This window comes from Pelodiscus sinensis, chromosome 5, assembly GCF_049634645.1.
Source record: "Pelodiscus sinensis isolate JC-2024 chromosome 5, ASM4963464v1, whole genome shotgun sequence".
Taxonomy (NCBI): Eukaryota; Metazoa; Chordata; order Testudines; family Trionychidae; genus Pelodiscus; species Pelodiscus sinensis.
Window position 1 is genome coordinate 130,897,292 of NC_134715.1, and position 107,582 is coordinate 131,004,873.

The 107,582-nt window shown below is 56.3% G+C and overlaps 2 protein-coding genes across 3 annotated transcripts; both read left to right on the top strand.

Moving 5' to 3' along the window:
* The first annotated feature begins 2,207 nt into the window (after window positions 1–2,207).
* Window positions 2,208–4,495, top strand: EGR4 (early growth response 4). Its single transcript, XM_075929174.1, has 2 exons — window positions 2,208–2,428; window positions 2,669–4,495. Exons 1-2 carry the CDS (start codon window positions 2,278–2,280, stop codon window positions 3,967–3,969), a joined length of 1,452 nt encoding a protein of 483 aa, XP_075785289.1. The 5' UTR covers window positions 2,208–2,277; the 3' UTR covers window positions 3,970–4,495.
* A 24,513-nt stretch (window positions 4,496–29,008) lies between these two features.
* FBXO41 (F-box protein 41) lies at window positions 29,009–82,611 on the top strand. 2 transcript variants are annotated; one of them, XM_075931034.1, is made up of 13 exons: window positions 29,009–29,268; window positions 47,325–48,300; window positions 52,826–53,036; window positions 53,919–53,998; window positions 56,426–56,781; window positions 59,578–59,819; window positions 61,053–61,168; window positions 63,531–63,683; window positions 68,839–68,934; window positions 70,558–70,676; window positions 71,883–72,041; window positions 74,859–74,974; window positions 77,796–82,611. In XM_075931034.1, exons 2-13 carry the CDS (start codon window positions 47,564–47,566, stop codon window positions 77,856–77,858), a joined length of 2,448 nt encoding a protein of 815 aa, XP_075787149.1. In that variant the 5' UTR covers window positions 29,009–29,268; window positions 47,325–47,563; the 3' UTR covers window positions 77,859–82,611. The 2 variants fall into 2 exon arrangements, with proteins under 2 accessions (XP_075787149.1, XP_075787148.1); XM_075931033.1 differs by lacking the exon at window positions 77,796–82,611 and having other exon boundaries at window positions 74,859–75,264.
* Window positions 82,612–107,582: the final 24,971 nt, after the last annotated feature.

The following is a 107,582-nucleotide window of genomic DNA, read 5'->3' on the forward strand; positions in this document are numbered from 1 at the left end:
ATGTGTGTGGTACATCTGCCTGGGCAGTGGCAGCAGAAAACACCACCGTTTGGCAGGAGACACTCAGAGCCCCGTGGTACCGCAACAGCTGTGCTGGGAGTCAGCTGGGAAGGAATCCTGCACACACCATCTCCGAGAGTCTAGATGTGATCCTGTGCTGGGTGATGCAAGGCATCCCAGCAAGTTGGGGGCCTCTCTGTTACCAGCTGCCCTGCGCCAAACACAAGCCTTTCTCCCGTTGACCCTGCGAGTGAAGGCGAGGGCAGGCAGGGAGCCTGTCATATGTGTACCAGCAATGCCAGGATTTATACCTAATACTTCACCCGCTTGGCACCCAGATGCCCCATCATCTTGGCTTCCAGTGGAGTGCAAACACCTCGCACAGCCTGCTTCATGCACAAGGATTTGCAGGAGCAAGAGAAAAATAGGAGCTAAGCGTTTGGATGCTTGGGCTCCACCACTAGGGCAGTAAAATGCCCATAAAAACATAAGAACGGCCGTACTGGGTTAGACCAATGGTCCATCCAGCCCAGTATCCCGTCTGCCAACAGTGGCCAGCACCAGGTGCCCCAGAGGGAAGGATCACAACAGGGAATCCTCACCTGATCCCTCTCCTGTCACCCATTTCCAGACACACAGATGCTAGGGGCACCATTCCTACCCATCCTGGCTAACAGACATTGATGGACCTAACCTCCATGAATCTATCTAGCTCTTTTTTGAACCCTGTTTCAGTCCTGCCCTTCACAGCATCCCCTGGCAAGGAGTTCCACAGGTTGACTGTGCGTGGCAAGAAGAAATACTTTTGTTTGTCCTTTCTTCTCCTGTTCCTTCTATCTCATCAGGGTGTATAGGGCAGGCAGCCCAGTGGCTAGGGGGCTCTTAGCCCTCAGGCCAGGCCCCTGCTTTGCTGGAGACTGGCTCTGTGACTGCAGGGCAGTTCCTCCACTTCCCCATCTGTAAAATGGAGCTAAAGCAGGGCCCTGTGTGCTGCGGGACTGCAGGAAGAGTGGCCCCGCCTACAGGTGCCCACAGTGCAACATGTGGGGCAGCCCGGGTGACTATCCCTGGTATCTTCTGGTAAAGCCTCTGGATCAGCCCCCTCCTGAAGCCAGACCTACTTCCGAGGGGGGGGCAAGATGGGTTATGTGTGGCTGGGCTGGGGGGTGAAAGCAAGTTGAGGATCCCATTGAGGTGCAGGGGGATCTCTGCTTGTGAGCTGCTCCTCAAATGAGGGGGCCAAGCCCCCTCCCTCCTGCACTACTGCAGGACGCCAGGCAAAGCCCCCCCCCCTCCCAGGGGGTGGGGAAATCAGACCCCCAAACCGTTCCTGCACCCCAGATCTCTTCCAGCCCTGTGTCTATGATTCCGCAGGGCACATGGGGGGCAGGGAGAGCTGGGGGGGGGGGGGACACATCTGGTCTCACAGCTCCCTGCGTGGGAGGCCAGGCAACGCCAAAGCCTGCCAGGCATTGCATAAGGCTGCAGCGGGAAGGGCCCCGATCCGGAGCGGCGTGTTTGGCGAGTCCCGCGGGTGCGTGTGAACGGCGCGGTGGGAGGCGTGACTCCGGAGCGGTGTGTGTAAACACGCCACGGCCGCCCTGGGATTCTCCCGGCCCACTGATCCCCCAGCCTCCGACCCCTAGCGGAGCCAGGAGGCCCAGCCACCGTGCCCCGCCCGTGGGGATCACGCTGGGACCCACGGCCTCACCCAGGGAATCCCGGCTCCAGCTGCCCCAGCTGCGGGAGAATCGCCCTGGGCCGGGGGGGGAGGGGGGGCTGGCGCGCTGGGCTCTCGGCTCGCCCCTCTCCCTTGCCCGGGGTGGGGGCTGGGGGGCTGCATCCAGCCGCAGCGCCCGGGCCTGGCTGCTCTTATTGCCAGGCCGGGAAAGCAAAAGGGGGGGGGGAGAGAGATGGTCCGACGTCACCAGGAGAGATTTCCTTATTGGGGCTCCCTAGCCTACATCCTGAGTCCATATAAGGGCATTTACGTCACCGCCCGCCTCCCGGGGGACTCCAGAAAAGGAAGCGGCGCTGCGCGGCGGAAGGCCACGGGCAGCCCTCCCGCGGGTATAAAAGCCGCCGCAGCGCTGGGAGCCGCTGGAACCGCACAGGCTCGGCGCGGCAGCCGGGCACGGGCCGGGAAGCGAGCCACCCCCGGGCGCAGGGGCTGGAGCTGCGAGCCGGAGCCAGGCAGCGGGGCTGGCGAGCTGGGGACACCCCCCCCCCCCCGCCCCTTTGCGCCTCCTCCCTGCCCCGCCACCCCTGCGCCCGGCGATGTTGAACCTGATGGATTTCTCCTGCCAGGACTCGCTCTACGCCAAGTACCAGGAGGGCTGCGAGCTCAAGGCTGGCGAGCCCCCGGGCTCGGGCCCGCAGGAGCAGCAACTTGTGGAGGGGCCGCAGCCGGAGGCCGATTTCCTCGGAGGTAAGAGACCCCCGCTGAGCAGCGCTGGGGGGGCCGGTTTCCACGCGAGAGAGGCCCCGGGCCGTGAATCGAGCTGGCTGCAGGGCAGCGGGGCAGAGCTCCCGGAGGGTGGGATGGGGCTGGGGCAGAGCCTGGGGCTGTTATATAACCCCCGGGGGCGGGGGAGGGGAGGCGGTCTGCAGGCCTGGGCCCCTCTCGCTCCGTTCTTGACCGGTCCGCTGTGCCTCTCTCCATCCCCAGGTGAGCTCCTGAGGGCCGCCCTGGGCGCTGACACCGCCGATCGCTTCTTCCTGGGCAGCCCGCCCGCCCCGGCTCTCAGCTACACCGGCAGCTTCTTCATCCAGACGGCGCCGGAGCATCCCCTGGACCAGGAGTCGCTCTTCAGCCTGATGTCGGGCATCCTGGGCCTCTCGCCTTTCCCGGCCCCCGACGGGCCCCCGCGCCCCCCGGACTCGCTCTACTCGGCCCCCGAGGCGCTCCCGAGCCCCCTGGACCTGTACTCCGCCTGCCCGCCGGAGCTGAACGTCTCGGGGCAGCCGCCCCTGGCGGAGCAGGGCTACTCCGACTTCGCCCCGCTGGAGCCCGGCCCAGCCTCGCCCCTCGGCAGCGCCTCGCAGTGCCTCTACGAGGCCAAGCCGGAGCTCAAGCTCCCGCCCCTCTCCCCGGCGCTGGACAAGTTCAAAGCGCCCTGCTCCCAGTGGGAGTCCCTCGCCGCCCCGCCGGGCTACTTGCCCGCGGGCTACCAGCCCCACGAGCCCTTCCCGCCCCCGGAGAGTAGCCAGGCGCTGTTCCACCCGCTGGGCTCCAAGCTGGAGCACGCCTTGTCGGTCAGCTGCCAGGCCGAGCTCCGCAGCCTGGCCGAGGCCTCGGGCCCCTTCAGCGCCAGCCTGGGCTTCGCCTGCGAGCCCGAAAGTTTCCCGACTCTTGGCGGCGACTTCGGGGAGGCCAAGACCCAGCCCCTGCCGGCCGCCTTGATCCAGGAGTTCGAGCCCTCCGGGGCTGAGGTCCTGATGGGCCCCGGCGAGCTTTTGCCGCCGCCCCAAGCGGACTTCCTGGCCCGGCCCTCCCCGGCCCTCTCCGCCCTCCTGCCCGAGCCGAAGCGCCGGCCCCGGCGCAGCAAGTGCTCCTCCAAGTGCTTCTGCCCCAAGCCGCACGAGAAAGCCTTCACCTGCCCGGTGGAGAGCTGCATCCGGCGCTTCGCCCGCTCCGACGAGCTCAACCGGCACCTGCGCATCCACACCGGTCACAAGCCCTTCCAGTGCCGCATCTGCCTGCGCAACTTCAGCCGCAGCGACCACCTCACCACCCACGTGCGCACGCACACGGGCGAGAAGCCCTTCTCCTGCGACGTGTGCGGCCGCCGCTTCGCCCGCAGCGACGAGAAGAAGCGGCACGGGAAGGTGCACCTGAAGCAGAAGGCGCGGACGGAGGAGAAGCTCAAGGGCCTGGGGTTCTACGCGCTGGGGCTCTCCTTCTGGGACCCGCTGGAGCCCGGCGCCGAGCCCGGCCTCAGGGCGCTCTCGGGGGGCGCGCCTTGCTGAGGGTCTCCGCCTGGGGACCCCGCGGCTCGTGGGTGGCAGCGGCCAAGGGCTGGGCTGGCTTCCTCCGGCGATCGATCGCTGCCGCCAGGAGCTCCGGAGTGGACTGAGGCGAGCGATACGACGCGACACCGTTTCAGCACCGCGGGCGGTGGACAGCGCTCGCCAGCCGGGCAGCCGAGCGCTTGGGCCAGCTCCCGGCCTCACGCCGGCCTCCAGCAACCACGCCCGCGTGTGAACGCGCCGCTCTCCGCAAGCCGCTGGCCGAGCGCTTTCTGCGTGGCCTAGGGACTCGCGTGGAAAGCGGGAGCGGGCGGTGGCTTGAACGCACACGCGGGCTGTGAGCCACGTGGGGCACCTGCTGGTAATTGGAGACCCGGGTGGTGTGAGCAGCTCTGGTCTGTAACGTTTTGTACATAGCTGTGGCTTGGGCTGGGGGTAGGGCTGTTCCCCTGCCCCCCCCCCCCTGTAAATATGTTTCTCTTTGTAAAAATATTACAAAGCTGTGTTTATTTTTTCAATTAAAAAAAGTTTGTTCTACTCTAGAAATCCTTTCTGCAGCCTTTTTCTTTTGATCCCCAGTAATGTTAATACATAAGAACGGCTGTACCGGGTCAGACCAAAGGTCCATCTAGCCCAGGATCCTGTCTGCCGACAGTGGCCAGCACCAGGTGCCCCAGAGAGGGTGGACCGAAGACAATGATCAAGCGATTTGTCTCCTGCCATCCCTCTCCAGCCTCTGACAAACAGAGGCCAAGGACACCATTTTATCCCCTGGCTAATAGCCTTTTATGGACCTAACCTCCATGAAATTATCTAGCTTCTTTTTAAACTCTATTATAGTCCTAGCCTTCACAGCCTCCTCTGGCAAGGAGTTCCACAGGTTGACTACACGCTGTGTGAAGAACTTTCTTTTATTAGTTTTAAACCTGCTACCCTTTAACTTCATTTGGTGTCCTCTAGTTCTTTTGAGCCTTGGACCACCCCTGCCCTTACAAAGATCTTAGGACTGGAAGGGACCTCAAGAGGTCATCGAGTCCAGTCCCCTGCCCTCATGGCAGGGCCAAACATCATCTCTAGACCAGCCTGACAGGTGTCTAACCTGCTCTTAAATATCTCCAGGGATGGCTCAGTATTCTACAGGGTTGGGTACTGAATCCCCAAAGAGATGGGTTTTGCTAACTGTACACTCCTTGAAAATCCCTTACTATCTGCCTCCACTCCTGCCCCCACCCCCATGGTCTTGCCTTGATGGCTAAACAAGGTGTGGTTTTTACCTCTAAGTGACAAATGGGCCTGAGCCATCTGGCAGTAACACAGCTGAGAAAAGGCATTTGAGTTTTACTGTAGTAGCTAGACACGGTCAGTGCTGACTCCAGCTGGCTTGGCCGCAGGGCGCTTACCTTGCACATCCTGCTGGCTCTGGGTTTTCACCTCGCACCAACCACGTTGCTCATGTGGGTTAGTTCCTGAACGTTGTCCGTTTTGAGTGCTCCTTGGGGCAGGGACTGCCCACTCACTGTGCTGGGTTTGTACAGCACCTGGCGCGGTGGGTCGTCCAGGGGTTCTGGGCACTAGTGGAATACAGACCAGGATTTCTGTGTTATGGCTCATCCAAAGGCAGCACCCCTTGGCATTCAGCTGATGGTACGGAATCTCCACAGCATCATGGTGAAGCTACCCCTGGAATCACCAACACCACTGGCTTTCCTTGATGCTCATATAAGCTAGGCTGGCCTTATCTTAGGAGACCCAAGAAGCTCCCACTCAGGTATTATGGGTACCAGAGTGCTCAAGGTTTGGAGGCTGTGATTACATCTCTGATTGAAAGCCTGAGCCAGTTGCTCCTTCAGAAAGGTGGGGGGGGGGGGGCGAGAATACAGTGTCTCTTTATTTCCCTTCCAGTTTCTTTTCAGCAGATGCAGGGTGAATAGAAATGAGGTTTTTTTTCTCTCTCTTGCTCCTCAAATTTCACCTATCGCGCATCAAGCCCCCTAAACACATTCACACGCAGAGAATAGGAAAGGATGGAAAGACTAGGAAAGATTTTCCGGGCACACTTGGCTTTCCTTTGGAAGCTCCCAAGATGTTAGAAGGCTCCAGCAGGATCCAAGCAATGGGCCGTGCTTACATGCCCCGGAGACACTTGACAACAGAGACTAAGGAGGTTTCACATGCAGGCTTCCCCAGTGTGAGTGGGGTTCGCACCTGGCTCGCTCCTGCCTTCAGAGAACCCCTCTTGCACTTTGCTAGCATGGGGATGGGCTGTTGGCTTTGGACAGTCATTGCCTCATCAAAGAAACAGCATGGCCAATACAGGCCAGCAGGGGGACTCACGCCTTCCCAGAGGCCCAACAGAAGGGAGCCAAAAAGCGGCTGTATGTGGAGTCCACGAATAGATGTATTGCCACCCTCCCGGGAAAGGCACTCGGATGCCCTGCAGTCCAGTGGCAGCACCAATGCGTGGCTAGAGAAGGCCATTTACCAGGCCAGAGTTCCTGTCAGTTCTTCCCCATTCGTGGCTGTGTGGCTCTGAGGCATGTTAGCAACTGGCTGGCACAGACAAAAGCAGATCCAACATCAGGCTCAGTGCGTGGGGCAGAGCCCTGCTGGAGGGGTGGAATCTGAAAGGGTTAAAGCGATGGTCACCAACGGGTCCATCACGATCGACTGGTTGATTGCGGCACCCCTAGGGGTCAATCGTGGCTAGCTGGCTGGGTGGCTGCCCGTTTGCTCCAGCCCAGCTGGCCAGGACATTCAGCCCGCTGAGGCTGTGCCACGCTCCAGCTGTGCTGGATCAAAGAGGGGTAGCTGCTCGGCCTTCTGGCCATGTGGCTACTGGCTGGGTGGCTGCCGTTCTTTGATCCAGCCCAGCTGGACCATGGTGCAGCCTGAAAGCTGCAGCCCACGAAACTGCACCACTCTCTAGCTGCCCAGGTGGCTGCCCCTCTGTTTACTTGCCAGCTGGGGGAGAGGGGTGGGAAGAGGCACGCGGGCAGACACATGCATGTGTCCCTGCTCTTGTCTCCTGCTCGGGGAGAGGGCTGGGCGGTTGGCACATGTGGCGCACTGGGGACAGGGCTACGCCGCACTGTTCCCCTCCCACCCAGATCCTACATCCCTGTCCCTCCCCCTGGTAGCCCTCTCCTGCACACTGAGCCCCTCGTTTTTGTCCCCACCCCAGAGCCTAAGGGGGTCCACAACAGCCACTAACTCTGAGACCCCCCAAAAGTAAATCTGGCCTATGAGAAGCCCTGAACTTCTGTACCCCCTGTCCCTTCCCCTACCCTCTGGGGGCTGGCGTGCCAGAGGAGTGGGGTGTGTCAGTTGGGGCCACATCAGTAGGGTTGGAGGTTTGGGGAGGAGTTTTTTTGCTTCTCAGGTGTGTGGTCCCCAACTGATTTTTCTGTGGGTCAGTGGCCCCCGACCAAAACAAGGTTCCCCCCTCCATCAATAAAGAAAACGTGGAAGCCTTTTGTGTTGCACATGATATTTTACTTCATTTCGCATGAAGTTTGCTCAACTAACGTGAGAAAGTTAAAACGCTTCATCTGTTGAATAATTGAAATTAAGCCCTTCTCCCCAGCTGCAGCTCTAGCAAAATGGCTCGGGCGTAATTATGTAATTAAGGGTGAGTTTCCATTAGCAACGGGGAGTGCGCGGAAAGGTTTGGAGTGGGCAGGGCCTCAGGGAAGGGGCGGGGCCTCAGGGAAGGGATAGGGTAGATCCTGGCTTGCCCAGACATTTAAAAAGTGATCTTGGGTGTAAAAGGGTGGGAGACCCCTGGATTAAAGGAAATCCCAGAGGCACAGAGATGGGCAAGCTCCCCCAGCTGGTTGTTTGCCAGACTGCTGCGACTGGCCCTTAGCTTGCAGGGGCTGGGCACCATCGCGCTAGGCTCACGCTGGTGGGTGGCAACACTCTTGGTGGTGGGAATTGGGGGTGCCCAGGCCCTGAAACTGGTACAGTCTCCCCAAGCCACCAGCAGCTCTTGCACCTTCTCCAGTATCCTGCTGACAGGTAGGGCGGCCAACTTTCTAATTACACAAAACTGAACACTTTTGCTCCGCCCCCTGCCTGAAGCCCCGCCCCTTCTATGAAGCCCCACCCCCATCCACTCCCGTGGTCAATTGCCCTTCCCCACCCACTTTCACTAGGTTGGGGAAAGTGTGTGTGGGGGGGTGAGGGCTCCAGTTGGGGGTGCAGGCTCTGGGGTGGGGCTGGGGTGGAGGGTTCTGGGGTACCAAAGGGGTTTGGGATGCAGGAGCCAGCTCCAGGCTGGGGTACCAAACTGGGGCAGGAGATTTGGGGGCAGGGTGGCGCTTGGCTCCGGTCGGCGGTTGCCCTGGCTCCGTGCAGCTCCCAGAAGCGGCTGGCATGTCTGGTCCCTAGGCAGGCGCCCATAATTCGGGGAGGAGGTTGATAAATTGGAGAGGGTGCAGGGAAGAGCCACGAGACTAGTGAAAGGGTTAGACAACCTGGCTGTGAGGGTGAGGCGATTTAGCATCTCAAAGAGACGGTTCTGGGGAGATTTGATTAGAGGCTGCAAGCAGCTGCCTGGTTAACAAATATTTACCACTGGGCTCTTCCGCCCAGCGAGGAGGGTAGAACACGCTCCAGTGGCTAGAAGTCAAAGCTAGAGACACTGGAATTGGAAACAACTGCTACATTTCACAGTGAGGCACGAGCCGCTGGAACAATGGGTCCAGGGCACAGTATGTTCCCCATCCCTGTCAATGTTTCGGTGAAGACGGGATGGTTTCCCTAAATGCTCAGCCCTCAGAAGTGTTTTGGTGACGTTCTCCGGCCTGCGTTAGGCACATTGGCCCCTTGGAAAGTGCGACTCTGGGAGCTACTGCAAGTCCTTTTCAAACCCCATGGGTCCCCTTACGCGCACGTCACCCTGTTTGGGAATTTTCAGAGATTCCCAGGTCTGGAAGAATCATTTGGGATCCTCTGGTCTGATTGTCTAACACTGGCCAGAGACCTGCCCCCAAACTATTCCTAGAGCAATTAGAACATAAGAACGGCCATGCAGGGTCAGACCACAGGTCCACGTACAGCCCAGTGTCCTGTCCTCTGACAGTAGCCCATGCCAGGTGCCCCAGAGGGCGTGAACAGAACAGGGCATCATCAAGCGATCCCTCCCCATCGCCCATTCCCAGCTCTTGACAGAGGCTAGGGACACCACTCTGACCCACCCTGGCTAACAGCCTTTGATGGACCTGTCCTCCATGAATTTAGCTAGTTCTTTTTTGAACCCTGTTAAAGTCCCGGTCTTCACAACATCCTCTGGCAAGGAGTTCCACAGGTTGCCTGTGCGCTGCGTGAAGAAAAAAAATCCTTTTGTTCGCTTTAAATCTTCTGCCTATTCATTTCCTTTGGTGACCCCTCGTTCTTATGTTATGGGACCACGTAAATACCTTTTCCTTATTCACTTTCTCCACACCACTCATGTTTTTATAGCCCTCTATCCGATCTCTCCTTAGTCTCCTCTTTTCTAAGAGGAAAAGTCCCAGTCTTTTTAATCTCTCTTCACAGGGTAGCCGTTCCAAACCTCTCAGCATCTTGGTTACACTTTTCTGAACCTTTTCCGATGCCCAGACAGCTTTTTGGAGATGAGGTGACCTCATCTGCCTGCAGTGCTCAAGGTGTACCAGGGATTTATAGAGAGGCAATAACACATTTTCTGTCTGATTCTCTATCCCTTTTTCCTCCTACTCTTTCCACGTCCCCTTCTCTCTAGGGAAGACTAAAGACAGTAGCTTCTCCCAGCTCCAGTCCACTTCCTTAGCACAGCCGGTGTTCGGTCCAGAGCACAGTGGGTGAGGTTTATGGTTCTCGGCTGCCCAAGCGTGCACCAGCCACTGGTGGGTGCTGTATCCTGCAGAGAGGCTTTCCCTGAGAGAAGAGTTTTTCCAACTTTGTACGCTCAGGGTTCATCATACGCTGTCCAGAGCATCACACCAGATACCAGGCAGGCGGCCTTTGGAAATTACTGAGCCAGGGAGCCCCCCCAAGGAGCTGCCAGGTTCTACAAGACTCCGGAGTGCCCCTGAGGTCGCACTGCCCATGCCCAGGAATCGTGTCGCTGCTCCCTACCCAAATCTTCCAGCCTTGCCCCCACCTCCTGGACTCTCCTGTCCTGCATTCATCTGAAAAATCCTCTGGCTTTTCAAAGGGCAGGCAGCAGCTGCCTCCGTACCTGGGGCAAGGCAGTGGAGTTTGCACGGATGACCAGAGGGGTCAGGGTGGGCACTATGGGACACCTCTTGGAGGCCAGAGGGTTGAGTCATGGAAGGACAGATCAGTGCCGGGCACCTGGGCTCTGGGCACTGGGGTTTGGGGCTTCTGCCCCACTGCATGCCATGGCTCAGGACACTGGGTGTTAGCCCAGAGTAACAGGGACACATGGCTTCTGCCCCCTAGCACAGCGGGGGGCTCGGGTCTTCGCCGCAGACTCTCGGGGCTTTCTGCTTCAGGCCCCTGCTCCATGGGCCCCCCAAAATGGCTCGGGTTCCCCCTGGGTTTGGGGAGGAGGGGTTCAGCAGGCAGGCTGCCCGAGGGAGAGAGGACAACCCCAGCCCTCTGTCACCGCAGCAGCTGGGGCCAGGTGAGACGTGCCTGTCCATGGCAGCTGCAGCAGGCACATCCAGGGGAGGGGTTCATGGCCTGGAGGACAGACAGACGCACAGACAAACAGCCGCACCAAAAGACAAACTCTCCGAAATATATAGTAGAGAGCTGTTCCTTTCTCCAACCCTGTCCCCCCGCTGGTCCAGTGGGGTCATAGCTGTTCCAGTCCCCGTTTCTGGCCTCTTGCTGCCCCCCTGTGGCCATTCCACAGTATAACCGTCCCTCCTACCTGACCCCTCCCTTTCCATTTGATGAGAAAATCGAATTCCAGGCACAGTCGAATTCCTGACACTACCAATCCCTGGCCTTTCCTCAAATTAGGAGAGGAGGAAGCTGCCTAGCAAACTTGGAGGTCCTAGCTCTTACCGTTTAGTAGTTGACCAAACTGTGGTGTAGACAAGACCTTTGGCTCCAGAAGAGCTAGAGCAGGGTGGATGCTGGGAAGGGAGCTTGCGAGCCAGGAGTTCCCCCTGAATCCAAGCTTGGCCTTCCTTCCTCAACAGACCCAGAAGGGCGGACAGCAGTTCCCAGCCTGCCTCTGCTCCCGGTCCATGGTCACTAAGCCAGAGCGGTTGTGCGTCACCCAGAGAGAGATGCTGGAGGGACCTGGGGCGACAAACAGGAGAAAGCAGCGAGCCACAGGTGGAAAACAGGTAGGAGTGAGGTGTCTCCATGGCCAGAGGCCTCTGCAAAGGCCAGGAATGGGTGAGGGGAGAGAAGACCCCTGGGGGTCCATTAGGCCGGACATGCCCCACGCTGCGGAGAAAGGCAAAAACCAGCAAGTGCCCAGCCAATCCGAGCAGGGGGAAGATTCCTTCCCAGCCTGGACTCTGGCCATCAATTTGACCCTGAGCATCGGAGCTGGGTTCTCCACCCCGGCATCTAGAAAGGATGCTCTGTAACCCCACAGACCCAGCTCTCTGGTGCCCCTTCTCCAGCCGGGGCCAGTCCCTGATGCTTTAGGGAGGCAACAAAACCCTCCAAAAGCCACGTGACCGCTTGTGCGCCGGGGAAGACCTTCCTTCCTGAGGTCACAGGCGATCAGCTGATGCCTGACGCACGGTTGAGACAAGGGGCCGTGAGTCAGAGGAGTCGGCTTCGATACCTGGTCCCGCCCTTGGCTTGCCGGGTGGGTCAGGCCCAGTGTTGGATTGTCCCTCTGGGGCGACACTGACTTGGCCCGGGAAAGGGCTTTGTGATCCCCCGCAGGATGTGCTGAGGGTGAGGGTTGTTGTAGGATTCCAGCTGCTCGCCGGCCCCTCGTGCACCCTGCTCATTTGCCTTTTACATTTTTAGAGCCGTAGTTCCCATAACAACCGAACGCGGCTCATTGTGTGCCACACACACGCTCGCATACCCGGCACAAAAATAACTCCAGGAGGCGATGGAAAGCAGGGACGGTCTGCCCACGTGGTCCTGGCTTAAATCCTCAGCGTCAAACCTGCTCAGAGAGCCTGCCGCGCGAGAATCCCCAAGCGGGAGCTGGGAGCAAACCCATTGCACAAACCATGGTGGCAAAGTTAAGGGACTTGCCCAAGGTCTCAGCGGCAGTGGCAGAGCTAGAGAGAGAACCCAGCTATGCGGACTCAGTGTCTGATCACCATGGGCAGTGGGTGAAGCTAGGGCAAGAGGAGGCAAGCTCCCCAGCTCCACCCCTTTTGCCCAAGCCCCGCCTCCAAGGGAGCCAAGCTGCCCTCCCCCCCAGCACCATGGGAAGGTAAGAGGGTTCATGATCCCAGCCTCCCCCCTCCCGAAGCAAAGGGAGGGCCAGCACTCGGGGCAGCAACTCTCCACCCCCGGTAGCCTACAGTAGACATTCTAGCGGACGGAGAATGGGCGGGGCCAGGCTGGTGGTCTGGGAAGGCGGTGCCTCCCCCTGCCTAGCACACGCTGCCCTGCTAACCACCACATCACACCGTCTGCCCCGACTGTCCACCGTTGCTCTAAGATGGGGCGTTCCCTGCGTGTCCGCTACCACGTTTCTCGGGAGTCCCCCAGAAGGATCCGGTTCCAGCCACGGTCTAGACAGGGCCTGAGTCTGAGCCAGCCTGGGCTGTCTTGTAACCCTAGAAAGAGCCAACACTGAAGAGCTGACCCATCAGCCCAGTTGTGCCCACAGGCAGGGAGAGTCCATGGAGCGAGCCAGCAGCCTCTAGCCCTGCCATGCCCACCAAAGCTCCCTGAACGGGAATGTGCCTCGCCGGGCTCTTTTGATTCTTCCACTGGCAGGCCCCAAGATGCCCAGCCTGCTCTCGCTCCACGGTGGGCAACAGGGAGTAAGCTACAGAGAGGCAGCTGGTCACATTGAAAGCGACATGGGGCACTTCAATGGAACATCCTCCCTTGCACTCAGCCAGACCTGGGACCATCCGGCCCAGAGGACAACAGGTCCATCCTAGACCCTAGGACCCTAGGAAATGTTATTGGCCCCTTCCCAGAGCCCACCAAGTAGGGGGTCAGCCAATGAATTTGTCAGCAGACTGTAAACCAACCAAAGGAAGTGTTTCTTCACAAGATGCACAGTCAACCTGTGGAACTCCTTGCCAGAGGATGCTCCTACAATCCTAGAATCCTAGAGCTGGAAGAGACCTTAGGAGGTCATCGAGTCCAACCCCCTGCCCAAAGCAGGACCAACCCCAACAGCCAAAAGTGTAATGGAGCTAAAAATATGAATTAGAAAAGTTCCTGGAGGATGGGTCCATCAGTGGCTATTCACCAAGAGGGTGAGGGATGTAACCCCATGCACCAGGTGTCCCTACACCTCTGACTGCTAGGCAAGCCAGCCCCAGCAGCATTCTTCATACTTCCCCAGGATACCTGCCCCCCACTCCTTGCCTTCCCCATTCATCCAACATGCCAGCAGAGCCGTTCTTCCCCTGTGCAGCCACGCCTGCCCAGCACGTCAGCTTGTCTGCGCTGCAGGCGGGCGGCCGAGGCTGATGGTGAAGGGAGCGTGTCGAATCCATCTCTAAGCTGCTGCGGCTCCATCACGTCCGATTCCAGGCCCCCATCCTGGGGCTCTCTCAGTGGCAATAGAGCTGACAGCTCCGGCTCCTACAGGGAGCGAGACCAGAGCAGCCAGGAGGGGAGCTCATGGGTAGGAAGGGCGTTGGGCTTTAGGGGAAAGGTAGCTTGGTGCTATAAATGTCACTGCGCCATGATGCCAGGCCACCAGGGCATGTCACGGTGCAAAGTGTCCAGTTCTGGACAGCACATTTCAGGAAAGATGTGGTGAAATTGGAGAGGGTCCAGAGAAGAGCAACAAGAATGATGAAAGGTCTAGAGAACATGAGCTGTGAGGGAAGGCAGAAGGAATTGGGCTTGTTTGCTTTAGAAAAGAGAAGACTGAGGGGGGACACGAGAGCAGTTTTCAGGTATCGAAAAGGCTGTCACAGGGAGGAGGGAGAAAAATTGTTCTCCTTGGCCTCTGAGGATAGAACAAGAAGCAATGGGCTTAAACTGCAGCAAGGGAGGTTTAGGTTGGACATCAGGAAAAAGTTCCTACCTGTCAGGGTGGTTAAACACTGGAATAAATTGCCTAGGGAGGTTGTGGAATCCCCATCTCTGGAGATATTTAAGAGCAGGTCAGACAGACACCTGTCACAGATGGTCTAGATGATGCTTGGTCCTGCCGTGAGGGCAGGGGACTGGACTCGATGACCCTCGAGGTCCCTGGCAGCTCTAGTGTGCTAGGGTTCTATGTCGCTGCCTTTAGAACACGCTTCACCCCTCTCCAACCCAACTCAACTGGGCAAGAGAGGAATTAAGATCACATACACGTCACCGCTACCTGGCGCGTCGGAGGCTGCTGTGACCTTGCTGGTGGCTATGCTGGGCAGTGGGTTGTGTGTGACCTCCAGTGGCTGCTGTCTGCAGCACGGCCCAGTAGGGCAGGGGATGAGTCACTATGCAAGGGGGCTTCGAACCTGTCTGACCAGTTATCTCCCAGGGAGCGGGACAATGGGAAGAAGGGGAGTGGAGCCCTGGATGGGGGCAGGGCTGGAAGTGAGGGAGTTAGTTTCTGTCTGGGAGCATGGAGGCGACAGCCTAGGGAAAGGGGCTGGGATTTAGGGGCCCTGTCTCCCCCATCTCAAGGGGGGCTGAGGCATCCTAGGCCTGCCCTGTAATCAGATTACATCTGTGCTGGGCTGTATCCTGGAGAAGCAATAAACTCCCTCTATTCTACTGGCTGGTGGAGTCTGTCCGTGCCACTACGGGGGAGCAGGAGACGGGAAAACCCCAACACGCCGCCACAGCTGCATCAAGAAACAAAGCACCCCACAGCCAGGCACTGCCGCCTCATGGCACAGGCCACGTCAGCCTGGCAACCTGCCCCTCTGCCACATCCGAGGCTGGTCCCGCCGAGTGGACGGCAGGGGCTAACCCTAGCCTGGGACAGGGGCAGACCCTCCACAGCCAGCCCTCCGCCACGGGTAACCCGCCAGCTGTAAGCCCCACACGTAGGCAAAGGAGAAGAGTCAGCAGTTGGGAAAGATCCGTGCTGATCCCCAAACCCCAGGAGACCTGCTCCCTCTCCTGGGCACAAATCATTTCCCTTCTTATTCCCCCCGCACACACCTTGGCACGTCGTTCCCACAGGCACCCCCCGGGCTGGCTGGTAGAGTTCTCCTCCAGCGAGCCACCGTTCACAGGCCATGGGGCTCCGAACTTGCCGCCGGCTGAGAGCTCCTTCTGCCGGCCACTCAGACACTTTGCAGCAGGACCAGCAAGGGAAGCACATGGCGGTTGTTCTGAAATCCCTTTGTACCTCCAGCCATTTCCTCTCCCATCCCCACACGTTCCCTTTGTACTGAACTAAGCCCCTACGTAAGAACGGCCACACGGGGTCAGACCAAAGGTGCATCCAGCCCAGCGTCCGGTCTGCCCACAGCGCCAACGGCAGGTGCCCCAGAGGGAGGGATCAGAACCGGGAGTCATCAAGCGATCCCTCCCTTGTCACCCATTCCCAGCCTCTGACACAGAGGCTAGAGACCCCATTCCTACCCAGACTGACTAATAGCCATTGATAGACCAAACCTCCATGAATCTATCTAGTTCTTCTTTGAATCCTATTATAGTCCTGGTCTTCACCACATCCTCTGGCAAGGAGTTCCACAGGTTGGCTGTGCGCTGCATGAAGAAGTACTGCAGGCCAGTCTGTTCAGAAGTCACCTTAGTGTTGACCTGTTAAAAGTATTCTGTGCCGGTGTCCTCTGTCTGCCATTCCAGCTGCTAGGAAGCTGCAACACCCAATGAAAATCCAACCTCTGTGCACGTTTAAGAAGAGCAGTCCATTCATGACACGACACCAGCCTTAAAACTGAGCCAGCAATAGGCCACACGGCAGGTGGAAGACGGGTAGTGCCATGGTATGAACCCCGTCAACATCATCCCATTATTTTGCCATATGTACACGAAGTATGTACAGATTGCTGGTAAAATTGCTACCGTAATGATAACAGCTTAATTCCATAACATTCGAATGAGTCTTACCTCCCTCCCACCAGGTAAACGGGATGAATAATGGTTTGGAATATGACTTAGCAACTTTAAATATACATGAACGGTTTTAAAACTTGCCTTTAAATGCCAGCAGACGTGTGTGTGTGTGTGTGTGTGTGTGTGTGTATCTTTAATTGTTGGCTAACTTGGGAGTCTATATTTAAATGCTGGGTTTGAATCTTTACATATCAGTTCCCATGACAGGGATCCATTTAATAACCAGGGTTATTTTTGTTTCTCTTTTTTTAAACTCTGCAGCTTTGCATTATACCCTAAGATCAAGTGGGTGGGGAAAGCCACACATGAGCCAGCTGGGGCATTTGAAAAGGAAGGGAGTGCTTAACCAACCCCCTTCCCCCCCCCTACACACACACAGATCATAGATTCCTAGAGCTGGAGGAGACCTCAGGAGTCGTGGGTCCAGCCCCCTGCCCAGAGCAGGACCAGCCCTAACCCTAACGAAATGCTCAAGACTAACGAGGCACTGGGGCCTGCATTTTGCAAGAGGTCACTTTGGATGAACCACTGTGGAAGCCAAATGTCCTGGAGTCATAAAATGTGCTGGAAAAAAAAAAAACCCTTCCCCAGCTCCTCACCCGCTCAGCTCTTGCGGTCTCTTGTCGCTGGCAGGATTTCTTGCAAGGAAAGTAGGTGAGGAAGGAAGCAAGGGAATAGCCACGGGGGAGGCACTGGCCCTTCGGGAGCCAACCTACTTCCTAAGGCCAAGTCACCCAACGGGGACCAGTTCCCGGATGACTTCGTTCGAGGTCATCGCTCTCACACCCATCCCCTCGTCAAAGCCCTAGTTGTCCAGCTTCTGCGTGATCCCAGTCCCCTCCCCAGCCAGAGACGGGTGCTGCGGAGGGCATGACGGGTGCGTCTCAGCCTGGAAGGGGTGCAGAGAACACAGAGGGTTGGCACATAGAGCGGAGATGCCCGGCCGGGGCTGCGAGGCGCATGGGAGCAGCTTGACAGCTGGTCCGGGACACGCTGGTCCCTCAGGCGACCGGCATGGGTGGGGGATTTCCCCGTGACACGGGAACTGGAAAACCATCTGTGGATGGCTTCCAGTGCAGGTACCGGTGAGCATCCCCCACCTTCAGCGAGCATCTAACCCAGTGGTTCCCAAACATTTCAGCATCACGCCCCCTTTTTGATTTTTGTTAAGCCAAAAAAGGAACTGAGCGGGGCAGCAAGACTTGATGATGCCGGGGGCTGGGTTGCCTCACGCCCCCCCCCCGGAATTTCTTCATGCCCCCCTCAGTTTGGGAACCCATCCTTCCCAGCTATTCCAGTGCCGGGCTCCATTGAATCCTCATGCCTGTAGACGGACCCTACCTGTGAGCTCCCCGTGAGACTGGAGAAGCGTCCCGACAGCCCGGAATTAGCAACGGAGATGGGAAAAGCTGCCAGAGGGAAACAGAGGAACAGGCTGACGTTGTCCAGCCAAAGAGACCTCCCGACGGAACGGAAGGGCTGGGTTAAGATCACACCTTGTAAACACGAGAAACGTGGGACTGGAAATCAATGGCCAAGCCTGGCATCAGAAGCTAGGCCTTACTCATAGACTCATAGACTTTAAGGTCAGAAGGGACCATTATGATCATCTAGTCTGACCCCCTGCACAGTGCAGGCCACAGAATCTCACCCACCCCTCCTAGAATAATCCTCTCACCTATATCAAAGATATTGAAGCCTTCAAATACTTTGAAGGCCACAAGATGTAGAGAATCCTCCAGCTGTGATCTGCGCCCCATGCTACAGAGGAAGGCGAAAAACCTCCAGGGTCTCACCAATCTACCCTGGAGGAAAATTCCTTCCCGACCCCAAATACGGCGATCAGCTAAACCCTGGGCATGTGGGCAAGACTCACCAGCCAGACACCCAGAAATTCTCTATAGTACTCAGTGGAGAACATAACAAGGGATGGGCTGTTCTGCCCGTCCTCTCCTTTTGGAGTCCTCAAAAGAGACACAAGCCAGAAATGGTCACACACCAGCCCGCAGGGGAACAGTTTAACCCGCTGTGACGTAGTGTCGGTATCTGGCTGGTTGCTGTGCTTGGGCTGAGGGCGACCCCTACTGGCCTGTCTGTGAGCACTGCCCCGCGGGGGGCACCTCGAGGGCCCCCATGGCACTGACCGAACCGTTCTACCAGGTAAAGGAAGGGATGGAACAAGAGAAGGGAGTGTTGGGGGAAGGGGCCGTCTGGGGCTGGAGCCATGAAGGAAACAGGGCTGGAATCTAGGGGCCCACAGACCCCATCTCAAGGGGGCTGAGGCATCCTGGCCCAGGCTCCTGTAGACGCATCACGTCTGTGCTGTGTCCTGGAGAAGCTGCTCGGCTGGTGGCCCTTTGGCCGGCGTGTGTCTGGCTCTGGCTCCTGGCAAACGGGATCAGGCCACAGCCGGGGCAACTCCAGCCTCTCGCCACCAACTTCCCGCGTCTGCCGAGCGCACACCGGCTCCCACCCTGCATCCCAGCCCAGAGACTGTCCGGGGGGGTCGGACCCTGTCAAAGGCTCCCTCCGGCGGGGGGGAGGGGAGAGCACTCAGGGCGCTGGTAAGACCCAATCTGGAACGGGTCAGCCTTCCCTGGCCTTATTCATAAAAGGCTTCAAAGGGGGTTTATGGTGTTTGCCACAGGGCTTGGCAGGCCAGGCTCTCTAGCTCAGCCAGCACCCCTCAGCCCTCGCCTGCACCCCCATCCCTGTGCTGCCCCCCACATCTCGGCCAGCACCCCTCAGTCCTCGCCTGCACCCCCATCCCTGTGCTGCCCCCCACATCTCGGCCAGCACCCCTCAGCCCTCGCCTGCACCCCCATCCCTGTGCTGCCCCCCCACATCTCGGCCAGCACCCCTCAGCCCTCGCCTGCACCCCCATCCCTGTGCTGCCCCCCACATCTCGGCCAGCACCCCTCAGCCCTCGCCTGCACCCCATCCCTGTGCTGCCCCCCCACATCTCGGCCAGCACCCCTCAGCCCTTGCCTGCACCCCCATCCCTGTGCTGCCCCCCCACATCTCGGCCAGCACCCCTCAGCCCTCGCCTGCACCCCCATCCCTGTGCTGCTCCCCACAGCTCAGCCAGCACCCCTCAGCCCTCGCCTGCACCCCCATCCCTGTGCTGGCCCCCCACTGCTCGGCCAGCACCCCTCAGCCCTCGCCTGCACCCCCATCCCTATGCTGCCCCCCCACAGATCGGCCAGCACCCCTCAGCCCTCGCCTGCACCCCCATCCCTGTGCTGGCCCCCCACTGCTCGGCCAGCACCCCTCAGCCCTCACCTGCACCCCCATCCCTGTGCTGGCCCCCACTCCCCAGCCATTAACTGCACCCCCTCCCCATGTGCATCCCCTTCACCCATGGAACCATCCCCTCAACCCCTCAACGACGAGTGAGCTTCACACAATTCTCCTACCCCAGGTCCAGGGGCCTGGCCCTGCCCCTCTCCAGACACAGGGGCCTGCCTGAGGAAGCCCCCTAGCCCAGCTGCCAAGGGCCCTCCATGCCCCCCACTCAGATACCATGGGGAGAACACCACCCAGAACAGAACAGAACCAGCCTCCTTCCCCTTGACGAGCCTTAGGGAGTTGCCTCAGTTTCCCCTCCGATAGTCTGGTCGCCCTCCTGACACTGGTCAGCCCAGGAGCGGGCGGGGGGAAGGAATCCAGCCAGGATCCATGAGCAATCTCTGGTCTGGCGGGACGCTCCGGGGCTGGACGAGGTGACCTCCCGAGGGATCTTCCAGCCTTCGTCTCCTGGGAGCCTCCGGCCCCAGACACCTTGGTTTTAGGTCTCGCCTGCAAGGATTTGTACCCTGGCGAGCGCCAGCTGGTCCCACAGGCGCGCCAGCAACTGGGTTCCCTTCTCAGGCGCTAATTGGGCCCATCGGGACTTAGCCCAGGTGGGGCGACAGGCTCCCAAGCCCAGGTGAGACAGGCACGGCCGTGCGGTTAACAGCAGCAATGCCCCGGCAGGACACGGGCCGCCGGGCGCTTTCAAAGCGGTAAACACGCATCACTCTTTCCCTGCCATGTCTGTCATGCATGATGCATGAGCCCTTATTAATACCCCTCGGCAACGACATCCATTATTGATGCCAGTCCTGAAAAGCGCTGCAAAGCCATCAGCCCGGCGTACGGCCCGGGGCAGGACACTGCACCGCACAGGGGCACGGGTGCCCCTCTCCCATCCACTCAGCCTCTGGGAACCGCCCCCTCCATGCCCGCAGCGCTGCCCCCCTGTCTTTGTCCATTGGCCAAAACCGTCCCGTTGCAATGCGGCGTGGTAGCATCCCGGCCTCACCTCGTCGACTTGGCCCCTTCTAGTTCTCTAGCGCTCCTCATTGGGGCCGGCCAGGCGTCAGCGAGGGTAGAATTGGGCTCTGTCGCACCGCAGGCGCTGGAGACACCTCACCCCCTGCTGACATGCGCCCACTTCTGGGGTGGGGATGAGGCAGGTACATCACAGCGGCACAGCATGAGTTTGGGGTCAGGTGTTGGTAGCAAGTCACCTCTGGCGCAGCAGGTTGTAGCACGGCGGGTATGCCTGCCTCAGTTTCCCTCCTTCTGAATCCCTTCACCCAAGCTTTCTTGTCGCAGGGGCTCGTGGATCACCACGTGGTCCAAATCGGCCAGAGCAGACGTTCCAGAGTCCATCGACCACCCCGGTGGAGTCCAAGGCTAGCTAGTCAGTCGACGGGACACATACCGAGCGCTAGTGTCTTCCGGGATCTTCCTCCATCCTCTCCTGTCCTAGGGCAGGAACCCCCATGGCCTCTCTGCAGGGGATCAGCCACACTGGGGTAGCCTTCTCACTCTGCCCCTAGGCCCAGGTCACCAGCTCGGCCTCCCACAGGCACCACCCTCTGTTGCCCTCCTCTGCTGCCTGCCGCCCTGGCTCTCCAGCGGGGAGGTTCAGCCAGCAAACCCCTCGGGCAAGTCTCCCCAGCAGGGCCCAGCCAGCCCTCATGGACCTCGTCTTCCTCCCCAGCTGGCCTAGGTACCCACCCCCCAACCTAACTGGGTGGCGGCTGATGAGTCACACCTACACCAGCCCTTGCTCCCTCTTAAAGGGCCGGTGTAACCCTCTGGGCATTAGAAGGTCTCCAAACTGAGACCAGACTGGGACTTTTTGCAGGGGGGTAGCATGACCCAGGCTGGAAATGTAGCAGAATTCACCAGAGGTCTCCAACTAACCACAGCCCATCAAAGCCTTGGCTCGTTACAATATCTCCCGGCGCTTTTTGAGAGGAGCCAGGACTGTAAAACTCAATGTTATGGCCAAGTTCCCACCCTAGTCATTCCCCATCGACCTGATACCCGCTTCTACTGCTTCGAATGGAGGAATTGTCCTTCACGGACCCTTCAAAGAATTCCACCCCAGAAGTGGCTGCAGTCGGGCAATTGGCTCCACCAGTGTTCCCTGGAAGCTGAGCACTCGGGTGGCCACCCAGGAGCGATTCGAATGCCACCCAGCTGATTAGCAGAGCACTCCAGCATGTGTTTCTACTGGTGGTGCACTTCGGCACGTGCCTTGGTGCACAACACAAAATTTATTCTGCACATGGTTGGAAAACATTTAAGGGAACGCTGCTCCAGACCCATAGTATTTTGGGAAAGCATCGTGGGTGCAGGAAAGCACAGTTGGAATGGAAGATAGTTAATGCCCTTACATAACATAAGAACATAAGAACGGCCGTACTGGGTCAGACCAAAGGTCCATCTAGCCCAGTATCCTGTCTGCCGACAGTGGCCAGCACCAGGTGCCCCAGAGAGGGTGGACCGAAGACAATGATCAAGCGATTTGTCTCCTGCCATCCCTCTCCAGCCTCTGACAGACAGAGGCCAAGGACACCATTTTATCCCCTGGCTAATAGCCTTTTATGGACCTAACCTCCATGAAATTATCTAGCTTCTCTTTAAACTCTATTATAGTCCTAGCCTTCACAGCCTCCTCTGGCAAGGAGTTCCACAGGTTGACTACACGCTGTGTGAAGAAGAACTTTCTTTTATTAGTTTTAAACCTGCTACCCATTAATTTCATTTGGTGTCCTCTAGTTGTTCTATTTAGGGAACTAATAAATAACTTTTCTTTATCGGCCTTCTCCACACCACTCATGATTTTATAGACCTCTATCATATCCCCCCTCAGTCTCCTCTTTTCTAAACTGAAAAGTCCCAGTCTCTTTAGCCTCTCCTCATATGGGACCCGTTCCAAACCCCTAATCATTTTAGTTGCCCTTTTCTGAACCCTTTCCAAGGCCAAAATATCTTTTTTGAGGTGAGGAGACCACATCTGTACACAGTATTCAAGATGTGGGTGTACCATAGTTTTATACAGGGGCAGTAAGATATTCTGGGTCTTATTTTCTATCCCTTTCCTAATAATTCCTAGCATCCTATTTGCCTTTTTGACCGCCGCTGCACTCTGTGTGGAAGTTTTCAGAGAACTGTCCACGACAACTCCAAGATCTCTTTCCTGATTTGTCGTAGCCAGATTAGCCCCCATCATACTGTACGGATAGTTGGGGTTATTTTTCCCGATGTGCATTACTTTACACTTATCCACATTAAATTTCATTTGCCATCTTGTTGCCCAATCACTCAGTTTGATGAGATCTTCTTGGAGACCCTCACAGTCTGCTTCTGTCTTGACTATCCTAAACAGTTTGGTATCATCCGCAAACTTTACCGCCTCACTGCTTACCCCTTTCTCCAGATCATTTATGAATAAGTTGAAAAGGATTGGTCCCAGAACTGACCCTTGGGGGACACCACTAGTTACCCCTCTCCAATCTGAAAATTTACCATTTATTCCTACCCTTTGTTTCCTGTCTTTTAACCAGTTCTCAATCCAAGAAAGGACCTTCCCTCTTATCCCATGGCCATGTAATTTACACAAGAGCCTTTGGTGAGGGACCTTGTCAAAGGCTTTCTGAAAATCTAAGTACACTATATCTACTATATCTACCCTTCTTTCGAGTAGGTAGAGAGAAGCAAATTAAGGATCTGCTAGGCTAGAATATGGGGGCTGCAGAAGCCGAGTAAATGACACCGATGCATCGCCCCGGGCATGTCAATAACATATCGCCCACCCGCCCATCACTGGAGGGTTGGGCGCTGCAGGACTTTCTGCCTGAAAGGGCCGGAGTGACAGCCACCGGATTGATCTGCACCGACTCTGTAAACCAGGAAGTTGTCCCCAGAGAGTTGTGTGAGTGACCGTGCAGGCTTTGGCTTGCTGCTGCCATAGAGCTAGTCTGGCACCTGCCTTTGAAGCGAGGCCAGGTTTAGGGCCTCTCTCCAGCCTTGGATCCCAGCCCAGCAGATCTCCAGATATGGCATCAGCCTCTGAAGCACAGGGTGGGGGCTCAATCCTCCACCCACCCAGGCAGTGCCCCTCAATCATCCACCTAACATAGGCTGCCCCAGGGATGGAGCAGTCTCCTGCATGAGGAAAGCAGGTTAAGGTCCCTTCTAAAGGTAGAGGGGAGGGGTGGCTTAGGGGATAGGGCATTTGCCTGGGGCACACAGGGTGGTGAGTTCCAGTGCTTGGCCACCACTTGGTGGGCTCATGATAACAGGCCCCATCTCCTGGCCCTGCCTCAGGCTGCTCCCCAACGCTTTAGCAAATGCTATCGGGTCAGGGCTGGTAACTCTTAGCGGGTTCGGGGAGGTGTCTGTGCTTCACACATTCCCGCTGCAGGCCTGTGGCGCCACCCGGCCCTGGTGGTGACAGACTAACAAGGAAATCGATGCTGCTTCCCTTCTCCAGGGAGCAGGAGGGAAGGAAGCCACCACTGGAACAGGACGGCAGGGTCACACGCCACTGTGGCAGGAGCTGCTGGGGACAGCTGCTGGGGACAGGGGGACGGACTGAGATTGTGCTTTGATTGGAGGGGGAACAAGAGGGGGAACAAGACAGGCCGGGCATGCATTGCACCCCACATCCACGCGCCTTTGTGGATGCACTGCCAGGAGGGAGTGTGGGCTATTATTGGAAGTTGGGGCAACAGGGAGGTGGAGAATCCATGCACCACACCTCTGCCCTGGTGCACAGGTTCATAGCACCACATGGGTTTGGTCTTTAGGGCCAGGTCGATCCCTCTCTGTGTTGCCCCTGGAAGCGCCTGTTTGTGCCTAGAACAAGCATAACCTGGACCCTGGTTGTGCAAGTGTAACCCACACACTGGGGCTATGTCTACACTGGCGCGATCTTGCGCCAGAGATATGCAAATGAGGCTGAGCGTGGACTATCGCCGAACCTCATTTGCATAGCGAATGAGCCGCCATTTTTGCGGAAGAGGCTCTTGCGCCAGAAGGAGCTGTCTACACTGCCCTTTCTTGCGCAAGAAAAACCCTCTGGCACGATGCCGCTACGCTGATTATTTTCAGGAAGAACAGCATTTCGCAAGAGGGTTTTTCTTGTGCAAGAAGGGGCAGTGTAGACAGTTCCTTCTAGCGCAAGAGCCTCTTCCGCAAAAATGGCGGCTCATTCGATATGCAAATGAGGTTCGGTGATATTCCACGCTTAGCCTCATTTGCATATCTCTGGCACAAGATCATAGAATCATAGAATAATAGGACTGGAAGGGACCTCAAGAGGTCATCGAGTCCAGCCCCCCGCCCTCAAGGCAGGATCAAGCTCCGTCTACACCATCCCTGACAGATGTCTATCTAACCTGTTCTTAAATATCTCCAGAGAGGGAGATTCCACCACCTCCCTTGGCAATTTATTCCAATATTTGACCACCCTGACAGTTAGGAATTTTTTCCTAATGTCCAATCTAAACCTCCCCTGCTGCACTTCAAGCCCATTACTCCTTGTCCTGTCCTCAGAAACCAAGAGGAACAAATTTTCTCCTTCCTCCTTGTGACACCCTTTTAGATATTTGAAAACTGCTATCATGTCCCCCCTTAATCTTCTTTTTTCCAAACTAAACAAGCCCAGTTCATGAAGCCTGGCTTCATAGGTCATGTTCTCTAGACCTTTAATCATTCTTGTCGCTCTTCTCTGTACCCTTTCCAATTTCTCCACATCTTTCTTGAAATGTGGCGCCCAGAACTGGACACAGTACTCCAGCTGAGGCCTAACTAGTGCAGAGTAGAGCAGCAGAATGACTTCACGAGTTTTGCTTACAACACACCTGTTGATACAACCTAGAATCATATTTGCTTTTTTTGCAACAGCATCACACTGTTGACTCATATTCAACTTGTGGTCCACTATGACCCCTAGATCCCTTTCCGCCATGCTCCTTCCTAGACAGTCGCTTCCCATCTTGTATGTATGGAACTGATTGTTCCTTCCTAAGTGGAGCACTTTGCATTTCTCTTTATTAAACCTCATCCTGTTTACCTCCGACCATTTCTCTAACTTGCTAAGGTCATTTTGAATTATGTCCCTATCCTCCAAAGAAGTCGCAACCCCACCCAGTTTGGTATCATCTGCAAACTTAATAAGCGTACTCTCTATCCCAATATCTACATCATTGATGAAGATATTGAACAGTACGGGTCCCAAAACAGACCCTTGAGGAACTCCACTTGTTATCCCTTTCCAGCAGGATTTAGAACCGTTAACAACAACTCTCTGACTACGGTTATCCAGCCAATTATGCACCCACCTTATCGTGGCCCTATCTAAGTTATATTTGTCTAGTTTATCAATAAGAATATCATGCGAGACCGTATCAAATGCCTTACTAAAGTCTAGGTATATGACATCCACCGCTTCTCCCTTATCCACAAGGCTCGTTATCTTATCAAAGAAAGCTATCAGATTAGTTTGGCATGACTTGTTCTTCACAAACCCATGCTGGCTATTCCCTATCACTTTATTACCTTCCAAGTGTTTGCAAGTGATTTCCTTAATTACCTGCTCCATTATCTTCCCTGGGACAGACGTTAAACTGACCGGTCTGTGTCAGTGTTGACATAACCCTAGTGTGGTTCACTGTCCCATGCAGTGGCACCTAGACCACAGCAACAGCTAAGATCAAGAGACCTCTACAGCGTGGGCTGGGAGCCAGCTGGCTTTTAGCTCAGAGGGCAGCGGCTCCTCTACTCAGCTCCAGAGATCCCAGGTTCAAATCCTTTCTTTCGGAAGCTCCTCATGCCCGGGGGTAGCCACCTGGTTGTCTGGCTGCCAGATACATGGGAAATAGGCCCACGATGCTCTCCAGTCTTTTCCATCCATATGCAGATTTGTTCCCCCGTTCATGTGTGGAATAAATTTGTGTGTGCACCAAGGTGTGTGTGAATGTGCACCACCACAAGAAATTAAAAACCGAGGTGCCACACAAGTGCCCAGTTCACAAGGAACACAGGAACAGACATAAGAATGGTCAGACGTTGTCAAACCAAAGGTCCATCTAGCCCAGGGTCCTGCCTTCCGACAGCGCCAAAGCCAGATGCCCCAGATGGAATGAACAGAACAGGTGATCATCACCTGATCCATCTGTTCCCGGCTTCTGGGGATTTGCAGGGCTTTGCTTATCGGCTAACTCCCAGGAAAGGAAAGGAGACACCCCAAAGACCTGAGACCATCAAGGAGAACAAGCTGTTAAGCGATGAATGTTGCAGACCTCAGAGATATAAGAGGTTGAGGAACCCACATAGCCCCTATGGGAAAGTTACGCTCCACTTCGAAGGAGGGCGCCGACTGTGTAAGGGGGCTGGCGATCCTCCCTCTATATAAAGCCCCACGTCAATTACATCACTGGACAACTTCAACTCAAGAAGAGACCCCTGAAAACCAAGATCCGCCTTGATGTAGGAACCCTCTGGTGGGAGCGCTGGAGATCCATATGGCTGCTGCTTTCTCATGAAGGCTGCTCCCTCTGCACGTTTCTCGTGTGGATTATTTACGTCAGTCCCAGCCGCGATCTGGGTCCCTTTGTGCCAGGGACTGGGCTGCCAAAGTGAGAGACAGGCCTCGCCCCACAACGCTCACAGTCTAATAGTCACAGAGGGCACCAAAGCAGAGAGAGAAGTGTCTTACCCAAGGTCACAGCAGCAGAACCAGGCTGAGCTGCCCAATCTCCTGATTCCCATCTCTCTAGGCCTCAACTGCTGTGCACGGTGGACAATATTCCCTGTACATTTTTTCATCCATGTTCAGAATAAATTTTGTTATGTGCCCCAAGGCATGTGCAGATGTGCACCACCCATAGAAACACAGGCGGTGGGCACTGTGGGCGTTCCGCTGATCAGCGGGGTGGTCACCCAAGTGCTCGCCTTACAGGGAACACTGATGGTGGAGATTATCAATGGGGCCATTGTTGTCCTCGATACGTATGTCTACAGCAGCGTAGGTGTGCTCGGGGCTTTGCAGAGAAATAGAACATAACGTAAGAATATAAGAACGGCCACACTGGGTCAGACCAAAGGTCCATCTAGCCCAGTACCCTGTCTGCCGACAGTGGCCAGCACCAGGTGTCCCAGAGGGAGTGAACCGAACAGGTAATGATCAAGCGATCGCTCTCCTGCCATCCATCTCCACCCTCTGACAAACAGAGGCTGGGGACACCGTTCCTTACCCATCCTGGCTAATAGCCTATAATGGACTTAACCTCCATGCATTTATCTAGTTCTCTTTTAAACCCTTTTATAGTCCTAGCCCTCACAACCTCCTCTGGCAAGGAGTTCCACAGGTTGACTGTGCGCTGCGTGAAGAAAAACTTCCTTTTATTTGTTTTAAACCTGCTCCCCATTAATTTCATTTGGTGGCCCCTGGTCACCTGGTACTTGCCCACAGGGGTTTTAATGCATCTTACAGGGCGGGTGAGGGTGAGTGAACTAGTGGTGGTAAAGCCCATCTGAGGATCAAAGACCCCACAGACAATAAACGAATGTCTGTGAAGAGCTTTGGAGAGGGAAGGGCCATATGTGTGTTAAATAGCATGGCCGTAGTGAAATTCTGTGTGTGTCTCACTGCCGTCTACTGGATGGAATCAGAACTGTGTGCCATAGGCCCCTACGGGATTAAGGGTAAGGAAGATTCCCCTTAGCTCAAGTTTATAGAAGGATAGGAGCCATAGCTACACTGTGATCCTATACAGAACAAAAGAACGGCCATACTGGGTCAGACTAAAGGTCCATCTGGCCCAGTGTCCTGTCTGCCAACAGTGGCCAATATCAGAAGCCCCAGAGGGAGGGAACACAACAGGTAATCCTCACCTGATCCCTCCCCTATTACCCATGCCCAAACAGAAGCTAGGGACACACATCCTACCCATCCTGGCTAATAAGCATTCATGGACCTAACCTCCGTGAACGCATCTAGTTCTTCTACGAACCCTGTTAAAGTCTCGGCCTTCACAACACCCTGTGGCAAGGAGTTCCACAGGTTGACTGCCGGCGGTGAAGAGAAACGTCCTTTTGTTTGCTTTAAATCTACAGGAGACTCTCCACTGTGTGCGAGCGCTGTGGGTCCTCTGACCACGCTCCATTCCCCCCTCTCCACTGATGTGCCACCCAACACTTAACTCTTCCCTGGCCCTTTCCTGCTGCAGAGCCCTGGGCAGCTGGTGCCTGCCTGGTGCCCAGGCAATGCGGGAGACCCTGTTTTACTGAGCCACGGACCCACCCCCAGTACCTGAGGCGATGCCACTGAAGGGGGGGGATTAGCAGCTGACCCCAGTACGAAACAAGCGGGCAAGGGCTGCTCCTACCCCCCCCCCTCCCCCAGCTGCTCAGGATCCCCCCTCCCACCGCCAGGCCCCCCGCATCGCAGCGCCCAGGGGAGCGGGCGGGGCGGGGCGAGTTTGCAGCCGCTCCCCGGGGCCCCAGGCGGAGGGAGGGCGCCTGTGCAGGGCCCAGGCTGCAGCCACGGCCGGGAGGCTGCGGCGGCTCCTTTCTCCCCACTGCACCAGCCCGGCTGCGCTCCCGGCTCCGCCCGCCGCCTGGGAACCGGAGCCTTTCTCTGCGCGGCTCCAGCGGCCGCACGCCGCCTGCGCAGCCCCTCCCGGCCGGGGGATGCAGCCGGGCCCCCCCAGCCAGGCTCGGGGCAGGCTCCGGCGGGGCGGCCGCTGCCCTCTCCGGAGGAGGCGGGCCCAGGGCTGGGCTGCGCCGCGGCGTTCGGCGCGCAAGGGGCTCGCAACTCTGGGCGCGCAGCGCTGCGCGGCGGAGCCTGGCCGGAGGCGGGGAGCAGCGCGCCCCTAGCAGGTAAGGGGCGCCGCGGTCCGGCATGGCCGGGGGGGCACGCTCTAGGGAGATGCCCGCAGGGCGGACTGCGGCTCCAGGGCGGGATTTTGAGAGGAGCTGCGCGCAGGTTTCTTCCCCCCTCCCCTCCCCTCTGGGGGTGCTGACACGGGGGGGCATTTGCACCAGGAGGCATCTCGGCGGCTGCTGGTTTGGCAAAGCTGAGCCCAGGGAGGTGGGCAGAAATGGAGATAAACAGACGCGGGGGGAAGCCGCTAGATCTCCCCCACCTCCTGCTGCCTGCACAGCTCCAAGCAGGCAGTCATTTCTAGATGGCTGGGCTGCAGGGCTCTCTGCCTGCCTGGCTGTGCGTTTCCAAACCAAACGGGAGTGGGGAGCTGTCTGGCAGGCTGCATGTGTGCAGAGAGTGCATTTTCCAGGATGGACTCCGGGATGATGCTGTTAAATCCCGAGCCTTGTACCCAGTATGGAGAGGCAATTTTGTACAGTCCAGGTGTCACTCTGGTTCCGATGGCCATCTGTGCGAGGCCTCCGTCGGAGGGTGGCACACGCATCTCGTCATCTTTCGCTGGCCAGAAAAAGAGCCGGATTCTGCCCTCGGTTCCATCCTCATAAGCCAATGAAAACTCCATTGGGGTTCTTTTCGGGAAGGAAGAGATTGCAAACTGGGCCATGCCAAATTCCATAACTCCATTATTGCATCCGAAAAGCACTTTGTCCATCTGTCAGTCCGCAAGTGTGCGTGGAAGCAAAGTTACGGGGCAGGGTATTGTGTGTCACCGAGGCACGCCCGCAGACCGGAGGGAGCGGTACCTCGTGTGATAGTCATGGGCTAAAATGCAGAGTAGCTGATCTGTGTAACCACGTCCATAACGTTAAACCAAGCTGCTGAAGGAGCAGAATGTCAGAGTCCCATCTGGACAGTTACAGATAGCGGAGGGTGTGCTGCAAATCCCTCCAGCATTAAGTAGTGGGGTATTTCTTTCCCTGGATGTTTTTCCCTATTGATGGATTTTCCATGCCTCATGGCTTCTTGGGAATCTGATCCCGTTTTTCCCAAGGAATTCCCCGAGCCAAAGTAAAATCACTTAGTGGAGTATCCCCGGAGTCTGGGCTGGGCCGTGTATTTCCTGAAATTAAGGATGAAACTCAACTTGTCAGATGCCAAGTGATGCTTGCAAGCAGCCGGCCTTGGCATCTCTCGGTCGGCAGGGGCAACTGTTCGGGAGGCAAACGTATCCACCACGCAGAGGGAGCCCGTAAATAAAAGGAGACGGAGATTAATGGAGTTCTCAATTGCTGTAATGAAATGGGGGGTCGGGAGGGAGAGCGGCTCACGTCGGCGGTGGGGCTTTTCGGTGAAAGGTTTTTATGGCGCTTTAACAAGCTACAATTCCCACGGCGTCCCTCGGTTAAGTAAACGCTGCGCAGATGAAGGCAGGAGGAAGCCGTGAAGGCTGATGCATGGGGGCCTGGGGTTTTGTCTGGGCATCTCCGAAATGGGATTGAGTACCTTGGGGGGGGGGTTTCTCCCCCTTTGCTCCATGGCCAGTTGGAAGTTGTGAATGGGGAGCCAAGCCCTGGCATGTTTGGAAAAACGATTTCCCTAGGAGGATGGTGAAGCACTGGGATGGGTTCCCTAGCGAGGGGAGAAGTCTCCATCCCTAGAGGTTTTGAGGTCCTAGCCTGGCTGGGCTGATTGAGTTGGGGTTGGTCCTGCTTTGGGCTGGACTCTATGACTCCTGAGGTCTCTTCCAGCCCTGGGATTCCATGTCTTGGCCTCGTCTGCACCTCCCTGGCTTGCCAGGCCGATCAGCCCTGCTCCCAAAGCTGGATTCTGTTCTGGCTTGTGCATCCCCAGCACGACCGTTGGCCCATTTCCAGTTGCAGCCTCTCCCGTGCTGGCGTGGGCCAGGGAGAAGGCTCTGGGAATCTGACCACGCTGGCTGGCACCCGCAGCTGGAACGGTCCTTGTCTGGCTGGGAAAGGGAGCGCGTTTGACCTGGAGTCACGGCGAGAGACTAAACATGGAGCCGGTTGTTTTTCCAGCGCCTCCGGGGCTTTCTTAGCAACAGTGAGTTGTCAGCCGGGTGGGGGAGGGACTCTGGGCTCTTGAAAGACACAACTAAGGCAGGGGTGGGCAATTGTTTTAGTGTCAAGGTCCAAATTGCCTCCTCAAGGGCCAGGCATCCGAGAAAATAATTTAAAAAAATGACAACTCTAATGATGAGGATAAGGGACACAAGATTTCAGGGCCAGTTCCAAAGCCATTTGGATTTGGCCTATGGTCTGCCTATTGACTGCCCCGATCTAAGGAAACTACAGCTGGATAAGTTGTCCAAGCCGTGGCCGAACTCCTAGCCTCTGGGTAACACCTGGGCGGATTGCCTGAGGCTCGGATTGTCTCAAAGCCCTGGTCAGGATTATGGAGGGGACAGGCCAGGATGCAGCGGGATCAAGGACAAGCCTTCAATGCCTGTGACTAACAGCACAGGGATGAAACCCTCTGCCCCTTCCCATCCTCCGTAGGAAGGTTCCACTGACCACGGCAAGGGGAGACGGGACACTAGCATCCTGTCCATGAGGCTGGGGGAATGCCCGGCCCTGTGGCCATCTGGCCTCTGGCACCCGGGGTGGTTCTGGCGTTGGTGCTGGTGCCAGGATCGGGGGCTGGCCGCGCGAGTGGGTAGGATGCTGACGGCGTGCATGAGTTCCACTGCCTCCCCTCCGTGCCTCCCCTGGGTACTGACTCCAAGGGACCAGGCGGGATAGCTCAGTGGTTTGAGCCTTGGCTTGCTAAACCCAGGGTTGTGAGTTCAATCTTTGCGGAGGGGATTTGGGGTAAAAGTTTGTCAGGGATGGTGCCTGGTCCTGCTGTGAAGGCAGGGGACTGGACTCAATGACCTTTCAAGGTCTCTTCCAATTCTAGGAGATAGGCCATCTCCATTAATTAATAATTAATCCCTGGGGTCCTGTGTGCCCCACCTCTTCCCCTGAGTTGTCCTTCATGCACAGAGGTGGAGAGGCTGGCCAGGTGCTTCTCGGTGACATGGAAGAAGCAGATCCCTGGTGCAAGGTGGGAACGGAGCCCTCTGCTCTGCTATGGGAGCAGTTTGGGTGTGATTACTCCATCCTCAGCGGTGGGGTGGGGGATTCTGCATCGGGTTGCCGTCCCATCTGGGAAGGGCACGGCTTGTTCTCAGTTAGCTTGGGTCTAGCCCCAGCACGTTACTGTCTGTAACGAACAATTGAGCCTGGCCTTACATGCCCTGAAACTGGATAGGATGAAAAACTGGTTCCTTGGAATTTTGTTCTTTATTGTGAATCATAATTCATGATGGCTGGGGACTGATGGGGAGTTGTCCATGCCCACTCCCCCTCTTCCCTCCCTCCTCAATGGTGTAAAGTTGAGAGACGCTAAAGCCACAGAAGATGGGTGTGGATTTGGGACACTCTGAGTCTGGGAATAGTAATAGAAATGTAGCCGTGTTAGTCTGGTCTTGCTGAAACAAAAGACAGGACAATGCAGCACTTTGAAGACTAACACGATGGTTTATTAGGTGATGAGCTTCCTCAAATCTGAGGAAGTGGGGCTGGCCCACGAAAGCTCATCCCCTAATAAACCATCGTGTTAGTCTTTAAAGTGCTGCATCGTCCTGTCTTTTGGAATCTGGGAGACAGTCCGGGCCTTGCCTTGTCTGGCTGCCTGGGTTTTGTTTCTGGTCTTGGAGCCGTTCCCTGCTGGCTGGCTGGATTTTCACTGGGCGCTGTGCTGTGGGTGTCCCGGGGCTCTGAGGGGAGGATGGGGCTGTGGTTGAGCCGCCCAGACTGGGACAGAGCAGGGCTGGGTTTAAATCCCAACTTTTCCAGACAAACATCCTGGCTTGAGCAAAGCACCGGTCTGTCCGGGCTCTGAGAGGGGCCAGCACCAGCTGTCTTGGGGGGGGGTAAGAGCCCCCAGGAGCAGATACGGGATCCTCTGCTTCCTACACAGGGCCTCGCTCTGAGCTCTAATTGCTGGAGATGGGCTTAAATCCAGAAGCACCAGGTCCCTTCTAAATAGGGATGTAAAATTGGGGTTCACCGTGTGGTGGGGGGGTAGCTCCAGGCTTGCCGGGCCTGGCCTACCGCCATGCAATAGACCTGGCCAGAATGGAGCATCGTGGGGCTGGGGCCACTGTTGCTGCAGCATGGCCAGCCAGGGTCCCACCCACCCCCACGGGGTGGAGCCGGTGCAGCTGGAGCTGCTGTTGCAGCATGGCAACCACCTGTTGCCTTGTCCAGGTTCCTGCCGCCCAGTCCGGTTCACCGTGACCTGTCCAGCAAGCCTAATGCTTCCTGTGTAGCCAGCTAACCACTTTATCCCTGCTTCCAAAATGGCGAATGCTAATTATAACAAGACTATCCCGAGTTGTTATCCATATAAATCACAGAACACTAGAACTGGAAGGGACCTCGTGAGGGCATCACGTCCAGTCCCCTGCCCTCACGGCAGGGCCAAGCACTGCCTAGATCATCCCTGACAGGCGTCTGTCCAACCTGACAGGTGTCTGTCCAACCTGCTCTTACATATCTCCAGTGATGGAGATTCCACAGCCTCTCTGGGCAATTTATTCCAGTGTTTAACCACCCTGACAAGCAGGAAGTTTTTCCTAATGTCCAACCTAAACCTCCCTCGCTGCAGTTTAAGCCCATTGCTTCTTGTTCTATCCCCAGAGGCCAAGGAGAACAATTTTTCTCCTTCCTGCTTGTGACGCCCTTTTAGATACTTGAAAACCGCTATCATGTCCCCTCTCAGTCTTCCGTCACAATGTTCTGAATGGGTGACAGAGGAGGGATTACGTGAGGATTACGTGCTGTGTTCCCTCCCTCTGGGCACTGGGCATTGACCACTGTCAGCAGATAGGACATTGGGCTAGATGGACGTTTGGTCTGACCCAGCATGGCCATTCTTATGTCCTGTCCCATTGTGAATCTGGTTCAGTTCTTGATCTCAGTTACATGCGGAACTCATGTGGCAATGAGTTCCGCAGATTAACCCTGCGTTGTATGTGATTGGTTTTGAATGTGACAGCTTTGTATTGTATTTGTCTGTTCCCTTGTTCTCCTGATCTCCCTTCTCTGGATTGTTATTATTGTACAGACTCTTCCCACATCCCCTCTTGTCTCCTTTCAACAAATCCCAGTGGTTTTTGATCCCTCCTCACAAGGGGGTTTCCCCAGGCTCTTGATCCGTCTTGTCACCCCTCTCTGAATGCCGGCTGGTTCTGCAATAGCCTGGGGTGAGTGTAACTTAATCCCTCAGTTCCCCTCTGCAGAATGGGGCGGGGACTCCCCTCTTCCTGTGCGCCTGTAGCAAGTCGGGCAGGTTGGAAGCAGCAGTGGACGGAGACTGGCAGTTTCTTTGCTGCGGTCTGGCTTATTTACGAGGGATGTCCGAACCCCTGCTCCTCCGAAGGCAGGAGGCCCCAGGGGGCAGCTTTTCCACCGACTGCCCCAAGCCTCGTGAGCGTGGGTCACGCCGTGCAGACACGCTGCTCCTTGGCTGCCGTTGAGTCTCTCTTGGGCCAAATCTACACTACAGGTGCTAGCGCGGCCTCGCTCTGCCATCACCCCGCCGCGTAGACGCAACCGGCTGTCATGGAAGGGGTTTTCCATCACTGGAGGAGCTCCGCCTCGCCAAGGGAGAGGTGGAGGGATGAATCTAGCCCAAGGCTGGGGAACCTTAGGCCTGGGGGCCGGATGCAGCCCGCAGCGTGTCTGGATCCAGCCCCCGAAGCTCAAGGCCCCCCCCAAAGCATTGGGGAGCCCATGTTAGAGCTCCAGCCCCCTCCCGTCCTACCACAGGGCTGGTGCACCCAAAATCTACTCGGCTGGGCCTCCCAGGCTCTGGAGCGTGAGGGGAATGTGAGGAGGGGCTTTCTCCTCAGACAGAGGCCATGTCGGGGAGTGTTTTCTTGGGGGGTTTGTTTCTCACTCGTGTGCAGCCCCCAACTGATTTTTCTGTGGGTCAGTGGCCCCGGACCTAAGAAGGGTTCCTCACCGTTACTCTAGACCAACACGTGTCCAGATCGGGTGGCTCGGGGTGTGGATTCCCCCTCCCCCCCGGAGTACCTGAGTTGAAGTGTAGACCACGCCTCAGCTTTGTGGGCCCTGCCTCCCCGTATGCGCACACAGAACACCTGGGAGACCTCGCGGCCCCTTTCGCCAGCGGTGCGGGGACTGGCGATTGTCGTATCCCGCCAGCGACGTTGGTAGCGGGGTGTCCGCACACTCAGAACTTGGGGAGCCAGGCCGTCACCAGTGTCTGTTGGCATCATGTGAGCACCGGGGCGCGGCGCCGGGTCCCCCCTCACGGCTCGGGGGATGGGGAACAAGGCGAAGCCCGTGTGCCGGAGGGAAAGCAGCAGGCGGAGCCGGGGCTGCAGCCGCAGACGACCCGTCCCTGAGCACAAAGGAGACAGTCGGGCGCAAAGTTGCAGCCGGTTTGTTGACCTCTGTGGCAAGAGGCCAACGTGCCCAGGCATTCCCATGCTGTTTGCCTTGCTGCACGATAGTCAACCCCGTCCCCAAGGGGCACGGCCAGGCACACGCCTTGTAGCCCCCCTCCACCACCACCACGTGAAATCCATCGGCACACCCCACCTGCGAGTGGGGCTGTCGGGAAACCAGAAGCAGGGACTCAGGAGCCATGTGAATTGTGGGGGATGGGTGGCTTCTGGGGTAGAAGAACCAGTGTTTATTCCAGGGAGGGGCAAATCCGGCCCCCAAAGCTCCCAGTCCCCAGGGATTTTCGCAGGGAAGGGCAATCCATTGGCTTTCCCCTCCTCTCCTCCCTGCCCCACCACTTCACCCAAGAATCATTCAACACCCCCCCCACCACACCCAAACTAAGCTACCCGGATGATGGGCACCTGAGAAGACCCCTCAAATCAGAGGGGGCAGCAGTGAGGCGGAGCCTGCAAACGTTCACCTTGGCATTTTCCTGATTCTGAATGTTCCCGCCTCCGTGGTCTCTCCTCAGTCAGCTCCCGGTCAGCAGCACAGCGGGGCTAAGGCCGGCTCCCCGCCCATCCTGGCGCCTCACTGTGCTCCCGAAGTGCCCAGCGATTCTGGCACCTGAGGGGCAGGGTTAGGAGGCTTTGTAGGCTACTCTCACCCACAGGCTCCGCCCCCCCCATCTCCCATTGGTTGGTTTCTGCCCAATCAAAGTGGGGAGCCAGTGCTCAGCCGGGGGGGGGGGGGGCCAGGACGTGGAACCCTGTGGCCTCCCCTGCCTACGAGCCAGACCTAGTGGCTGTTTCCCGGGCGCTGATGCGGTGCCAGGACAGGCGGGAACTAGCCCACCTGACCCTGCAGCGCCACCGAGTGGGCTGTTAGCGGCCCGGTGGGCGGTGCTGACCGGAGCCACCAGGGTCCCTTTCCAATCTGACGTTCCGGTCGAAAACGGGACACCCGGTCATCCTCCAGCAAAGCTTTGGCCTCTACTGTAGTTCAGGCCTCAGGCCTCCAATACAAGGGCCTGTGGAATCCGAGAAGATTAGGGTTGAAAGAGACCTCAACGGGCCACCGAGTGCAACCCCAACTGAATCGTCCCTGCCTGGGCTTTGTCAAGGACTTTATGTTTCAGGCTCTCTTCCTGCAGTATCTAGGTTTGCAACTACCAAGCCAAAACCAGCTCCCCACTCTGCAATCTCTGGCAGGACACCTTCTGCCACATCTTCTGTGCCTCGTGAGCAGACTCTGGCCGTAAATACGTCCAGTCAAGCCCAGCGTTCACCGGGATGCGTATCCAGTTTCAGGAATGGTGATTTCCTACTAAAATGTCTATCTTGTGCCCTGCCCCCAAAGGTTTTACAGCATTACAGATGGTCAAAGCTATGTCAACTTGAAAGGTAACATTTTCCAAAATTTAGGGTTGGGCATAAATAACCCCTGGTCATAAGGAACCCCAAAGGCTACAGTGGAAATACTTATGCTCCAGCAATCACTGCCACACCCACTGGGTTTAATCTCTGGAACTCCCTGCTGCAAAATAGTATGGAAGGAAGTAGCTTAGGCAAGGGGGAGGCAGGTCATCCACTCCCAGCTTGGATCATCGCGGTGGAGGGTCTGACCTCTTCGTTAGGGAAGAGCAAACTCAAGAGAGAGTTGCCCGTGGGCCTTAATTCCAGAAAATCACCTAAAGGCGGCCCCATCAGGCAGAATTACTGTCCCGATAGGTATCAGAGGGGTCGCCGTGTTAGTCTGAATCTGCAAAAGCGACAAGGAGTCCTGTGGCACCTTATAGACTAACTGAAGTGTCCCGATAGGGCAGCTATCAGAGCAATCAAACATCGTAGTTTCTCCGAGAGATCTCAGCGAGATGGATTTCCTTTAAGTAGGCCTGTGCCAGCTCAACTGGGTGGCAACGTTATGTGGACGCAGAAACAAACTAGCCCAACGTCTTGCTTCCTTTTGTAGCATCCTTGCCCCTGCTGTCCTCATGCTGCTCTAGCCTGGGGCTGGGTAGAGACTCTGTAGCCAACTCCCCTCTCTGGTGTGCTCCGCACACCTTGTCTGAAGCAGGGGATCTGTCCTGTTCTCCTTTGTGCTCCACCCTAGATGAGGCTGCATTTCCTTGCAAGAGGCAGAGTGATTTCTGGCAAAGTGCTGTGGCGTTTTGTGGGCGGGGGAAAGAAAGGGACTGTGGGGGTTAATTCTTCATGATAAGAAGCTGATTGCTTCCCGAATGTGTGAGGCCGTCACATGGGTTCAGGATGAAGGATGCACACTGGGCAGAAGAAACCAGTGATATCCTCTGATCTGAGCGCCTGCCTAAGACAGACCAGAGAAACCCAGACCCGGACAATCCACTTCTTCGAACCACTTGTGTTCAAAGTAGGGAAGTAATAGTGTAGTCGATCAACAGATTAACCAATAAGCAAAAGCTTATAGGTGAATGCTAAAGACTATATGCATCCCCCCCTCCCGTACATTTTTTTTAGCAGACAGCCCGGCTCAGTTCCAGCTCGCACTGAGTCCAGGAGCTCCGAGCCTGCTCTGGATGGGGCCTGCTGCCACCCCACGCTTCTGTGTCAGAGGCAGCAGTACAGGGTGGCAGGCAGCCAGTCCGCAAAGGGAGCTGGCTTTTAAACTGCCTCCCCTCGTGGACCAGCTCCTGCCTGGCATCATTCTGTCATCCGGCAGGAAAACCTTTTTTATACAGACAGAGAAATAGTGTCCTGCCCAGCTTTGTGAATGGCTGCCGGCCCCACCCCCGGGGATTATAGAATAGCCGAGTAACCAATAACAATTCATGAGGTTAATCGACTATTCAATGAACCGATATCTAGCATCCCTTGTTCAAAGTGGGGCTGAGAGAGGGAAGATTTTCTGGATGAACCATATTGTGTCAAAAAAGTCAAACCACAACACTCCGTGAAACAGGGTCGCCTTTTTCCTGGCTCACAAACATATCAGGGCGGGGGAAACGTTTTCAGAGTGTTGAAACACACCCCTGCTTTAATGTGCTTGGCACACGTTTTGGAGAGGGTGGGGGTTGAGTCAAAATGGCTTTTCGTTTTGAGATGTTAGGGAATGTCGGCTGAAAACAAAAAGATTTCAAAAATAAAAAAGGTCAACGTCGAAATGAAACGATTTCATTGATCCCGAATCAAAATTTTTGCTATGTGGGGAGAGGGACTGCAAAATGACTTGAGATTTTTACCTTTTGTCCCAATACACGGTGGGAAATTTTGTCAATATCAGGGAATAGCTTGAAGAATTTAGTGAGATGAGTACTAAGAGGCTGTGCCCTCCGCTCGCTACATTCGCCAACCCCCCTCTCTCTGGCCACTTTTGCGGCCAGATATCGTAAGAGCATAATGACGTCATTCTGTCGCCCGGCAGGAAAAACTTTTTTATATATAGAGAGAGAAATAGCGTCCTGCCCAGCTCTGTGAATGGACTTGTGTGCTGGCTTGTGTGTGTGTGACTTGTGTGCTCCACAGGGAGGAGTTCCAACAGGCAGGCATCATAGTAACTGTGATGGGGTGGACTAGGCCCCGACGCCCCTACAGGAGGCCAGAGGCCTTGCCCCACCCCATTCCAGCAAGAGGAGCAGAAGAGAGGTCCTCCGGACAGGATAGAGTGTCTTTCTCCTCAGCAGCCAATCAGGGCTCAGCAGACTGGTATAAAAGAAGCTGCTGAGCTAGGGCCTGGCAGTTCCTCACAGGAGCTTGACCCAGGCAGGTCGATATACTGTCTGGGAAACCAACAGAATTACGGACAGCTCCGAGTATAACTGAATTTTAGAACTGGGTGAGGCACATGTCCAGTGACTGAAGACTGGCCACAAGCTGATATAAGAACTGACAAACGCTATGTCTACACTGTGCTGGTTTTGTGCAAGAAATATGCAATTGAGGCTACGCGTGGAATATCTCCGAGCCTCATTTGCATAATTAACGAGCTTCTGCTTTTTGCATAAGAGGCTTTTGCACAAAAGGGAGCCATCTACACAGCTCCTTCTTGTGCAAAACCCCCTCTTGCACAAGAGCCGTTCTTCCGCATTTTTTTCAGGAAGAACGGCTCTTGCACAAGAGGTGGGTTTTGCGCAAGAAGGAGCAGGGTAGATGCTGCTTATTAATTATGCAAATGAGGCCCGGTTATATTCCACACTTAGCCTCATTTGCATATTTCTTGCGCTAAACCAGTGCAGTGCAGACATAGCCAAAGAGCTTACCCATAGGGTTGCCAGGTGTCTGGTTTTTGCCCGGACAGTTCGGGATTCGGGACAGTTTTCTCCGCCGCATCTGGGAGCGGGGGAGTGAGGAACGCGGGGCCATTTAAAGGTGCAGCGACCTTTTTAACCTTTTTTTTTTTTTTTTTTGTGCTCAACAACTTTGGTTTCCTGTTGGTTTTTTTGTTTGTTTTTTCTCAACCAAGTTTGCCGTGTTCAGGATTTTTGTTGAAAGCATCTGGAAAGCCTACTTACCCGACACCCCTTGGCCACAGAGGGCAGGTTACAGTAACACAAGGAGAAAATCTCTGAACCTCAGATAGTGGCCACTGCTGGACTAAAAGACGTGAAGGAACCATGGTCTAATGCAAAATCGGCAGACGGAGAATTGTTCTTTCTGGCATAGAACCGTAATTTGCGGCCTGATCCCACTTCCCTTCCAGTCGGTGGGAGTTTTGCTCGGGTAGGGGTGGGGATTGGCCTTCCAAACGTTAGTTCTTCAGCACTAAAGAGTTGAGACCCCAGGGACACCTCTTGGATCGCCAAGGAGTTGCTTGGCTAGAAAGGAACTTCTCAGTAGGCCGACGTAGATGGGGCAGTATGATGTAGTCGGGGTACTTGCTGGGCTGTGGTGACCTCTGCTGTCTGGAGCAAGACCCAGCAGGGAAAACCTCATGATGCAAAAGTGACACCAAACCTGTTGAACCAGACACCCCCCAGGGAGAGGAACAAAGAAGGTGGAATGCTGCCCTGGCTGGGGGCAGGGCTGGAAGAGTGTGGGTTAGTTGCTGTCTGGGAGCATGGAGGAGACAGCCTAGGGAAAGGGGCTGGAGTTTAGGGGCCCAGTCTTCCCCCATCTCAAGGGGGCCTGAGGCATCCTAGCCCAGCTCTGTGACCAGATTACATCTGTGCTGTGCTGTATCCTGGAGAGGCAATAAACTTCCTCTATTCCACCGGCTGGTGCAGTCTGTTTGTGCCATTTCGGGGTGCAGGAGACGGGGGACCCCCAACGCGCCGTCACAGGCAGGGAGCCCCAGAGACTGCAATGGGGGGCTCACTGGAGCTGCGAGGCCGCTCAGGGCAATGCGCTCCAGTTCTGGAAGAGGAACGATACCCCAAACCTGAGAATTTGAGTCCTGTCCTCAGCAAGCTCTTGAGAACATCTGGCGTGTTTGTGTCTCTACCCCAGACCGTGTGGGACTTCTTCTCATGCCTGGCTTAGGGGTGTGGCTCTTGCTCGTGGTGCCCAGGCTGCGAGTCCTGGCAGCGGAGAGGATGTTGGTTGTAGCTCTGGCAGGAATCTCTCAGGCCCACGTTGTGCAGAAGCTCCAATTAGACACTCACAAAGGTCCGTTCCGGCCTGGGTGCAGCCCGTACCCCCAGACTGCCTCCCGCCCAGTGGGTGGGCGATGCAGTGCTGAGGGAGGAGAGTGTATGTTAGGGGCACAGCGACGGCAGCCCTGTTGGTGCTGGCTCCCTGTCAGGGCCCACGTGCCACCCCGAGGTGCCCCCCTCATGCCCGCACTCCTTGCTGGCTGCTCGTCAGAACGGCTTAACGCTTTCCCCGGCCCCGCGGGGCGAATCCGGCTCGGGCAGATCAGCCGGCTGCTTCAGTGCATTTCAGCCATCGCCTCTGATAACGAGACGGCCCGTACAGTCTGGCTCTTTGCTGGGGCCCGAGGCAGTGTGGGGAGGGGATACCAGGCAGCCGGCTTGTGCTCCCTCCTTCAGGTGGCTGCATCCAAGCCAAACCGCCCTGAGGGAAACATACGAGTCCCAGCAATGCCTAGACCAACCTGGTGTGTGTCCAGCCTATGAAGAAACTGAGGCACGAAGACAGGTAGCAACTTGCCGGGAGTCCACCCAGCAAGTAAGTGGTAGAACCGGGACGAGAACCCAGGAGTCCTGACGTCCAGCCGTGGGCCCTGTGCACGGAGCCTGGCAGCTCTTGATCGAACGTCCTGTCTGGATGGCTCCTTTCCGGTTCATTGATCGGAAGCCCAGAAAGGGTCATTATGAGCATCCGAGGCAGCGATGGCCAGCCGAGGCTGAGGAGGGGGCTGCTTGAGCCGCCCTGCTCCATCTCGGTGGGCCGCAGGGCTGGAACCGGGCGTGTGCATGAACCCCAAGAAGAAGGTTAAATGCCGCACACCTAGTTCTCCTGTCTCATGCCTTTTCAAGCACAGCGATCTATGATTGGATTTGCCGGCAAAAGTCACCTAAAGAAGCGGAGGGAGCGTCCGGCTCTCCCAGTGGTGTTTGCAATCGGCATGCACCTCCCCTCGCTTTGAATGCCTGTCACTTCTCGTTTTGCCCCTCCTCTCTGCTCCAGGCTCCGCCCCCATTCCACCCTTCCCTCGAACCCCCACCCGGCCTCCTCCCCCGAGCGCGCGCCATCCCTTTTCCCTTTCTCTCCCAGCGCTTCTGGAGCGCCCTGAATCAGCTGATTCGTGCTTCCTCCCCACTCCTCCTCCTTCCCCCAGAGCTTGAATGCCACCAATCAGCGATCTGTCTTATTTGCATCCCTCTTCCGAAGGAGGGATGTAATCTAGACATAGCCGATGCATTTTAATTAAGGATGTTAAGGACTAGTCAACTGGTTGACTATGTAATAAGCAAAAGCTTACCAGATAGTCGTGTCAACTAGTCACTTCCCCCCTCTCCTCCCGCTGCCTCTTTCAGATAGAGGCAGCCAAGTGGGGGAGAAGAAGGGGTACTTCAAAGTGGCAGCACCACACAGCTGATCCGTGGCTCAGCTGTGCAGCGCTACCCCTTTAAAATGCCAAAGCCGCGTGGAGCCTGGGGTCAGCTGAGGACTCCCCAGCTGACCCGGGTGGGTTCCGTGCGGCATTTCCCCAGAACCCGGGGCCAGCTGGGGAGGCCCGGGGGGGGCTCTTGTACATTTCAAAGGAGGAATGCGGACGTGCCTATCCACTCGTCCAGTTGTCAATTCACTGCAATTTAACATCCTTCGTTTTAATACGGCGAAATGTTCCTATCTACATCTAGGAGCAAAGACTGTAGAAGACTCTCTTCTGGGCCAGGCCTTCAGAGGTCCAGAGGAACCCAGACCACATCCAGCCTTTGAGGCCCCAGCCATAATAAAACTAAACACCGGCAGCACTGATCCAGCACCAGCGGGTGGTGGGTTGTTTATCCAGTCAGCTGATCTGAGAGGACACGTTCGTCACAGTCGAATCTTCTGCCATCAGAACCAGTCTACTCTTATTCATATGTATCAACATTTTTAACTCTTTACTATGACAAAATCTCCACCCGTTAACCCCCAAATTCGTTCTCTTCTCAAATCCCATCTCTTACTGGCCTAAGTCTGCAGCTCTCAGCTGAGAGAGCGGGTTGCAGTCCGATCCGGTAGGGATGCACATAGAAACAAGTTGTGAAACTTATCAAATGCCAAAAAGTTAACGAGCGTCTACATTTGAGGCCTCCTTTGAGCTGGAGGCTCAAGCCCAATGGTCCTCACGCACTAGATGGATCCCCGCCCCCGCCCCATGACACCGCTGTAGACCTGAACAGGACTGCACAGAGGGTTGAGTTACTGGTGTGAATTCACGAGGGGGCAGGATCTGGCCTTTTCGTTCCATGCCCATCCCTCTCCTGGAGCGCAACAGGTGTTCCCCACGTAGCTTGGGGCAGCAATAGCCCCACTGGAGTGGTTATGGTCCCCAGCATCTAAGGTGGGCAAGACCGAGAAGGCCTCTGGGGATGTAATCGTGTAGTTGATTAACTGAGTAACCGATAAGCAAAAGCTTATCAGTTAATGCTGTAGACTACGCGCATTTCCCCTCCCGCCAGTATATTTTTAGCAGGCTGGCCAGCTTATGCCGGGTCCAGGACCTACCCCCACTGCGGTTCTGCATTTAAAGTGTATTAGGAGCCAGGTGGGCAGGCAGCCTGGCTCAGTTCCCACTCGTGCCGGGTCCAGGAGCTTAGACCCCCCAGCCCCGGACAGTGGCTGCTGCCATCCTGGGCTGCTGCCTCTGTATCAGAGGCAGCAGCATGGGGCGACAGGCAGCCGGTCCATGAGGGGAGCTGGTTTTTAAACTGGCTCCCTTCACGGACCTGCTCCCACCTGGCACCCCATGCTGCTGTCTCTGCTACAGAGGTGGCGGGGGGCTCCTTGGGAGTGGGGCTGGAGCGCACTGGCTGCCACCCCCACTCCCAGGGACTATAGAATAGTCGAGTAATTGATAAGAATTCGTGAGGTTACTCGACTATTCGATTAACCGATATTTGACGTCCCGAGGCTCTAGGCCATTCTGCAGGGTTTCTACAGCGGGCAGGTGTGGAAGGCTGTGGGGTCATGCAGCGGCTTTTGGGGGGCTGCCTTCCCGGAGGAACTGCTCCTTGGTGTTCAGCGCAGGCCGGCTTTGGCAGTCAGGCCAGGTGCCTCTGTCGGCGCCATTTCCCTCAGGCGGGCCCTGAGCTCCAGGGCAGGCTCTTGGTTTCAGAACAGCAGCTGCCAGGCGGCCGTGTTGTTCGTTGGTGGCTGTGACGCAGCGGGAGGTCCAGACCGGTATCGTTCGATACAGTCAGTGAGGGAACAGGCGCCCTCTCCGCGGAGGACTCAAAGACCCCAGGAGACCCAATTCTCCTGACTCCTAAAGATGCTCCCAGCCCATCAGGGTGCTGGGCTGTGTCATGCACAACAGGGAGCCGGCGTTGTCACTGCCTTTGCTGTACCAGAAACGGGGGAGTCGAGCCTCCAGGGCTGCCCTTGCGTAACACCGACAGGCGGAACCGAACCGGGCACCTCTGGAGCTAAAAGCCAGCTGGCTCTCCACTCTGGCCGTAGAGCCGACGCCTTCTTCGTCTCTGATAGCGCCTCCCCTCCCCCCGCAGGTGTGCGGGCTACAATTGCAGGACTTTTCAGGAGTGCTTTTCGATCACGGCGGGCGACCGAAGCGAGTGAGAGGGTCGCCCGAGCGGCCTCCTGCATCTCCATGGGCCACGGTGACCCCGACGATCTCTCGGGACAGGGCAGTTTGGCTCACGGGGTTCGGTCCCTAGAATTGGCAGGAGGTGCCGCTGAACCCTTCGGGCGCAGAGGGAGCGCCCGGCTCTCCCAGTCCACGTGCTGTGCACTCCGCCCGCCCCGCACCTCACAGGCCCTGGCTTGACGTGCGGGCGATTTGAGTAATGTGGGTAGGGAAAGAACAACCCGGACGGCAGCCCGCGGAATCTAGCAGCCTGGGCAGCGGCGAACACGTCTCATGAGCCGCACGGGTGGCCGCAGGGTGCCCACCGCCGGGTTCGATTGTTCTCCGTGATCACCCCGTTACTCCTGGTGTGCGTGCACACGGCCTCTGCGTGTGCCAGGCTGGTAGCCACGGAAGACGATGACTAAGATAGAGGGGCAGCAGCCTACAGCACAGGCTATGTAGCTGATCCCCGTTTCGGAAGAGGCAGGCCTCACCACTCCTGTTTGCCCGACTTACCTTGTTGGAGCCAGGGGCTGGCGCAAGGTTGGGCTGAGACAGGAGAGCAGGCCTCAGGAATAAGGACCCGGGTTCCCTCTAGGTCTGGGGCATTTTTTAAATCTTGCCCTTTGCTAAAGGCCCAGAGGGGGCAAAAGAGCGAACGGGTCTCATGGGCACCCGTGGACGGGGAAGAGGGAGACGGGCAGGTGGGAAGCGCCATGTGGGGAAATCCAGCCCAGGCACATTTCGGCCGGGAGCCGGATTCTGGCGCCTGACAGGCAGCCGGCTGGTCCCGCGGGGACGGTGGCAGCTCCGTCACTCCAGGAGGCTCGCGGCTGCCCCGGGGGGAGTCGTGCGGGAGAAGGCTCGGCGGAGCGCAATGGCCGAGGGCCGGGCGAGGTGATGCACGAGGTCAGTCCCGTCGGTCCTTTCAAAGCTGCCTTCACAAAGAAAATCCCTCCGGTGGCTGGAATCAGCAGCCCTGCCGGAGACAGCCAGGCTGAATAATGAATGTGTTTCCAGGGCCGGCGCATGATCAGTTCTGACTGGTTTCTGGATGCGGGCGGGCTTCCCTAGCGAGTTGACAAGGAGCAAGGGGGGGTCTGGTCTGTTTGCCCAAGGCAGATGTCAATTTCACCCTTGATTAAGTCTCCTTCCTTTCCGCCCTCCTCCAAAAGGAAAGAAGCGTTGAGTTCGGTAAATAACGCTTTCTCCTTGCAGATCTGTGGGGGGGTGCTGAGAGTTATAGACTCCTAGACTTTAAGGTCAGAAGGGACCATTATGATCATCTAGTCTGACCCCCTGCACAGTGCAGGCCACAGAATCTCACCCACCCCTCCTAGAATAATCCTCTCACCTATATCTCCGATATTGAAGCCTTCAAATACTTTGAAGGCCCCAAGATGCAGAGAATCCTCCAGCTGTGATCTGCGCCCCATGCTACAGAGGAAGGCGAAAAACCTCCAGGGCCTCTGCCAATCTACCCTCGTTAGCCTTAAGAAATTGTGTTTCCTCCTCCCCCCTACCTGCTCTGCCAGTGCCCCTCCATCCAAAGCCTGCAACCCCTCGCCCTCCGCTCCCCATGCTCTGCCAATGCCCCTCACTCCCGATCTGCAGCTCGTCCAGCGTCCCTTGCTCCTGATTCACCGCCCCGGCTATTCCGGCCCCAGCGCATCCCTGTGTTGGCTCGCCACAGCTGCGTGGGAGTTCTGCTGAGTCCTTCTCGTGGGCCCTCCCTGGCAGGTCTGCAGCGATTTAGCTCCACTGGTGCCCGCTGGTCCCCTCTGGCTTCCGTCAGGTCCCCTTCCTCCTGGGCGTTGAGACTGGGGAACCCAGAGCCCTCCCCGCTCTGTTATCCAGGAGTTCCCACCTTTCTCTTCCCGCCGTCGGCTCCTCTTCTGGGCCGCACGCGCGTTTAGTTGGGACGGGGGCTCCCCGAGGCTCTAGCCGCTGGGGCCACACCTGCCCCCGCCCTCTGTGAGCGGCACCGCAGCCGCCCGCCGGGGGAGGTTGGCTCCCGGGCGAGGAGCAGACTTTGGCTGGCAGCACGTGAGGGCGGAGGGGGCCAGTGCGGGGAGCGAGTCCGGCCGCCTGCGGGCCCGAGAACAATTCCCAGTTTGACGAGACCTAGAAAAGCAGCTCTGCCCAACATTCGCAGACCTCCCGGGCAGGGGGAGGGGTTCATTCTCCGCAGGGGGGGGGCAGCCAGCAAGGAGCGGCGCTGGGGATGGAGAGAGGTCCCCAAAGAGGCAATTTGGGGGGGAGCCGTGGGGCAGGACAGAGAGCGAGACGTGGGAGCCGTGGTGGTGAGAGAGAGGTGTTGCATGGGGGAGAGCTGGGGGAAGGGACAGGGAAAGCCTTGCCCAGGAATTACTGACGCTGTTTTTCTCTTCCAGCGCCCGATGGTGCACGGCCCAACTTCGGGCTCGCCGGGCTGGGGTGCCGCCCATCTGCCTCCCGGCCCCTGACCGGAAATGCCCTTGTGGCGCCAGCGCCGCGCCCCGCTGTGCCCTCTCCCCCCCCGTGCCAGCTCCCCTCCCTGCGCCCCCGCCCCTGCCTGGCCTGCACAATGACAGGGGCCCTGCTTGCTTCCTGCGGAGGGGTGCGCGGCCGGGGGAACGGCTCCGGCTGAGGGATGGCCTCTCTGGACCTGCCCTACCGCTGTCCTCGCTGCGGAGAGCACAAGCGTTTCCGGAGCCTGTCCTCGCTGCGGGCCCACCTGGAGTACAACCACACCTATGAGACCCTCTACATCCTCTCCAAGACCCACAGCATCTGCGATGCCGCCGTCTTCCCCGTGGCGCCCGACGCCACCCTGCTGACCCCGGCCGCCCGCCGGGACATCTTCGAGAGCACCTCCTTCCAGGGCAAGGAGCAGCGCTTCGCCTGCGACTTCATCGCGGCCGACGCGCTGGAGCCCGCCGCCGCCGCCTCGGCCTCCCGCTACGTGCACGAGATCGAGATCCCGCTGACCGAGATCTTCACCCGCAAGGCCATGAGCTCGGCCACCACCCCTCCCGCCGCCGCCGCCGCCGCCGCCGCTGCGGCAGACGCCGCCTACGAGGAGGGCCTGACCCGCCTGAAGATCCGGGCCTTTGAGAAGCTGGAGGTGGACAAGCGGCTGGAGAAGCTGACGGAGGAGGTGGAGCAGAAAATCGCCTCGCAGGTGGGCCGGCTCCAGGTGGAGCTGGACCGGAAGAGCTCGGAGCTGGAGAAGGCCAAGCAGGAGAGCCTGAGGCTGAGCCGGGAGAAGCAGGAGCTGGAGGACCGGGCGACGGAGCTCTCCCGCCAGGTGGACGTCAGCGTGGAGATGCTGGCTTCCCTCAAGCAGGACCTGGTGCAGAAGGAGCAGGAGCTGACTCGCAAACAACAGTGAGTGTCTGCCCCATATTGGCGGGGGTGGGGGCGTCTCCCTTGCATTTGCTGTGAAAACCTGGCCGGGGGGGGGGGGGGGGTGGCCAACGCTAGAAATGTTCTTGGTTCATTTCTTCCGAAAGGCAGTTGTCATTGCAATACAGAGGCAAGCAAAAAATGGGCCACCAGCTGCCATGAGGTCGCTGAGCTGAAATGAGATGTCGCCGTGCATAGGGCCAGCCGCTGGGGCTGGGGGTGCTGTACTCAGGCAAGCTATCATCATCATGTGATTCCTCTCCTGTCATCCATTTCCGGACAAACAGAGGCTAGGGACACCATTCCTACCCATCCTGGCTCATAGCCATTGATGGGCCAAACCTTCATGAATCTAGCTAGCTCTTTTCTGAACTCTGTTAAAGTCCTAGTCTTCCCCACATCCTCTGGCAAGGAGTTCCACAGGTTGACTGTGCGCTGAGTGAAGAAAAACTTCCTTTTGTTTGTTTTAAACCTGCTACCTATTCATTTCATTTTGCGACTCCTGGTTCTTATATTGTGGGAATAAGTAAATAACTTCTCCTTATTCACTTTTTCCACGTCAGGCATGATTTTCTAGACCTCTGTCCTATCCCCCCTTAGTCTAAGCTCAGCTCTGTTCTGCGTTCCCCTCCTCACCGGATGGCTGCTTCAGTTGGTTCCAGATTTCACCCTCCTAACACAGACGTGCCCTTCCGATTATTTTTCCCCCAGATGTGTCCCCCTGTGTGTTCTGTCCACATCTCAACCTCTCTGGGGACCCGATCCCAGCTGGTGTAAATCAGAGTGACTGTTTTGACTTCAGATGAACTCTGCTGATTTACACTAGCCGAGGACATACGCTGGGAGGTCCTTGTGTGCTACTTTTCTTTGTCCTTATGGATGTCACCGTGCCTCTCACTTAGGATCATCTCCTGGATTTAACTGATGTGACATCCGCGCTCTCTTCCACATCACTAATGGAGACGTCACATAAGATGGAACATCAGCTGCTCCTGTACCCTACTTTCTCATCCCCCCTTAATTTGTGACATCGCCATATATCATTACACTTTGTTTATGGCCTTCCAGCCAATTTTCCATCCATGCAACTGTGTTCAGATCCCTGCCAGCTTACATTAATTTTTCAAGAGCTCCTGAGCCAAGGTATAAAATGTTTGATTAAATTCCCAGTAGTTCCGTCGGCTGCATTCCCGCCCTCTGATCAATTTGTAATTCTACCCTCCCCCGCCAAAAAAAAAGCAATCAAGGCTGTTGGGTTTGATTTATGCCCCGCCTTGCCTCTTGTGGTTCACCGCTCCGTTTAGCCAGCGTGCTCAGGACCTGTTGTCGCTGCGCTTCTTTGTGCAGTCGAGTTGTTGAGGATCAGTGTCGACCCCGGAGGCAGCAGCTGTCTAGGGCTTTCTTCTTCCATTGTCTGAACGGCCATGCTATGTTGGATTTTCCTGGCTCCTGGTCCCTGTCACCCACCATTCCCCCAGTAACTGTCCAGTGGCTGCTCAGGTAGATGCAAAACAGCTGGGCCAGATGTCCCATTTCCCAAGTATTTCCTTACCTGATTTAGAAAAAGGGCTCAGCGTCTTAGCCAGGTTCGAGTCGTTAATTTCACCCTCCTCCTCCTGTATCTGCGGCTCCCTATTCTGCCCAGACCCTTGATTTTCCCTGCCGGTTGTGAATGACCTTCATGCTCCCAGGAACCCCTTTGGCTAGAGCTAACCTGCTTCACTTTTTTCTTCTCCGCCAGCTGCTCTGTGTGTGTTGCCAGCTCTTCCCCTCCTGTTCCACGTACGCTGCGGGTGCACGGGGGAGGCATTTTTAACCTCCGTTCTTTAATCCGCTGCCACGCAAAGAGTTAATTGGTTCTTTGCCTCGTTCTTTTCGGAGCTGCTGCAGGCTCTTCTGGGCAAATAACCTTTCTCTGATGTTTGTCCTGCACCTAGCACGAAGGGACTCTGTGCTTTGATTTTGTGGGAAGACAAATAACACTAATTAACAATCATCTGATGCATCTTAATTACGATGGTCCCTCTTCCTCCTCCTCCCCCTACCTCCCTTTGAATCTCCTTTATTCTGCCCCGTCACTCCCAAATGCAAACCTATGGGTCTTTGTCCTTGTCCTTTGACTGTAAGTTTTGGGGGACAGAGACCGTCTTTTTGGTCTGTTTGTACAGCGCCTAACACAATGGGATCCTGGTTCATTACTGGGGCTTGTAGGCACTACCATAATACATCTAATAGCAATAAAAATGTACAGCGCCTAGCACGGTGGTATCCCGATTCATCACTGGGGCTTCTAGATGCTACCATAATACACCTAATAGCAATAAAAATGTACAGCCCCTAGCACAATGGGATCCCGGGGCTTCTAAGTGCTATTGCAGAGCAAATAATAAATACCACTGGTGTTAATACGGGTGCACATGGCAAGCCCTCACATCTGGCCAGGGCTGCGATCCTGCACACACACCCCTCAGGAGCCCCATTCAGCCCAGGGAGGTTGTTTATCTGGGTAGCGTCACAGCCAGGCATCCAATCCAGCTGCAGCCTGAGCTGGAGGTGCCTCTCCAGGGCCCCTCGGACATTCTAGGAGGCGGGCTCTGGGGCGGGGGCGGGGGGCACAGACAGTTCTGCGGAGAGGGGTGCGAGCGCCTTTACGGGCCGCGTTTCTGCCGGTGCATTTCCCATGGAGAAAGCTCCGGGGAGAGGCAAGTCTTTGCAGAGCTCTGCAGTGCGGCACGTGGGCGGCAGGTGTGTGTTTTCCAGTGATCTGCGCACGCACCGCCGACTGGATACGGAGATGAGGCTGCTTTGTGTCTGGGCTTTTTATGGTCAATTCCCGTTCAAACACCAAGGTGAATCCTTAGCCTCCCTGCCGGAGGACAACCCTTCGGGTTGCCGTGTGGTGCAGCCAGCGTCAAGAGACACCCGCCTGGCCGTGCGACAGGATGCACGGCGTGGCACAAGGCCGTGCACGGCGTGGCCGTGCGGCACGAGGCTGGTGCCACAGGGCGGGGAGGGAGGCGTGGCATTAGTGAGGACACGGCGAGGCCTGCGTCACCATGTGAGCACGCGGTGGACTTGTGTGCGGCGACAGGCCGGCCCTATGCACCGAATGTGCGATCCACAGCCCGCCGGGATCGGGGAGGCACGCCAGCTGATTGGCCGTGGCTGATGCCCTGAGACTGCCTCATCCCGTCCCCCACATCTTCCGACCCCGCCGTGGCTGAGACACGGCAGCGATTGGCGCTGCGGCCGACGACAGAACCCGGCCGCGTGGCCGCTCAGCACTGGGTCACCAAACCCCGTAACGCTCCGTGATCGTAGTGCGGAGGAGTCCTGGCCGTGAAGCAGGACCCCCCCGGAGCTAGGCGCCGAACAAGCACACGGCAAAGAGACCCCTGCCCGGCGCACCCTGCCCTAAGCCGAACCCCCCAGTCCTGGCCTCTGCCTTGGAGAAACCCCGTCAGCCCGAATCGCCCGGCTCCCTTTGCAGCCCGGCTGTGGCTGAGCATGGAGGATTTAGAGGCAATCCCCGGAGTGAGCCCCAAAGGGCGTGGGGAGCCGGTGGAGCCAGGAGAATACAGCCCATTAAACCGCAACTCGGTTCCCCTGTGCTTAGCGCCTCCCCTGTCCTCACTTGAAAGGGGCATTGGCAAGAAGAGCCCCAAACGCTCCAGCTTCCCACTAGTACAAGGGATAGCGCTGTCGGTACAACACGCCCCCGCCCGCGGCTCCCCGGGGGTGGAGAGCAGGGCGCTGCTCCCCAGGTGATGGAACCACGGCCCCTCGGAGCCGGCCTGAGCCACTCGGTTCTGATTCCGTCTGGCAGCGTTTGCGGGGCCCGGCTCTCCTAGGCTGGATTTGCCTCCCTCTTTCTTGGGCGCCTCTGGGCGTTCCTGGCCGGGGGATTGAGTGTTGAGCAGAGGGAGGGGGGTCTCCTGACGCACAGAGATGAGCTTGTGTAGACGCAGCTGCTGCTCCTGCTAGCGCCAGCCGGAGCCCTGAGCAATCGGCACCTCTCCGCTCTGGCCTGAAGAACCCGGAGGGCCGGCTGACTCCTGCACTGGGGCCATATCGCTTAAAGCCCTCGGGAACGTCCTTCCGTACCCTGTCCCCTCCCCGCTTCCCTCCCAGTGGGACTGCAGGGAACTGGAACAAGACCCTGCGGGGCAAAGCTCGAGGGGGGTCAGGGTGGGAGGGGAGAGGCTGAGATCGTGGGCAGGGTTATATGGGGGGGCTGGAAGATGTGGGGGACGGGATGAGGCTGTCACAAGGGGGAAGCTGATTGAGGGTGGGAAGTGGCCGGGGCTTGGCGCCTCTGCAAATCAGACCACTGGCCTTTTGTGCCTCGGTTTCCCCATCGTTCCAGCAGGGCCGGTGATACTCCCCTGGCTCCTGGAGCGTGGCGCGTTCCCCTGCGGCCGAGGGCGGCCGTGGCGGGATCCAGCCGGGGAAGGGGGCAGCCTTACCGTGCGCTCACCTCCGTCTCTCCCTGTCTCCCCTGCGCCAGGGAGGTGGTCCAGATAGACCAGTTCCTCAAGGAGACGGCAACCCGCGAGGCCAACGCCAAGGTGCGGCTGCAGCAGTTCATCGAGGAGCTCCTGGACCGGGCCGACCGGGCGGAGAAGCAGCTCCAGATCATAAGCAGCAGCTGCAGCACCACCCCCAACGGCAGCCTGGGCCGGGGCAGCGGGGCCGGCTCCAAGGGCTCCAGCCGACCGGTATCTCCTCTTGGCATCAGCTTGTGTCTCTGGCTCGCCGGGCCCTGTGGGGACCCACGTCGCTCCGGGTGCATGCGCTAGCCTGGTCTCGGTGGGGGGCGGGCAGGGGCCACATGCACCCCCCAAGGTGGGAGGGGCTGGCCGGTAAGAGTCTGCACTGTGCAGGGGCCTCCGCACACTCACCGGCAGGGAAGGCGCAGGCCAGGGTCTCCAGCCTCGGCAGCGCCACTCCCTGGCTGTGCCATTCCGGGGAGAGCTGGGAAGAGGTGGGCGGAGCCAGGGCAGGGTAGGGGCGGAGCAAAGCAGTATGGAAAGGCGGGGCAGTTACCACTTGCCACAGGCTGCTTGCCTCGCAAGCTAAGCAGCATTGAGCAGGATCCAGGGCTGGATGGGAGACCACGAGGGAAAACGTGTCTCCTGAGCGTGGGTAGCTGGTGGGTGGTTCGTGAGGGGCCACTAACTCAGTGCGGAGCCTGTGTCCTGGCACACTGGGATGGCAGGGCTACCCCAGGAGACTGGCCTGGGAGCTCCCTTCCATGCTGCTGTATTGAAAGCTTCCCTCGTGCGCTTTATTTCCAAAGCGGGGAACCATCTTCAACATTCAGGAGGGAAAACGTGGCACCTTTTCAATTTGCTCTTGAGTCCCCCTTTCCGGGTAGTGCCATGGGTGCCAAAGAGCAGGCATGTTCCACCCTAGAAGTGGCTGCACCCCAGCTTGTCAAGTGCAAGGCGCTGTATAAATGGACGGGCTGATACTGTACCAGCACATGGATAGCCGTTCGCAGTCAGCCGGGCGATCCCCCGGGGCAGGCCTTGGCCAAAGGGCTTTTCCCTCGCTGGGGGCACGTGACCGGCTCAGTGTCTGGTTTCCTTTTCCCCCAGCGGGACCGGCACGCTGGCCCCGGGGCGGCGATCCACAGCTCCTACGCCGTTGCCAATCAGCGAACCTCCTCCAGCACCGGGTAAGCCACCCCCGTGCCCCTCAGCCCTGGCTTTCCCCAGCATCCTTCCCCAGCAGGAAACCGGCCCCACATGGGCGGCGGGTATCCTTGGCCACGGGGGCTAATCCTCCCATAACCCAGGTTGTGGGCTCGCCTTGGCTCCCTCTCTCCTTGGAAGCCTGTCAGGGGGTCAGTTCAGGGCCAGCTGGTGGCCCAGGACATCCTGGGCTGGGAGTGGTTTACAGCAGGCTTGGCATTCGGGGCTGGCCGGCATCCCAGGAGCCAGCCGGAGGTCAGGGTAGTTGGTCCAGGGCTCCTCCAGCTGGGTGAGAGGAGGGGGGAGCAGACGCAGGGATGTGGTGGCAAGGTGGGTGACAGGGGGTGGAGCCTCAAGTGGAAGAGGCGGGGCCTCCGGGTTAGCCACACCTCCTCTTCCCCATCTCCAGCAGACAGCGAGGCCAGCTGGAGTGTATTTTGCTGGCGGTCACGAGGGGGCGGAAGAAGTTCTCGCTTCCTTTCCAGTGGAATTCTCCGCAGGAGGGTGGTGGATGCTCACCCCGAAACCGTCCTCTGTGGCAGCCCGAAATGCAGCTTCCCAGCCACCTTGCATGCACTGAGCCGGCCCTCTAGATGCATTCAGAGCCGCTCGGAGTGGCATGAAACATGCAGGTTTCACCCCTTTGATCGGCCTTCCTTTTTTTCCCCACGTCGGACCTGGGGGGGCTGCCCTGTCTGTGGGGCGGTGAGGTTACCGCTGCAGGGGTCTGTAGAACGGATCTCTAGCTGTTTGCCCTGCGCCCTTGGTTCAGTGGCATTGCCCCCGAGACGAGCTTGGCCCCCCAGCTCTTCAAGTTTGGCTGTCGGCAGCATGGGTGTCCCCAGGAGAGCTCAGCTTTTTCTCCTAACCCTATGCCCCTTCTCTGGAGCCATGTCACGGGCTGCTTTTTCTGCAACGCCTATCTCTGGGGAGGTGCTGTCCAGATCCCTCCCGCTCCGCCACCCCTCCGGGTCTGTCTCCCTGCAACCGCAGGCCTGTGTAGACAGATCTAGCTAGCTCAGCTCCTGGCCGCAGCCTTCAGCCTGGGCCAGGCTGGTGTGCTGGCTGGAAGGGTTTCCCTGCTCCGGGCTGGCAAAATGAAAGCTGAGCCCTGTGGTCACAGAGCTAGATGCATTCAGAGAGGGTAGGTCCATCGATGGCTGTTAGCCAGGCTGGGCAGGGATGGTGTCTCTAGCCTCTGTCTGTCTGGGAATGGGAGACAGGGGAGGGATCACTGGATGGTTCCCGGTTCTGTTCCCTCCCTCTGGGGCCCCTGGCAGTGGCCACTGTGGGCAGACAGGACACTGGGCCGGATGGACCTTTGGTCAGACCCAGTGTGGCCGCGCTGATGTTCTTCTGTCTAGACAAGCCCTACGAGGCTGGGGCGAGGGGGCGGGGCTGTTCGAAAAAGGGCGGGAGGAACCAAATGCAGCAGTCAGTGGAGTCCCAACGAAACCGGGTTCCTGGCTCCCGGCTGGGCCCGAGCCCTGACTTCTCCACAGCTAATGGGCTGGCCTGCTCGCCACCTGCTGCAAAGGGACAGCTGCCTCGTAGGCCTGGGGACCCCAGAGTGCCGGGGCAGGGGATCTGCTCTACTCTGCGCTGGTTCAGCCTCCGTTGGAGACTTGGGTCCAGTTCTGGGCACCGCATTTCAGGAAAGCTGTGGAGAAATTGGAGACGGTCCAGAGAAGAGCAAGAAAAATGATGAAAGGGCTAGAAAACGTGAGCTGTGAGGAAAGACTGAAGGAATTGGGCTTGTTTAGTGTAGGAAAGAGGGACATGAGAGCAGTTTTCAAGTATCTAAAAGGGTGTTACAAGGAGGAGGGAGAAAACTTGTTCTTCTTGGCCTCAGAGGATAGGACGGGAACCAATGGGCTTAAACTGCAGCAAGGGAGGTTTAGGTTGGACAGCAGGAAAAACTTCCTACCTGTCAGGGTGGTTAAACACTGGAATAAATTGCCTAGGGGGGTTGTGGAATCTCCATCACTGGAGATATTTAAGAGCAGCTTGGACAGACACCTGTCACAGATGGTCTAGAGACGGTGTTTGATCCTGCCATGGGGGCAGGGGACTGGACTCGGTGACCTCCCGAGGTCCCTTCCAGTCCTAGAATCCTCTAGGATTCTACGTCCAGCAGTTTTAGGCAACCGGTGCTAGAAGCTCGGGGAAGGTGACGGCTGGGCGTGTCTGTCTGGGTCCCTGCTGGCCCTGTGAGCTGTCCCCTGGTGCTTCGTCATCAAGAGACAGAGGCCCCTCCTCGTGTCTGAAACAAACCAGAGTCTCTTCTGTAAGCAGGGCTCTCAGATGTGGAGTGCGGGGCCACCGTGCCCTGCCTGGAGCTCAGGTCTGGATCCAGTCCTGCCCTCCCTCTCCCCGGTCCCCGTCCGCCTCACGGCCGCGTGTCCCCACAGGGCCTCCAGCCGGGCGAAGGCCGTCTCCCAGAGCTCGGGCTGCTACGACAGCGACGGCGCCGAGCTGTACCAGCTGGAGGAGAACCCCGACGGGCACCCCTACCCCGGCGGGCAGAGCCGGGGCGTGGACAGCGGCTTCGAGCGGCCCGCGGCGGCCCGCAGCTCGGGGCTCCGCAGGCAGGCCATCCAGAACTGGCACCGCCGGCCGTACCGCAACAGCACCGAGGGGGAGGAGGGGGACATCTCGGACGTGGGCTCCAGGACGACCGAGTCGGAGGCGGAGGTGTGGGAGCACGACCCCCGCCTCCCGGCGGAGGTGAACGTGGCAAGGCCACCGACCGGCTGCCGGCTGCCCGGTGAGTCTCCATCCTGGTTGTGGCGGGAGGGCTGTGAAACCCCAGCAGTGGTGATATCGGTCCAGTAGGTGGCGCTCTCCCCTTGAACCCTGTCCCCAGCCTGGCGAAGGAGGGAGGGGCTGACATTTGCGGGCGATGGAAAACCGAGGCCCGAAGTCACGCACGTTAATCCGGTTCCCCCGCCCGTGTGGGCGGCGCAGTGGAAACCTCGCCTCCACGGGCCACGCGGCCGACAAGCCCAACCCCAGGTAGTCGGAGGAAGCAGGAGGGGGTGGAGAATAACAGAAATCGTTCCAGCGCCTTCCCAGGGCCCCATGGGGTGGTCTCCTCTGCAGACGGGGTGCAGAGGAAACCAAGGCCTGGAATAACATGGGAGGGTTGCCTGAGAGAGGATACAAGTCTATAAAACAGTGGTCACCAACCAGTAGATCTTGGCGCCTCTGACAGGGGCTCCTGACTGGTTTGGTGGAGAGGCTACCAAGTGTAGGCACGTCAGCTGCCCCTCCCTTTACTGCTGTGCATGTCCTGCCCTTTGCCTCGGATCTGCCTCTTTCCACCCCCGGGAGCCTGCTGCTTGCTGGGCAGGCCAGGCCAGGGCAGGGAGACGAGGGGCACTGATGTCAAGGTATCCTATCCCCGTCTGTACCCTATCTCCACGGAGCAGGGTGGGGGCACAACAGGACTTGGGATGGAGTTTGCTGGCTGCTTTGGGAGCGGTGCAGGGCCAGGGCAGGGGGGAGCTGCCTTAGCCCCATTGCACCACCAGCCAGGAGCCACCTGAGGTAAACAGGGCTCAGCCGGAGCCCACATCCTGAACCCCAAGTCATGAACCCCCTCCTGCACCCCAAGCCCCTGTTCTAGCTTCAAGCACCCCTGCAAACACCCTCCCAGAGTCTGTACCTAGAACCCCAACTGCCTGCCCTAAATTCAGCTCAGAGCCCCTCTCGTACTCCAAATCCCTTAATCCAAGACCAGAGCCTGAAAGTGAGGGAGGATGGGGGAGGAAGGGAGGATGGAGTGAGCAGGGACAGGGCCTCGGAGGAGGGGCACACAGGAGGCGGGACAAGGGGATTTGGATTTGAGGTAGATCCTGGATTGTACTTACATTCAGAAAGTGATCTTGTGCTTAAAAAGGTTGGAGACCCCCTGCTATAACATTCCCCGGCCTGCGGGAAGGGAGACCGGACGGCGCGTGGTCGCCGCCCCGTTGAGTGAGAATCCAGAATTTAGCAGCCGCAGGGATCTGGCTATTGGGAATGTCCAGATGTTTCTTAACGAATGAAAAAAGCCCTAGAAGAGAGATTAGAGCCCCCGCTTCAGGGCTGACACCCGTCTCTGGCTGGTAGAGCCCCAGATAAGACCTTCCTTGGGGCAGATTGGTCTGGGGCTCTTGCACCTTCCTGCGAAGCAGCTGGAACAGGAGACCAGAGATGGTGCCTTAGGTGGACCGTGGGCCAATGTTCCTGTCCCTCTGTGGGTGGGTGGAGGTCCCGGGGGGCTTCCCCTACAAACGACACAAGTCCCCGTGATAGTTCTGCCTCCTTCCGTTCCCCCTGCAGCTCCAGCAAGAGCCAACGCTCTTGTCCACGGGCGTAGCGGCCTGAAGGGTTCACCCCCAGCAGCTAGTCTGGCCTCCTGCCTAACCCAGGATGCCCTAGACCAGGGGTGACAATAATTTTTAATGCAGGGGGGCCACTCCGAGATTTTGGGAAGTGGTCGAGGGCCACACTTCCATGGAGAGGGTGTGGGGTCTGGGATGGAGGCTGGGTGCAGAAGGGGACTCGGGGTAGGGGTGCAGGATGAGGGTGTGGCGTTTAGGTGAGGGAGGGGGTTGTGATCTGGGGTAGTGGCTTGGGGTGCGGGGTCCAGGAAGGGGAGGAGAGGACTCTGGCTGGGGGAGGGGTGCAGGAGGAGGTGCAGGGTCTGGGAGGGGGTTGTGACCTGGGAGAAGGGGAGAAAGGGGGGTGGTGGCCTGGGGCAGGTAGATGGGGGGACAGTGGGAGTGGGGTGCCAGGCTCTGGCTGGGATGCACTGACCTAGGTGGCTTGGTCTCTTGCCCACCCCTGTCCTAGACTGTAGTGACTTGCTGCAAAGCAGCTGCTGTGCTCCGCCCCAGAGCTGGCCGCACTTTGGGACTGAGTGACGCATGGGCAGGGTTCTCGGGTGCGAGAGGCTCTCTCTGTGCACCTGAGGAGCCTTTTGGACCACCCTTCTGCCAGAGCGTGGCTCTTGGTTACCGTGGCGATGGTGTATGGGAAATCCTAGAAGCAGGGGCATCGGGAACGGGTTTTGTTGCACCTCCCAAGTATGTTAACGAATGCTGAGACCCCAGGCCATGTTCAGAGCCCGTGTAAACGGAGCCACTCTGTTTAAGCCACTGGAGTTGTCATAGGCTCCCTCGGGTCTGAATGTGGCCCTTTATTCTGCTCCCTGGCTCCATTTGTAGGCAGGTTGGGGGTTGTGGCGATTCAGGTTCCACTCGTGGTGGGGTGGGGACAGACTGGGATTCAGGACTCCTGGGTTCCATTATTCTCTTTGCTCTTCGGCGCAAGTCCGTGCCTCAGTTTCCCTGGGTTAAAATGGGTTTCAAAATACAGCCCAAGCTCCCAGGGTATCTGTTCATAGAACGTTCTGCGCTCCCCTGAGGGAGGGTGCTAGGGGCAGGTGAAGGGTTGTTATTTTAAATGCTTAGGAAAACTTGACGCACACGCTCCACATACCCCTAACCCCGGCCGTGCTCCTGCGTGGTCTTCCCCTTCCCGCACAGTGCCCCGGCTGATGGTGTTTGTCGCGCAGGCAGGTCCGAGGGGGGCGGCGGGAAGGCCCTCCGGCCCGAGAGAGGCAGCCCGTCCCGCTCCAACGAGGTGATCAGCCCGGAGATCCTCAAGATGCGAGCGGCGCTTTTCTGCATCTTCACCTACCTCGACACCAAGACCCTGCTGAAAGCTGCGGAGGTCTGCAAGGACTGGAAGTTCGTGGCACGCCACCCTGCCGTGTGGACCCGGGTGCTGCTGGAGAACGCCAGGGTGTCGTCCAAGGTAAAGGGCCAGACCGTTGTGGGGCCCCAGCCAGGCCCTCCAGGGAATGCCCCGGGGCAGAGCCAGGCCCACAAAAACACCAGAAATGGAAGCAGCACGGGGCTTGTTTCTCAAGAGCTGATGTGTCCCTGCCCTTCCTTTCTGTGCCACGGTTTTCTGTCGGCGTCGTGGTGGGCCTTTTTTATAAATGAAGCCAGGTTTTTCCGGTACAGGTTGAACCTCTCTAGTCCAGCACTCTTGGGACCTGAGCGGTGCCGAACGAGAGAATTTGCTGGACCACGGGAGGTCAATATTGTCTCGCAGCATTAGCAACCCTGCCACTGCTCACTGGGCCCCGGGCCCCGCTTCCAAGCGAAGGATTAAGGCCTTGAACTTGATTGGGTAGTGCAGGGAGCGGAGGAGAGGTGTGAGGCGCTTGTGTTGCGGAAGAGTCGGGCTGCAGCGTCCTGAACCCACTGGAGTCTGCTCAGGGCTAAAGGCCCTGTGCCCGGGGATGTCCTCTTGATGGGCTTTGAGAAGAAACTGAGGGGTACATTAGAGCTAACTCACAGCACAGAACACTGACAGCCAGGACGGGAGGCTGGAAACAAACTTTATGGGGCTGTGGGAAACTTGGCCGCCCCCTGGACATCTGGCTCACTGGAATCTTGCCGGACCACGGAAGTCGGTGGACTAGAGAGGCCGGATTAGAGAGGTTCAACCTGTAAATGAAACATTTTCATTAGCCAAAAACCCCTCCAGCTGGCGTGTGTGCAGCCGGGTGGGTGTGCACGTGTGTTGGTGCGTGTCGTCCTCCGAGGTCGGTGACGGCAGCTGTGCGCTGGTGCGTGTTGGCTTCTGAGGCTGCTCCCTCCAAAGTCCGTGGGGATGGCTACGTGCATGTGCGCCTCTGATTCCATGGGTGCATCCGCGCTGCAAAGGAAAAACCCGCGGCACCGAGTGTCAGAGCCCGGCTGAACGGACCTGAGGCCGTGCGGTGCAAAATAGCAGTGCAGGTCCAGCCCAACCGAGAACATCCCCGCTGCTATTTTTAGCCCGGCCGCCAGAGTGCTGAGACTTGGCATTACGGTGACCGGGTGTTTCGATGCAGCATAGACATGTGTGTGAGTGGTGTTTGGACCCCACCATCTCCGCCCCGGGGCCGGGGGAGAGCCACATGCCAGCTTTCCCGGTGGCAGGTGCTCTGGCCCGGCCCGTGTCTCTTCCTAACGGGGTCCCGGCTTCCCCCCGCAGTTCCTGGGCATGCTGTCGCAGTGGTGCACCCAGACGCACTCGCTCACCCTGCAGAACCTGAAGCCGCGGCTGAGGGGGAAGAAGGAGAGCAAGGAGGAGTACATGAAAAGCACCCGGTGAGCCCCGGCGAGACGCTCCCTTCCCCGCCTCCGTAGCCGAGCCGCCCGGTTCAGCCAGGCTCTCGTCAGCCAAGACGACGTGGCCCTTTTTCCGTCCCCGCGGTCACGGCTGCTGCGGTAGCTCTGGCTCTCCCGTTTCACGCTCCCCTGGGACAACGTGTCTAGCCTCCTGGCTGCCAAAAGACGCACTGCTTTGGTTCCTGGGATTGCTTAGCACTGGTGGTCCTCGGCCCTTTCCATACAGCACCCTCCATTCCCATCCCAGGACCCCCGCGGGTACCGAACGGGCAGGGTGGCCCAACCCAGGGCTGAGCCCTCCTTTAGTGCTTGGGGGGCCATCAGAAACGCAGTCCCTGCCTGTCAAAAATACTAGGTCCCGTGTTCCCTCTAAATTGCGTGACAGTCCAGCCCTGTGGCTACTTAATCAGCCGCGCCCAGCCAGGGGCTCAGGGCTCCGTGCACAGAGCTGCCTGGCTAGGCAGGGCTGTTTAAGCAGCTGCAGGGCCGTACTGCCGCGCAGCGTAGAGGGAACACGGCTAGGGTCCCCCCGAGTAACGCTCCATCGCTTAAACTCCAAAGGGCTTACGTTGCAGTAAGGGACGTCGGTTGGACACGAGGAAAAACTTCCTCACTGCCAGGGGGGTTAATCACTGGAGTAACTTGCCTGGGGAGGTTGTGGAATCTCCATCACTAGAGATAATTTAAGAGCAGGTTGGACAGACGTCTCTCAGGGATGCCCTAGAGCAGTGTTTCTCAACCAGTGGTACAAGTACCCTTAAGAGTACGTGAGAGAAGTCTGGGGGGGTACGTCAACACATTGAATTACTAAGGAAATGTGGAGAAAACTGAATGTTTGTTTGACGTTTTACAGCACTTTATTATTTTTGTCTTTTTTACACCCAAAGGGTATGTCTACACAACCCTCCTAATTCGAACTAGCAGGGGTAATGTAGGCATACCGCACTTGCAAATGAAGCCCAGGATTTGAATTTCCCGGGCTTCATTTGCATGAAGCCGGCCGGCGCCATTTTTAAATGCCGGCAGTTCGAACCCCCCTTCTGCGCGGCTACACGTGGCACGGAGTAGCTAGTTCGGATTAGGCTTCCTAATCCGAACTAGCTGTACTCCTCGTGGTATGAGGAGTACAGCTAGTTCGGATTAGGAAGCCTAATCCGAACTAGCTACTCCGTGCCGCGTGTAGCCGCGCGGCACAGGTTTCGAACTAGCCGGCATTTAAAAATGGCGCCGGCCGGCTTTATGCAAGTGAAGCCTGGGAAATTCAAATCCCGGGCTTCATTTGCAATTGCGGATGACTACATTACCCCTGCTAGTTCGAACTAGCGGGGTAGTGTAGACATACCCAAAAATGTCATCGCCCGCCTGGCTACGATTAAGTTATTTAAACAAATGTGTTGCAATGGTAGAAACAATTGTTGTGTGTCTGAAAACTAGGTACTGGGGGTACTTATAATTTTGTTTAAAAAAGGGGTGCTTTATAAAAAAAAAAAAAGGTTGAGAAACACAGGTCTAGATGGGGCTTGGTCCCACCGGGAGGGCAGGGGACTGGATTTGATGACCTCTCGAGGTCCCTTCCTGTTCTAATGCTCTGTAATTCTGTCGCCAGGCAGGAGAGAAACTCCTGTCGGCAGGAGCCGGGGATGTTCGCAGTGGTATTTGTCTGGGCAAAGCTGGGCTTGAAGGGCACAGAGCAGGGTGGGGAAGGGCCGGGAGTGGGGAGGCAGGACTGGGGGGCAGGTTTGGCAGAGGTGCGGTAAGGGCCAGGCTTAGATCCATGAAGCACCAGTCAGTGGGAGCACAGTGGCCGGCCACGACGCTGGGAAGGGATGAGGGAGCAGATCCGTCCCCTGAACTAATCTAGGGTACTTGAGACCCTGCCTATGGGTCTGGATCTGAAATAAGCCACGAGTCCGGCTCAGGCGGACAGGGCGAGGGAGGGGGAGCGCCCGTGTACGACCGCCTGGCCGGGGTCCCTGCCGCTGGAGCTCAGCGGGCTGAGGAAGAGGCGGTGGCCTTCGGCTGCCCTCGGAGATGGGAGTGAGCGGAGACGTTTAGGCCCAGCGCCTCGCAGGCCCGCCGGCAGCTCGTTTCCATGGAACTCCCAGTGCCCGAGTGCCTTGGCGGATCGGGGCCCTAGTCCGAGCTGCTGGCCAGGGCAGGGCTGCTCCCTGTGGCAGTTGGTCAGTCCAAGGTGAAATGTCCCGATGGCTCTACCGTTCCTCCCAGCGGCTGCTCTCTGGCCGGGCCGCCTTCCCACGTTGGGCCTGGCCAGGGGTCTAGCGCCGCTTTGGGAGCAGGGAGCCCCGCTGAGCTCTGTTCCCTGCTGGTTCCGTCTCCTCAGGGGCTGCCTCGAAGCCGGGCTGGAGTCCTTGCTGAAGGCCACGGGCGGGAACTTGCTCATCCTGCGCATTTCCCACTGCCCCAACATCCTGACGGATCGCTCCCTCTGGCTGGCCAGCTGCTACTGCCGGGCGCTTCAAGCCGTCACCTACCGGTACGTGCAAGAGTCCCCGGCCCGCGCCGTGGAGGGAGCACAGAGCAGCTCGCTGAGGGGCTGTGGTGGCCCAGCCCTCAGGCTGCGGCTTGGGGGTCTTGTCCTGCTGCTCTTGCTTGGAAGATGGTTGAGGCAGCCTGGAGCTGGGGAGAGCTGGACCACGTGGAATCCAAGCAGGGCCCTGAGGCCTGCCCAGTCCCCGGCACTAGGTCCCGTCTGTGGGACCGTCTCCTTGACGACGGGTCAGACAGGATTCCAGGGGACCCCCGGATCCAGACCCCGCCCTGGATATCTGGGGAGGCAAACTGCTCTGGGTTGGTCAGGGGTAGGAGGTGCCAGTGGTAGGAGCTGGTGGGATCCCCAGCATTGGAGGTGTATTAAGGACAAACCCCGGCAAGGGATATGGCCGAGGTTTACCTCATCCTGCCACATCCCGGGGGGCTGGACTCGGTGGCTTCTCAAGGTGCACTTGAGGGAAGGGGTGGGGTCCAGAGTGACTTAGACAAATTGGAGGATTGGGCCACAAGAAATCTGATGAGGTTCAACAAGGACAAGTGCAGAGTCCTGCCCTTGGGACGGAAGAATCCCAAACATTGTTACAGGCTGGGGACCGACTGGCTAAGTAGCAGTTCTGCAGAAAAGGACCTGAGGGTTACAGTGGATGAGAAGCTGGATATGAGTCAACAGGGCACCCTTGTAGCCAAGAAGGTGAATGGAATATTAGGGTGCATTAGAAGGTACATTGCCAGCAGATCCAGAGAAGTGATTATTCCCCTTTATTCAGCTTGGTGAGGCCACATCTGGAGTATTGTGTCCAGTTCTGGGCCCCCCACTATAGAAAGGATGTGGACACATTAGAGAGGGTCCAGCGGAGGGCGACCAAAATGATGAGGGCTCTGGACCACATGACCTACGGGGAGAGGCTGAGGGAGTTGGGTCTGTTTAGTCTGCAGAAGCGAAGAGTGAGGGGGGATTTGAGAGCAGCCTTCAACTCCCTGAAGGGGGGTTCCAAAGAGGCTGGAGAGAGGCTGTTCTCAGTAGTGACAGATGGCAGAACAAGGAGCAATGGTCTCAAGTTGTAGTAGGAGAGATCCAGGTTGGATATTAGGAAAAACTATTTCCCTAGGAGAGTGTGGAAGCACTGGAATGGGCTCCCTAGGGAAGTAGTGGAGTCCCTAGAGGTGTTTAAGTCTTGGCTTGACAAAGCCCTGGCTGGGTTGATTTAGTTGCGATTGGTCCTGCCTAGAGCAGTGGGCTGGACTTGATGGCCTCCTGAGATCTCTTCCAGCTCTATGGTTCTATGATTCAAGGTGCCTTCCAGCCCAGCATCTCGGTGATCCTATGACCCGTGTTCACTGAGACCCCGGTTCCTGGGTGCACTGCGCTCCCCTGGGAGAGGGCAGAGGTGCGCCACCCCCTGCCTGTGGGTACGGTGATGCTAGCGCCCACCACTGCCGGGCGGTCTGGGTAGAGCCAATATTTCTTCTAGAGCCAGCCCCGGAGGGGCTAGAGGAGGAGGATGTGGGTTGTTGGTTCCCCTCGCGCCGTACAGTTGCTTGGCGCTTTACAGACAAGCTGATACAATAATAGCGGGTTCCCATCCGCTACACCGGCACCCAAACCTGGCCAAGAGGAGGGCGGGACAGGGGCTGTAGCAGCAGGAGATGGAGAAATGTGTGGCTTCCTGCCCCACAGGAAGGACAGCTCTCGCCGCTGGGGAGGAGTCAGCTCTGCTACGGGGCTGAGTGGGGCCCTGGCAGGATGTGGGGCTGCCCACGCAGGAAGGGTCCAAGGAGGAAGCCCCCGAAGCTGTCGCCGGCCGGCCCGCTGTGGGCTCGCTCCTTCCTCGTCAGGTCTAGGCGACGGCCCAGAAAGAGCAGGCCCGAGGAGCACCCGAGATGGCCATTTGCTCTGTGGGGTAAACCCCCTTGCCAGGAGCTCTCTCACGGCTGCTGGGAGGGGAACCAAGAATCCCTTACCAATCCCTGGGCTCCCTAAACCACTCCTCCCCCCGCTCCTCTAGTACCCGTATAATCTGTGTACTATGGCAGCCCCGCGAGGCACATAACGCACCAGACCCTGACTCCGAGCCAGGGCCCCCGAAGGAAGGAGGCTGGGTGCCCAGATGACGGCCTGTCGCTTAATTTATCTGCTGTCGCGTCCGCCCTTGCTTTGGATGGCTCCAGCAGCTCCGAATATTCATACGCGCTCGAGGCACTTGGCACCATGCTCACCTGTCACCCTGACTCATATGCTTTAATTAAGGACGAGCCAAACTTGTAAGGGAATCTTGGCAGGCAGCTTTGTGGGAGACAGGACGCGCGCTCAGGATAACACACTTGGCTTATTTTTAGGTTCACTTGAAGTTTAGAACTGGGTCATTCCAAATTAGAAGGAGGGGCTGGATTGTTCACTCCCGTTGCTCGGTGGGACGAGGAGGCTGGTAACCAGTGTTCCCTCTAAGCTGAGCGCTTGAGCGGCCACCCAGGAGAGATTCAAATGCCCCCCAGCTGATTAGCAGAGCGCCAGCAGCATGTGTTTCTATTGGTGGTGCACATCTGCAGTTGCCTTGGTGCATGGAACAAAATTTATTCTGCACATAGGTGGAAAACCTTCGCGGGACCATTAGTGGTAACGCCATGAAATTGCTCTGGGTTGCTAGTGGCTAGCAGCCGTTACTGTCTGTGGGAAAGGAGTTGATCATGTCAGAAGATGCTGCTCTGAGTTCAGGAGGCTTCTTTCTGGACGGTCCTTTCTCAAAGAGCTTTATCCCCAATTGGACATGGTTTTGAGCAGTATTGGACTGCAGGCGCCACTTTGAATAGCACACCGCTCCACCCCGTCCGGCATGCCCACACGCAAGCTGGCTCCAGGGTTAGGCTGGCATGAGCAGGCAGGATCAGGTCCCCAGAAGTGCCCGAATGTCCAGTCTCCCAGAAACATGAAGGTGGCCACCCTAGAGGCTAGCGAGGCAGATTAGGACCAATTAACACCCATGCGGGTCGGCTCAAAGAGCCCCGCATGGCATGGGGATTTGGGGACTCCTGGTATAATTTATTCACTCCCTGTGAGATGATGGAACTTTCTCTGCACACCTGTACCAAGCTGCCAACTTCATTCTGAATGTGGGATCTAGTTACCTTCCTGGCTGCCGTCTTACCTCCATACTGGCCTGAAATGCCAACGGGAAGCGGTTCGGGGCTGGCAGTGGAGAGTGGTCCGTGAGACTGAGCACACGGTTGTTATGCCAACGAAGCGACCTAAGGGGACCGTTCGGCCGAGTTGGTTTGCAGGCAGAGGGATTAGACGGGGGAAATTCTCCACGTAAGGCAAAGTGAAGCCGGTGAAAGCAGGAGATTGTAGAAGGACTCATGGGCGGGGGTGGGGGGGAGGCAGGGAGAGATGTAGGCAGTTTGGGAGGGAACTGATCTTAAGGGATAGAAAATAAGACCCAGAATATCTTACCGCCCCTGTATAAAACTATGGGACGCCCACATCTGGAATACTGTGTACAGATGTGGTCTCCTCACCTCCTAAAAGATATTTTGGCCTTGGAAAGGGTTCAGAAAAGGGCAACTAAAATGATTAGGGGTTTGGAACGGGTCCCATATGAGGAGAGGTTAAAGCGACTGGGACTTTTCAGTTTAGAAAAGAGGAGACTGAGGGGAGATATGATAGAGGTCTATAAAATCATGAGTGGTGTGGAGAGGGCCGATAAAGAAAAGTTATTTATTAGTTCCCATAATAGAAGAACTAGAGGACACCAAATGAAATTAATGGGTAGCAGGTTTAAAACTAATAAAAGAAAGTTCTTCTTCACACAGCGTGTAGTCAACCTGTGGAACTCCTTGCCAGAGGAGGCTGTGACTATAATAGAGTTTAATGAGAAGCTAGATAATTTCATGGAGGTTAGGTCCATAAAAGGCTATTAGCCAGGGGATAGATATGGTGTCCTTGGCCTCTGTTTGTCAGAGGCTGGAGAGGGATGGCAGGAGACAAATCGCTTGATCATTGTCTTCGGTCCACCCTCTCTGGGGCAGCTGGTGCTGGCCACTGTCGGCAGACAGGATACTGGGCTAGATGGACCTTTGGTCTGACCCAGTACGGCCGTTCTTATGTTCTTATTCAAGAACTTTATCCATTTTCACAAACCGCAAGGGAGTTTCTGATTGGCCGGATGAGTCGGGAACACTGCCTACCTGGATACAGACAGTCCTAAGAGGCGGGGGGGGGGGGGGGGGGGAGGGGGAGTGGGCTGGCTGCATGCAGGATTTGCGTTTTGTTCCGCCCACAAATCCTGGGCTCTCTCCATATTTCTCGGGCCGAAGGAAAGAGCAGGAGTGGGCTGGAATTTCGTGCCTGCACCTTGCGTGCTCCCCGCCCCTTGGCTTTGCCTGGAGTTCTGGCTGGGCGGGGGGGGAGGAGTCTGAGGAGCCAGCCCTGGTTCTCGGGCTGGGAAGGGGACAAAGAGATGGAAACTCCCAGGGCCGGGTGGTGGCCGGAGGATGTGCACACGGAGGGTACCCCGAGGGTCTCACGCGTGGGGCAGTGACTGGGCTCTGCTCAGAGCCTGGAGGCTTGACACGCACATGACCCAGCAGTGTGGTGAGGAGCCACGGAAGGGGAAGGGGCGCTGGGCTGGAGCCGGCACAGTTATGATGACGTGGAGGGGGAGGCACACGGGAAGGAGATGCCAAGTCCCGTTTGCTCGCAGTGAGCGCTGGCTGCCCCATTGACCCTTTGTGTATCCTCCCCCCACACTCTCCAGTTCCCCCCTCCCTCACAGGAGCTGGCAGGAGTGAAGCACGTAGCTAGGCTAGGGATGGCTTGCACAGTGGCTGCCCCTGCGGTCCTGGCCGTATCCGGACACTGGCCACCTTGCTGCCCTTCCCCTGCATTAGAAAATCGCTTGGCTCTGCCATGCCTGGAGGATAATAGGCGGTGACGGGTTCTGTTCCAGAAAGAACACGGCGCATGCATAATAAGCCCTTGCTATCCTCCAGGCCTGGATTTCCAGACCCAAACCCCGCCCAGCCGCGAGAGTAGTTGATGCTACATTAGGAAATCCCACCCTTGATCTCCATAAGATTTTGAAGATTTCTTGGGCTGCGTCTCTGCTGGGGAATATTGAGGCCAGCGCTCTGTCTCCTTCCAGGAGCTCCACAGATCCTGTGGGCCATGAAGTCATCTGGGCGCTGGGAGCCGGCTGCAGGGACATCATCTCGCTACAGGTGGCGCCACTCCACCCTTGGTAAGAGAAGCCCTGGAACGCTTGCTCCGCCAAGGGACAATCTAGAGGACGGTTGGGTGGGGAATCGTTTCCCGGGCCTGGGAAAAAACGTTGAGATTTTTAAATAGAATTTCCCGAATGTCCGTCTCGCTCCCTTTGGCTTGGCCTGAAAGGTCCTTCCTGGACTCGAGACGCCTTTTTGTCAAAACTGCCCCTTTCCTGCAAAAAGTTTCCGTGGTGAAGAATCTGCCTCTTCCAAATCCAGTTACACTGAAAAAGACTCACCCAGCTCTACTCTAGAGGTGGGTCGGACCCAAAAATGGGACCCAACCGTTCGGGTTCCAGATCCCAACTTGACAGCCGGGCCCCTCGTGGCCCTGAGCCCAGAGGAGGTTGGGATGAGGGAGCTCAGCTCTGTGTGTTGACATCAAGGCTAAACAAGCCTTTGAGGTGTCGACGGCTACATCTGACGGGGCTGCGAACGCCGCCAAGGGTCCTGACGCATCGGAGATGAAAGGCACGGCAATCCTGAACATCAAACCGCTGCCGGAGTGCCTGGCTGCTTATATAAAGCAGCCCCGCAGGGCTTGCATGTTTAGAAAAGGGTGTTGAGTCTCACTGTTTAATACATGACTGTAATTTCTCTTGCTTCTAAAATCGGTTTTTTTCTGGCATTAGGATTCTGGAAGTCTCCCCACTTCACAGAGTATAGAAAAAGATCTCTTAAGTGCTAATAGGCACCCGACTTAGAGAACAGCACGGTTATGGGGAGGTAGAAATCAGGTTAGGTTATTGACCTCGTGTCTTCTATACAGCTGAGAAGCCTCCTTTTCTTTCGCCATAGTAGATGTTAGGCAATACCATTATGTACCCTAATTCTACCTAGCGTATGGCACACCCAGATCAAGACACGGGGGCTGTGTCTACACTGGCCACTTATTCCGGAAAATCAGCCGCTTTTCCGGAATAACTTGCCAGCTGTCTACACTGGCCCCTTGAATTTCCGGAAAAGCACTGACGATCTCATGTAAAATCATCAGTGCTTTTCCGGAAAAACTGTGCTGCTCCCGTTTTGGCAAAATTCCTTTTCCGGAAAACTGTTCCGGAAAAGGGCCAGTGTAGACAGCCGAGATTTCTTTTCCGCAAAAAAGCCCCAATCGCGAAAATGACGATTGGGGCTTTTTTGCGGAAAAGCGCGTCTAGATTGGCACGGGCGCTTTTCCACAAAAAGTGCTTTTCCGGAAAAGCATCCTACCAATCTAGACGTGCTTTTTCCAAAAATGCTTTTAACGGAAAACTTTTCTGTTATAAGCATTTCCGGAAAATCATGCCAGTGTAGACGTAGCCATGGAGATTACTTTTCCCAATGATTGGGCAGCGATTTGAGAACTTCAGAAATGGGGCACTGAAGTAGCCACTACTCTGCTGGAAGGAACATCAGGCCCTGTGCGTGTGCATACATGTGTTGCCTTCCGGTGCGTGCTGTTGGTTGCAGACTTACTTCTTTAGCTGTCGTGGAGGTAGCCTGCATATTGAAGCAGAAGGTCACGAGTTCTCTTCCCAATGCCGGAGGACTGTGTTTCAGTGATATTACAGCAAGTGGGATAATTGATCAATTTCTTATTTTTCCCCCTTCCTCTGCAGCCAGCAGCCGACCCGTTTCAGCAACCGCTGCCTTCAGATGATCGGCCGATGCTGGCCACATTTAAGAGCGCTGGGCGTCGGCGGCGCGGGCTGTGGCATTCAGGGACTGGCTTCTTTAGGTAAATGCAAACGGATGCTCTTTTGCGGTAGAGCAGAGGTGGAAGGTGATTTGGGTGCCGGGCGCGTTCTGCGGAGGGAGCTCTGTGCTGCGGATGTTATGTATGTCGTGTGATAAGTCTGTGTTCAGGGAGTTCTCTGATATTCCCCGAGCACCACAAAATTTCCACTCCATGCATTTAGCTCCGGTGGGTGAGTCTCAAACATTTCATAGTGCGGGCCATGTCTTGAGAGAGAGTGCTACATAGGCCCCGCCTCCCCTCCTCTTTTGCCGACACATGGGCCCCGCCTCCCGTCCTCATTCGCCGACACACAGGCCCCGCCTCCGATCCTCTTTCGCCGACACACGGGCCCCGCCTCCCGTCCTCTTTCGCCGACACACGGGCCCCGCCTCCCGTCCTCTTTCGCCGACACACGGGCCCCGCCTCCCGTCCTCTTTCGCCGACACACGGGCCCCGCCTCCCGTCCTCTTTCGCCGACACACGGGCCCCGCCTCCCGTCCTCTTTCGCCGACACACGGGCCCCGCCTCCCGTCCTCTTTCGCCGACACACGGGCCCCGCCTCCCGTCCTCTTTCGCCGACACACGGGCCCCGCCTCCCGTCCTCTTTCGCCGACACACGGGCCCCGCCTCCCGTCCTCTTTCGCCGACACACGGGCCCCGCCTCCCGTCCTCTTTCGCCGACACACGGGCCCCGCCTCCCGTCCTCTTTCGCCGACACACGGGCCCCGCCTCCCGTCCTCTTTCACAGACACACGGGCCCCGCCTCCAGTTCTCTTTCGCCGACACACGGGCCCCGCCTCCCGTCCTCTTTCGCCGACACATGGGCCCCGCCTCCCGTCCTCTTTCGCCGACACACGGGCCCCGCCTCCCGTCCTCTTTCACCGACACACGGGCCCCGCCTCCCGTCCTCTTTCACCGACACACGGGCCCTGCCTCTCGTCCTTTTTCGCCGACACACAGGCCCTGCCTCCCGTCCTCTTTCGCTGACACACGGGCCCCGCCTCCCGTCCTCTTTCGCCGACACATGGGCCCTGCCTCCAGGGCACATGGGCCCCTCCACCCTCCCATAACAATTCTCATGTTCCTAACCACAAAATGGTCAGGCAGCTTCAAGCCAGATCCCTCCTACAGTTGCTTCCCCGCCCCCCGCTGCTGCTTCTCCCACGGGCACCAACCGAGCCAACCCCATCTTCTTTGTCTCACCAGCTCGGAACTGCATGCGGCTGCAGGTGCTGGAACTCGACCACGTGACGGAAATTAACCAGGAGGTGGCGGCGGAGGTGTGTCGGGAGGGCCTGAAGGGCCTGGAGATGCTGGTGCTGACCTCCACGCCTGTCACCCCCAAAGCCCTGCTGCACTTCAACAGTGAGTAGCGACCCAGTCTGGTCCTCAGCCCCTGCCGTTTGCCAGGGTCTCTGAGGTCCAGAGCCCTTCATTGCTGTGGTTTCTGGCAGTGGGGAGCAGGTGGGTGTATCGCTTCCAGCCTGAGCCGGCTCGGCGGGACAGGCAGGCCGAGGTGGTTTTGCTGGCATCCTGGGGCATGTGGGAGTTTCTTTCCAGAGAAAACCTCCTAAGGGGCAGGATCGGAGAGAGCTAGGACAGGCCAAGATAAACCTTTTCGTGTCCAGGGCGGGGTTTTCAAACACTCCTGAGCCAGGGGCCTGAGACGCCGTGGCCGCCTCATGACCACCCCCTCGTAGCCAGAAGTCGCTCTGCTGGGTGCCCTGCCTCAGTTTACCCTTTCCAGAGCTGCTTCAGTAAACTCCACCACTGCAGAGGCTTTAAAACCTTCCCGTTCTGGGTCTAAAGGCTGTAGCTATTGTTCACAGCAAGACTCCAGGCTGGGGCTTCTCCCTCAAAGGGAGCCTTGTCTGCCCTCGACCACGCCCCAGCTTTCCTCCCTGGAGTCCTATGCTCCTGGTTCACCCAGGAGAGGATGTGGCCTTTCTGCTTCAACCTGGTTCTTCCCTGCTGGTGCCAGGCTGCTCCCAGCCCCCCCTGAAGTCTCCGTCTCACCGACAGCTCCACTCCGCCACGTCTTCCTCCCGTTCCTCTCTGGCTCTTCATAGGGTATGTCTACACTACAAAGTTAGTTCGAACTAACGGACGTTAGTTCGAACTAACTTTAATAGGTGCTACACTAGCGCTCCGCTAGTTCGAATTTGAATCGAACTAGCGGAGCGCTTAGTTCGAACTAGGTAAACCTCATTTTACGAGGACTAACGCCTAGTTCGAACTAGCTAGTTCGAACTAAGGGCTGTGTAGCCCTTTAGTTCGAACTAGTGGGAGGCTAGCCCTCCCCAGGTTTCCCTGGTGGCCACTCTGGCCAACACCAGGGAAACTCTATGCCCCCCTCCCGGCCCCGGACCCCTTAAAGGGGCACGGGCTGGCTACGGTGCCCGTGCCAGGTGCAAGCCTGCCAGCACCCAGCCAGCAGACCCTGCACCTGGCACGGCACAGAGCCACCCACCCGATGCCCCCCAGCCCACCCCCTCTTGCCGGGACCAGGCTGGCGGCTCCCGGGAGCTTGCCCTGGACCGCAAGAGGCGGGCACCTTCCTGGGCTAGTGCGGACATCGTGGACCTCGTCCACGATCTCCGCACTAGGCACAGGAAAGTGACCGTCTAGGGCAGGAGAGCTGCCAGCCTGGCCACCCAGGACCAGGTGTGCATGAAAATCAAGGGGGTCCACTGAGACCCCCGACCCTGAGCCCTGAGCTTACAATGGCCGTCCTGGGTCAGACCAAAGGTCCATCTAGCCCAGTAGCCTGTCTGCCGACAGCGGCCAACCCTAGGGACCCTGGAGGGGATGGACCGAAGACAGTGACCAAGCCATTTGTCTCGTGCCATCCCTCTCCAGCCTTCCACAAACTTTGGGCAGGGACACCACTCCTACCCCCTGGCTAATACCACTCCATGGACCCAACCTCCATGACTTGATCTCACTTCCCTTTCAACTCTGTTCTAGTTCTAGCCTTCACAGCCTCCTGCAGCAAGGAGTTCCACAGGTTAACTATTTGCTTTGTCAAGAACAACTTTCTCTTACTAGTTTCAAGCCTGCTACCCATTCCTTTCCTTTGGTGTCCTCTAGTCCTTCTTTATGGGAACTCAGGAAGAACTTTTCTGAATGCACCCTCTCCACCCAACCCCTGCTTTTAGAGACCTCTATCCTGTCCCCGCTCCGTCTCCTCTTTTCTAAGCTGGACAGTCCCAGTCTCTGTAACCTCTCTTCATCTGGGACCTGTTCCCAACCCCTGATCATGTTAGTTGCCCTCCCCTCTCCCAGCCTTTCTCTTCCCCTCTCCCACCTCCTTTTCCCAGTCTCCCCCAGTTTTGTTCAATAAAGACAGAGTCAATGTTGGAAGAAACGTTATCTTTATTTTGTACATCAATAAGAAGGGGGGCTAGGGAAGGGTAAGTGGAAGGAGGTGAGGGAGGAATGGGGTACGAGCCCCCGATGGGGAGGACTGGGCTGTCTCTGCGGGCTTCTGGGGGTGGAAGCTCTCCTGCAGCCCCCCGATTGCCCCCTCTCCCCAGATGGCAGCCTGCAGCAAGTGCAGCCGGGCTGATGGCCGAGTGGTGTGATGTGCCCAGTGTGGGTATTCCGGGCAATCCAAGCCAGAACTTCTTTGCAAGCGGGGCACCCCTTAGAACTGTCTGTCCGGGGTGGGGGTCGGGACCCTTTAAGCGCAGCCCTCGGCTAGCCTGAGACAGCATCTCCATGCTCTAAGTCCTCCTTTTATGCCCTGCCGGCACTGCTTCCAGCCATCCTTAAGCCCTGTTCAGAGTCCACTCAATGTGGGCTTGCTAGTTCGAACTAGCAAAACGCTAGTTCGAACTAGTTTTTAGTTCTAGATGCGTTAGTTCGAACTAGCTTAGTTCGAATTAACTAATTCGAACTAAGTTAGTTTGAACTAGCGCTGTAGTGTAGACGTACCCATAGAGACCAGCTGTCCCCGTCCAGAGGCTGATAATGAGGCACAGATAGGCTGGGTCAGGTCCCTCCTAAAAGGCTCGGTGCACCCCAGGACAGAGCACGCGTGCCACTGAGGGCGAATAGGGTCTATGCTCCGAAAGTCCCTGCGGCCGTCCTGAGCGTTATGGCCTGCTCCGGCGCTCAGCACGGCTCCCGGGCACCACTCCCCGCCCGTCACGCTGCCCGACGGTGTCTCTGTCGCCCCAGGTGTCTGCCGGAACCTCAAGTCCATCGTGGTCCAGGTGGGCATTGTGGACTACTTCAAGGAGCCAAACAGCCCCGAAGCCAGGAAGATGTTTGAAGAGATGGTGAACAAACTCCAGGTACAGGGAGCCAGGCACGGCGCTCTGGGGTCCCCGGGTGGCTCTGAGCATGGACCCCTGTGCTCGGCCGAAGTCAGTAGAAGTGGCCTTTGGGCTGCTCCAAGTCCCGCTCTGTTTCCCAGGACAGAACCGCCCCAACTTGCCGGCCACAGCCCAGTGCTTCGGGGACGAGGCACAGAACCCTCCTGACAGCTGTACCCCAGTGGGAGAGACCCCAGCACAGGGTGATACTCGGGGGACATTTCCACCCTCTCTGTGCTGCCTTAGTGGCATCCCACGCAGAGCCAGGCTGTTTACTTGCTGAATGCTTTCAGCTCCAGTGGTCTCAGGCCTTATTAGCAAAAAGGGTAATAGATGGGCCCATCTTCTCCTCCGTACCTGCTTGGGCAAGGGAGCCGTGTTGTGGATCAGAGCTGGCAGAGAAGCAAGTTCCTCTGGGTCAGTTCTTGGGGGACCAATAAGGTTTATTGTCCATGAGGGGCGGGCAAGCGTTCTGCAGGACCTGGATTCATCTCCAGGCGTTGGGCTTACCCAGAGAACCAACACAGGGCTGAGGAGGAGAGCAAACCTGCCACCTGTCAGCCCCCTGCTCCGGCTGATCTTTGGGGAAACGATTTGAAAGCAGTGCAGAGTCGCTCCTATTTAAAGCCACCTGGCCTGCGCCGGACTTGTCCCTGGTATGATTTATTTGGAGGTGCAGCCAGGGGCTCGTTCAGCTGTGTAAATCCAGGGGAATTTTTCATAACCTGCTATGAAAGACTGGGCTGCCCTCCCGCACTACACTCCTGGGGGAGTTTTCTCTTTGTCTTTCTCTTCCTCGGTTCTTTTTTCATTCTCTTTTCTCCTCGGGGAGGCTTAATATTTGCATTCTCTTGCTAATGCGCCACAGAGGCTAACACCAGAGAGAAACAATTGCAAACGAATTGAACGTTGAACCTTCCACTGGGAAAGTCAGCCAGGAGATGCAACTGTGTTGCTACAGCTTGGCTACGTCTACACTGGCATGATTTTCTGGAAATGCTTTTAACGGAAAACTTTTCCGTCGAAAGCATTTTCGGAAAAGCGCGTCTAGATTGGCAGGACGCTTTTCCGGAAAAGCACCTTTTGCGGAAAAGCATCCGTGGCCAATCTAGACGCGCTTTTCCGCAAAAAAGCCCCGATCATCATTTTCGCGATTGGGTTTTTTTTGCGGAAAACACTACTGTGCTGTCCGGAACAGTTTTCCGGAAAAAGACTTTTGCCCGAACGGGAGCAGCATAGTTTTTCCGGAAAAGCACTGATGATTTTACATTAGATCGTCAGTGCTTTTCCGGAAATTCAAGTGGCCAGTGTAGACAGCTGGCAAGTTTTTCCGGAAAAGCGGCTGATTTTCCGGAATAACTTGCCAGTGTAGACACAGCCATTGAGTCCAGGCCTGCCCAGTGCCAACCCGGGCCAGTGACCTGGAAGAGGTGGGGGGTAGAATGAGGTCCCTTCCAGCTGCACAGGGGAAATTGGGTCGGAAGTTAATTCTCCTTCCATTGGAAATAGATTCTGAGCTGGTGTGGGGGGAGTTGTCTCCGCTCTGAATTTGGCCCAGTTCTCTCCTTGCTGGGTAGCGCTTTGAGAGCTACAGGTGAAGAGTACCATGTAATTAATCGGCTCTACGTTATGTGACAAAGCTCCTATGAAAACTCATGGTAGAAATGTAGCCGTGTTAGTCTGGTGCAGCTGAAACAAAAAACTATCAGTCATGCTTAAATTCGACACTTTACACTCAAATTTGAATAAAGACGCTAATTATCTTACCCATAACAAAGATAGCTTCCCCAATTATCACCTCTAATATCATTAGCTCACAGACATCTACCTCCCCTCCTTCTCCCCCTCCATCCCCCTTCTGTTCTGAAATTTGATTTGTCCTTTTCATATGTGTTCATTTTTTTAAATTGTATCCTTTGGTCTATATGGTTGTGACAATTTCCTTCCACTATTTGATCTGAGGAAGTGGGTCTGGCCCACGAAAGCTCATCACCTAATAAACCATCTTGTTAGTCTTTAAAGTGCTACACAGTCCTGTTTTTTGTTTCTATGAAAACTCAGTGAGTCCTGCCCTTCCTGGCGGATTTGCTTGCCTCAGAGGCTCACGGCAGCCCACAGTTTTAAGCTCCGTGCCTAGGGCTTCAGTTTGCTGTTTGTTGAGCTCTTCTCATCATTGACCAGCGTATCGTAAAATGGAGAATAAACTCCACAGTCCTTTTCCCCAAGTGGAAATGAAGAGGTGGGTGTTGGGAAGAACCCGGTCCCACCATCTACTGCGGGATCCAGCCCACGGCCCTGTAATAGTAGCTGCCTACATGAGTCCTCGTCGTCTGCCATAAGACAGCACCAAGACCCCTGGGCTACTTCTCCACATTTTCCCCTGCTCCTTGTTTCCCTCCGGTTTGTCCTCCTAGTGTTCAGTTGTCTCCTCTCCTCCTCCTCCCATCAGCGCCCTCCTCCGTCCTCTCAGCTTCACATGTGCCCCTACTGTAGGCAAAGCTTCTTTGTAGCCAGTCTGAACTGGTTTTCTTAATTAGGTGTCCTAATAGGCCTACGCTGGCCTGACTCTGCAGACCTGGTCAGTTAGGCCCAGGTGTTCAACGGCCCCCTTATTGCCTCTGTTGGTTCTAAACCCGTCACTCTGGGAACAGAGATCTCCTCAGTCTGAGGCGTATACATTTGCTCCTCCACTGAGTTTTTATAGCCTTCTGCTCTGACCCTGTCACAGTGAGCATGAGCCACATGCACCGTATCCACTCTGCGGTCCGTGCATTTAACCCTCCCTGTCCTTCTTTTCCAGGCCCTGAGGAAAAGACCCGGCTTCTCAAAGATTTTACACATTAAGGTGGAAGGAGGATGTTAGCCCTGCAGGGAACAACAACACACAACCTCCTCCGTCCACATGAGCCACAGAGACACTGAAACCAAACCCGTCCGCTCTTCGTTCGCCACAGAAGAGCCGACTAACGCACACAACTCGTGACTGGAAGTGACCCGTTCCCTCGCCAGAACAGGGTACATAGCGTGTCGCGCACGTGACGGTGCTACGAAGGTAGCTCCTCAGCCTGCCAGAGAGGGCCTGGCTGCTCTCTTTCTGACTGAGGAACTAGGCCGGACACCCCGTTGCCAAGGAGCTTTGTGTTGGGGACGTTTCTTTGCGCCCAGCTTTCGTGTTGTGGGAGCTGGGGAGTTCGGTGACTCAGCGGGAGACCCAACCAAGCACAGCTTCCCTCTCCTTGCCACTTGCTGGAGGAGTCTAAGGCTGAGGTGGAGCCGGGCCCCAAGTCGGCGATACGCCACCGGGATCGCTAAGCAACGCCGGGGAAGCCAAGACTCCCTGCACAGACTTTCTTCATGTGTGGCTTGACTGAGTTCCAGCTCCCCTCTGAGCTCCGTTGCCACAAGGAGGTGAACCAAGCCCCAGCATTACTGTATATTTTACACTTTTTAATTTATCCCACATGGGTAAGTGCCTCCCTCGAGCCAGCAGCCACAACAGCACAACCACTGCAGCCACCAAATGCAAAGCTCCTTCTTCTCTCGGCCCATGGGGCACTTTGGGAAGCTAGCCGGCAACACGCCAGCTAGCCGCGCCTTCACCAAGGACATCCATCCAGCCTCGTCTCCTCTGCGCCCAGCGAGGAAGCCAAACTCCCTTCCTGCAAAGGCAATAAACCGTCTCATCAGGGGAACTACGTGGCGTCCGCTGTGCCGTCACAAGCATCCCCTGGCTCGCCCCCAGGCGTCCATCTCCCACGCAGCAGCGCCTGCTGGGGTAAATTGCCCGCGGTGGACGAAGAGACGGACAAGTGCCTGGGAGAGGAGCCAACGTTGCCCGGAACGCAGACAGACTTCCGTCGCGGCACATCTCTCCCCAGCCAGCTGTAAGTTACACACACCCTGTGGCTGAAATTCTGGTCCCCAAAGATCTACAGTAGGTAACGAAGCCCCCTGCCTTGATCAGTGATGGCGGCCCTTGAGCTATTCTTTACACGCGGGCACCATTTCGTACCACACCCGCTCTTTTTGCAAACGTTGATCTTATGACTGGGGAGGAGAACTCGCTCCCTCCACGGGAAACAGCTTCTTGAGTGTCTATGTCACTTTACCCTCCGCCTCCAGAGAGAAGCAGCCGGCGGGTTTCCATGCCACGGGTGACACCTATAGGAGTGCTGCTCTCACCAGGGAGATGCAACCGCTCTGATCTTCAGAAAGCAACAATCGCCCTGCAGGTGCAGTCAGCGCTCGCGCCATGATCGAGAGCCCCGCTTCCTTGCCGTAACAAGGGATGGTGCGGTACCCAGGGTGAAAGCACCGTGACTTCTGGAGGCAGAGAAACTAGCTGACCTAGGTGGTGGAGGTGGGACTTGTCTGGGCTGATATTAAGAAGCCATCAGCCACCCAGGGTGGGACTTTGGCTGGTTTGAGTCTCTCGCAGGATAACGGGTGTGGTGGCAGTTCCAAACGCCAGGGGCACCTTTCTCTTCCATCCGCCTTTCGTCAGGTGACCAACAGGGGTGGCACCTTCCCCTTTGTAGGAACAAAAAGATGGTTGGAGGCCTTCTGGGCCAGCAGGACTAGCTGTGATGAACCAGGACAGCTTCCTACACACTGGTGTGTCATGAGAGCACCAGTCTCAGAAGTTCAAGAAAGAATCTAGGTGTTAATCCAAGACCAGCCCAAACCCACTTCACCCCTGGTTATCTCCGTCACACGCACCCTACACTTCAAGGGCAGGCTTTCAAAATCCCAAACCAGATCCTGCTCTGAATTTTGCAAACAGGCTCTCCCTTTGTAACAAGCTGAGCCAAACTCCCCAATCAAAACGCCCATTTTTGAAATCCAGGGTGTTTGAAATCCAGACCCAGTCTTTATGGGGCTCAAGTCAAGCCCTCGGCTGGATTTAATTTGTCCCTCTGAAAGCGGGATGGGTGAGTTAGGGTTTGTTTTTGTAACACACAACTCTAGATCAGGGACACCCCAAACTTCACATGCTGACAGTAGCTTTGCAGGAGCATGGGAACGTCGCTTTGAATGGAGCCAGAGAAGAAGCAAAGGAGATGACCAATCCCAGTATGCAGTGCGCCATGCTGCTCTATAGTGGCTTCAAGTTGGAACCATTGCATGCTGGGATTTGTAGTCACCCTGGGCCTTTGGAAAAATAACCTTGCTCATATTGTTGAACTCCGTAGGGCAGGCCTACCGCTGTCTTCTCTGCCTGGGAAGGAAATGAGAGAGGACTTTTAAGCAAATCCACAGGCAGAGGCGGCAGGAAGGATGCCACAACCAGCAAAAAAAGAGAAGCTACAATACAGAGGAAAGGGACACACGACACAGACCGAAAAGCCACATTTTGCTACCTTTTAACATGAGTCAATCCAAGTGGCCACCGCTCCTGTAAATGGAGCTGTCCCCCCTGCACTGTGCAGAGACTATGGAGTGACCTTAAAAGAAACAAAGTAAGTATTTATTTCTGTAAACAAAACCAGAGAAGATTTTAAAGAAAAAGTATATACGCCGCATGTTTATACATACTCTGTGCTTCAAGACGATCCTGTTTGAGCGTCCTGTCCGAAGATTGACGAATCTTGCTGCTAGCACCATTATTTTGCTGTCTCCAATATCATTCGAGCTGCTTCCAATAGCACATCGGGAGGCTGCTCATCTTGTCAGGGGAGTTAGGTATGTTCTGTGGCTAGTTTCTTTCCTGGTTTGGGGGGAGGAGGGGCAACCGAAAATCCTTTGGAAATGTTATTTATTGGTTTTGGAAAAGCCAGACTCTTTTTTTTTTTTTTAGTATTTTCTGCTTGTGGGTCACGGTGCAGTGGCGTGTGGTTCGTCTGTGACACATCCCTTCCACACCCCATGCCCCTCACTCGGCTTCTGTGAATCATGGCAGTGCACCGTACTTTGAATTTGTTACTTCGCTGTGCCACTCTTCCCCCGCCTCGGGGGACAAACAGGTCACGGGATCAAACCCTCCTTCTGACTTTCCCTTTGTGTTCTGTGGAAATCCCTTAATAAAAAAACAACCCCCGGGTGTGCACGCACCCCTTTGGAACCAAGCCAATCGTTTGGGCATATGAAATGAAATTGAAGCCGGTTATATAACTCCTACAGTAACATCTGCAGTGCTTTGAAGTTGAAAAGCACAACAGCCATTAGCTAAGTATCCTCACTGCTCAAGTGCTGAGTTGCATGGTACAAATACTTCAAAGAGAGGCCAATTTTTTTGTAAGGACGTTTTTCATAGTTAGCCTGAGGGACTCACTGCGGCAGAAGCTGGCTGCGGAGAGAGTCAGAGAACGGGACGCTGCAGTCTGTGACTCTGCCATGACACAGTTGGAGAGGGGCCCGGTTTGGAACCCTGAATCTGAGTGCCCCCAACCTGAGACGAGATCTCATTGCAATGTGGGTGTGAATTGCTGAACTGAATTTGCAAGGCAGGAAAATGAGAGAAATTCCCCTCAGCACGGACTAGCTGTCCCTTGGCTTTGAATATGGGATTCGGAACAGGTGCCATATGAAGAGAGATTAAAAAGACTTGGACTTTTCAGATTAGAAAAGAGGAGACTGGGGGGATAGGATAGAGGTCTATAAAACCATGACTGCTGTGGAAAAATTGAATAAGGAAAAGTTATTTACTTATTCCCACAATATAAGAACTAGGGGTCACCAAATGAAATTAATAGGTAGCAGATTTAAAACAAACAAAAGGAAGTTTTTCTTCATGCAGCGCACAGGCAACCTGTGGAACTCCTTGCCAGAGGATGTTATGAAGGCCAGGACTTTTAACAGGGTTCAAAAAAGAGCTAGATAAATTCATGGAGAAGAAGTCCATCAGTGGTTATTAGCCAGGATGGGTAGGAATGGTGTCTCTAGCCTCTGTTTGTCCTGAGGTGGGTGACAGGGGAGGGATCACGTGAGGATTACCTGTTGTCTTCCCTCCCTCTAGGGTATCTGGCATTGGCCACTGTCAGCAGACAGGACACTGGGCTAGATGGATCTTTGGTCTGACCCAGTGTGGCCGTTCTTATGCCCTTACGGAGGCCAAAAATATTCACACGCGGGTACCCAAGGCTAGGCTACTAAATCTAGACTTGGCTCCTGATCTCCCAAAGATTTACACACAAACTGAGCTTTACTCATGGCTTTGGGAAGCTGCGTCAGTGGCCTGATACGCGGCAGTGCAAAGCCCCTCTCCGTTTAACCGTAGTGACTTCCTTGCCTGGGGATGCATTTTTCTTCATCTTTCTTTTTCCTGTCGCTTACCTTTGCTAAATACATTGGGCCGTGCCCCTCGCCAGGCACATGCTGCAGCTCTGAGAGCTCTGGGTGGCTCCGCCCTGGGGATTTGCACAAGCAAATGGCTACTTTGGGAAATGAGCCAACTCCCCTGTAAGAAATCTGCTTCCCCCCTGCTGGTATTGCACAAGCGGCCAGGGTGCTTGGGAGAAACCAAGGGCTGGGAAGTCTCCTCCTAATCAGATGTTTTAGGTGGAGGTTTATCAATGGCAGAAACAGGGTATTGGGCTAAGTAGGGCAACGGTCTGTACCCACGTGGCAATCCGTACGTAGGGTGTAGCGAAGTCAAGGTGTCACGCCGACAGGTGGAACCGAACATGGGACCTCAGTGCTCAAGACTCTACAGCTTGAGCTGGTGCTCAGCTAACGCTGTAGAGCAAACCCCTTCGCTCTCTCTGTTACGTGGTCTCAGCACCACTCCATGGCACTGAACCTCCCCCAGTACGAGTGTGGGTTACAGAGGGATCTATGTCGCGAAGCCATGGGATATGCCTGGTCTTCATTAACCAGGGTGATAAAGTCAATGGCCGCATTAACTGATTTGGTTTCCCCCATTTGTTTTCCTGTTGCTCACCCGTCTGTTGACTCCCGCGTGATTCGGCGAACGGGGCCCTCTCCTGCCTCGTGCCTTGTCAGTTCTCCCGGCCGGCAGTAAGCGGGTGTGATGACACATCTGGGCAGCAAGCACCGTGCCCTGCAGAAATGATCTGCCATCATACTGAGGGGTAGCATGGGCCCCTGGGCGCCAATGTCTCGTATTTATTGTGGGCCGTTTCTTGTCCCCAAAGTGTAATTCCCCAGCAACTTGCGCTTAGAGGAGAGGGAAATGACTCTGAGCCCCTACCCTGCAAGCCTTCCTCACGTCGCAGCCCCATAGACAGCAAGGACCCGCTGGGTTGTAAGATGTGGGCTCCCCTGTAGATTCCCTTGTGGCTGAAGAAAGGGCTGATTCCCTTTGGGAAAGTCGGGACCTGGATGTAGCGTCTCGGGCCTGTTGCGCCACATGCCACGTGCGTCGTGTGAAAAGGCCGGGGAACCACGGCGTGTGTGCAACGGAACTTTCACCCTCCCGCCCGTAGTCTGTGGGTTCGAGGGTGAAACGGACTTCTCCCCCTTGCTTCCCGGTGTAGACAAGGCCACGTGGGGCAGCAGAAGGGGCAGGGGTTCAGCTCCGGGCCGGCCAGACCCCTTTGCCTGAACGCTCTGGATTCCTGCTAGCAGCTGTGCATGCTCAGTCAATGTACCAGACCTAGCTGCAAAACCCCCCCACCCCCAGCTTGTGATGGGGGACGAGGGGGTTCTTTCCACCAGCCTGCCAGCTCGTGCCAGGGACTCTGGGGACGTGAGAAAGGCACTTGGTGCAGATATAGGAGACCTACGCTGACTCCGATGCTAACCAACCCCCTTGATTGTGGGGCAGGTTCCTTCCTTACCGCTGGGGGTTGCAGGGCCAGGAGTGGTGGGCCAGATACTCGTGCCACAAGGTGGCTTGAAGCCACGTGGTGTGCGGTTATTCCTAAGCAATCCTGCTGCAGGGGGTCCCTTCTGGCTGCATGGTCCAGTGGAGGATTCGGGTTCGTCTGCGATTCCTCCAGCTCCCCATGCAATGTGGGGCAGGATCTGATTTCCGGGGGCAGGGACTATTTAACAGATGGCAGGGCCCAGGTTTTTACATCTAGGAAGGCAGGAAACATACAAGTTCTCTCCTGCTACTCCAGCTCATTGTGTTTTTCTCCCTAACCATGTGCCCATCCTGCTCCTTTAATGAGGAGGGATGGTTGGGAGGGAGGGCAGAGAAGCTCTGGGAATCGGCAAAGAACAGGGTTTCCAGCTTCTTGCAGATTTGATTGCCCCATCTCAAAAAAAACCCCTTGTAATTGGAAAAAGGCAACAAACGTGATTGGAGTTTAGAGCAGCTGCCATAGGAGCAGAAATTAATAAAACTGGGACTTTTCAGACTGGCAAAGAGATGACTCGGGGATAGGCTAGAGGTCTATAACATCATAACCAGTGTGAAGAAAGTAAATAAGGAAAAGTTACTTACTCTTTCTCATAATACAAGAGCTAGGGGTCACCAAATGAAATTAGTAGGCAGTAGGTTTAAAACAAACAACAGGAAGTATTTTTTCACACAGCACACAGTCAACCTGTGGAACTCCTTGCTAGAGGATGTTGTGATGGCCAAAACTATAACAGGGTTCAAAAAAGAACTAGAGAATTTAGCTCTTAGCTAACATTAGCCAGGATGGGTAGCAGTGGTGTCCCTAACCTCTGTTTGCCAGAAGCTGGGAATGGATGGCAGAGGAGGGATCATTTGATGGTTCCCTGTTTGGTTCACTCCCTCTGGGGCACCTGGCATTGGCCACTGTGGGCAGACAGGACACTGGGCTGGACAGACCTTTGGTCTGACCCCGTCTGGCCGTTCTTCTATTCTTAAGAAGCCCCAGGTCAGGTTCCATGGTGCTGGGTGCGGCACAGAGAGGGCAGTAAGAAACAGTCCCAGCTTGGGAGAGATTACACTCTCACTAGACCAAACAGGAGAAGAAGGCTGGTAGAAATGATGTGTCTTGTTCAAAAAGGGTTTGATTTTTGGTGACTAGGGGTCACCAAATGAAACGAATAGACAGCAAGTTTAAAACAAACCAAAGGAAGTTTTTCTTCACGCAGCACACAGTTAACCTGTGGAGCTCCTTGCCAGAGGATGTGGTGAAGATCAGGGCTTTAACAAGGTTCAAAAAAAGACCTAGATAAATTCCTGGCGGTTAAGTCCATCTATGGCTATTAGCTCAGATGCTTGGGAATGGTGTCCCTAGCCTCTGTTTGTCTGGAGATGGACAACAGGCGAGGGATCACGTGAGGATTACCTGTTCCGTTCACTCCCTCTGGGGCACCTGGCATTGGCCACTGTGGGCAGACAGGACACTGGACTGGATGGACCTTTGGTCTGACCCTGTGTGGCCGTTCTTATGTTTAAGTCTCTGGTTTTTGGGAACTGGAACTTCACATCCAGTTCCCAAGTTGAAAATAGGGTTGCCAGGTGGTTTCAACAAAAATACCGGACACACTTGACATTCCATCCCAATCGACATTCCATCTGATTTAGAAAATACCGGATAGTTCTGTTTTCTCGTTTCTATTTTCTCAATTTGTTTCCTGAACAGAAAGCTCCAATACTGGACTGTCCAGTTCAAAACCGGACACCTGGCCACCCTAGTTGGAAAGCAGGTGTGTCCGTGCTGCATCCAAGCCTGCACAGCCCGTAGACTGTCCATCGCGGACTTGGCTAAAAACCGCTTCACACAGCACTGTGTCTCTTCCACACCCTCCTCATGCAACTGGAGCCATGAAAGGTAGAGGAGCACACAGGACTCCACTGGTTTAAATTAATTCTCCAGTAGGGATAAGAAAGATTAATAGCTACAGCCATGTCTGCACCACTGTGTCTGTCGGTACAATGTATGTCACTCAGGGGTGTGGAAAACACACATGCACGCACACAGACCCCGAACAACGCAAGTTACACCGACAGAAGCGCCAGTGTGGACAGCGCTGTGTCGGCGGGAGAGTGTGTCCTGACAATATTGCTACCGCCGCTCAGGGCAGGGGGCTTTTTGTGCCAACGGCAGAGCTGTCTCCTGTCCGCACAGAGCAGCTACACCAGTGACTGTACATAAGAACATAAGAACGGCCGTACTGGGTCAGACCAAAGGTCCATCTAGCCCAGTATCCTGTCTGCCGAAAGTGGCCAGCACCAGGTGCCCCGGAGGGGGTGGACCGACGACAATGATCAAGCGATTTGTCTCCTGCCATCCCTCTCCAGCCTCTGACAAACAGAGGCCAGGGACACCCTGAGCTCACACACTGGGGGCTTGCTAGCGCAGACATGGCCTTAGCTCTGTGCGTCTGCAGGCAGCCAAACTTGGCTAGCAGCTCGCTCACACCGCCAGGTGAATCTGAGCACATGGAGGCAGGGATCACTATGTCACGGGGTGCAGGAAGAGAGAGAGAATGTGTGAGCGCACAATCCACCCTAAAAATGTACCTGCAAACAACACCCTCAGAGACTGGGAAATGCCGGGGACTGAGGAATAGGAGCAATGAAGCCAGCAGGCCAATGAGCTAAAGGACTGAGAGATTTGTGCAATAGAATCATAGAACCCCAGGGTCGGAAGAGACCTCAGGAGTCATCAAGTCCAGCCCCCTGCCCAAAGCAGGACCAACCCCAACTCAATCGACCCAGCCAGGGCTTGATCAAGCCGGGACTTAAACACCTCTAGGGATGAAGATTCCACCCCCTCCCTAGGGAACCCATCCCAGCGCTTCCCCACCCTCCTACTACCAACCCTTGTTTAATTGCCCTAAATGGTAACAGCGAAATGGAGATGTGCAGCTGCCTTTCCTCTCTTCCCCTGCCCCCCAAACACTGCCAGGGAGAAGGGGGACGAAGGCAGCACGGGGAAGCCTGTGGACTTATTTCTGGATTCGATGCGGAGAGCTCCCTCCCCACACAGCCTGGAGGGAGTACGTCTCTCACAGCAGTGGCTAACTCGAGATGACTTCGGGGCCTGAAGGACTCCAAATTGGGTGAGTTTGACTCAGAGGCCTGCAAATTTTCCATTTCTTTTCTTCCCCCCCGGGTTTCTCCTCAGCTCTTGGCAATGTCTCTCTTCAATATGCTCCCTTGCTAATAGCAGTCTCCGAAAGACTTGCCTCGCGCCATCTGACTTCCTTCTCCTTTGATCTCCCAGCCATCTCTTTCTCTCTCAGCTTTTTGCTGCAGTCCAATGTCACAGCTTTTTACCCCAGCACTCTGCTGTATCCCTTCCTCCCCATGTGTAATTCTAGGGACCCGTCCAATAGAACAGTGTCACAGGCAACGCTAGAGGTGACAGAAACACAGAAGTGACTCTCCATCCGGGAAGGGCGACTGTGCAGGGAGCTGAGGGGAACGAGTAAGGGTTTGCTAGCGGATGGGGATGACATGCTCGGAAAACCCAGCCTGCTTCCTCCAGAGAAATGCTAATGCCCGTGATGGCCTTGTGGAAGGAAACACACGTTGCTCCCGAGGAGTGTTCCCTCTAAGCTACGCTGCTGCACAGCTTCACAGGTGATTGAACAGCCTCACCCAGTCAGTCAGCTCCATGCACGCCAGGAACTCTGCTCCTGAAATCCCGCCAGCAGGAAGAGCAGCTTTTGCAGGTTGCCAGCTCTGCCGTGGGCATGGAGGAACAGTCTCTCCATCGGGGCGGTTCGCGGAAGGTGGTAAGACGGGGGAGATGGTAAATCTCTTCTCAGATCCCTGCTGCAGAGGAGGAAGCGGCGGAGGGATACGGCCGCTGGTGAGCACTGGGGCATTCCGAGGCTGGCTGCGGGGGGAACGGACGGCTGTCGGATCATTGGGCCAGCCGGTGCCTGAGGATGGCACAGTGGTGCGAGGGACCCTGTCGGTGGTTTTCATGTCGAAATGGGCCTAATTGACAGCTGCACACGCCCAACTCTGGCGCGGGCCGACCCAAGCGGATGGAGCTACGCTGCCCGAGCCAACTTTCTGCACATGGGAGGAGTTTCGATCTGAGCCCCACGGGCAGCTTGGGCCCCGCTCTGTGTCTGTTTTGTGTTTCTCAGAGCGCGGCTCAGTCTTTCGGGCCATGCGGCTGCTGTCCACGCACCGTACTCAATTCCAGAATGAAATGAGCACTGCATAGGGCTGGGTTCAGACGCTTACTCATTCCTCCCCTCCTGGACACCGCCATCCACATCCTGCCTAGGGGGAACACGGGAAACATCCCCACGGGAGCAGCACAATGAGCAACAAAAATGATGAGGGGTTTGGAACAGCTGCCATGTGAAGAGAGATTAAAAAGACGGATTTTTCAGCTTAGAAAAGAGGAGACTTAAGGGGGGATAGGAGAGAGGTCTATAAAATCATGACTGGTGGGGAGAAAGTGAATAAGTAAAAGTTATTTACTTGTTCCCATAACATAAGAATTAGGGGTCACCCAATGAAATTAATAGGTAACAGATTTAAAACAAACAAAAGGAAGTTTTTTCTTCATGCAGCACACAGTCAACCTGTGGGACTCCTTGCCGGAGGATGTTATGAAGACCAAGACTTTAACAGGGTTCAAAAAAGAGCTAGAAAAATTCATGGAGGACAGGTCCATCAATAGCTATTAGCCAGGGTGGGTAGGAATGGTGTCCCTGGCCTCTGTTTGTCAGAAGCTGGGAATGGATGACCGGGGAGGGATCTTGTGAGGATTCCCTGTTCTGTTCACTCCCTCGGGGACATCTGGCATTGACCACTGTGGGCAGACAGGACACTGGGCTAGATGGACCGTTGGTCTGACCCAGTGTGGCCGTTCTTATGGCTGAACCAGGCAGCTCGCTCCTATTCATGAGCTCAGCTCCTGGCTGCAGAAAGAGCAGCCAGCACCTCCCAGATCACCCCAAAATGTGTGGCTGCCACGTCAGCCTATTCCTCTCCTGTTTTGATCACCAGCTGCCAGGCTGAGTCCAGCTCGGGCTGCGAACGAACCTGCCACAACGTTCTCCAGAGAGCAGCCTCTTCAGCGACAGGCACGCTGTCTGTGGACCCGGGTGACTCTACGTTGCGCAGTGTGGGGCTCCAGGAAGGGCACCGGGTACAGTGATTTATTCCTCTTTACTCGGCTCTGGTGAGGCCACATCTGGAGTATTCTGTCCAGTTCTGGGCCCCCCATTACAGGAAGGAGGTGGACACATTGGAGTGGGTCCAGTGGATGGCAACAAAAATGATTAGGGGGCTGGAGCATATGACCTACGAGGAGAGGCTGAGGGACTTGGGTCTGTTTAGTCTGCAAAAGCGAAGAGTGAGGGGGGATTTGAGAGCAGCCTTCAACTTCCTGAAGGGGGGTTCCAAAGAGGATGGAGAGAGGCTGTTCTCAGTAGTGACAGATGGCAGAACAAGGAGCAATGGTCTCAAGTTGTGGTGGGAGAGGTCCAGGTTGGATATTAGGAAAAACTATTTCCCTAGGCGGGTGGGGAAGCCCTGGGATGGGTTCCCTAGGGAGGGGGTGGAATCTCCATCCCTAGAGGTGTTTAAGTCTCGGCTTGACAAAGCCCTGGCTGGGATGATTGAGTTGGATTTGGTCAGGGGGCTGGACTTGATGACCTTCTGAGGTCTCTTCTATGATGCTATGATACAGGGAGCAAAGAGAATGTGGCTCAAGGAGGCAGCATGACCCTGTGGCATGCAGGCCCAGCAGTTGGGTGAGAGTGGTCCTACCCCCCTGCTTTGGACCTCAGACAAGTCTGTCCTGTGCTTCAGTCTTGTCATCTGTGCGGGTTCCCAAGGAGGCACCGCCCGGACCCATCTCTGGCTAGGTCCTTAAGCTTGGTCTGGGTGGATCTTCTGGCTATGTCCGTCGCTGGCTGGCTTACCGTGCCATTGCCTTTCAGGGTCCTCTGTGTGGCCACCAACTCAGCCTCAGCGCACACGTTTTGTAATTCATCCATCTCCCCTCCTCATAGTATGTCTGGTCCGAGCACGCCTCTGACCCCCAACCTGGAGGCAGGTGCTGGGTTCAGCTAGGAACACCCTCCTTCCTGACCATGTCGGTTTGATACAGAGCAGCTGGCGAGACTCGCCAGTCTGCCCATCTTAGTTCCTTGGTGCCAACCTTTCAGTGCCAGGCAAGACAGCGTGCCTCAGTTTCCCCAGTCATAAATGGGAGGTGGATAATGATGCTTTAAGCTCTATGGATGAAAGGCTCTTATAAGACTGCAAAGTATCATTACAGTTTTTAGCAGGAGCTGCCAGAAACCCTCCCCAACTTCCATACCTTGAACTCCTCCCCTCACGCAAAACCAACCCGTCCTGCAATGGGGATAAACAGCTCCTTGACGTTCCCAATTCTGCTGCTAATAGCTAGCTCCATGTCTTCTCTTTTGGGTAGTGTTATTTAAGCATACAAATCAGAGGCTGCTTTGTATTGTGCAAACACAGTCGTTAGGCCAGCCGCGCTCCCTAATTATGTTGAGACAATAGAAAAGCAATCATGTTTTTTTCCTTGATGAGTAAATGAGTTTGGGGAATAAACTTTGATTGCTCAGAAGTCTTAATGCACAAGAGCCTGCAAACAGGGGGGCGGGGATGAAAGCCATCACTCGTCATACCCAAAATTGCTCTTGAGTCTAGCTGAGAAAGGCATAACGTGAGCAGCGGCAGGAAGATAAAACCAGGCAAATCAAATGAGCAACAAGGCAGGGTTTTAACAGTGAGGGTGATTCGCCATTGCAACAGACCACCAAGAAAAGCAGCGGGTTCGCCATCTCTTGAGGTCTTCAAACCTGTATGGCTTTCTGAAAGAGCAGCGCTGAGTCCAAAAATTTGTGCCTGGTTAACACAGGGTGACCGGCAATGTTCCTTATGAGCTGAGTCCACCCAGGAGAGACTCAAATGCTGATTAGCAGAGCACCCACAGCCGGCAGCGTGTGTTTATGTGGGTGGTGCACATCTGCACATGTCTTGGTGCACAGAACAAAATTTATTCCACACATGGGTAGAAGACCGTAGAGGGAATATTGGTAACCGGGGGAATCCTGTGACTGGGATTATGCAGAAAATCAGATTTGATGAGCTGATAGTTCCTTCTGGCCTTAAACACTATTCCACCCCCACTGCTGAGCTGGCAGCCAGCTTGATCTGTTACACTGTGCGCTTCCAAGCCGCTGTTGCTGGGCATGAGTGTCCAAGCACCCTGGGCAGCAGCTGGAGGTCACAGGCCAGAATCTAATGGGCAAGGCAGGGCTCTGTAGAGATCCTGCCATCCTGCAATGCATTAGGCCGTTGCTGGGAGAGACAGGAGATTTTGTTGCCTGCGGGAGGTGGCCCCATAGACACTTGACACAATTATTTTGGTTTGGACGTTTGGAAGTGAATTAAATGCTGGATTGTGAACCCTGCCATCCTGTAGCCAGGGCAGGCACCGCGTGGGCAGCCGTCAGTCCAGATCGGCAGGATGCCGGGAGCTGGGGGAGACGGGCCACCACCATGACGCCAGATGGACTGCCGGAGGAGCCAAAATTGGGATTAGCGCCTCGCACGGTGTCTCCACTGACCCCTCCAGCCCGGCGGCCGATTGCAGTGTGACAGCCATGCGTGAAACAGCCGTGCGTCCTTGGGGAGCCGTCCCAGCCTCTGAAAACTCACTCCACGTTGTGCTGCCCGGCAGCCATTGGACAGCCAGGACCTTTCATCGTGCCAGCCATGGAGCCAACGCCCAGCCCGGTCCGAGGAAGGACTCCTGGGGACTCCAGTAAGCTTGGAGCAAGCCCCGCGGTCTGGATTTGAGCTGGGCAAAGCGTGCAGCCTGCGACCAGAACCAGACGGCCTCACCCTCCATCTCCTCCGAGAGCCGCCTAATGGAGTTCTTGCAGACGAACTCTTCATGCTCACGTGCAGGAGCCATGGGCGCAGCAGGAGAGCCAATCAAAACAGAGACTCTCCGGAAGAGAACAGCCCCATAGGGCCATTTACGTGTCCTTGTGCGCTGCCTGTAGCCGGGGGCGTGTTTGCCTTTCTTCCACCCCCGTACGGCTCTAAAAGTCCGTCCACGGCTGGGAGCCAGGGATTTGACTGTAGAGACGCAAATGTACTGTGTTTAGATATGAACCCGCACGTTACAGACAGTAGACAGGGCAGATTCTGGGCTGAGTTTCTTCTCTTTCTCACTTTTACTGTGGCCATCGGCTCTGCAGTGCTTCTCATGGCTTCCAGTGGGACCTGATCCTTGCTAAAGAAAAAGAAATCGAAAGGCCTGGTTTTGTCCTGACGAGGGTAATGTAATATTCCCCCAAGAGCTGTGTCAGACCCCCGCTGCCCCACGGATCAGGTCTATGTGGGCTTTTCTCGTTTGGATACTATGCCTTAACGGTGGTGGTTTGCAGGCAATTCCTGGCCATAGCAGAGCCGTCAATGGGCCCCCGTGCACACACAAGCCATGCTCGCGTGGATGTGGTCCACCGGGCTCGGGGAGGGAGTGTGGATGCGAGCTCTTGGCTGGAGTAGGGGGCTGCGGTGCAGGAAGGCTTGCAGGGGTCAGGACTTACCTGGGGCAGCTCCTAAAAGCCACCAGCACATCCCACTGTCAGCGGTGGGGTCTCCACGGGCCGCTTCCCACAGGCACCACCCCTGCAGCTCCCGTTGGCAACAGTTCCCGACCAATGGCAGCTGCAGAGCTGGTGCTCAGAGCAGGGGATAGCGCATGGGGTCCCCGAGGGGCCGCAGGGATGTGCCAGCTGCTTCCAGTATTGGTCCAGAGCGAGGGAGGACAGGAATCCTGCCTGGGGTGGCCAGGTGTCTGGTTTTGAACTGGACAGTCCAGTTTTTGAGCTTTCTGTTCGGGAAACCAATGGAGAAAATAGAAACGTCCGGTCTTTTCTAAATCGGACAGAATGTGGATGGGGATGGACTGTCAAGTGTGTCCGGTATTTTTGTTGAAACCATCTGGCAACCCTAATCCTGCCTTAGCCTCAGTGTACTACCTGTGGTGGTGGTCGGGATGTTTTAAATTGCCTGGATAATTGGCCCCTTTGTCCCTCTCCCCCTTCGCTCCCCCTTTGCCAGGCCTGGCTAGTGATTCTGTTCACAAGCCCGTGGGCCTGGCTCTGCTGAAAGCTGGGTGGCGGGTTCGGTTTGCAGAGGATTGTGGGACCTTTACTCGCATCACAGCTCCTGCTTTGTCCTGAAGCCTCCAGGCTCTCGGAGCACCGGCCCCTCTCGGAGTCAGGGGCAGTCTCGCCTCACGGCTGGCGCAAGAGGCTGGTGTACGGATTAGAGCCGAGGTGGAGCTCAGGACCTGGAAGCCCAAGACAGTCAGGTGTAAGCACGGAAGGGCCGGAGGCAGGAGGTGGAATCCAGGACAGGGCTGGGGCTGGAACAGATTCTGCGAAGCATCTAAACCAGGCTGCTGGCCCGGCTGTGTGTTGGACGTGCATTTTACCTTTGGTTCCCTTAGTGGAACTCAGCTGACCCTGGGATCTTCTAAGATGGCAGGTCACTTAGAGAGTCCCCTCTCAGTACGGTGGTTTTTCCCTGGGTGAGTCCTGGGCAGCGATGTGGCTTGTACAGGCTGGTATGCATCAGACAGCACTAACGAGGGAATTTCTAGAGGGTTGGCTAGGGAGTGGGGTGGGGGAGGGGTAGCAGCTTTAAACAGTGGGGCAAATTCTGTTCTGGTCTAAACTGCATGCAGTCGGTGGGGTGGGGGGGCAGGGTTACGTGGAGTGTTAAAAAGGGAGAAGGAGAAGCAGCCCTGTTAAGCCAGGCTGGCATTTCATCTGGCAAGTGGTTCTTCTAGCCCTGTGTAGAAGCCATGTGCCCATCCAAGGAAGGGTAGTGCCCTGAAGGGCACCAGCTTTGAGATAATCAGTAGGCATGCTCCCCGCAAAATATAGAGAGGGTGTAATCATTTCTCTGAAGCACTGAATTCTTGACAGGGCTTCTGTGGGAACAAGAATCAATCATTGTAAATGATTTAAAACACAGTGTGTGCGTCCGTGTGCCCCCACGATGTAGAAATTCACCTTTGAAGCTATTTTTTTAACGATATGTATATTTTCGTCCTTAGCAGAGATGTGCCAGTGTTCAGGAAAACCAAATGTCCCTTTCTCATGTCCTGAAACTTTAAAAACTTAACTTAAAGAAAGCACATGGTTTGGGGAGGAGGGAAAGGGGGAAATGAAATGAACCGGCAGGTCACAGATGTATAGACGAGAGGTGGATGATTCTTCCACTGTGGTCAGGGGTGACTCGCTTTGATATTCTACAGAATGCTTCAGGGCTTAAACAAGTCTCTGGTTAATGTGGGTCAAGAAGAAACTTCCCTATGGACAGGTCACCCCACACTGACCTACGACAGGGCTTCTTGCACCTCTCTCTCTCTGAAGAGTCTGGTGCTGGTCATTGTTGGGAGACAGGGTACTGGGTGAGACGGACCTTGGAGCTGATCCAGTCTGGCAAAGCCCACGTTCTTCTCCAAAGCGTTTGGAGACCCGACAGAGCATGGAGTACAGGGTTAGATTGACACGAGGATCTGGGGGCAGTGAGAAAGGAGAAAGATTGGGCTGAGCTTCAGCCAGTGGAGAGCGACGTGAGAAGATATCATCTTTCTGTTAGTCCGGCTGCTGTCTCGGCATGGCCGGCCACCCTCCTTTTTAGCACTTTGGTCAGTACTATCACCTGTAGATGCACTTTGATGTCGTTGCTTTTGAACTTTGCCGAATGTAAACGATGTGTCTTTACGAATGAACATGTGTGTAAAAGAGCTATTTTATCATTCAGTGTTGAATAAAGATTCTTCAAGCTGAGCTCTTTCCCTTCTCCAGTTGTCCACGTCCCTGCTAGCGTTACAGACTTTCGTCGATCCAGCGAGGCAGCTTCCTGCGTGGCTAATTGACCTGGCACCTTTTCGCCCTCAAAGTGCTTTACAAATGGCCACGTGATGCAAGGAGATTGCTTTCCCTAGTACGGGGAGGTAGCCATCTCTAGGGTGGAGCGCAGAAGCTGGGTTGCAACACAGCGTGATGGCCACCAGATCGACTGACACAGCCGGGATTGAACAAGGGCCCTGCAGAGCTAATCATCGTGAGCTGCTACAGCTCGAGCTAACTTGTCGAGGCTCTGTAGTGGTGACAGATTCATCTCCTCGGTAGCTCAGGTACCGACCGGCTGCTGTCACCCCTTGCTGAGGGTATTACGGCTGCACAAGGGCGGGCAGTGAAAAAGGGAAGTGCAGGGCAGGCAGGATGTAATTACCTAAAGACAACTTTGACAAGGACACCTGGAGTGAAACCCTCTCGCATGGATGCCCACAGCAGGCCCGCCCCTAGGTCACTCAGTTCTGGAGTGACATGATTTGAAGTAGGGATGTGAAAGTGTAACCATGCAAGGTTAACCGATAAGCCTGGACTCATCAGTTAACATGCATGGTTACACGCAGGCCCCCCTCCCATGCTGCTGCCTCTGTATCAGAGGCAGCAGCACAGGTGCGGGGAGGGCAGGCGAAAGCAATGTATGTGGGGAGCCAGTATTTAACTTGGCTCCCTGTGCGTACCAATGTATTGGTGGCAGCAGCATGGGGGGGGGCAGGTGGGAACCACATGCCCTTCCCTCCCCCACAGGTAGCCATGTAAGCACTGACATTTTCAGCAGTTGCACGTTTACTTGAATTACATGTACGTTTCAAGATCCCTAATTTGAAGGGCAATTCAGACCAGGGAGGGTACGTCTACACTGCAGGCGAACGTCGAGTTAAGATACACAACTTCAACTACGTTCATTGCATTGCTGACGTCTACGCAGCAGGCAGTCGAAGGAAGAACGCTCTTCCTTTGACTTCCCTGACGTGAAATGTGGGTTACAGACATCAGAGTAAGAAGCCCATTATTTCAAAACTATTTTGAAGTAACGGGCTTGCTGTGTAGACGTGCACTCTGTTATTTTGAAATAATGTGAGTTATTTTGAAATAAGCGTGCAGTGTAGACATAGCTGGAGAGATGGTGTCACCCGCTGGCCTGTAACCCCGAGTGCCTTAAAATGCTCAGCTGCTATAGCTCCCTGTGTGAACGCTCCCGGTCAGCAGACTAGTATGCAATGAGTGTCCATGTGTTAAGCTGCCTGGTTTGGTAACTGCCTCCAGCAGCCTGCATGTTACACCACAGCCACTGTCTAGTCTCCACCAGCCTAGGTTCCCGCTAGCTAAGTGACCCCAACATACCCCAGTCCTGAAGTTGCCCCAAGCCATCCGTCCTGAAATGCCCCACCCTTTCGTGGACCGTTCAGAGGAGTCATAAGGCCCCTGGCTCCTTTGAAGAGCCCAATAACGCAGCAGTTTGGTGCTTTAATTGCACTTAGCAATCACATCAGTGCAAACCCTGGGTTGGTTTAGATCCAAATTAACACGCGCTCATTAAGAGCAAGAGACGGTATTTGAAATGAGTTCGGGTGTCCGGGATAAAGGCAGAAGTGGCTAGGAACACGCACAAGGGACAAATGCTTTGTAGCCATGACAGCTTTGGTTCACGGCATGACTTACAAGTTCCAACATGGCCGTCCAGCAAGATGGCCGACCACCCCGAGGCAGGATCTCCCACAAAGGCCCAAGTGCTCGGTTCCTTTGTCATGGTAACATGAGGGCATCTTTGCCCCTCTCTTTTTTGACTCCAATGAACCTTTGAAATGTGTCCTTCTCCAAGTTCAGTGCCGCTGTGGGGGCAATGCCATGGAACAATGATGGGGAAAAGTCCATGCTGGGTTCTTTCCCCCTCTCCCCTGCAGCCACTTGTCCAGCAGCGAATGGCCAGGGGTGGTGACTGCCAATTCTGGTGTGTAATGAGGTGCACTCAGCTCTCATGAGCACCCCTTGGCTGGGTGCATGTGCACTCGCTCGCTCTGTCTGTGATGGGCCTTCGCTGACTCCCCTCCAGCCGAGTCCCCTGCAGCCTGCCTGTGAAACAAAACCAAAGCAAACGCCCTTCGAGGGTACGGGTCTCGCAGGGGCCTCTCTTGGTGCCCGCCGTAACATCTCTCTCTCACGCCGTCCATGCGCCGGTGTAGAGCTGTGCCCCAGGGCTCCCTCTGTGCCGACAACGCCTTTCTAGCCACAGCTCTCCAGCTGGGCCACAGCGGTTCAGCTCCCCTTCTGGGAGGCCTCAAAGTCCAGGCCAGTTTCTCAGTGGCTGGGGGGCAGGGATGGCAAGGCCCCCCCCCCCCCCCCACTCCAGTCCCACACAGAGTCTTGATAGATTGCAACTGTGCCATGTCTCTGAAACCAATCCACATGCTGCGCTAATTCGCGGGGTCATTTTCCCCTGGCTCCAGCGTAGTTTTTCCCTCGCCTCAGGGCCGTCTCCTGGTCGAATCCAAACAGCCAGCCTGGAGCTCCTTCACGTCCCCCTCCACCTGGCCTCTCTGTCCCATTGCTCCAGCCACGCTCACCATGCACTCTCCTCCCTGGGGCGGCAAGGACCTCAACTCCCTCTCGCCCTGCCGCTCTTCTTTTACTAGCCTGCTGGACTCTGAGGGGCTGTTCCCCACGCGGCTGCTCTAGGCATGTCGCAAGACCCCTCGCTATTGCCCTGTTCTGGGACAGGGTGTGACAGGGCCACAAGGCCTCAGAGCCTCATCCGACCCCATCACACTCTGATTAGACCTGCCAGGAGGCGCTGATCTTTATGCGGAGGGGAAAGGGGCGATGGTTTATTCATGCTCCACGTTGGTCTGGTTCAAACACATGTAGTCCCTTAATGGTTTCACATTAGTAGCGGCCGTTGCTGTGCACAAATCATGCAAGAATATGGACGCGCCTTGTGTTATGGGTTTCCCACAGATCCCTTACACAGCACCTGTTAGATACCGAGTAGGACATCTGTGAACTGAGGTGTGCTGAGTGGGTCAGGCCGGCTGATACTCACTCCCAGCGAGCCCCTTGCCTATCGGCTTTGGGGGGCCCTGACGGGCATGCTCCCCCCCAGAAGCACAGCGCCATCACACCTGTACACAATCCTGCAGGAGAGTGCTAAGCAGGACCTGTGGAACTCCTTGCCAGAGGACGGTGTGAAGACCAGGATTTTAACAGGGTTCAAAAAAAGAGCTAGATAGATTCATGGAGGTTATAGGGCCATCAATGGCGATTAGCCACGATGGGTGGGGTTGGAGTCCTCTGTTTGTCAGAGGCTGGGAATGGATGACAGGGGAGGGATCACTGGATGATCCCCTGTTCTGTTCACTCCCTCTGGGGCACCTGGTATTGGCCACTGTGGGCAGACAGGACACTGGGCTAGATGGACCTTTGGTCTGACCCGGTGTGGCCATTCTTATGATGTTACCACTGAGGGCTGGGGGAGGCTCTTGGCATCAGAGGTGGCAGGGACCTGCTGCACATCCGTTGTCTGCCAGGCAAGCAAGGGTGGCCTCAACGGCAAGGCAGCGTGGCCCCCGCTGCTCTTGGGGCTGGCAAACCAGCCGACCCAGCTCTAAATACCATTAAGAGCCTCAAAACGGTGGCCACATTGGCACAGGACCAAAAGGTGCAGGGAGGCTGCCTAATACCTGGCTCCCGGCTGCCCCCCTACGCACCAGGGACCCAGCTGCCACCACACACTCCATGGGGTCTGCTGGTGGCTCCGTGCCGGGGATCCCGCCTACTGCCCTGCATGCCCGGGTGTTGTACCAATAAATTATTGGTACAACACGGGGGCTCTGCTGCCCGCCCCAGGTCCCAGCTGCCGGCCCCACATGCCAGGGCTCACTGCGGACGGGGGGGGGGGAGGGGAGTCAGCATCCCCACTCTTTACAATGGGTGGGCAGAAGCAGCGGGGCGAGGGCTTGCTCGGCCCTGGGGAAGCCGGCTGGCCTTGCGGTTAGCATGCAGGAGTGGGTTGCTATGGTGACGTGGGCTAGGCTTCATGCCTGTCCACCAGGCCTCGCCGGGGGGGGGGGGGGGGGGGGGACAATTCCCGGGCGCCTGCACCCTCAGGCCTATTTCGGCACCGACTGCCCGGTGAAATCAGAGGAGTTTGGCACCTAAATACCTCTGAGGAGCTGAGCTTCCCCCCCCCGTGTATGTCCCAGCTGCACCTGCAAATGGGGGGGGGGGGGGGTTGCAATCTAGCTCCCAGGCGGGTTAGTGACGGTCAGGTGGGGGAAGGCAAGCCCCCAACCCCGCCCCCCACAGGAGCTAAGGCCCCCTCTCCCCGCCTGGAGCACGACACGGCCCCAGCCTCCCCAGCCCTGGAGCATGGGGGTCGCTCAGGAGCAGCAATGGCACCGCCCCCAGTAGGCCTAGAGTAGGATTTCTGGGGGTGAAGAATGGATGGGGCCAGGCTGGCAGCGCCTTCCCCCGTCCGTCAGCAGCACTGGCAGGCCCTCAGGTGGCAGACGCCGTGCAAGGGGCAGGAGCTGTTATGCCACGAAAGGGAAACGAGCGATGAAAGGAGCCCGCCGGCTTTAAGGCGGCGTCTGGCCAGCAGAACTAGCCGAGTAAGCGAAGGAGGGTTGCCCAGCGGCAAGAGACGAGAGCTGAACCGAAGTTGCCCTCACTGCTACGTGTCACTGAGAATTATGCCAACGACTTGAGCGCTAGATGTAGGTCAGCAGGCAACATGCATAAAACACGGTTTCCAAGAGCAACCGGGACCCAGAACCAAGACGATCCCAAAGCCTTGAAGCCATGTTGCCTTGGCTCCTCCAACCCCAAGAAAAACGATGAAAACGAGAGAAAAGGGGGTGGAGGGGGGCTAGAATTATCCTGATTGGCTGACATGCTCGGTAGCAAGCGCCAAGATGCTAGAGGTGATAAAAACACCCTCAGCATACAGGGGAGGCCTGGTATAGGGAGCTGCTCAGTTTCTATGGTGATGGGGCCATATGACGAGAGACCCGAGATAAAGACGTATGAGCCAGCTGTTTTAGTGACTGAAAGTACCACCCAGAGATGGGGTGCCCTGTTTTGTGGGGTGTGTGATTCTTTTCATCGTTGGTGCGTATTTGGGGGGGACTTCCGGAAAATGCTCCTGAACCTTGTTGCGTTTTGTGAATTTGAACAGGCGTCAGGGTGGTACGCCTCAACAAAGCCACGCCCTGCCAGAATGCTGTATGGTAGGCACCTGGCCACTCGGGGAGCAGCAGCCCCACCATGTGCCCTACGTGACCAATCACGGTGCCAGAAAGAACGAACGGTCCAAAGAAAGGGCTGGCAAACACCCCATAGGCCGAGAGTGAGTCCTCGGAACAGGGCAGCCGCACCGTGCAAACGCCAAACGTTTGATGACGTTTTAGCCCTTTGCTAGGACGGGGCAAAATTCACAACTTACCAGAGCAGCTGGCCTGATGGAAGCCCAGGCAGGTTCTCAAGGACACCAGCGAGGCTCCATGCGTATAACACAGAGCTGGGTCTCTTGGTTTCCAGGGACCGCACTCATTTGGGAAGGGGGGTGAAGTGGGGGTGGAGAACTTTATTTTGCTGTGGCCCATGAGGAACCTGATCCATGGCTCTACAGAGGGCTTGAGCCATCTGAAACGCTTCAGCTGTCACCAGGCCACTGCAAACACCACCCAGGGCAGGGGAAGGAAGGCACAAAATGCTAAGTAAAGGACGGGGGGCAGAGTGCTCAGGTTCCCTCAATAAAAGCCCCATAAATATTTAAACAAGGAGAACTCTGAGCAGCTGCGTCTGCTCAGTCTATGGCCAGTCAGGGCTTTGCGGCAGGCAGGAGTGATTCATTTCCACCCCGTGGGTCAAAAAGCAGCAGTGCCATGGGGCAGTGACAGCGCCTGGTACAGGGTGTCCCTGCTCACAGTCGCCCCAGTATGCATCCGTTCTGCACTGAAGTCATTGACACTTGTAGAACTGATGCATTATAAGTCCTCGCATGCCCCGCTCTTAAGTTGCGCAAAAAACCAACCACCCCAATCTGCGCAAATGGAAGTCTGCTATGGGAAAAAAAATCACCACTTTAAGTTGTTCTGCTAGAAGTCCAAGTCTTTTGGGACATATCTTAGACTTATAGCAAGGACGGCCTGCATGTCTCGTGGGCTGTGTCTAGACTGCAGGTTTTTTTCGAAAAAAGTAGCCTTTTTTCGAAAAAACTTCACCTGCGTCTACACTACAGCCGCGTTCTTTCGAAATTAAATCGAAAGAACGCGGCTTTTCTTTTGATGGCGGTACTCCTCATTTCACGAGGAAGAACGCCTTTTTTCGAAAGTGCTCTTTCGAAAAAAGGCATTCTTGAATGCAAACAGGGCTTTTTCGAAAGAGAGCATCCAGACTGCCTGGGTGCTCTCTTTCAAAAAAGTGGCTCACTTTTTTGAAAGAAGAGATTGCAGTCTAGACCAGTGGTCCCCAACGCGGTGCCCGCGGGCGTCATGGCGCCCGCAGGGGCATTCGTGGGCGCCCGCCGACAACCTGGGCCAGCCCTGCCCCGGTGCACGGGAGGCGCCGGCCCCAGGTGCGCGACAGCCACCGGTGCTGGGTGCGCGGCGCTCGGGCGGCCCCAGCCCCGGGGCACATGCAGGCACTCGGGCGCATGGTGCTCGAGCGGCGCCGGTGCCGGCCTCAGGAGCGTGGCTCGGGCGGCAGCACCGGCCCCGGGCCCACGGCACAAGGCGCTCAGGCGGCCCCAGCCCTGGCCCTAGGGCACACGCCGGCACCGGGTGCAAGGGCATCCCAGTCCCCTGGCGTGCCCCCGGACGAGCAGCCCCGCCCCCGGGCGCCCGGCGCGTGAGTGGCCCCACCTCCCGGGCGCCCGGGAGCCTCTGAAGGTTGGGGACCACTGGTCTAGACGTAGCCTAGGACAGCTGCATATGCTCTTGTCTAATAGCTGAGTCCAGGCTAACACCCCTGGGACACAGACTCTTCGCAGGGCACCTAGAGGGCAAAGAGCCAGCTGGCCAGTGAAACAGCCACCGAGTGCAGATGAGTGTACGGGGCGATCGATCCATCAGCCTGCTATCGCTTGAAACGACCCTGAGAAAGGAGATCCTGGTCTTTGGCCAGAGGAGAACTCCAGAGGGAGTTTCAAGGGGAATCAGACAAGCTGTTTGGGAGAGATGAAATAGGGGTATGGTTATGGTGCATACACTTGTGTTCTGGCAGGGTCTGGGAGCCAGTATACCAGGCGCTGCACAAACACTGAACCCAAAGATGGGCCCTGCCAAGCACCGTTGCTCAGCTCACAACTCAGAATTGACTTGGTCTGGACTCCCAGCCTTGGTTTAGCCAAGAGCCCTTGCTGCACGCCACAGCACAGGCGCAGCCAGGGGAGACAGGCCCAGATATTCAAAGGCTTTTAGGATCTTAACTTCCACTGAGTGCAAGCGACCCCAGAGGAATGGTGGGAGATCAGCAGTGACAACGCCCCAAATGTTGGGACCATGTTACGTGAGACATCAACCGCCTACAAGTGTCTCCCTCAGCTCCTCTGGGCAACCTGCCACACCCACATTCACCCCCCTACACACAGCCAGGCTAGGTCTACACTGCAGGCTTTTTGCACAAGAACAGCCGTTCTTGTGCAAAAACATGCCGGGTGTCTACACTGCACGCACATTCTTGCGCAAGTAAATTTACAGTCTAGCATCAGAAAACAGGGCTTCTTCCGGAAGAGTTATTCCTCTCCCCATGAAGAATAAGAGCTCTTGCGCAAGAGGGCAGTGTAGACAGGCAACATGAATTCCTTGCACAAGAAACCCCTGCTGCTAAACGGCCATCAGAACTTTCTTGTGCAAGAGAGCGTTCACACTGCCGTAGACACTCTTGTGCAAAAGCACGTGCTAGTGTAGACGCGCTCTTGTGGGAGACTTTTTGCACAAGCATTCTTCCGCAAAACTGTTCTTGCTCAAGAAGCTGCCAGTGTATGTAGCCCCAGTGTTTAGTTGGTGTATGGGGCTACCTGCAGGGATTTAGAAACAGAAAAAGGGGGACTAAGGTAGGTTAAAAAAAAAACCAGCAGCAAAAATAAACCCGTGCCAAGGGCCAGCAGCCTGGGCAGGGTGCAGGAGTAACACATCTCTCCAGCCAGAACCTTTCCTGAGCCGTGGGCTGGCGCTTGGCGGATGCTGCCCTTTGGGACATCACTCAGTTCAGCCCCACGGCCTTCGCTGCCAATGAGGGATAACAGCCTGGCCAGGCTTAGCACTCGGCTGTTCACTGCTCACCCCAGGGAGCCTTAGAGGTTGTTTCTGCTCTCAGAGACGTGTACTCCTAGTCTGACAGCCTTTCCCTTCTCCTCCAGCCCACCCTGCCTTGGCAACCACACATCACCGGCACGTGGCGTCCAATCATTCGGCTTAACAGCAACGCACCAATAGCTGCCGCAGGAGGGGTCACGGTATCACACCCTGCCTATGCTGCCGTCCCAGCCCAGAACAGCACCAACCCATAAGTCACAGCTAACTGCCATCTTGAGTAGCAAGGTGCTATCTGCCTGACTTCTCTGTGACACACTGTTCTTTGCTCCTTGTGCTTATTAGTGTTCCTGTGTGCTGGTAAACTGCTGTCATGTGCCACCCCAGAGGTGGCTGCATGAGGGGTGGGGGCAAAGGGATTCATCTATAAAGGTCACATCTTTGTTGAGCACCTATGGGTTCTGCCCCAGAGGTGGCTGCATTTCAAAGAAGGGGAGCAAAATGATTCCAGTAGAGCAGTCACATCTCAGTGTGCCCAGCACCTAGGCCAGGGGTGGCCAACCTGTGGCTCCAGAGCCACATGCGGCTCTTCAGAAGTTAATATGCGGCTCCTTGCCCAGGTACCAAACCCAGGGCTGGAGCTACAGGGGCCAACTTTCCCCTGGACCGAACACTGCTCACTGTTCAACCCCCAGCTCTGCCTTAGGTGCTGTCCCTCTCCACCCTTTCCCCCTAGGATCCTGCCACTTCCCACCCCCTCCACTGGGCCCGTCACACCCATGCTTCCCCCTCCAGTGTCTCCCACAGAGAGAGCTGATCCCGGCGGGCCGAAGGAAAAGGAGGTGGTGGCACTGAACGGTAGGGCTGCCAGTGGGCAGGATGTGCTGGGAGTGGGGTGGGGAGATAATCGGGGCTGGGGACATAGAACTGTTGCTCTTTGGCAACGTGCACTGGTCAATTCTGGCTCCTTCTCAGGTTTAGGTCGGCCACCCGCCCTAGGGAATCCAGCATGCTGAGAGGTGCAAACTAAGTGGGAATGATCACCATGAAAGGCCCAATTAGAGTCATACGAGTGGCCAGCCTGGGACCAAAGGTCCATCTAGCCCAGTGGCCTGTCTGCTGACAGTGGCCAGCACCAGGTGCCCCAGAGGGAATGAACAGAACAGGGAATGATCAAGTGATCCCTCTCCTGTCACCCATTCCCAGCCTCTGGCAAACAGGCCAAGGGCACCATCCCCGCCCAAGTCGCTCCAAGAATTTGTATGAACCACGGCATCGAAAATCCCTTGTGGAAACAGTGGAGCTGCACCCCAGAGCAGGCAGATGCAGCAAGGGGCTCCGCGTGAGGCCCACTCTGCTAGCAGCGCCAGTCGGGGGAGGGTTGAAAGGCAATTGCTTCACCTCCACTCAGCCTGGGTCAATCTCCTCCGCATCAGAGGCTGGTGGTGAACGACTGTTACCTCTGCTGATTCCTTTGGGGTTCCCAGCTTCACTCCCTCCTGTTACAGTCGAACCAGGCCAGCTGATGTAGCTAACAATGGCTGAATGGCAAACAGCCTCCAATTAGCAGCTGCACAGTACCAGCAGCCTCTCTCCCTGAATTGCAGCAGCCTGGCACCGCTCTGTTTGGGTGGGAGATGCAGAGTGCTGCGCAGCCAGCCTAGCTAATGCCTGTGGGTCCGGGAGGGGTCTATACAAGCCACACGCCAAGTCACCGGGCATGAGCTCAGATGTCACCAGGATGACTGGCCCTTCCAGCTACTGGAGAAACTGAGTCAAGGAGTAACAGGGCCAACCAACTGCTAGCGAGGAGCAGCAGAGCATGGGATCTGATGCTGCTGGGCAAATAACAGGCTACGTAGGGACGAGGTACAACCTGAGCAATGGTGCCCCAGGCTCAGATAATCCCTCATAAGTCTCAGCTCATCCCACCTTCTTGCTCCTGGGCACAGAATCACCGTTGGCCTCTGCCAAGTCTAAGTTACTAATCCTGCCCCCTCTGCTCCCACAGACCCATGCACATAGGCTAACCTGGGGGGGGGGGGAAGGCACTGTACAGGATAGAAATACCCCTTGTGAGGATGGTTTGCTCTCCCTGGTAGGTACAGCCCAGAACATGGTATCTACTACAGCCGGTCCCCGAGTTACGAACGCATTGACTTACGACCATTCATATTTACAATCAACCTCTTATACAGCCGGTCCCCGAGTTACGAACGCATCGACCTACGACCATTCATATTTACAACCAACCTCTTATACAGCCGGTCCCCGAGTTACGAACGCATCGACCTACGACCATTCGTATTTACAACCAACCTCTTATACAGCCGGTCCCCGAGTTACGAACGCATCGACCTACGACCATTCGTATTTACAACCAACCTCTTATACAGCCGGTCCCCGAGTTATGAACGCATCGACCTACGACCATTCGTATTTACAACCAACCTCCGATACTGCTGGAACCCGAGTTACGAACAAAATCCGCACTGACAAACAGCCCGGCCGTACTAAGTGAATGTAATCCAACTTACGAACAGATTGAGTTCCGACCTAGTGTTTGGTACGTAACTCGTTCGTAAGTCGGGGACATGCAACACCCAAGCCAGCCGCTAATCAGCAGAGACGGTAAGGATGGAGCGAGCCACGAAACGTGAATTCCGTTTTCTCTCTTGCAGGGGTCCCCGCTGCTCCGCATGGAGGTCCATTGGTCAGGCAACATAGGAGGCATTTTTCTGGCTCCTACCCACTTGTTTATAATTGACCTGCTCCAGCAGCTCAGCTCCGGCACGGTAGCCTGTTATAGAATCATAGAACTGGAAGAGACCTCAGGTCATCAACTCCAGCCCTCTGCTCTAGGCAGGACCAATCTGACAAGCGGGGTTCCTATTGGCAGAGGGAATGCATGTCCCCAAGAGATGCTAATTCTTCCATTGCCGTAGTTCTGTCTATATATCGCTAGGGTTGGTCTAACTACACGGGGGTGAGGGTTTGGCAGCCCCGATCTCTGCAGCTGAGTCAGTGTAATTGTCTAGTGCAGGCCAGAGTGGACTCCAGCCAGGAACCCGGGGTGAGAATTATGTAACACACGCAGCTGTATCTCACTAGCCAGGGGTCGTTGGCTTGGTTACGCTAACCCCTGGTGAGTGCACGTTCAGCTTCTTGCACTAACACAGACTGATCACGAGGCAGCTTCTTCTACAGGGTTCTGGCCTGTTTCCAAGGCTGGAAGGACAGGGAGAATTTGACCGTGCTTTGCTCTAGGCATTTCAAATCCCAGGCGCTATCCATCTCTGCTGACCTCAGCTGTAGCAGTACCCCAGGGGAGAGGTGAGCCCTCATGGAGGCTGCTCCCAGACCGCATAGGGAATCGCCAGCACCTAAAACTCCTTGGCGACCACTGGGAAGCCAGTCCTGGTCCCAGAGCAGTGTGTCCAATGCTCCCAGCAAGATGCCTGACTCAATAAGCAGGTTGCCGTGTTCTGCACCAGCTTCCCTCCCCAGATGGTTTGAAGATGTAGCGTGCACTCCCATAGCTTAAGCTGGAGCTAACAAGAGAGTGGTAACCAAGAGAGCAAGAGGACCAAGGAGACGTGGTTTAAGGCACCTGAACCGCTTTGAAAGTCCAAACCGAGATGAAATTTGCCACCTTGCAGGATGAATTCGGCTGTCTTCAGAGGTGTGAAGACCTCCTATCCCTGTGGCATCTGAGCACCTCACACTCTAATGGATCTCTCCTCACAGCACCTCTTGGTAAGGCAGGACAGAGGTGCTATGCCCATTGTACAGACGAGTGAGGCCCAGAGGCCACGTGACTTGCCCAGGATGTCTCGGCGTGTGTGACAGAATCAAACGCAGGCCTCTTACATCTTAGGTGAGTGCGATAACCACCAATCCATCCTTCCTCTCTACATGGTTTCTAAGCTTGTAAGTCACTGAACATTTTTCTAGCAGGAAATACATGAGTTATGATCCCTTCTTCAAACTCTTCTTTTGCAGCATCAGAACTACACTTTTCCCGCAAGTCTTGGACACTGCTGGCTTGTGACTGGTTAATATGTCCCTGATGCGGTGAAGGGTACATGCAGGAAGCATTTGCTTTAATTAACACTTCCACAGGCCCTTCCAAGCAAGGATACAGGCAGGCTGCGTGTCTGCAATACGCAATAAAGGGGATTTGTGGTGCAACCAGGCCTAAACTTGCCTGTTGAAATGAAGGCTCGATGGATTGATACCAGATCAATACCGTTCTTTCCACTGTCTTCCCACAGCTGTTCATCCCATCCCCCTCCACATGACTTCAGCAGCAGCAGCTCAACAGCAGCCTGGAACCCCCTCCGCGCACACATTTATTAGTTGGACAAGTCATCCAAGTTTGCCACGTGCATGAAGGAGAGCGTTTCGCCTACACACGAAGGACCATGCCCATACCCACCCCTGTAGTAGATACGGGGAGAGTAACAGGGATGCAATAGGGTAGGCGATTAACTGAGAAGCAAAAGCTTACAGGTTAATGCTATAGACCAGTGGTTCCCAACCTGTGGTCCACACACCCCTAGTGGTCCGCGACAGGACTGAAGGGGGGGTGCACAGAAAGTTGGAAGCGGAGAGGC

Coding starts and splice junctions, on each gene's coding strand:
- EGR4 (XM_075929174.1), top strand. CDS start 2,278: ATGTTGAACCTGATGGATTTCTCCTGCCAGGACTCGCTCTACGCCAAG. Junction 2,429..2,668: donor GGAGGCCGATTTCCTCGGAG/GTAAGAGACCCC, acceptor CTCCATCCCCAG/GTGAGCTCCTGAGGGCCGCC.
- FBXO41 (XM_075931033.1), top strand. CDS start 47,564: ATGGCCTCTCTGGACCTGCCCTACCGCTGTCCTCGCTGCGGAGAGCAC. Junction 53,999..56,425: donor CGAACCTCCTCCAGCACCGG/GTAAGCCACCCC, acceptor GTGTCCCCACAG/GGCCTCCAGCCGGGCGAAGG. Junction 70,677..71,882: donor TCAGGGACTGGCTTCTTTAG/GTAAATGCAAAC, acceptor TTGTCTCACCAG/CTCGGAACTGCATGCGGCTG.